The sequence below is a fragment of the Cnephaeus nilssonii genome (genome assembly GCF_951640355.1).
Source record: "Cnephaeus nilssonii genome assembly, chromosome: 6".
NCBI classification, from domain to species: domain Eukaryota; kingdom Metazoa; phylum Chordata; class Mammalia; order Chiroptera; family Vespertilionidae; genus Cnephaeus; species Cnephaeus nilssonii.
In genome coordinates this window covers 1,722,426-1,846,255 of record NC_137077.1, presented here as the reverse complement: position 1 = coordinate 1,846,255, position 123,830 = coordinate 1,722,426, and the positions used below count along the sequence as shown (strand labels likewise).

General features: G+C 52.0%; 3 protein-coding genes across 14 annotated transcripts; 2 read left to right on the top strand and 1 right to left on the bottom strand.

Annotated features, from left to right (window-relative positions):
* Positions 1 to 4,431: 4,431 nt before the first annotated feature.
* On the top strand, positions 4,432 to 27,794 carry FAM118A (family with sequence similarity 118 member A). 11 transcript variants are annotated; one of them, XM_079774937.1, is made up of 9 exons: positions 4,435 to 4,652; positions 14,190 to 14,306; positions 15,011 to 15,266; positions 18,591 to 18,812; positions 20,897 to 21,025; positions 21,958 to 22,196; positions 23,546 to 23,575; positions 24,338 to 24,415; positions 26,303 to 27,794. In XM_079774937.1, exons 2-9 carry the CDS (start codon positions 14,260 to 14,262, stop codon positions 26,352 to 26,354), a joined length of 1,053 nt encoding a protein of 350 aa, XP_079631063.1. In that variant the 5' UTR covers positions 4,435 to 4,652; positions 14,190 to 14,259; the 3' UTR covers positions 26,355 to 27,794. The 11 variants fall into 11 exon arrangements, 10 of the variants coding, with proteins under 10 accessions (XP_079631069.1, XP_079631061.1, XP_079631068.1 ...); XM_079774944.1 differs by having other exon boundaries at positions 21,958 to 22,243; positions 26,303 to 27,793; XM_079774936.1 differs by having other exon boundaries at positions 4,437 to 4,652; positions 15,014 to 15,266; positions 21,958 to 22,243; positions 26,303 to 27,793.
* Positions 27,795 to 29,536: 1,742 nt separating this feature from the next.
* SMC1B (structural maintenance of chromosomes 1B) lies at positions 29,537 to 81,143 on the bottom strand (the record flags this gene model as incomplete). Of its 2 annotated transcripts, XM_079774931.1 has the most annotated exons (25): positions 29,537 to 29,645; positions 30,794 to 30,904; positions 33,275 to 33,344; positions 35,271 to 35,422; positions 36,479 to 36,633; positions 37,449 to 37,605; positions 39,158 to 39,256; positions 42,368 to 42,521; positions 46,029 to 46,174; positions 47,045 to 47,186; positions 50,053 to 50,159; positions 51,738 to 51,854; positions 52,145 to 52,282; positions 53,677 to 53,823; positions 57,547 to 57,726; positions 59,954 to 60,139; positions 62,330 to 62,537; positions 63,430 to 63,512; positions 69,674 to 69,814; positions 70,626 to 70,881; positions 72,141 to 72,379; positions 74,986 to 75,189; positions 75,278 to 75,390; positions 78,912 to 79,100; positions 81,035 to 81,143. In XM_079774931.1, 25 exons carry the CDS (start codon positions 81,141 to 81,143, stop codon positions 29,544 to 29,546), a joined length of 3,705 nt encoding a protein of 1,234 aa, XP_079631057.1. In that variant the 3' UTR covers positions 29,537 to 29,543. The 2 variants fall into 2 exon arrangements, with proteins under 2 accessions (XP_079631057.1, XP_079631058.1); XM_079774932.1 differs by lacking the exons at positions 33,275 to 33,344; positions 35,271 to 35,422.
* A 350-nt stretch (positions 81,144 to 81,493) lies between these two features.
* On the top strand, positions 81,494 to 94,139 carry RIBC2 (RIB43A domain with coiled-coils 2; the record flags this gene model as incomplete). The annotated part of the gene is made up of 7 exons (XM_079774377.1): positions 81,494 to 81,607; positions 82,376 to 82,457; positions 84,707 to 85,051; positions 88,394 to 88,512; positions 90,733 to 90,960; positions 92,771 to 92,937; positions 94,061 to 94,139. The coding sequence occupies 7 exons, from the start codon at positions 81,494 to 81,496 to the stop codon at positions 94,137 to 94,139; spliced, it is 1,134 nt and encodes a 377-aa protein (XP_079630503.1).
* Between the last annotated feature and the right edge of the window lie 29,691 nt (positions 94,140 to 123,830).

The window sequence follows — 123,830 nt, the reverse complement described above, 5'->3', positions numbered from 1 at the left end:
AACCCGGGACCCTTCGGTCCGCAAGCCGACGTGCTTTCCACTGAGCCAAACGGCCAGGGCCTGACTCATTTAAAAAAAAAAAAAAAGCCAAATTGTTCTCCAACATGATTGTGTCATTAAAAACAACAACTTGGTTTTGAAGTAATTATGGATTCGAAGGAGATTGCAGAAAACGTGCAGGGGGGTGGGTGTAGCCTTCACCCAGTCTCCTTACTGTCAGCAGCTCATGTAACCAGCGCTCCAGCACGGCACAACCAGGGACCAGGCGGGTTTGGGTCACCACCACAGCAAGTACAGAACTGCCCTTCACCACGAGGCTCGTTGCCTCACCCACCCTCCCCCGAACCCCTCACCCCCTCTACAATTTTCCTTATTTCAAAAGGTTACAGAAATGAGGTCGTACAGTCTGTAACCCCTGCACAGCTTCCTGAGGGCCATCGAGTGTCGCAAGCATCAGCAGGACCTTCCCTTTAACGGGTGGGTAGTATTCCACGATTGACCACAGACCCCGCCCTTGAACCATCCGGCTACGAGACACATCGGGGTGCTTCCAGTTTTGGGCGACCGTGACTGCAGCGTCTGTGAACAGTCGTGTGAGGTTTCCCCGTGAACACAGGTCCCGCTGTCCTGGCACGATCACCGGCGCTACCCGCGGCTGCGCAGGGAGCTTGTTCGCTTTGAAGGGAAATTGCCAGACGGTTTCCTGCTGGAGACCCTTCTCCGTTCCTGCCAGCGGCACACGGCACACGGCCGGTCCGGCTTTTCCGGCACCCGCACCCGCATTTGGGGTTATCGCTGCTTTGTGCAAGCCGCGTGGTCGGCAAACTCATTAGTCCACAGAGCCAAATATCAACAGGACAACGATTGAAATTCCTTTGGAGAGCCACATTTTTTCAACTTAAACTTCTTCTAACGCCACTTCTTCAAAATAGACTCGCCCAGGCCGTGGTATTTTGTGGAAGAGCCACACTCAAGGGTCAAAGAGCCGCATGTGGCTCGCGAGCCGCAGTTTGCCCACCACGGTTCTAGCCCTTCCGATGGGGGGTAGGGGGGGACCACTCCACGTTCCCACCCGCGGTCCCGGTCCAGGCAGGGCTGGGATGGCCAGACGCTGAAATTCCGGCCATGCGGTGGTGTGTGCTGGTCGCCTCACTGGGGTTTTGAGGTGCGTTGCCCCCCTGTATAACCATGTTGAGCCTCTTTTTCGGGTTCTTAATCTGCCATCCTTGTATCTTCTTTGGTGACTATTGTGTACACATATTGTGGCCAGTTTTTACGGGATTGGGCTGCCTGTCGTGTGATCCCGTTAGGACTTTGCAAACATCTCCCAGTCTGTGTCTTGCCCTGCGTCTTCCAAAGGTGTCCGCCCCTCACCCACCTTTCTCTTCACGGCCTCATCACGCCCAACACACGTGTGTACTGTGGGCACCATCTACACTGTCAGCTGCTAGCACTGTGGGGCTCCTGCCTGTCCCCCGGCCTTAGCAAGCCTGGGGTGGGGGTGGGGTAGGCGGATGCGGATTGGTGAGTGGAGACCTCAGAGCAGCCTGTTGCAAACTTGCAGGCCCAGTGAGGAGGGCTGAGCTGGAGCGTGGGTGGGGCTGGGTGGGCTGGGGTGCGGGCCGACCCCAGGTTGGAGAAGGAGGGCCAGGCAGACTTATCCAAGGGGCACAGGTCAGGCCGCCCTCCTCCCTTCTCCTGCCAGCAAAGCCTTGGGCTACCCCACGCACCCCACCTGCTGCCCAGCGCCCGCATCACAGTCCTTGCAGCCACCTGCCCAGCCCCTGGGGCAACAGAAATGTGATATGGGATGTGTGAGTGTGTGAGTGTATGTGTGTGTCCAACAGGCTTAACTAACTCCCTTTCATTAGCATGTCTGCAGCATGTGTGTGTGTAAGGGGATGTCTGCACCGTGAGAGGCGGTGTGGTGTGCTATGCGTGGCGGGTGTGGTAGGGGCACGGGGTGCAGGGCGTCTGTGTATTAGGAGGTGGATCTCTCCACGCAGCAAAGCAATGCGTCCTTCCGCTCCAGGACGGAAGGCTTGTCACCGGCCCTGGTGTCCTTCTGTTCACCCTCTGGAGCAGCCCTCCCGGGGCCCGCCTGTGACCCTGTCCCTTCTCTCTTTTCTTTCTTCTTCTTTTTTTAAAAAAAATATATTTTATTGATTTTTTACAGAGAGGAAGGGAGAGGGATAGAGTTAGAAACATTGATGAGGGAGAAACATTGATTAGCTGCCTCCTGCACACCCACTACTGGGGATGTGCCCGCAACCAAGGTTGAATCGAACCTGGGACCCTTGAGTCCGCAGGCCGACGCTCTATCCACTGAGCCACACCGGTTTCGGCCCTTCTCTCTTTTCTGACAACGTAAAGCCCCTTCCGCAGCCACACAGTCCCTGCCAGCAATTCCGATGCCGCTTTCCAGCTTGGCCTCGTTATGATCAATCCTCTCTGTTCTTCAGTCTGTTCAAGGGGAATAACACCTGTTGCATACAGTGAGTGTGAGGAGGAAGTAAGATGAAGAAGTTAGCACATAGTAGGTGTTCTATAAACACACACACAGACACACACAAGCATGTCCTTTCACACACACACACGGCCTCTCTGGGCAGCACACACATATTCACTCTTTGTTCATTCAGTACACACGCAATAAGAGGTGCTCGTGCCAGCTGGAGGGGGGCTGGGACACGGACGCCTACACCCTCAGCATTCAGCAACGTGTGACACACCCACACGCCGGTGCCGCGCCGGCCCCTTATCGCCTCCGAGAATGCTCAAGGCGGCCAGGTGCAGTGCCTCTCAGTAATTTTCCACAGCTTGAGAGAAGCTTCGCCTCACGTGGACACGGGGGAGGGGGCATTGTCCCTAAGGCGCCCCTTCTGCTGGCCTTGTCCTCCGAGGCTCTGGGCTGAGTTTTCGGGTGGAGGGGTTGAGCCTTCCAGCCTGTGCTGGGGCTGAACTGATTAGCCTCCAGCTCCACCACCTGGGCTGTTCCGCCCAGGGCCCCGGTGCACCGTGGCCTGGCCTCTGCCAGCACCTACCCCCCCCCGGGCCCTGCTCTCCGAGGTCCAAGCGGGCCATGTCTCCTGCAGGTCTGGGGCCGTCACTCAGCACAGAGTGGGTGACCAGGAACGACACTGGATTGCGTTTCAGTCCTGCATGCAGGGCACGGCGAGCTGTGCGCAGTGGTGGTTAAATGTGGGGCTGGCATGGGACTGCCTGGCAGCCTTGCAGGACCTCAGCTTCCCCCGTCAGTTGGAATAAGGCTGGCACCTTCCTCAGAGGGTTGTCCCAGGACTAAACGAAGGAACACGTGCCACGTGCTAAGGAAGAGCCTGGCCCCACACAGGAAGCCCCGTCTGCCTGTTCACTCCCGAGCCACTGGCCCCCGCAGGGTTCTGGGCTCCAGGCCCCCAAGTTTACAGGCTGCTGAAACTCCCCAGCACAGCTCCCCTCACAAACAGGGTGCTTCCTCCGTGTGAGCTGGGGGGTGTTAACAGCCACTTTATAAACCAGGCAGGGATACATGTGCTAAGGAGAGAGGAAACAGTCGTGAACTCTGCTGGCTCGGGCGGGGCGGGGCGGGGCGGGAGGGCAGCCCAGGAAGGCTGGGCAGAGGAAGTGGCTTTTGATCCGACCAAGAAGGGCTGTTCCAGGGCGGAGTGAGGGAGGAGGCGGCCTCGAGGATGATAGGACACTAGGGCACACTGACCCACTGGCCCGCCCAGTGCCAAGGCCGTCTCATGTAGTCCTCTCAACACCCCGGGAGGCGGGAACTTGGGCACTGATGGGCGACAGGTCATAGGGCCTGACGGATCCGAACCCACGCTGACCCCATTACCAGCCTGGGGGGAGAGGATTTTTGGATGAGGGCTGCACACGAGGAGGACACTCACGCATTCACGAACAGTTGGGCACCCATCCTGTGCTCTGCCCCGTCCTGGCTTCTGGGGACCCAGGGGTGGACTTGACGGACAAGATCTCGGCTCTCGCTCGAAGGGAGAGAGAACACTAGGGTACTGCATCCGGAGATAAGAACTCCGAAAGGAAGGAACGCGGGCTGCGGGAGGGGTTGGCGGTTTGAGGAGGGCAGGGGTCTCTGGGCAGCGGGGCGGCTCGGGTGCATGAGTGCGGCGCGGGACGCTGCAGAGGGGCGCTCCCGATCGCAACTGATGCCCGCCCCCACTCTGCAGATGAGGAACCGATTTGCACGGCCAGGGGGGCACGTGGGGCTCACACGCAGGTTCAGAGGGCGGGGTGTCTTCGCACGCGGGACCCACCTGCGCCTGTGTCCCGAGGGGGCGGGGCCTCCCATGGGGGCGGGGCTGGCAGCTCGGGGCGGGGCGCGCGTCCTGGCCCCGCCCCCGCAGGACCGTTGCTTTGGGGGCGGAACCTTCGCGCGGCGGGGGCGGACGCGCGGGGGAAGGCTTTGCGGCGGCGCCGGGGCCGGCACCGTGGGAGTCGCAGCCGAGGGCGGCGCGGCGTCCGCTCCGCTGTCTCCCGGGTGCGCGCGCAGCCCCCACCGCGCAGCCGCCCCCGCGGCCCCGCCCAGCGCCAGGCGTGCGGCCGGGACCGCGGAGACCGGGACCGCTGAGCCGGAGGCGGCGGCGAGGGCGCGAGCTCCGACCAGCGTCCGGGCGGCGCCGCAGGTGAGCGGCGGGCGGGGAGCCCGTCGGGCCCCCTGACACTCCCGGGGCCCCCGGCCACCTCCACGACCCCGGCGGACCTCGGTTCCCAACAGCCCGCTCCCCCTCCCCTCGGGGAACCCAGCCCCCGAGCCTCCGCGGGGTCCGCCCGGCTTCCTGGCCTGCCGGGGTCCCCGGCCGCTCCGGCCCCGCCACTCTCAGGACTCTCCGCACCCCAAACCCTTAAGGCTTTTCCCGAGACGACCTCCCACCTCAGGGCCCGAGGTCCCCCAGGACCCTCGGTTCCAGGAACCCCCCAAGGATGCGCTCAGGACCCCGAGACAGCCCCAGGTTTCCCCGTCCCGCCCCAGGCCTCCTCAGAACCCCCCTGGGCCGCGGGGGGCCTCGGTGCCGTCCCCCCAGAGCGCCCGGTCCCGGCCCTGCCCACCCTCGGCCTCTCCCCCGCCCCCTCCACCACCCGCCCCAGGTTCCGGCCCGCTGGGCTCCCTCTCCGCCCCGTCGGTCACAGGGCGGGTTTCTCAGGCCCGAGGCCCACGGACCGGGGGCGTCTGTCCAGTGCTCCGGGCTTTGTGAGTTCTTGGTGATAAAATAAAGGAGGAGGCGTTAATAGGTCACCCGATGACCCTTTGTTACCCCGCAGGGGCTGGGCTCTCAGCGCCCGCATTTGCATCCGTGTTTACTGTTGCAAGGAGGCCAGAGCGGCCGGTGTTTAACTTTTAATGCTGCTGGGCTGGAGGAGTGTAGTCGGAGCTGCCGCGGAGGAGGAGGAGGAGGGAGCAGGTGAGGGGCTCAGGCGAGTGAGGATGCCCGGAGGTTGCCTTCACTTTTTCACTCCTGGAGCCAACATTGTTGTGAAGGCCGCCAGTTCCCAGGAATTGGCACTGGACTTAGAGGCAGCTCAGTCCCTGCTCAGGGCCTCTTTGGGGGGGGGGGGGGAGGGGGAGGGAAGCAAGTAGGTAGTTTTATATGGTGATGACAGTGCAGCGCCTTGAACTCAGCGGGGAGGGGTCGGTTCTCAGAAGGCTGTTCAGGAGGGCTGGGGGCAGGGGGAGGAAGTGACAGGTAGGGGTGAGCTGGTGCCTGCAGGATGCGGGTGAGGAGTGGGCCAGGGCCATTCCAGGCAAAGGGGACAGCAGGCACGGCCGGGAGGCGGCCACAGAGCAGCCAGGTTTGGAAACCAAGAGGTGTGTTTGGAGCCTTGAGCCATCCTGGGGTGAGTGGCTGGAGCGGTGTGGTCTCCCGGAAGGAAAAAGGTTCTCTGGGTGGAATTAGAGGGGCTTTTATTTATTTATTTATTTTTTAAAAAAATATATTTTATTGATTTTTTTACAGAGAGGAAGAGAGAGGGATAGAGAGCCAGAAACATCAATGAGAGAGAAACATCGATCAGCTGCCTCTTGCACACCCCCTACTGGGGATGTGCCCGCAACCAAGGTACATGCCCTGGACCGGAATCGAACCTGGGACCCTTCAGTCAGCAGGCCGACGCTCTATCCACTGAGCCAAACCGGTTTCGGCTAGAGGGGCTTTTAAAGGGGGGGGGGGGCAGCTTGGTTCCTGAGGTCCCCATGCCCGTGGCCCTTTCTTGAATTGTGGCTTCTACCACCCCCTGAGCCAGTGACATTCCCCTCAGCGCGCAGGGAGAGGAGCTGGTGGGTGGAGGGGGTGAGGGAGGTGTCCCGCCGAGAGACTACAGAAACTGGGAAGTCTGGCCGAGTGCAGGGTGTGAGGTGGGCCAGGGAGTCAAGACCAGATCATGGAACCTTCTGGAGGCCCGGAGGAGGAGGGTGTAGGAGGGGAGTGAAGATGGTTTTCGTGTTGTTGTTAATCCTCACCCGAGGATATTTTTCCGTTGATTTTTAGAGATCCAGGAAGGGAGGGGGAGAGACAGAGAGACATCGGTGTGAGAGAGACACATCCATTAGTTGCCTCCTGGACGCACCCCAACCTGGGCCGGCGATCGAGCCTGCAACCGAGTTACGTGCCCTTGGCTGGAAATGAACCCGGGACCCTCAGTCCACAGGCCAGCCCTCGATCCACTGAGCCACGTAGGCTGGGGCGGTGTTGTGTTTCTGGACAACCACGGCTGGGTGCAGGAGAGCGGTTGGAGGGAGCCAGGCCACGTGAGAGGCGGCAGTGACCTGGGCAGGGCGGAGGCAGTGGGGGCCTGGGCTTCAAGGCACAGCTAAGCGTCAAGTCCAGACGCCGAGAGGGTGCGCTCTCTCCTGCCTGAGCCCGCGAGTTCTGGGCATTGCCACGGGAGCTTTCCCCCAGTTGTCTTTATGCCAAAGGGCAGGTGGTCCCCCAGGGCCGCCCCAGGGTGACCGTCGGGTGTCTTAGGGGGCCCAGCACCCACACCAGAGGGGCAGGCATCGCGGGGCAGGGTCCTGAGGGCTCTGAGGGCAATTTGGAAAGCCCTGGGAGGGCTGACCTGCAGCTCGTCGCGTCTGAAACGTCACTCCGGAGGCAGTGGGACCAGAGCGCTGAAGGACAGCTGGGGGCCGGGAGCAGTGGCAGGGGGTGTGGGGCAGGGAGACTCAGGAAGACAGACCCACAGGACGATGTTGCAGTCGACTCGGTGAGGGAGGGGGAGAGCAGGATGCTCACGGGAGGTGCTCACGGGAGACTGAGCTGATGCAGGGCCGGGTCTGCGCTCCGCGTGGCTTTCACGCGGGTAAAATGTGACTAGCGTGGTTGGGGAACGGAATTTTCAAATGCAAAGGGCTTGGTGGGAAGCAGGCTGCTCTCGGCTTGTTCCTTTAAATGTCATCTCTTCGTGTCTCCAACCGTCCTGGGAGGGACAGATACTGTTCCTTTTGTTCACTTAAAGGAAACAGGTCCGATGGGAGGACGAGGGGTGTCCGGGTCGTTGAACTTAAGGCTGGGCTCTTTCAAGGAGCTCCCACTTCCTGCCCCCAGGAGCCGAGGGGCTGGCCAGGAGCCAGCAGCCCCGAGTGGCATTGCCCCCGCCCGGCCCCTTAGTTGTTCCCTGAGGCGCGTGGCAAACGCAAAGAGCAAACGGAAAACTGTCCGACGCCTCGACCTCGACATCTCCCACGGGCTGCGCTCAGGTTTGGAGAATGAATGGGATCGGCAGCGGGTGGAACTGCACTCAGCCAGGCTGCGGCGTGCTCCCAGAACTGCGGGGCGGCTTGGTGGTAACGCGGACGGTGGGGCCGTGGGTGAGGGTTGGAGGCGCAGTGGACTAGGGATGAGTGCCCAGCAGAGTGGCAAGTGGCGGAACGGGAGCGAGGGGCCCTAATTCCTGGGGGACCTTGACCAAGTCACTGCCTCTGAGTCTCAGCGTTCCCTCTATTAAATGAGGGCATGTGGCGTCGCATCACCTCGAGGACCCCTCCGGCTCCAGGACTCTGTCCCTTTAAGTTGAGTCGGAGGTTTACTTTCTAGAATCTAGAGCATCGCTGGTTTCCCGGGGGATGGATGAGAGCCGGCCTCTGAATTGGTGTGTTTGACCATCGTTGGCTTATCGCTCAGGAACCGTCTGTTTGAATTGTGCAGCGCGTCAGAGCTGATGGACAGACTGTAAAGCAGTTAATGATTGACCGCTTGGCAGGGTTCCTAGCCAAACGCCACGTCTTTGTGCCGGTCTGAGCGGCACCGGCATTCGGAGAAAACGTGCGTGACGGGTTCCCGCGGTGGTTGGCCTCTGCGAGGGCTGCGTGGCCCCAGCCAGGTGAGCGGCGGAAATGACAGAGGCCACTCCTCGGGTCACGGAGAGGGCGGCTGGATGAGGCGAGGCGTGTAAAATGCTCAGTACTTTCCCTTCACCCCAGTGAGGGCGCCACGGGCCATAATTAATGTTGTTTTTTGAACTAAACTGTGGCCTTTACATTTTTTATTCATAATTTTGTTATTTTCTTGGTGTGAGCATTTATGCCCAAGCAACTCTGGAGGCACTGGTTTCCAGAAGCAAGTGAGCACGTTTTGATTATTACAAAATGAACAGCCTCCCTCCCCATCGTAATTCATTGGCTCAATACAAGTGACCAGTTTAGTAGCATGTGTTCACATTAAGGTTTTGTGTTTCTGTAAATTGAAGGAGAGCTACGTTTTACCAGAACTGTGGTTAATTTTTTTTAAATTATTTTTTTCCATCGCCATTTACTCCCCCTATATCCTCTTGCTCCCCCTCTCCCCCCGCAAGCGGGTGAATTAATAGCAGTTCTGGTGGCGCCCGGAGGAGTGGAGCTGGCGGCCGAGGCGGGCCGGAGCGGCAGGTGGACATTTAGATTCAGCGCTACGTCTGCCCCACACGCGTCAGTGATGTGCGCAGCGGACTTCCCATTTGACAGATTTGGAAACAGGTTCAGAGAGGTCTCCCTGCTGGGAAGCGGCGGGGTGTCCTTGACCCCAGACCTGTGTTCTTTCCTCCGCGGGCCGCGCTGCTTCCGTGGAGATGTTGCCGTCCCTGGCTGTTCTGGAAGCTTCCTCTTGGTCCGTTTGCACCTGTTCCCAGCGCAGGTGCAGCTAGTCATGCTAATCCAACCCCCTGAAGCCATAGCTGCGTCACGGTGGCACTGGGGGTGAAAGCGTGCTTGTCAGTGATTGCTGCTTCTGGGGCCCCTCCCAAGTCTCCGCGGGAACCAGATCGCCTTGGGAAGGGCAGTTTGTGGGAATCCAGCCCGAGGAATGGGGCGTGGTGTGAAGGACCTGCAGCGTCAGCGTCATCGTGTGGGGGTGCTGGGAAGTGCCTGCTCCATGGCTCCAGGCTTCCCGACCTGCCAGGTGGTCCGAGGACAGTTGATGGGTGTGGCCCCTTTAAGGACATTCCCGTCCTTAGGAAGGACACCGGTTACATGGATCACACTTAAAACTGGCACCTCCAGTGTGGGGTCTGCTGTGAGCAGCACAGTGTACTAACAGCAGCACGTCTTTCTCATGTGGTCACTAGCGTGTTCTTGACACTCTTGTCTTCCTTTCTCATCCTTCCAGTCCTCAGGGCTGTGGAGCGGGGTGGTGAGTGCGTCCGACCCCCGCGGGCTCTGGGTCAGGGCATGGCTGGTTGCAGGGCTCTGTCCCCGGAGGGGCGGGCGGGGCAGGCGGGCGGGGCTGTCAGCTCTGGTGCCGGGCTCACCCTGGCTCCCCCTCCCCGGAGGGCAGAGTTCCCTAGTGCGGGCGCTGGCCTCAGAGCTTATCAAACTCCTTGTGGTGGTGGTGGTGTTAATCCTCACCCGAGGATCTGTCTCCATTTTTAGAGAGAGTGAAAGGGAGGGAGGGAGGGAGGAACATTGGTGAGAGAGACACAGTGGTTGGTTGCCTCCTGCATGCGCTCTGACCAGGCCTGGGACAAACCTGCAGTCCAGGCCTGTGCCCGTGATTGGGAATCGAACCCACGGCCCTTCAGAGCCCAAGCTGACACCTGGGCAAAGCACTTAGCAAACTCTTGCTTCCTTGCTGATGTCCCATTGGCCAAAGCAGTCACATGACGGAGCCTAGAGTCTGGGTGAGGGCCTGTACCAGGGTGTGGTTTCCAGGAGGTACGTGTGAGGGGGTGGGGTCTTTCAGTCTAGCCATTGGGTTAGGGAGGGGAGGGCGGGGCTTTGTTTTGCCAGCTGTAAATGACAAGTCTGGTGTTCGTAGTTGACTCCCTTATGCTTCGGGACTCAGTTAGATGAGCATTTATTTAGTGCTGGATGCTGGGAATTCAGAGAATAAGGCGATCTCTGGCTACTCGGAAGCTAATTCATAAAATACTCTCAATCTCACCAGTGACGCAGAAAGCGTCCTTAAGACTTACTTGGGCTTAGGTGACCCGGGCAGGAGCTGCTCGCGCGGATCTGTGCCGGGGCCGCCGGTGCTGCCAGAAGGGGCCGCTGGGGCCTTGGGGAGAGTGGGTTGCTATGATGACTTGGCTCTGGCCCTGCAAGCTGTGGTGACAACGGAATCACCAAGGAAACCAAAAGATGCAGCTTCTGAAAGTCTCTGGAGGCTTTTGTTACCGTTATCTGGAATCCGCCGGCCGAGAAGGGCTGGATGGGGGCACGCGGGCTCGCTGTGCTTCCAGAACTTGTGGGGTCCGGGCCCGGTGCTGTGGGCGTCTCCTGCTTGGCCTTGGTTTGCAAACCAGGAGCGGTTTGGATGCTTTCTAGGGTCTGGCCATTGTGCTGCTGGGAGAACAGGAAATGAGGTAATGCCTTCAGAGGTCCTGGTCGGCGAACTTAATGCCTAAATATGGGCAGCTGAGCCGGCCTCACTGCAGTTTGGGAGCGGAGCTGCGGGATAATTGGTGCTTCCAAGGTGGCCCCCTGGAGCCTTCCGGGTGACGTCAGTGCGGGGCGGGGAGGGTCTGTGAAGCTGAGCCGCTCCAGCCTCGGGCCCCAGAAGAGGCCGGGGAAGCTCGCCCGCTGGGGCTCAGTTGTCAGCGCGAGAACTTGTTCTTTGGGGAAACTCGGAATCACTTCATGCGGAGTGAAGTCCAGCCCGTAAAAGTTTAAATGGTTCGCACCTTTTGGCAGATGTTAAGTCAATGTTCAGTTTTCCAGTGTGTCACTATAACCATGACTTTATGGAGAATCAAAAGTAGTTGAACAATAATTAAAAGAATTAGAGACATTATTTTTTAAATCAATCATCTGAAGATATGTGTGTGTGTGTGTGTGTGTGTATATATATATATATATATATATATATATATACACACACACACACTGATTTTAGAGAGGGGAGGGAGGAGAGAGAGAAACATTGATGTGAGAGAGAAACAGCTAGTGGTTGCCTCCCATACATACCCTGACTCTGGATCGAATCCACAACCTAAGTATGTGCTCTGACCGAGAGTCAAATCCAAAACCATTTAAAAAATTTTTTTATTTTTTAAGAGAGAGAGAGGGGAAGGGTGTGTGTGTGTGGCGGGGAGAAAGAAACATTGATGTGAGAGAGACACATCGACTGGTTGCCTCCTGCATGTGCCCCAGCTGGGGCCGGGGATCAAACCTGCAGCCCAGGTCCGTGCCCTTGACCGGAATCGAACCTGAGCCCCCGTGGTGTGCGGGCCAGCGCTCTAACCATGTGGCCACACCGGCCAGGGCGCCACAGAAACAGTGGTGGGCATTTCCTAAGTCTTTGGTTGCCTAGTGACTGTTTAAAAAATCATCTAACGTGTGTGGAGAAGGCCGAGAGAAAAGACTGCTTCCTGTAGGTGGACGGGCCACCTGTTTCAAAGTGCTGTGGATGTGGGTTACTTGGGGGGCAGAGGTGAGGGGGCAGTTGGGCAGGTCCACTGATAAGCGTCCGATATTAACTTTTCAAACCCAACACGCATAGAGGATACAGGTATCTATCTTCTCTCTATAAAAGGCTGACGTGCTAAGTGTCCAGCCATCTGGGTAATGACGTCAAGTAGCAACACCTGGCTTCCTCTCCCTAGCAACGAGGAGCTTCAGGTGGAAACGCTACACTGTAACCAGAGGTCTGAGGTTTTCTCAGCCTCATCCAGTTTGATCCTCACAGAAGTCCCCGAGTAGGCAGATAGGAGACTCGTTGTGTTATGAAGTTGTAAACCTGAAATTCATGTGTAATGTTATTAACCAATGTTGCCCCAATTAATTTAATTTTACAAAGAGGGTTGAATAGGAATGATTCTTTGAGTTCTGTCCTGCATTGGAGGTAAGTGAAGGAAGTGTGTGTGTGGGGGAGGCCAAGGGGAGGGTGCGGCTCACGGACAGGTCACAGTCTGAGCTCTTTGACTCAGCAGTTTGAACGCCCTGAGCTCCGTTCATAACCTTGAGCTTTCACAACTCGGTCGTTAGTAGAATTTTATTTCATCCTGTTAACGGAGGACTGGCGAGGAGTGAGGTCAGCCATTGAGCGCAGGGCCGGCCCACAGCGCTCCTCGAGTGGAGAGCCGCAGTACCTGTTCTTGTCCTTGCTAGTAGCCCACACCCATCTGACCTTGGGTGGCTCAGATGGGAACTCCGGTGGGAGGGGTGGCTAGGGCACCCGCACAGCGGCCGGCGTCAGTGAGCCCTTTCATCGCGGAGGAACAGGGTTCCTCACACTTGGAGAAAGCCGCAGACGCCTCTGGGGGAGGCTCCGCTCATTGCCCTGGGGCAGCACCTCGGGGCAGAGTGCCGGCACCTTCAGGGGACATTGTAGGCTCCGTGTGCTCTGTGTGCTCTGGAGTGTCATGTCTTAGAAACCGATCTTGGAAGATTATTTTAGGTGACCTGATTCTAATTGAGGGAAAAAGATGACACATCTAAAAACGGTGCGCCCCCCCTCCCCGCCCCCCCGCCCCCCGTGCTGGTTAGGGTACTGCAAAGAGGCGCTTACAGACCCCGCTCTCCGCCGTCTGGAAAGCAGTTTGGCGGCGCGAGCTGACGTGTTTCACAGACGCACGTTCTGTGACTCGGCACCCTGCTCCTCAGAAACTCCCCTGACACATCCCTTCCCAAGATGGGAGACACTCGTGCACAGGGTGGTGTTAGAGTGTCGGGCAGCGGCCTGTATGCGGGGTTAGGGCTGGGGATAGAGATAAGGGAAATGATGGCATGTCGGAGGTAGGATTCCAGGGATGTGGCCTTACACTTAACACTTATGAATCATGCCCATAACATGCAGGAAATGCTGTGATTCTAATGCATGAAACGAGGGGGATGTGAACTGTGGTCTCAAATGAGCATGCAATTTAAAGTGCAACGTGTGGAGGGAACATGGACAGTAGTGACAGCTGTTGCTCGTGGTGGGATCATGGTTTTTTTAGATGTTACTTTTCTATATATTTTCTTGTTTCCAGTAAATAGTTCTGGAATTGGGGGCGGGGGGAAGAATGGGATTCTGGGAAAACGATCGAATGTGGAGATAGTTTGGCAGTGGAGACCTAGCTGGTTAGGTCTTGTTTTGTGTAAGTGGAGAATTGACCGTCGACCTTTTTTTTATCCTCACCCGAGGATACGTTTATTGACTTCAGTGTGCGGAAGGGAGAGAAAGAGTGACAGACAGACAGACATTGATGTGAGAGAGAAACATTGATTGGTTGCCTCCCTTATGCGCCCGGTCCGGAGATCAAATTCGCAGCCTAGGTACGTATGTGCCCTGTCCGGGAATTGAACCCGCAACCCTTTGGTGTACGGGATGGCGCTCCAACCAACCGAGCCATCCGGCCAGGGCTTGCCCTCTGACTGCGCTGACGTCTTTGGACCGGATGTCAGTGCGGCACGGGGAGGCCTGGCACCCGGAACCTGCTGAGAAGGTCACGAGCCCCGGCCAACGCGGTCTCGGTGCCGGCGAGCACCCAGCCCTGCACTGCGCTGCATCCCGCCCCCCCCTCCCCGCCCCCGTCCTTCCTGCTGGAAGCTCTTCGGGAACCAGGCCTGAGGGGCAGCGTGAGGACCCGGCACGAGGCGCGGCAGCGCCCGCCCTGCGTTGCCCGGCCAGTGCAGAGGCCGGAGAACCTGCGTCCGAGCCTTGGCGCGGCCTGAGCCGGCAGCCGGGTTAGGGATGGGGCGCAGGAGACGCTGCCCAGGGGCCCAGTGTAAGCGAACGCCCAGGACCTGACTCCATTCCCGCCTCCCTCTTCAGGGCCCTCATCACCGATCGTCCGTCTGGGAGACGGAAGCCGCTCTGACTGACCTCTCTTCAGGGCTCCCAGATGGATTCGCTGGAGAAGACGACACACAGAAGTGAACAGAAGTCAAGGTAAGTGCAGCGACCGCCTGTGCAGGTGTGGCTCTGGCACCGACAGGCGAGGAGCGGGTCGGACGGAGCCGCAGGGCTGTGTAAGCCTCCGCTCCAGCGGCAGAAATGCCCCAGGACGTGACCAGGACCTGGTCTCCCAGGAGAGCAGGGGTCAGGGGTCCCCTCAGACGGGCTGTGGCCGCAGGGGAGCCGTCTGCCCGTAGACCCAGGTTTGCCTGTTAAAGGGGCGCCAGGTCGGAGCGCTGCTCTTGCAATGCGCGGGTATGATGGTGGCAGGAGCCCAGCATTTGCCAGGAATTCTGTCTGCACGGGAGCAGGCATCATCTCGTCATCATTGTTTGCGCGCTCTGCGGCTTCCGAGAATTAAAAGGGCCGTGCTTTTTGTGGAGAGACACACGTCACTTACATGGGCGCTTAACCCCGGGACTCGATGAACAACATACTGCTGTCCTCAAGTCCCCTGTGGAATAAGGAGAGACCATGTATGACAGACAGACAGGAAACAATGCCTCCTGTTGCAGCAGCGGAGATGGGGAAATGTGCATGTGCGTGTGTGCATGTGTGCACACGTGTGTGCTGTGCGTGTGCCAGAGCGCAGCCCAGGCCGACAGGACCAAGCACCTTGCCGATCTCCCCAAATGCGCGGCTTCTGTTCGGGGCGGTCCTTTCACGCTGACTTTCCTTCTCTCCCTCCGGTTGTTAAGCAGAAAGTTTTTGAAAAGCCTCATCCAGAAACAGCCGCAGGAACTGCTCCTGGTCATCGGCACGGGCGTCAGTGCGGCCGCGGCCCCCGGGATCCCCGCGCTGTGCTCCTGGCGGAGCTGCCTGGAGGCCGTCATCGAGACCGCAGAGCAGCTGGACGTGCTGCACCCCGGGGACGCGGCCCAGTTCCGCAGGAAAGTGCAGAAGGACCGGGACCTGCTGGTCGTTGCCCACGATCTGATCCGGAAGATGTCGCCGGTGAGTGCTGCTCAGGTGGCCCTGGGGACCTTGGTTCGGCCAGGTGGGGAGTCCGGAGCGCTCACGTTCAGCTCCTACCAGCCTACCAGCCTACGTGTGTCTTCCTCAGAAGCGTCCGGCTGGGGACCCAGCAGTCTTTCCTTCCCGCAGTCCCGCCTCTGAGCAGCGATGCCGGGGCAGCGTGGGCCCTGGAGCAGCCGTGTCCGGGGAGCCTGCTGTGAGCTGCCGGGTGTCGCCTGGCTGCGCTTGGCTCGAGCTTGTGGTTTCCTGTCTCGCAGGGAGGGGGTTGCCTGAGGTGCGCTTTGGGCCGGGCTGGCCAGCCCGTCCGTGCGATGACAGTGGTTGCCAGAAGCACGTCCAGGTGGGAGCCGTGCTGGCGGTCTGCAGGTGGCCGTGCTGGCGGAGAGGAGCACTGGGTGCTGCAGGAGGCGGTGGCTGAGTGGTGCCTGGGGTCGGGGTCGGTGCAGCAGTGGGGGTGGCCAGGTCCCCATCACACGGGCTGGCTGCAGCGCAGGCGCCAACGCTGGAAGCGGACACGGCAGGGCAGGGCAGGTTCCGCTCGGCACCCCGGTGCTTATGGAGAAGCACAGCCGACGTCTGGGAACTGGGTCAGGGGGGGGAGGAGGAGGCCCGGCACAGGAGAAGGTGGGCATCGGGAGCTACAGCACGTCCGGCTGCTGTGGCGGGGACCCAGCCACGGGCTTCCGTGGGCTCACACTTGGCTTCTCACATGGAAACCTGCAGGCAGCCCGACCCCGGGTTCGCCCCTCTCCTGCTGCGCCACCCTCCGCGCAGCCGCTGCTCCTGCTCCACGCCAGGTCCACGCTGCTGCCAGTGACTCCAGCGCGTGGGAGGGGCTGCCGTGGAAGCCACATGGACCCCTTCCGTTGTCACCATGCTGGCCAGTGTCACGTGGCCACGCCCATTTTCCCAGGGTCCGAGGAGCGTTCCCATTGGTGTCTGTGCCGAATGTGGGTTCTGTGATGAGGGGCAGCGAGGTCCCAGGGCGGGTGGCCCTCCTGCTGCCTGTCGGAGCGTGCTGTGCGCAGAGCTCGGCAGTGGCAGAGCCTGGCCGGGGAGCCCAGCGTGGTTCCTCTCTGGTCCTTGAGGGCCAGCGGCCGGGCCTGTCGTGGGCAGAAGGGGGAGGGGTCAGTGGACTGAGAGGCGGCAGGGCTGCTGGGCAGACCGGCCCGTCCAGGGGAGCGTGCATTTGAGGCGAGGCCAGGTGGGCTGCTGCTTGTTTAGTCCGGGAGGTGAGCTTTATTCTTCTCTCTTTACTTTTGAAAACTTCGTAAAAAAGAGTTACAGTGCCGCCTGTCAGAGCCTGTGCTTCCAGCCGAGTTCAGCAGGCTGAGAGCAGGCAGGCCTCGGTGGGGCGTTGGGAGTCAGGGGGGGGGTTCGCCAGGGAATTAGTTCCAGCGAAGCCAGGGCAGGGCAGGCAGAGGGGCTGGAAGCGCCTGCAGGTGGTGGTTGTGGTGGTTGTGGGATCTAAGCTGCGCCTGGGAGAAGCTGGCCGGCGAGGGAGGGAGAGACCAGGCCAGTGGGGGCAGGTGCCTGGCTGCAGGTCTGCATGGGCTGGACGGCCTGGGAGCTGCCGGGGCTAGAGAGCGGGGCAGGTGGAGGGAGAGGCTAAGCAGAGGTCTGGAAAGGGTAATGGTGAGGTTGGGGAGGTGGCCATGGGTGGGAGGGACCAGCACATGGCAGGAGAGATGGAGGCGTGTCGAGGCCTTGGTGCAGTAGGATCCCTCGGCACAAGCTGAAGGAAGAACAGCGGGGAGGCGACAGTGACCGAGAGCCACCCACGCCCTCTGGGTCAGGGAGTGAGAGAGCCAGTTTTGAGGTGGGGAAGGTGGTGAGGATGGAGGTGTGGGGCGTACTGAGGGCAGACCCCCAGGAACGGTGGAAGGGTTTTCAGAATCGGGGCGGGGGTCAGAAAGGGGAGTGCCCAGATGTGCCAGGCCAGCACGGCCAAGGGTGAGCCTGAGGAGGGGCGGGGAAGGATTAAAGAAGACAGACGAGAATACAGCTGGGGCTTGGTGGATCTCCCGGGCCTGGATGAGGACACAGACCCAGCCTGCAAGCCGAGGCTGTATTTTCTAGTCAGAGCACACAAAGCAACACACGGGAAGTGGTCAACACGGTTACAATGTTCCTGTGCGTTTCACCTTGTTTTGGCAGCACTTGCTGCACCTCCCACAGCCCATTAGCTTCCCAGGAAGGAAGTAGGGAGGGCTGTAAGGTTAAGCTTAATTATGCTAAGAGGGCTCTGCCCTCCAGGCTGGGACTTGTGGCCCTGCCACAGGTCAGTCCGAGGCTTGACCCTAGAGCCGCTCCCTACACCCGGAGCCACGGGATAGGAGATAATCTGAGTCTTGTGACAGCTGACACCCGCGGGCTCAGAGGGCAAGGACAGAGGTGAATTCTGAGGGACAGTGGAAGCAGAAGGCGATGGAGAGGCAGAGGGTGGGCAGAGGGGTTCCGCACGCAGGCACAGCCCGGCTGCACTGCCCGCGGCTGCCCTGCGCGGGTGGCTGGCGAGGGCGGTCTTCCTGGGAGTGCACCCTCCCAGCTCCCACCCGCTCACCGGGCCCACAGCACAGCCCTTCACGGGCGTCCTTTGCTCTCCTGTCGCCAGCTGCTTGCTTCTCCTCCCACGCCCATCCCGCCGGCTCCACTGCGGCAGCTCTGACCTGGCCACGGCACCCTTGGTGCCACCCCAGGGCCACACGCCACCCTCGTCCTGTGGAGTCCTCCGCTGCGTGTGCCACACCGACTCCCCTGAGCGAGGAGGCCATTGAGACACCATTTCCTAGACCCCAACGAAGAGCACCCCGTTGTGGCAGCTCTCAGAGGGGGCTCTGTACTTGGTCTCCCAGGACCCCCGTGGTCTGGCTCTGGGTCACCTGACCGCACCTGCCGACACAGCCTCACTCCTGCGCGGGGGCTCCCTGCTCACCTTTGGACCCACCTGTGCTGCTACCCCAGGGCCTGCGCTTTTCTCCCCTCGGCTGGGATGCTCTCTCCAGAGGCCCCTCTGCCAAAGGCCCCACATCAGAGAGGCCCCCCGGGCCTGCGGCCCACCTACCCGTGCCCCAGCAGTCGCTGCCCCCGCCTCTTCTGGCTTCACTTGCCCCAGAGCATTTAGCACCATTGATGGATCATGTGTTTGTAAATGATCTGTTTCCCTCCTCTAGCGTTTAATTAACTGCGAGGTCAGGGGTCCCCTCCCTCCTCTCCGCCCTCCCTAGCAGCCGGAGGATTGCCTGGGTGGGCTCGTGCTGCTGAGAGGTGATGCTGTTGTAACTCAGGTCCACCTTTCTGTAGCGGACGGGCGACACCAAGCCCAACTTCTTCCAGGACTGCCTGATGGAGATCTTCGACAGCCTGGAGCAGCACCTCCAGAACCCGCAGGTGCTGCAGCCCATCCTCAGCCTCATGGACCGCGGCACCATGGTGCTCACCACCAACTACGACAACCTGCTGGAGATCTTCGGGCAGCAGCAGAACAGGCCCATGGAGTCCCTGGATTTGAAGGACAAGACCAAGGTGCCGGCTGAGGGGCCGTGGGCGGGAGTGACGGGCGGGAAAGGCTGGAAGTGCTGGCATTGCCGTGGGCGTGGAGGCCCTCGCTCCTCTCCACGGTGACAAGGCCTCGCTTGGTCCGGCCTGTGCGCCGTCCCTTCCGCAGGCAGCTCGCGTGCAGGGCTTCGCCCGCCCTCCCCGGAGCGTCTCGGGCCGCGCTTGTCTTTTGCCTCCCGTCCTGCTGCCCGGGTGTCTCCTCTCACTCATTCATTGGTGTGGGAAGTCGCTAAGGGAAGCAGAGCACGCAAGCCTAGTGCTGTGAATTTCGGTTAATTTGCTTTAAAAACCCCGCAAATTGGGATTGCAATATATAAAATTATTATCCTGATCCCCCCTGCCCCCTGAATATTATACTCTGAGCATTTTTCTGTCATTGGCTTTTTACATTTTGTAAATTAATTAATTAATTTTTTGCCTCTGAGAGCGTATTTCTTTGGGGCATGATCTCGCCATGGCGGCTGCTCTGTATCCTTGGCTCAGCGAGTCTGCAGGTGGCTCTCCAGGCCGCGGCTGTAGAGCTTGGCTGTAATTTACATGTGGCCGTGGGAGGAGGCGAGCAGTGTTTATCTCCTCTGCCATCCTGAGCAGAACTCCAGTAAGCTGTTTTTAAAAGCACGACTTTGAAGGACAATATAATTGTAAAATAAAGTATAATTGTTGCCCTTCCTCTCTTACTATAGCATATTTCACGCTGATAAATAATGCTGCAATGACAGTCCTGTACTTCCGTGCCTCTCTGTTTATTTCTTTAGCATAAGTCCCTAGAAGAGGTTCAGGGTCAAAGGGCATGACCTTTTTTTGTTAATCCTCACCTGAAGATTTTTATATTTTTCAGAGAGAGGCAAGAGGGTCGGGGGAGAGAGAGAAACATTGATATGAGGGAGACCCATCAACTGGCTGCCTCCCCCATGAGCCCTGTCCAGGACGACTCGCTTTATTGCGGCGCTGCGTTATTGCGGCGGTCTGCAACCAAACCACCAAACGTCCGAGGGACGCCTGGTTCCATTTCCCGTATCTGCCGCCGCTAGTGCCACTCAAACACAGGACACACACACCTCACCCACGGGCCGGGGGAGCACGCGGCGTGTTTGTGTTCCTTTCACGCGGGTTGAATGTAGCTCCATTCAGCGACTTCTTGTCTGGACGCCCGTGTCCTTCGGAGCGTGCTCAGACGTTCACCGGTGTCGCTGTGAGCCAGGACGGCTGCTGTGCTGTCTGGTTCACCAGGGAAGGGCGGGCCCCTCCGCGCACAGGAAGCTAGAGATCGCGGCTCAGTCAGGCCTGAGTCGGGGGAGAGCACGGCTCGCACCCGAGAGCTTCCCTTTGGGAGCCTTTCTCCCCAAGATGGGCCGAGACGGCAGCCGGGCGGCGGGGCACACGGGCCTGGGCACCGGCTGTCCGCCCCCGCGTGCTGCCCAGCCTCCCGGTGCCCTCGCCCCTCGGGACAGACCACCTGCTGCGCCCCAGCCTCCTGGTCCCCCCGGGCGGCTGCTCGCGGTGTCAGGGTGTCTCTGGGATAAATGAGAGGGCGGGCGGCGGCGATGTGGCTGCCCCTCTGCTCTGGGTCAGAGCGGTTCCTGTCTGTCTGTCTGTCTGTCTGTCTGGGTCGTCAGCAGTGCCCGCTGCGGAGGAAGCCGCGGCCTAGCTGGAACGGGCACGCCGTGGTCTGTTGAGGACCTTTGTCCTGAGCCCTGGCCGGACGTCACTGGAGGCTGTTGCTAGTCGTTCTCCGTCCACTTCCTTCGGGGGGGGGGCGGGGACGGCAGGGCCCGCAGCACTGAAATGGCCCAGGCCACAGAGCGCGGCCTCCGCTCTCTCGCCCCGGTCAGTCCCGCGGCGGCCGTGACCGCGGCGTGGAGGGCGCTCTCGGAGGCGATGGGCAGGGGGACTAGCGCACGCAGCCGAGTTGCTCCAGGCTTTACAGGCACCGTCAGTGCAGACACCTCACTCTTCCCAAGTCGGTTGGGAAGACCCGGATCCGGTTTGGGCGTCTCCCTCTCGCCGCTTTCAGTGACACCAGCTTCCCCTGTCGCCCCGATGTCTGGCAGGTCCTCCAGTGGGCACGCGGGCACATCAAGTACGGCGTCCTCCACATCCACGGCCTCTACACGGACCCCTGCGGGATGGTCCTGGACCCATCCGGGTACAAGGACGTCACGCAAGACCCGGAAGTGATGGTACGGCCCTGGGACTCGGGTGGCCGCAGCCTGGTTTCCAGACCTCCAGGCATTCCTGCCCCTCGGGACCTCAGGGCTGCGGGGCTGGGCCTGTGCGGTCAGGGCCTGGCCGGCATGCCACGCGCACAGGTGCTCAGTGGGCGCTCGGTGAGGCTCATTACAGCGGTCCATCCTGACTCCGCCCCCCGCTTCCTGCGCGCTGCTCAGGGACGCAGTGGAGTTTCTTCCGATTGACGTGCAGGCCCGCAGGGTCTGTGATGCTGTTCTCTGGCCACTGCTCTGTCCGTCTGTCCTTCCTTCCTTCCTTCCTTCCTTCCTTCCTTCCTTCCTTCCTTCCTTCCTTCCTTCCTTCCGTTTAAATATATTTTTATTGATTTCAGAGAGGAAGGGAGAGGGAGAGAGAAACATCAAGGAGAGAGAAGCATTGATGGGCCGCCTCCTGCACATCCCACACTGGGCCCGGGCCCCACTGCAGGCCCGAGTGACTGGGTGCAGTCTCCTTCCCCTGTGCCCACTCCCCTGCGTCACTGTCCTCAGCACTGCTGCCCTCACTCCCCAAACCCTCTCCCCCCGATGCCAGCCTCCTGACCCCCAAAGGTTCTTTCTCTGATCCATTGAGACACGTTAATTCCAGGGTGTGGCATGTGAACAGCAACATGTCATGTCCTTATTTTGTGTTTTAAAATTGTGCACGATTTTAGAAAATTTGCATTGAGCGGGCGCTCAGCTCAGAATTGGTGGGCAGGGTGGGCCGCCGGCTGTGCCGACTTCGGTTCCTGTGACCTGGCCGTTGCCGGGGCCCGAGACGGTGCTGCCTGTGCCTGTTCTCAGGGGCCCTGGGGAGGCTGCCGAGCGGGTGACTGAGGAGCGCAGCTGTGGGCGGCCGGGCCCCGCTGAGCCCGCCGAGCAGCTCGTGCCCCGCTCTCTCCCAGGAGGTGTTCCAGAGCCTGTACCGCACCAGGTCCTTCCTGTTCGTGGGCTGCGGGGAGACCCTGCGCGACCAGATCTTCCAGGCGCTCTTCCTGTACTCGGTGCCCAACAAGGTGGACCTGGAGCACTACATGGTGGTGCTCAAGGAGAGCGAGGACCACTTCTTCAAGCACCAGGCCGACATGCTGCTGCACGGCATCAAGGTCGTGTCCTACGGCGCCTGCTTCGACCACTTCCCGGGGTACGTGCAGGACCTGGCCGCGCAGATCTGCCGGCAGCGGAGCCCAGGTACGCAGCCTCACGCTCCGCGTAGACCAGGGCCTGCCCGCGTTCCCTTTTTTCTTAGATATAATTCACACACCCCAAATAAAATGGACACTTTTTTTGAGCTCTTATTTTACATACCATTCAATTCACCAGTTTTTAGTTATTTCCCCAAACTGTCCCCCTGAACTTCAGTCATGGAGGACCGGGTGACAGTAGCCGACAGCTGTGCGTGGAGCCGCGCACACCGGCTCAGGTGCAGATGCCCCCCTTCAGGGGCCACGTCCGCAGAGCTGCCCACCGCCCTGTCAGACGGGCAGAGTGCGCCCAGGACGGCGGCTTCGTTTCCCATCGGCCTTTCCGAGCTCGTTAACTGGCCCTCGGCCCCTCTCCTGGGGGCGCTCTCCTGCCGGGAGTGACCGAGGCGTGAGCGACGCCCACATCGGTCAGCTCACACAGGGCAGCTGCCGGCTTCGAGTCTCCTAAGTCAGGGGTGACGGCGACTGTCACCGAAGGGTAACGGGAAACCCAGGCACCCACCCCGCACGGCCTTGGGCGCAGCACGGGGACGGGGGCAGGTGGGACCAGCTGTGATGTGCGGACTGGAGACGCCAAGACCATGGCGGCGGGGCGGCACCGGAGTTTCCCCACCAGCCCTTTGCGTAAACAGCCCGCAGAGGGGGCTGCCTGAGGGCGTTGCCGTTGTGCCCGAGTCGAGCTGACCGCTGGAGAGTCGGTTTCCTCCCGAGGAGCAGGGCGCTGCGCTGCGGCCGCGGCTGTGATGTCTACATTCGTGGCCCTACTTCCTGTTGGCTCAGGTCCCCAGTGCGGCCGGCGGCTGACCAGAGGCGTGGGCCGAGCTCCGAATGAGCCATGTGCCTGGCTGGGCAGGTGTTTTGAAGCTGGAATGGGGTCCTGGACTGAGCAGGGGAGCCGTCCCCCTCCGGTGTCCCTGAGCGGGGCTCTGCTGGCTCTGGAGAGGGACGGTGTGCTCGCCACCTCTGCCCCTGCCCGCCACCTCTCGCCTCCGCACGCACAGGCACCCGGGCACCAGGGCCGATGCCAACCTGCATGCGCTCGGCTCCCGGAGCGCACCGGGGCCTTGCGATCTGTGCCTCAGACACATCTGCTCGCGTGGGGACCGTGAGCTTACACGGTGATGACAGAAGTAGTGACAGCTGTGCCCCCCGCGCTCCCCGGGAGGTGGAGAGGGAAGGACACTACCCAGCCTGGGGCCGGCGGTGGTCAAGCTGGGCAGCATCCTCACCGTGCCCCCAGCTGGGGGGCGCACATGGCTTGGTCTCTGACCGTTTTCCTTTCTTCCAGATGCCGACCGGGTGGACAGCACCACGCTGGGTAAGGCGCGTCTTGGATGTCATCCGCCTGGTTTGCCCGCGCGGTCCTTGTCTTCCTACCGCGAGCTGTAAATCACAGACACGGCCTCACAGGGACACTGGCCTGAGAGGACACAGCAGGGCGGGACAGGCCTGCCACCGGGAAGGGGCGACAGCGCCCCCTCTGCCCGGAGCACAGTGTAGTGGGACGCGGCCTGAGGCTCAGGGCATCAGCTGAGGCGCGGTCATGGACCCGGCCCCTTCAGAAGTTTAACTGCAGAGGTTCTAAGCGTTCGTAGAAAATGTCCGACTTAACGTGTTTGAAATACAAATGCTCTTTCTGCTGCTCCACGCTGCCTGCCTCTGTCTAGACACGAGGTGGCTGAGCTCGGCTGCCAGCGGCCGCCTGGGGTGTGCTGGGCTCTGGCCTGCACGCTGGGCAGTTTGTGGGTCAGAAGGGGCTCAGCTGGGAGCGGGGTGTCCATGTGCAGCCCCCGCCTCCCTACCGCTGGGCTCAGCGGCCCAGACACGGATCTTGCAAGTGGTGGGCTCAGTGCAGGACTGAAAGCGGTTCAGGAATCACAGCAGCTCAGGAATGGCAGCGGCCGTGTGCTCAGCTCCCCCTTGCCCTGCGTGCGTGAGGGACACGTTGGTTATGTAGCTTCCTCCCAGCGCCGCCGCCTCCTGGAAACGCAGGAGCTCCATGGACGCCCCTGGCCGGGCCGGGCTGGTGGGCGCCCGGGGAGGGCTGAGGAGCAGCTTTCTAACGAGCGTCTCCTCGCAGGGAGCGGGTGCCAGGACTGCGCCAAGAGGAAGCTGGAGGAGAACGGCATCGAAGCTTCCAAACAGCTCCGGCCCTCAGGTACTAGGCTTCCTGGGGGCGCCCTCAGGGTTGCTGACTTGTGGGCGGGGCAGTCGCTGTGCGAGATGCGTGTCACTCCACCTGCCCGGAGGGACCCCTCCAGACACTTGTGCTCATGCACATTAGCGTGTTGTTGGAAAAACACGTAGAGAACATGTGAGGTCAGCAGTGAATGCTCACAAAGTGAATGCACCACGTATCCCATCCGGGTCCAGACGCAGAGCAGCGTTGGGAACCCCTCTCCCCACACACTTGTCAGTCACCCCACCACCACCCAAGGGTGACCGCTGTCGTAGGCGCAGGTTTCCTGTCGAGGAGGGTGTGCCACCCCGTTCCCAGGGCTCTGGGCGCCAGGTGCTGAGGAATTGCACGAGGACGTCTGTGTGTGGAGTCTGCGTGCTCCATCCCCCGTACTCCCTCTGGGACCATCTGTGGCTTCCTGGATTGGGCCCGTCTTCCGCCCCCTCCTGGATTCACACTGCTGTCCACTGCGTCTGGAACGTCTTAGTTTGCATTTTCTGTCTCCATGTTTCAAAATCTTTCTGCGAGAGTTCCAAAAGTACCTCTGGCCTGGGGTCCGGGGACTTGGACAGTGTGATCGCCAGTTTCCAGGGGCTCTTGTTCCCCGAGTTGCTCTTTCTCAGCATCTGTTTGTTAGGACGGCGACACCTTCCCGGGTCTCTCAGAAGCAGAGGCTTCCCTCGGTGCCTGGCGCGACTCCATCCCGGAAAACTCCATTGGAGTGGAGGGTTTTCAGATAAGAGTTTCTTATTACTTTATAAGAAAACCTCAGTAAAACACGCTTAGACACTACATAATAACCAACCAGGAGTTTCTGGAGCTCTGAAGCATGTACCGTGTCAGTTGCCGACTTATTTAACATGTGAACTCATTCCTCGGGGTATGTGTGAGCCACCCTGCGATACTGCATTTCCTCCTACGCCCCGAGGACCGAGCACTGCTGAGTGTCTGTTGTAGATAGAAAGATCCACGATGGATGCAGACGGCACTCAGTCCGAGAACGGCAACAGGCGCGGCAGGCCTCACGCTGGCTGCTTGCAGACGGAGGGGCGGCCCGGTTAGGGCGGGTGGTGGGAGAGGGACGGTCTTCTGTCCTTCAGGAGGCGCTGGGAGCTCGTGGCGGGGGAGTGGCTTCCACGGCCTCCCCGATTGTGTCCACGTTCAGGGCACGTAGAGCTCACCGTGCGGTCGCTGGAGGGGAGCCCACTGTGAGGGCATTTCGGATAAGATGCTTGGCCGTCTCGTGGGTTGTGAATGCAGCGAGTGGAGACACGCGCAACTAAATAAAACCAACGACAAGTGTCTTACGCGGCGTTTCCTTGGGGCCAGTGTCTCCTTCCTGCGGTGTCTTCAGGGCCGCAGATGAGAGGCCGGCCCGGGTGGCGGTCTCGCTGGAGCATGGGTTTCTGCTGCTGCTGCGCACCCAGCCTTTCTCCCGGGGCCTCGGAGCGGGGCGGCGGCAGGGCTTCCTGCTGGGGGAGCAGGGCCTGAGCCGCAGCGCCCACCGCCTGCCTCTCCCTGCAGCTTCGGCCCGCCGGGCCTTGGTCTCTCGCAGCCAGCTGGCCCTGCCCTGCGCGTGGGTGAGGCCGGGCTCATCTTGGCGCTGCTGGCCGATCTGCGCAGGCGGGAGCCATCACGTGCTGACACCGCCTCTGCCCTGAGGGAGGAGCACCCACGTTCACGGGCGGTTCCGCAGCTCTTCCAGAGCCCACAGCCATTTCTGCACAACGGCTACTGCTCCCCCGAGATGGAGGCCTTTTCTGAGTCTTCAGCACCTAAGAAAAACTAAGTTTTCTGAAGTAGAAATCGGACGGCAAATACTTTTTCGAGCTGAGCCTCACATCTTGTATTCCTTTGTTTACACAGACGATGCTGGCGCATCTTGAAGTCTTCAAAACCAACAAAACCTGCAACTTGAAAACCAGCCTTCTGTGACCACAGTGCCGTACCGGGATGAGGAGGAATGTTCGGGGACTCCCATGGACCTCTCACTTGTAACCGTCATGTACCCCAAGAGAGCCCTGTGGGGTGTGGCCCGCGGAGGCTGGGTGACAGTCCCACCGTGTGTCTAACTGCTCGGGGTGCAGCGCACACCTCAGGTACCTCCGTGAGGACTGGCGGACAACTACCTCAGGGCCGGTGGCGGGAAGGGAGGTGCCTGGTGCTCCGGGCTCCCCGACTCGCCCTTTGTCAGGTGGCTTTTCTAATAAAGGGGACAGTGGAGACTACAAGCAACAGTAGTTGCCAAAGAGAAAATAAGAAACTAGACTCTTAAATTTTATAATTTTTATGCGGAAACATCTGTTACCATAGAAGACACTTTTAAGGTATGTTTGTTACGTTGTTAAATAGTAAAGAATATTCGAGGTGTTGAATCTGCCAGTGAGATGATGTCTTAAAAGAAAGACTGGGCCAAAGGGCTGCTTTGGAACGCCGTCATTTTGTGACTCAGTTCCAAAGAGCGGCGGGGCTGTCCCGGAGCGCTAGAGCGTCATCGCGAAGAACCAGAGGCCTCCTCTTTATAGAGCGCGAGGGAGGCGGGGAGAACGGCGCTTTTCCTCCCGTGAGTGCGCTGAACAGGGATTGAACCCGCAACCTTCTGGTGCACGGGATGGTGCTCTAACCATCGAGCAGCCCGGCCAGGGCAGGGGGCCTTGTCAGCAGTGCCGTACCCAGTGGTCCAAGTCCGCCTTGAGGCTGATGAGCAGTTACAAGTGGAGCAGAGAGGTTCTAAACTTGCAGTTAGAGTATAAGTCCCAAGCTTCCCAAGTCTCCCCTCCCAACATTCTCCGCCATGGCACGTGACGGGGCACAGCGCGAGGCAGGCAGGCCTGGGGAAGGGGCTGCCGCACCCGCCTCTTCGTTTCCCCGCTGGCAGGGGCACAGCGTGAGGCAGGCAGGCAGAGGGCGCGGTGGGCGGTTGCTCTGTGACTGGCAAAGGCCCTGTTGGTCTGTTTTAGCGGCTCCTATTTCATGTGACTTTCTTGCCAAGCACCATGACACTCCCTCCCCGCTGTGGCGCTGGCGCTCCCTCAGGCACCAGGAACTAGAAACGTGAGGCTGGGATGTGTGGGCAGAGAAGCTGCACCTGCTGAAGACCTGTCTGCTTTCCAAGCATGAAGCACATATCTTCTTTGCTCCTCTGGTCACAGTTTTAACTTCAGCTCTGCATGCTCAACCTTTCTCCTGTTACGACAAGGCTTGTTTCATTTCATGAGAATTCTTACCGTGAGTTGCCACTCAACTGTGAAGTAAGTGATTACTTGAATGTTTAGTGTTTGAAAAGCAAACATTAGACAGTTTTTAAGGACTCTCAGAAGTGCGATCAGGGATGGATGTGTCTGAAGGCTGGGCAGGCACGGGTGTGGCCACGTCACAGCAGGGAGAGGGACGTGGGAGGAGGGGAGGGCCGCTCAGGACAGCTCCGAGGGCCACTCTGAGCGCCACGCCGGGGCGGAGGCCTTGCTGCGAGGAGCGAGCCTGCCCGGAGCCAGTTCCGCCGTCAGGCTTGTTTAAAATGCACTTAAAGCAACGTGACTGATGAGCGAGGAACAGTTTGAGCACACCTGCTTCGCGTCTGTAAGGCTCCGTCCTTGAGAAACTAGGTCGGGGGACAGCCTGGCCGTCTGTTACTGCAGCTACAACGTTCTGACGTTTTTAAGTGGTCGTATTTTAAATAGTTATACGGGCACCTACACAATAGCCTCTTTGCTGCCTCACCGAAGCCTGAACTACTTGCTCTCCGGCCATAAAGAAGGTTGCTGACCTGCTAGTGAAGCAGGTGAACTCGCCCAGTGGAACGGAGCTGCGCCAACCAGCGGACCCCGTGAGCCGCCAGCCCTGCACCGCCAGCGCCCTCAGACCCCTTCCACCACTGGACCCGGCGCCGCCCACGACACAAGCCGACTTTGGGCATTTTCAAGATCAAGTGCCATATGTGCTATGATATCTGTAGTTCTTAACCGTGTGACGTGTGCAAACTAGCTGTTACTTTTATCGGGCTCCTATTGTTTTTGGAGAGTGGCGTTCCAGCCCGTTTCCTGTTGCTTGGTGGTTTGCGTAGAAGGTGGTTTCAGGAACGCGAGGCCGCTGTCCCAGGCCTGCCTCCTGAGTCCAAGTTGAGAGAACAGGCAGCCCAGGAAGAGGAGGGACACAGCTCAGTGGCACTGAGGGGACAGTCCAGTGTTAAGCTGACGTCTTTCAAGGCAGGAAAGTCGGAGATTGAGGTGAGACTGCCGGCACGGAAACAAGGAACCAGGGAGACCGAGGCCTCTGCTCTCCAGTTCGCAGAGGAGCTGTGAGCAGGGAGCAAGGCTGACCTCATGGTGCAGTGCGTCCCGTTTACATGCGACGTGAGTGTAGTTTGGAAGCGAGTCCGCTACTTCCGGGCTCCTCCCCGGTGGCACTCGGGCCCCACGCAGTCGCCACCAGACCAGCAGCACCTCCGCACGCTGTTCCATCCCGCGATGGAAAGTCGAGCTGACAACGCTGCACCTTCTTTCCCGCCCGGAACAAGGCACTGAAGGGGAAAGTCTGTTCGTTTCCTTCTTAACAGAAATGACATTTAGGAAAATGCAGATTGCATTGAAGCCGACATAATTCATTTTCTCAAGTTTTTTTTGTTTATAAAATTGTAAATTGGAAACATTTGAAATTAGAATATTTTTATTGATATTTTCATACTGACATTCCTCTGAAATAATTTCTCAAAACCCAGGTTTAACACCCTACAATTAGCATATTCAGAAACCAAGACTATCCTTTAAACGTTCCTTAAATGGACAAGGCAAGACCAGAGGGAAGAGGATGTAGAATTCAACATTTTTCTGGCTGGGTCTCAAAATGGTACTTGAAACTATGGTAACAAAACTGTACCTTTTTTTTTTTTTTTTTTTAATTGTTCAAAGCTAACTCTCCCAGGAAACCTTCCCTACGGGAACGGGGGAACACTCCTAGCAGCAGTGAGCAGCAGCACCTTTGCTGGTAACGGGCTCCAGAAGTTGGTTACCAACAGTGTGAACAGGAGAGTGAGAACTGAGCAGTGATGACCTGGCCGCAGCTAACGCATCCGCTCTGAGAGCCGGCAGCCGCGCCGGGCACTCTGACCCTAGCGGGACTCGCGCGGTCTCCTGCTGCCTTCTTCGCCTTCCGTGTCGGGATACTGAGAAAGATCTAAAGTCAGGACCCGGCTGAACATGTAGTCGTCGTGCTGAAATGGAGAGCAGACAGTTAAAGGTAGTCCTTCTAAGGAGGAAAAAGGTGCTATTAAGCCAAAAACAAGAGCCAGTAGTGAATCTGGATTTGCATTTAAAAGGAAACTTATGGCCACCTCAGAAGGTATCAATGGTTGCATTTACATCGGCTTTCTTAGCTTCTTTTCTGTATTACCTGGTACAGGGTATCAGGATGTGCCACGCCAAAATATGGCTCTGGCATATGGACTGTCTGAGCTACTGAGATGCAGGAAAAGCTCTGAACACTGGCCACAAGTCGTCTTTTCTAAGTTCACCCCTTCCCTCCTCTTAAACACCGCTGTCAATGAAAGGCCCCCATGTGATCTGCAGAGCAAACCTGGCTTGTTCACCACCTTTCCTGGTCACCTTCCGCCTCTGCTCCCCTCCAACCCCTGCCCCTGCCTCACGTCAGCCTGAAACTGGAGAGGAGCCAAGTGCTGGCCCCCCTGCGGGTTCCTCAGCCACGATGCTCTGCTTGTTTCTCTGTCTTGCCAGGCTGACTCGCAGGCCCAGCCAGAGCCCCTAGGACGGGCAGGCGACTGTTAGATGGTTAATTCCTCCCTTACACCGCGTGAGAATTCATTTCTCCGCTCCAGCCTGTCTCCAGGGGTCCCCCAACAATTTGCAGGCACAGGAAGGGAAACGGCTTTTATCTTAGCAACTCACTGTCCAAAAATGGAATGATCAGAAATACTCCATTACCTCGCGTGTTTTGCATGGCTTAGGAAAGATCTGTTCACATTCTAAAAGTTACTGTACAACTGGGACCTTTCAGTCAATTTCTTTGTTTTTCCCTCTGGTACTTTTGGAAGATGAATGGTTCCTTGTTAGTTCTACCACAGTGCATTTGCTTTTGCCTAAAACCTCCAAACATTACAGAAATAATACAATATTTCAGCTTACTTTGTGTAAATATGTACTATTATTTTATAAAGAAAATTCTATAATTTTCGATTAGCTTTTTCAGATCTTAAATCTCTCTGTACCGTCACAGAAAAACACCCGAATAGTTACTTTTAAGTCTTATTTCATTAAACAATAATGTAAGCCTGAGCTCTCCCCCAGAACTCCAGCAGCAGCTCGTCCCCAGGAAGGAAGAACGGGGAGGTGTGCTCGTCGTTACCTCCGGGTAGATGCCGATCAGGGCGTCAGCCCTGGCGTAGAACTCCTCCTTGAGGGAGATGATGATCATCTGAAACTGCGCTTGAGTTTGCTCTTTGATGTAACTGGCTACCTGGGAGGAAGGAAACAGCACACGTCACCAGCAAGGCAGGCCTCGTTCCTGGGCCTGGGGAGTGATCCTGCAGGTCTGTCTGCCCATTTTAGGTGACAGGAACTTACTGGCCTCCCTGGTAATTTGGTAAACCCACTACAACCACAGAAACTCTACCTTATCTACGATACGGTATAAGTAAACAGTCTTTATAACAGTATAAAAACTACCACTCAGATATTTTATGAGGGTGAAGAAGGGCTGGTATTTAAACTTCCAACTTCCTATTTTGCCAACTCAACGCCTGAAAGGGGGAAACCATGGCAATGACATGTATTCATAACCCAGTCAGCAGGTTGGTGGGTCTTCAGGAAGGTCGCTTCCCAGGACTGAGAACAGAATACAGTCTGCACAGAAGTGGTCTAGTGAGCACCTGCTCAGAGCCTGGAGAATGGTGACCTGAGACTCAAGCCGCAGCTCACTGAGACGCTTGCCAGCTCCCTGGCTCTCCCCGGGCCTGGAATGGGTCTTCTCCGGATGTACTGGTCCTGGCTGACCCGCGATACTAAGGACGCAGCGCTGGAGGCAGGAACGGCGATCCTCAGGGAAGGACTGAGTCACTATGGAGCTGAGTCCTGTGAGGAGGGAAACTGCTCTGACTCAGAGCAGGAACGCTAACTTCGGAGGCAGCAGTAGTCATTACGACGCAGGACTGAAGTCCCGGGTACTGACTGGACTGGGAGAAGAGGCGATGCAAAGACGGAGGGCGTGCATGTCGCCTGGAGAGTTGCCGGGTAAGGGTTGGGCACCCTGATCACAAGTAGTGCTGGAGCTGCTGCTTAGCGGTTCATCCTACAAAACTGCTCCTGATTGTGCAGTGGGTGCAGGAGCGCACACCTCTAAGGGAAACGGAGCAAAGAGGCTTTTAATACACAGGAGAGGTGATGACAGGTCGCAAGTAAGACCGAGTACCTGGAGATGCCATGAAGATATGGACATCCTAAATGCCACTGAGAGAAGATGCGGTCCACCAAAATGAGATGTCCCCTCCCTCCCTCCCCTCTAACAAAGAATAGGGGCTACGAAGAGCCCAAATTCACCAAAGGGGCGATTTCTCTCGTGAGTCAGGCCCGGAGTCCAGGTAGCTGATGCAGACTGGTTGGCATTCAGGGTGTTCTTTTGTTCCTAGCACTCTTCTATCCATAGTCTGGCAGGTCACAGATGTGGCTCTTGCCTGTCCTCTACAAGGTTCAGGGACCTTTTCCTCTTCAGGTTGTGGGGCTGAGGCTGGCTGTTCTATATCCACTGTGACGTGTTCAGAGAGCAGGTTCCCAGAGAGATGTGGGTGAGACGAGTGTCCCTTGGGAAATGCTGAGAGGCAACCTCATGCCATTTGAAGGTGCCTCAGGCTGCAGCACCTGGAAGTCCCAACTCCCAAGCCTTTCACAGAGACTCCGAGGAGAAGTCGGAGGTCAGCTTCAGAGACTCAGAACCTGAATAGCACCCCAAGATCAAATGCATCTCGCAAAGGGGGACTCATTAACCAAGCTCACAAGACTAAGGTGTAAACCAGGACGCCAGATTGCCAATTAATTATGAGAAACACATCGGTCGGCAGGACCAGGGCAGCCTCCTGGTCAATCAGCAGCTGTAAAGCAAAGCCCAGCCGTTTCTGGGGGAAGGGCGTGCCTGGAATCAGAAGCAGGAGTCTAGTTCATCCATGCTCAGAAGTGGGTTATCTCTGCAGGAAGGAGTCTGCAGGCCAGAGGGACCCCTCCCCTGGGGAGTGATGGGTCCTGCCAGCATGTGCCTCTGTCCTGTGGCCATACTTCCACGGCTGAACCATTCTCATGTCAAAAAGCCAAGATGTGTGGCCCGAGAGCCTCTTCCAGGTGGCTTGTCTATGCACTGATCTTCCAGGCGGACCTGAGACTGGCCTCTCAGGAGCTAGCTGTTCCTTCGTTCCCTCATTGTCTTAAACACTGAAAACAAGATCCCGCACAAGGGCAGCCGCTGGACAAATGTTAGGAAGTACAATAGGAGGGGCACAGTTTTAAACTTCAATTCCTCTGAAATTTTAGTCAGAGGTGTTAGTTTGGGACTTTATTAAACAACTAATTTGGTCCTGCTTGCCACGGGGTCTATTAGTGCCCCTCATGTCCCAACCTCTAGATTAGGAGAGAGGCCAGCACCGTAATCTTCCCTCGACTCCATGCAGACTCCCCAACAACTCTGAGGCTCCCCTAAACCTTGAATGAAACTCCCTTGAACCATGTTTGTAGATACTGAATTTAGATTTGATTTTTAACCAATAGTTACCAAACAATTTTTGCTCAGGGTACACTCAATTACAGGCATCCTGTTGGAAATTAAAAGCAGAAAGAAACTTACTTTGCCAATGTTAGTATTGTCCAGGGCTGCATCCACTTCATCCAGAACAAAGAATGGAGCAGGCCGAAAACTGGAAGAAATGACAAGTTACCACTTCCCATCTGTTTTACAAAGACCTGGAGGAGAGGATTAACCATATGCAGACATAGCCTTTTGGATGCTTTTGTCCAGGTCACCAATGAGCTGTACGTTGCTAAATCCAATGATCAATTCTCAGTCCGTGTTCCAAGTGTCCTTTGCAGGTAGTACCTGGGGCGGTGCTCTCGCCTGTTCCTCTGATGTCAAGGGTGACAGGGTCCCCCCCATCCCCCTTACTGCTCCTTCCCAGTCTGGTCTGCTAACTCCTGGTCTCCCTATTGAACACTGCGGGGCCCGTGGGGCTCAGTGCTCAGAGCACTCTTCTACCTGATTAGCTCCCTTGGTGGTTTCACCTGATCCCAGGGTTGTCAATGACATCCACGTGCGATGGCTCCCACTCCTGAGAGTTCTGGTCTCCTCAACTCTCACGTCACACATTTAACAGCTTACTCAGCAATTCCACATGGGTGTCTAATAAACAGCTCAAACTCACCCACAATCAAACTCCTCACCTGCCTGTCCAAACCCAATCCCTTCTGTGGTGTCCCTGTCCTCAGTTAATGGCAGCTGTCATCACTCCAGCTGATTAGGCCAGAACCCCTGGAGCCATCCTGACTCCTCCATGCTTGTCTGACCCTTCTGCTGTCACCTGGTCCCACAATAGCTCCCTAACCCGTGCCTGCCGCTGCTGCAGTCCCTTCTCTACAGATGCCAGGCTCACTCTGGCCGTACAGGGCCCTTGCACTTGCTGACCGTTACGTCTACAACATTCTTGCTTCCCTAATTCCTTTAGATCTTTGCTCAGTTGTTACCTTCTCAAAGAGCCCTTCCCGGCTGACTCTCTTTAATATTGCAAACCCTTCCCTACCACTATCTCCATTCCTTGCTTTAATTTTTCTCCCTACAGCATTTGCTATTTTGTCAGTCTCCACATTAGAGAATTCATGTTAGTCCGCCTTATTTATCATGTGTCTTCCCCGCCTAGGATGAAGTATCTTTGAGATGGATTTTGCTTTGTTCTCTGCTCTCTCTCCAATGCCTAACCCCACTTGGCACAGTAAATATATGATGCTTATCTGTTGAATAAGTGGGTGGGGGTGATACCCAGAAATCATCTTATTCTGGCAAGATTTACTCAACACAAGCTCCCGTTAGGCCCTGCGCGGCTTTCCCTAAGCCCCCTGCATTAATGGCATTTCTTTCCTGTAATGGCCTAGTCCTTTTCCTTCTTGAGATCAATAAAAACCAGCTGTAGAACTGTCATGCCATTCTTCCTGATACTAGAATAGAGGCAGCATATTCTCCTGAGATCTTCACCTAGTGCTCTGGATGCTGCAAGTTAATTGCCTTCATATTAGCTAACTTTTCCTTGATTTATTTTATAAACAGTGCCACCATCATCAGTGGAAATGAGAGGTGAAACATTTTTTTCAGAAGAAATACTTTGCTTAACATTCTTTACTAAACAGCAGATCTCCAAATGTGGACTAGGAAAATAATATACAAGTTGTGTGTTTTTGTTTGATTGGGGTTTGTTATTGTTTTTCTTGCAATTCTGATGTCACATCTGGCCATTCCAAATATTTATTTTTCTTCTTTCTTTCTATAAATCTAAAATATCAGAAGCTACTGTTAATAAAAATTTAATAAAAATCTGAATTCTCTCTTAGATTTTCTGTCTAAATTGTTATAGACGTAAAACATCATCTGAAATGTCTGGCTGGAGAAAACAGTTTTGTATTCACATATTGCTAAACACAACTAAAGACAAGCAATTAACAGGATTCTGTAGGACAAGCATGTCAAACTCAAAGGCTAACACGAGCCAAATAAACAAGGCATGCGTGACATGCCTGCTGTAGGCGGTCCATTGGTTTCTGTGCGGATGCCAAAGCCCCATAGCTCACGGTGACCTTACCTGTGCACAGCGAACAGGAGCGCCAAAGCTGCCACACACTTTTCTCCCCCCGACAGGTTGTCCATTGGCATGAACCGTTTGCCTGGGGCCACGCAGTTATAGCCAATTCCCTCCAGGTAAGGCTCTTCCGGGTTCTCCGGGCTGAGGAATGCCTGAAACACATGTCACTTCTTTAGCGAAACCAGGAAAGCAATTAGTAAATTCTAACTTGGATTTGCAACAGGCTTAGCTGCAAAATATTTTATTGGTTAGGTTTTCCTCCATTTTTTTGGGAAAAATATCAATGCCTGTAAATAATGTATTTAGCTCTACATGAAGTCACAGGCAACAGGGTTGTCTGGGTGGGAGAAGAGGGAAAGCATTCTAACATACATGAAGAGTCAGGCCTTCCACACACTGCCATTCAAGCCACAGCAGCACATGCCACAGTCTTTAAATAGTCTCCATTCAGATCACTCACTGGTCCATTCATTAACCGTTTATGGAACACCTATTTTGGCCCATGTACTGTAGACTCAGAGATGAATCCTGCCCTCAAAGAGTTAATGGGACTTTTATAGTCCTACTTTATTGAAACAAAGTAAATTATTTCTGGTTGAAATTCTAAAGATCTGCTCTAGGATCAGCTCTCAGGCATAAAGGAACATCATAAGAGTAAAAGCAGATACCTAAGACCCCATCTACATCTTTATTCCATATTCAGCGCCATAGTATTTGCTGTGGATTTTGACAACAGAAGGAGTGCTTCTAGTGAAAACCGCCATTACCACGGACATATCTGGATTTGAATTGGCCTTTTGTTCTTTCCTTCCCTTTGTTACTCAGGTCAACTTCCTAAGCCCAGATCAACCATTTCCCAAGACCCTCCACATTACCCTGCCTACACTTCAGAGACCACCGGCAGTTCTCTAAAATTAAATTAGTACTAGACAACAATTCCAGAAGTAAAGGGAACTTGGAAACCAAATGACTGAAGCCACTCATTTTGCAGATGGAGAAACGGGACGAGAGAGATCTGGACGTGTCCAGGTTGGCGATGCTAGAGTCAGGGGACCTCGCACAGGCCATTGTGATAACCAGTCTTCATCAGCTGACTCTGTCCTGTCAGTGGGTCACTCAATGTGGTGGATTTTTGTTTTCGATCAGAAAAAAAGCACTACCAATAACACAAAGTTCTTACTAACATTTTGGGGTAAAAAGATACATACTTGGGCACTGTTGTTTCTGCAGAGCTTCTTGTAGATTTGATCAATTGAGACTGAGATGTGCTCAAAACACTGGCTGAAAAGGTCATATCTCCTTTTTTTCACCTGTTCAAACTCTTGCCTACACATTCTGGCTTCCTTTCTGCTGGCCTCAAAAGCTAAGAGAGAATCAGTATTGTTTACTTTAGAGACCAGGGAGGGACTTCTCTTCAACTTTAAGGTATAAGTTATTCTTTAAATTAGATTTTGATTGCCTTGAATAAAATCTACATGGAAAATAACCAAATTAACTCCATGAATATGGCTCTAACAACTGACAAGCCCTTTTTCTGATAAGGGTGAATTTTAAAATAATGACAAGTTTTAATACAGTATCTAATATTGCCTATTATGCTAATATAAAATATATTACCTGTTCAAAAATAACCAATAAACTTTTTTTTTAATTAAAGTATAACACTTTTCAAAAGGGAAGCAATTAGTGATTCAGTATTAAAAGGACATCCTATATAATAAAAGGCTAATATGCAAATCAACTGAACAACAGAACAACCGGTTGCTATGATGCGCACTGACCACCAGGGGGCAGACGCTGAGTGCCATAGCTGCCCCCTGGTGGTCAGTGCACTCCCAAAGGGGAAGCACTGCTCAGCCAGAAGCCGGGCTCATGGCTGGCGAGCGCAGTGGCGGTGGCGAGAGCCTCTCCCATCTCTGAGGCAGCACTAAGGATGTCCAACTGCCGGACATCCCCCAAGAGCTCCCGAACTGTGAGAAGGTGCAGGCTAGGCTGAGGGACCTCCCCCTCACCCCAAGTGCATGAATTTCATGCACCGGGCCTCTAGTATTAATATAAGACAGCAGAGAAAAATAGACATATAATAAAAACATATGCACAATCCAGGGTGGGATTGCTGAGAAGTGTTATAGAAATCAAAACCCAGACACCCAGGAGTATGATCTTGCTAAAGTTCACCATCTGTGGACTCCTGAAACTTGTCTCGGACAGTCTTCAGGTTCTCCAAGGCTCTGAGGTTCGGGGCTGCTGTCCTCAACAGGACTTCTTCTTGCGATGCTACTTGTTGTAGAAGGAGTCTAAGGTGGGCCTCGACTTCTTTATCCGATTGTAGAGCCTATTATTGGCAGAGAAGAGCAATAGTGAGCGCGCCTTTTAGATCCCAACTGCTAAGGGATCAGGCAGAGCCCTGTGTGTGGCTTCCAGAGTGGGCTGCGCCCTCACTGGCTTTAGCTGGTGTTACAGACACTGCTCTCTTGGGATGTGCTTCACCTCCGTTTTCTTAATCTGTTTAGAAAGCAACAATTCAGCTACCACCTCCACTTACTCTTTCTTTAAAGATACTGACCATCTATTAGACACCGAGGATGCAATGGTAAAAACTTGCCCTTCAGGAGCTCACAGGGAAGGCAGACACACACACAGCATCTACAGCAGTGTGGGGCCCCTAGCAGGCAGCCCAGGGACCACCTGGAGGGCATCACCAAAGCCGACAGCCCAACAACGAACAGCACTAACTTGAGCGAGGAGGAAAGGGAAAGGGGGTGGTGCAGGCATGACCTTCCAGGAAAATCACCTTCCCCTCTCAGAGGGCGTTAATTAATATATGATAAAGGTGACAATTTATTGGGAAAATGATTTGAAAAACATGGAGTAAACTGCTTAACTTAAGTACATGGTTAAAAATAGATTATTTCATACCATATGCTAAAATCAATTTCAGATGAATTAAAATCATAAACAGGAAAATATATATTTATTCAATAATGAAGTAGGAAGGACTTTCTAAATAATAAAGCACTAAATAGACTATAGAAAAACAAAAGCTTTTTTCTGATTGCCTGAAGATACCACAATACGGTCAGAGCCCAACAAATGTAACAAAACAGAACAACACATGAAAGGAAAAGCTGTGGAGGGTATTGCTCCCTGCATCCCTGCATTCACCATGTCCCCCCCACCCTCCTTCACAAGCCCACGGGGACCTTTCTCCCACATAGGTCCATGTACCTGGCGGGGTGGGGGAGGGACTGGTCAGGAATGAACACGTGTCCCCATTCAGGCCACTGTGATGAGGGGACAATTGCTGAAGCGCTGTAGGAAAAGCCTGCCTTAATGTTAAGAACAGCGCCACTGCGAAAGGCCTCTCTCCTCTGAGAATGGCCGACATCGCTTTGCCCTCCTGAGAGCAGCAGCCTCAGGACAGTCAGATGCCAAGAGCAAAGAGCACGTGCCCACAGGTGACGGAGCGCAGAGCTGCTAAGCTAGAGGCCAGGCCCTGAGCCCTGGTCTGTGCTCCACAGCGGGGCAGGCGCCACCCACTGGGCACTGCCCTGGGACCTGCCAGGGAGATTCAGGATGCGGAGCACGTGGGCTCCTTTTGTCCTCGGCAGGACTCTCCAAAGCCTTTCATGCTCATTGGGAACCTCCAAGAAGGGGGTGGCCTTTCAAACAGCTGGTGGACACACACCTTTCTTCTTTGGCAAGACGTTTCGTGGTGCGGTGTCCTACAGAGCACTCGGTGAGAGAGGCTGATACACATTTAAAATGTAACCTACCTACACGATTTCTTCATAAACCATTAGGAAATCTACCCTCCATGGACTAAACTATTCTGCTTTAAATTTTCAATATACTGTTGGCCATAGACAACGGAACCTTCCGATTACCTTCAAGTCCTCTCTCAGAGAGCTGTAGTCTATCTCAATGGCTGCTTCTCTTTCATAGATGTCCGTTGTGGCCTGGGTACTTTCCGCTTCAGTTCCCAACTGAAAAACACAGGAGCCCTGTCCTTGTTACCTGAAATGGTGGTCTCCGCGCATTGTCTGCTCCCACCTCCAGCTGACGGTCCTCTCACTCAGATTGGAAGTTGAAATCTCGACGATGCCTCGAGACCATGCAGGCCTGGCGCCGGCCTCTGTGCCAGTCTCCCTGCGCTCACTGCTCCGGCCGCACAGGGCAGGCGCACAGTGTCCCAGGGCCGGCCCACTGACCTCCCCCGGACAACTGTCCCTGAGATGTCTGTGTCACTTCGCCACTCACCTACTTACCAACTACCTTTGCTTAGGCCACCAACAGCCTCTCCATCGAAGATGCAAACCTCCCCGACCAATGCTCTTGGTTCTCTTTCTCTTTATTTTTCAGCCCGCACCCAACACACAGTGTTGTACGTTTACCATTTTGTGTGTGTGCGCCAGTCTGTCCCCCACTCGAACGTGAAGGAAGGGATTTGGGGCATATGTGTTCACTGTGACTGCCTAGTGCAACCCCTGGCAACACTTACTTCAGTGTCAATATGTATTCCCCTCGGAAGGAAGGAAGGAAGGAAGGAAGGAAGGAAGGAAGGAAGGAAGGAAGGAAGGAAGGAAGGAAGGGAAAAGAAGGAACACATAAATGAGCACTTATTCAGCTGCAGGCTTCCTGTTCATGTAATGCTGACACCAAACACGAAGATTCACAAACTAAGAGAGAAAACCTTTGTCACCATTTCTTTCTAAATATTCTCTGAAAAACAAATGAGACTATTTTGGGAATTATGCCTACATTTTATGTAATATGTTAAAATAGTCCACATAGAAGTTGACCCTGAATACAAAACGTGATGCTGAATCCCTGAATCTCTCCATTCCATGATCTAATTTGACATCGAATTTTGTATTCAACTTCCATGAGTCATCTGGCGACTGGCTACGCAAACCCTGGTCGCAGGGCCAGCACAATGAGCCTCACCCGGAGCCGTGACAACTGCAGGCTCCTGCGCAACAAGATCCCGGCTGCTTCATGCTCCCAGAACGATCCGGAGCCAGTGATCTGGTGTGGGCTCCGCACAGCACAAGAACCTTCTGTGAGGACCCTGGCAGGTGCAGGTGACTCCCTCTGTCTGAGCACCTCCAGGGGAAGGGCAAGCTCAGGTTCTACCTCACTATTGTACAAGGCAATTACTCCCGCCCAGGGCTCCCTGCTCACCCTCTGGAGAGACGGTTACGCTGCGTGCCTTTGCTATCCTGGGCTCTATAGAACACCTTGTGCAGCAACCCAATTACATGCCACTACTAGATGTGCTGACATTTTAATCAGGGACTCGCCATGACAGGCCGCCCATCTTTCTAGTAGAAAGTGTTTCCCAGCTGCAGAAACCGGACTCTGGCCTCCACCACAGCCCGTGTGATCCTGCTTCTGTGGTAAGACATTCCACTGGAGGGCCTGGGCCTCTTCACTCTCCTGGTCACGTTACTCTTAAAAAGCATCATGCTTTAAGTGAATGCAATACAAAGTGGAACAAAACTATCTCTTTTCCTTTTTAGATAATAATTCAGTATTAGTCCAGCTTAAGGTCTTCACACCTGCTCTGAAATACCCCTCACGGAACATGACAGTGTTTCAAGCTAATTCAGCATAAATAACTCCACCCTCCGGGCGGGCAAGGCGCAGAGTGACTGGAGGCTTGCCAATTGAAAAAGCAGCAGGACCCACAGCGCTCACTCAGGCAGTCACTAAGGCTGCTTCCTCCTCTCCTGCTCCGTGACGCGCCTCTTCTGAAACGAATGACACTGCCTTTATGCAGACTTCCTATTGCTTTCCATCTGCTTGTTAGCAGACCCATCCCTTCCCTCTCTGCACCCATAAGAGTGGACACAGGACCCACAAGGAGCCGGAGTTCCTCCTCAGGACTTTCTCTGAGGTCAGGAAGCTTCCTTCCCTCTGGTCAAAGCTCGTGGACACAGCTGCAGCTTATGAGGAAAGCTGACCTGAGAGAATCAAGCCAATAGATGCCGAGCCAGAGGGAGTTCTTGACGGTGTTCAAATTCCTGGACTGAGTCATGCATGAGACCACCTCCCCTCTAGCCCTAGCCATTTACTCCCCTCCCCCCCAAAGCCATTTGAAGTGGGTTTATGTCACTTGTGGCCAGAAACTGTTTTCTCCTTCCCTTACCTCCTGCCTAACACGTGACCTCTGCTAAAACAGAGAACAAAGACTCTGAGCACGTTAGCACTCAGACTGAGGTTGTAAGGAGTGGTCCACACTAGCGGGAGAGGCACGGTTTTACAGGTGCTCCATTCGGAGATCCCCAAGGAGGGAGGCCTGTTTGGAGCGGAAGGCTGGGTGGAACCGAACGGACTTTGTCTGAGGGCAGAGCAGAGGGGAGGGATGTAGAAAGCGGAGCAGAGACGTGGTTCACTAACATAGGAAGAACTCAGAGATAGACTTAAGAGGCAAAACAAATAACTCTTTTCAGCATCTTCTGGAATAGCTAATATTAAGATAGTCTTTCTGAACTACACAGTCATATCTTTCCTAACATGGGAGACAGACCTAAGGGTGCATACTCCCAATGAACCTAGAGTCGAGTGATTCAAATGCAGTGAGAAAAAAAGCAAACAAATGTCCAGTAGACCTTGCTTTATCTCCTGATTCCTTGGGGGTCCATTCTTGCTTCCCCTGCCCTCTCACTACGTGCATGGACTCAGTGAGGCATGTTGTTGTGAGAACCACCTTGAGGTGTTGGTGAAGGTGCACATGCAATGCTACCGAGTGCAGGGAACTGCCCCTGCCGGTGGCCTCTCCCAAATGTGCCAAACTCCATCAGCGTTAACGCCCCGATTTCTCTTGGGCATCTCTATACCGGTCAGAAACTCTGGTCCATCCTGTGGGCTAAAAGGGCTGGATGAGCAAGGGACAGGGGAGAACGGCACCAAATTCCTGGTCCTGGGAGTGATGACCGATGGTTCTCTCGGTCCCAGCAGGAGGAGGTCTTCCCTGCCTGCAAAGGGGCTTTAGAGCACACGGACAGCCCGCAGAGCTGGGGTCCACTAAGCAGCACAGGCACGACAGTAAGTTCGACACAATGTACTCATGTAAAAACCACCGGCTAGGATACCTCTACTTCAATGATGTCATCCAGTGACCCCAACAGAAGAAGGATTTCAATGTCTTGAACTTTACAATCAAGCAGCATATTATGCTTCTCTAGCCGTTTCTGTTCCAGAGAAGATTGAACGATCACAACTTCTTTTTGCCATTTTCCCACTTCCCTGCAAACACACAGATATGAAAAAGTGATATTTCACTCATCATGTAAAGTTGCACCAAAGAAGGAAAATGTGTTATAAGCTTACATGAAATTATTTTTTTCTATGAGTGCTGTAAGTTCTCAAGCGATCCACTGATCCTAATGTGATTAGTTAATCCAAGGGAGAATATTCAATAATGAGTATTCTTCCTTTTTAAAAAAATATATTTTATTGATTTTTTTACAGAGAGGAAGGGAGAGGGATAGAGAGTTAGAAACATCAATGAGAGAGAAACATCGATCAGCTGCCTCCTGCACACCCCCACTGGGAATGTGCCCGCAACCAAGGTACGTGCCCTTGACCAGAATCGAATCTGGGACCCTTGAGTCCGCAGGCTGTCGCTCTATCCACTGAGCCAAACCAGTTTCGGCTGAGTATTCTTCCTTTAATCAGGCTAGCAACAATAATGTTTTTTCCTGCTTGCTTTAATTCTAAATCTGTACAAATTTTCAAGCTGCATTTCTATTTATGTATTTAATTGAATTTAATGGGGTGACAGTGGTTAATACAATTACATAGGTTTCAGTGGTACAATTCTATAAATACTTCACCTGTATAACTGTACTGTGTGCTCATCACCCCCATCAAGCTGCATTTTCCCCTGAATATAAGCTCTGCTAGAGGCCCAGTGCACGAAAGTCCCTCAGCCAGGCCTACGCCCTCTTGCAGTCAGGGACCCCTCGGGGGATGTCTGCCCTCGGACAACATTAGTGCTGCCCCGGAGGTGGGAGAGGCTCCTGCCACAGTGGCTGTGCTCGCCAGCCGTGAGCCGGGCTTCTGGCTGAGTGGTGCTCCTCTTGTGGGAGTGCACTGACCACCAGGGGGGCAGCTCCTGTGTTGAGCATCTGCCCTCCTGGTGGTCAGTGTGTGTCATAGCCATTTGGTCAATTTGCATATTAGCCTTTTATTATATAGGACTAGAGGCCTGGTGCACTTGGTGGTCCCTCAGCTCGGCCTGCACCCTCTTGCAGTCCGGGAGCCCTCAGGGGATATCCAACTGATGGCTTAGGGCCGCTCCTCGGCAGTCAGACATCCTTAGCACTGCTGCAGTGGTGAGAGAGGCTCCCGCCACTGCCGCTGCGCTCACCAGCTGTGAGCCCAGCTTCTGGCTGAGTGCACTGACCAGCAGGGGGCAGCTCCTGCATTGAGCATCTGCCCCCTGGTGGCCAGTGTGCATCATGGCAACCAGCAGTTCTGCCGTTCGGTCCATTTGCATATTAGCCTTTTATTATATAGGATATTTCTTTTTTTTTTGTTAATCCTTGCCTGAGGGTATTTTTTTTCCATTGATTTTTAGGAAGAGTGGAAGAGAGAGGGAAAGACAGAGAGAAACATCCATGTGACAGAAACACATCAATTGGTTGCCTCCTGCATGAGCCCCAACCAGGGCCTGGGCTGGGGAGGAGCCTGCAACTGAGGTACATGCCCTTGACCAGAATTGAACCCGGGACCCTTGGAGCCTCAGGCTGATGCTCTATCCACTGAGCCAAACAGGCTAGGGCTAAGCTCTACATTTTAGAACCTCAAACCAAGAAAGTCTCTTAGCGAGAAAAATCTCTTGCTAATTAAGTCCCTGCACAGCTAACAGTCTAAACTTTTTTACTACCACCACTAATGTAATGTCTTCTGTCTTTAAAAAAATTTTTTTTATTGATTTCAGAGAGGAAGGAAGAGGGAAAGAGAGATAGAAACATCAGTGATGAGAGAGAATCATCAATCTGCTGCCTCCTGCACATCCCCTACTGGGGATTGAGTCCACAACCCGAGTATGTGCCCTTGACTGGAATCAAACTCAGAACCCTTCAGTCCACAGGCTGACGCTCTATCCACTGAGCCATGCTGGCCAGGTGTGCCTTCTGTCTTAAATAAGGGCTTGGGAATTTTACCAGCTGAAACAATGTCTGATTTTAAAGAGAAGCTAGAAACAGAACCAAAAAATGAAATAAGAATTATATGATTTTCAAGAATATGACAACAAATATGTGATTCTGATCACACAAGAGTAAACAAACTTTCACTGCAATCAAGAATCTTGGACAAAAACTCTGTCTCTATCTTGTGTGGATGAGAAAGGGGCCACACCCTAACCCTGACAAGCTCAGAGGCGGCCTACGTGGCTGGCTTACAAACTCAAACCGGAAGAACCTACGGTTCTTACGCAGGCTGTGAAATAATTCACAACTTAAAGAAGAGATGCAGAGAGCAAGTGTGGGAAGCCACCCATTGTCTTCACTATCAGAGAATGTGAACAAAGAGCCCGGAACCAAATAGTCTCAGAGTAAGTCTTTCTAATAGTTACTGGCCTCTAGGATAGTCTGTCTGTTACCACAATTGCCTGCCTGCCTAAGGGCGAGATGTGCATCCAAAATGGAATAAAAGGTTGGCAAGGCCTGAGTACCAGTGGAAGTCCTTCTCCTTGCGTTGGGCTTCCCGCCTGGCCCCCAATATTTCTAAATTATTATTTCTTGTCTCGTCTCTGTCATTTGCACATGGCCCTTCTCCAGATCCCGAACCCTGAACCACGCAGGACGTGGATCACACAAGGAAGTTTATTTTGCTTTCTCCGAAGGGAAAGGGCACGTGTATTGTCAATCAACACAAGGGCAAAGAACAAAAAGCTGCTCCCCTTTTTAAAGCCTTGGTTGCTGTTGCTAGGTGACAAGGAAGGGGAGGAGGATTGGGGACTGAAATAGAGCAGATATCAGGGGGTGGGTCTTTGTTAGTTTTTCAGGAGACAGACCAGGCAGATGTCCTGCTTATCAATAAAATCAAACCCTCTTATGTCTCCTCCTCTGATTCTAATGTATAAATAAGTTATAAAACCGCTATTTTCTGAGCATTTTCTCAATCGGTTCAGATTTCACTTTCCGGCAATTGTCATCAGTTTGGTTCAAATATTGTGTCAATCATACAGGATGGTCGATGTCATGGTAGTGCAACGAAGCCAACTGATTCAAAGTGTTATCGTCATCATCATGGCAAATACACATGCTGATCAGGTGGCAGGTACTGCTCTGAGAGCCATGTAAACAATCACTCATTTAGTCCTACTACCGAGATAGGCTCTATGCCTCCCATTTTACTGACGAGGAAATGAGGGCACAGTCTTTAAGTAGCGGAGATGGGACATGTAGTCATAGCCTCACCTGTTATGCTGTGTCACACAAACAGACTAGAGGGAGACGCTGCAACAGGAAAACTCCAATGTCAGGAGGAATGCAGGCTAAGGGACTCTTTATGCAGCTCCATGTTTTCATCCGCCTAAAAGAACCGCTCGCTCTCAACAACTAAGATCTCTCTTGGTTTCCCCCTAAATTAGAATGTCTGAAAGGTGTGATGTGGGACCAAACGTAACCAAGGACACATATTCAAATAATAAAACGTCCTATAATAAATGTCAAATTCAAATTCATAGTAAACATCCTTAAAACTCTGGTTATGGCCTTTCAAACTGATGAACTCAATTACCTGTCAACAGCCAAAAACTTCTTCCGCTCCTCTTCAGTTTGGGCGTGGACTTTCTCCACTTTGGCATTCTGGGCGGCAAACACGTCCTGCAGCTGCTGCCGCTTCACCATGAGCTCATCCACAACTTGCAGACAAGTTTCTTCAACCTGAACGGAGATGATGTGCATTGCAGATTTACCATCTTTTACATCAGTCATGTCAATAACTCTTCTTCTTTTCTAAATAGCTCATCTTATCAGTAAAATCAAACCAGTCATTCTGAGACCCACCCTTATCCTGTGTGATTCCTGAAGCTCTCACGGAAGGTGACCTTCACTGTACACTTCTTGGAAATTGGCGATCACGGCTCTGCCTTTGTCCTTCACTTCGGACTCAGTCCTAACTGCCACCTGCTTTCTCTTCCCATTGTCTGGTGAAAATGTTCGTGCTACTACGAATCTTAATTAGCAAACTACACAGACATAGACTTTACTTTTATAACTAAATAAATAAATTTTACTTCATCACTTCCTCCTTCCAGACTCTCTGGGGCTTCAAGGCTATCACCCCTCTGGCTCTCCTCATAGCAGTACTGTGTGACCTTACCCCAGAATCCCATCCCTGCTCCACTGCCTTCCTCTGTGCCTGGGAGTCCCAACCTCTCACAGATAGTTTCAGTTTACCGGTAACCCAGCCCAGCCTTCCCATTATCCGTGTGCTCTTTAACTACCCGACAGAAATTGCTACCTAGATGTCACATGACAACTCAAGCCCCGCAGGTCCAGAATTCTCTCTCCTTTACTTGCTTTCCTACCCACCAGTTGCCCCAGTTAGGACCAGTCATTTGTGGCATCTCCCCTCTACCTCCTCTCCCACTTCAACATCTAATAATGCGTGAAGCTGTGCCCATTTTACTTCAAGTTATTTCTCAAATCTGCCCCCGCACTCCATCCCTCTATAACACTTAGGAGCACAACAAGATGCATTCAATGAAGGAAGTAATTATTTTAATGATGAGACACTTCATTATTAATTACCTTCTTCAGGTTATCAATGTCTTCTCTACCTTTCTGGATAGTTTCTTTTAATGTGTTGATCTTATTTAGTTTCTTCTTCAGCTGATTTTGACTATATTCTAGTTGAATATTAAGCCGAGTTTTTTGTTTTTCAAATTCTAATCTAGAGTAATAAAGTCAAGCATTATAAATAGCAAACATAGTCCTTCAATTCACTGTTTATTATGGAAAATTTCAAACAAATACAAACGCAGGCAGAGTACTATAATGAATTCCCATATAGCTATCATCCAACTTTAATAATTACCAATTCATAGTCAATATTACCCCACTCATCACTCCCTTCCCTCACTGGATTATTGAAGCAGATTTCATACATGTGTAATTTCATCTGTAAATGTTTTAATATGTACTAGTATTTCTGAAAGTGAAGTGATTTTTAATGCATAACCATACACTATTACAGATAAAAATTATGACAATTCCTTAAATATCAAATTGCTATCATTGGCAAATTTCCTAAGTCTCACTATTTTAAAACTGGTTTGTTTGAATCAGTAGCCATACATTGCATACAATATGTTTCTTAACTCTTTTATACAGGTTTCCTCCCCTTTTTTTCTTTTAAGTTACAATTTTGTACTTATCCTTATTTAGTCATTTGTAATAGCTATTTATTCAGAAACTCCCAAACTTGGAATTTAAGAACATGTTCCTTCCTTATGCACGACCTTTTTTTCTTCTTTTAATCTTTCTTGTTGAAAGTATTACACCGGCCCTCCTCCCCCCACCCCGCCCCCACCTCTTCCAGCCGGCTCCCTGCACTCCCTACTTTGCCAGAGTCGTCAAGTCCTCTAAGGAATCCCATATCACAGTAGTTCACCCTTTCCATCCTCTCTCCCTCTTAATATCTTGCTAACGGAGTCATTCGTTCAAGAAACATTTTAAGCACTACGTGTATCAGATACCGTGCTAGATACAACTGATACAAAGACAACAACAAAAACAACTGTAATGACAAAAAGAAAATACTATTTAATGACAGGTTGTACATGCCTTTACATGAAGTAACTCACTTAAGTGGTATGACCCTCTGAGACAGGTAATACCACCGTCCCTATTTGTCTGACAAACCAAGGCACAGAGAGGTAAGAATCTTGCTCCAGGCCACCCACTTAGGAAGTGATGGAGCCAGCAGGACACATTATGAGGTACCAGAGTCCCTGCTCTTAGCCATGCCTGTAGGAGTGGTCAAGAACAAACTCCTGAGGGGTTCATTTCTGCTGCAGCAGGAAGACACACAGGCTGCAGACTAGGGAAACACTTCTTGACTTGGCTTTGGGACTCCACACTACTCTGGCTTTCCTTCCCCTCACTCACTGCTCCTTTAACGGTTCCTTCCTTCTCATCAGTTTGTGAACAGCGCCTGGGATCTCTTTTCTACCTATATCCATTCACTTGTTGATCTGATCCAGTCACATGACTTAAATGCTAATAATTTCCAACTTTATACTTCCAGGCTGGACCTCTCCCAGGAGCTCTTAACTGTACATTCCACTGCCTCCTCTCTGTCTCCGATTGGATGGCAGAGGCATCCTGGGATACATAATGGATAATCTACTAAAAGCAATAAGTTTTAGTAAGTTATTAGATGTTAGATCAATCTAAAATTAGATACCATTTTATATATCAGTACAAGACAACCAGAAAAATATCATACAGATATTATTCACAAGAGAGAAAAACAAAAAAATCTAGAAATTAACTGAATAAAAACATTCATATTTCTATGGAAAACAACTTTAAAATTATAATGAATAATATGATGATCAGAATAAGTGAAGAGACATTCTATGTTCTTAGTAAGAGGGCTTAATAGACTGAAGATGTTCTCCTCAAATAAATCTATAAATCCAATGTAATCTCAATCAGAATCCCAGGTTCATTTTATGAGAAGCTCAATAAAAAGCAATAGGCCGAATTCTTTACAGAGAAAATCTACTGAAATTCAAGTAGACTTCAGAACAAGGAATATGACAGGGTTAAAGAGGGGCATTTTATAATGATAAGGAAATTAACTCAGCAAAAAGACATAACAATCCCAAATATACACTGAGTGGCCAGATTTTTTTTTCTTTTTAATATATTTTATTGATTTTTTACAGAGAGGAAGAGAGAGGGGTAGAGAGTTAGAAACATCGATGAGAGAGAGACATCGATCAGCTGCCTCCTGCACACCACCTACTGGGGATGTGCCCGCAATCAAGGTACATGCCCTTGACTGTGTCTTTAAAGTTCGCTGGAATGTCCTCTGTGGAACCATATGTCCTGGTGAATTTGGGGATGGGAGTAGAAGTTTTTTACTTTCTTTTCTATGGTAACTGGCCTCCTTAGAATTTTCTATCTTAGTAATATATTACTTCTTGAAAATTACCAATTTTATCTACATATATAAATATTCACAGAGAACTAAGTAAATTAGTGTCTTATTATTCTTTTGATAAGCACTGTGTTATTATGTTCCCATTCTCTTATTTTGCATGTTTGTGTTCTCACTTTAAAAAATTATGAAATGAAAGAATTAGATCTCTTTATAAGAATCCTAGTAGCCCGTTGCAGGAAGATTCCTGCAATAGGGCTTCCTGCTGCGCTCTCCCCCACCCCACCTGCTTCCCTTCCTTCTCCCCGCCCCACCTGCTTCTTTTCCTTCTCCCCTGCCCCGCTTGCTTGCTTCTCCGCAGCTTCGCTCCCTTCTGCAGCGCTTGGCTTCTTTCTACACTGTCTTGATATGCAAATTAACCGCCAGCTTGGTTGGGTTGATTTGCATATTCGCCCTGATTGGCTGGTGGGTGTGGCTTGGGCGTAGCGAAGGTGCGGTCCATTTGCATATTACTCTTTTATTAGGTAGGATGAGTATTTACTAGCTATTTCTTGATACACTGAAATAAAGACCTCAGGCATCCTTTGAATTATGAAGTAATAGTTATTTATATGTGTACTTTGCTCCCCAACATTTTAAATAAAAATACCTTTTTTGATCAATTTCTTGTTGCTGTTTAACATGTTTTTTCTCAAATTCACGAATATTTTCCACACCAATTTCTTCACAGAAGTGTTGAAAAATATCATCTTCAACCTTTTACATGATTTCAAAACAATTGGTTTAATAATTAATTTTAAGAAAGTATATAGACAATGCTTAAATCTAAATTTTCCTCTCCAAGGTTTTCCTGGATTAGGCAAAAAAACTAATCCCAACAAGCATTATTGTACTCTGAGGAGCCTGTGCTTTCTTGTTCTTCAACTCCATAAATTACACCCATCTATTTTCAAGTTTCTTATTCTAAAAACTAAATAAGAATGCACAAAATTAGTTTTAAGAGTTTGACTTCATGAAGTGTTTAAAATGAAAAACATTTCAATTACATTAGCCATACCAAAATGTAATATTACACATAAATAAAATATTCTTTTTATGAGTAATACCACAGTGTCTTAGGCAGAATAAAGCCTGACTAGAGAAGAGAATTAACCTTTTGCACTCGGATGTTGAGTGTGACTCGACACGGTTAGCATTAGAATAAAGGAATCGAGAAAAATGCAAGTGAGTGCAAAGGGTTAAGACTCAAAAAGATTTGGAAAAACTAGAATAAGCCAAATCCAACAAAATAACATTTAACTTCAATATTTTTAAAGCCCTGCATTTATGTAAAATTACACAACAAGCAGACCTACTTTTACAGCAAGGCATGTTTAAAACTTTCAGATTTTAGTTGACTGTAAGTGAAATATGAATGTGATTGATGGATGCAATGGTGAGCTATGAGTTACACAGTAGATAAGCTAAACCATGAAAGTGACAGTTCTATGTGTGGTGTTCCAGGTACTCTGTACTGGGCAGACAGGACTTGGACATTATGCTTTGTCCTGGGCATTGACAAACAACAGAGCACCCAAGAAGATGGTTACCAGAACTGGAAAAGAGACATTAAGGAGCTGTACGAGTATGGTTTCAAATCATGTGATGAAAGGTAGAACTAAAAGCAATGGGTGAAAATTACTGAGTGATGGTGTGACAAACAACTTTCTAAGGGTTAAAGATAAGCAACAGGAAAATGAATTAAATCAGAAAGTTCCTATTAATAAGCAGAGGCAAGGTGACCAATGCTTTGTTTCCCCAGAGCCAACCACTGTGCCTGGCAAATACAATAAATGTTCCAGAAATAATTACTGAGTGAGTCTTTTGGTTTAAAATCCTCACTCAAGGATATGTTTTATTGATTTTTAGAGAGAGTGGAAGGGAGAGGAGAAGGAGAGAGAAATATCGATGTGAAAGAAACAGACAGGTTGCCTCCCAAACTGGGGATTGAACCTGAAACCTTTTGGTGCACAGAATGATGCTCCAACCAACTGAGCCACTGGACTAAATAAGTTATCTTAAAAGATAACCCAGATGATGAAGTTTTCTTTCCTGATGTTAATGGCAGTGGCAGAGAGAAAGAGGCAGTAACTTTTACAATGAGCAAGGAAAGGTTGGAGAGCAGAAGAAAGTAAGTATGCACTGGTCACGGTCCCCTCAGATGGGCAATAGTGGTTCTCAAAAGACCAAGAAAATCAATTTTGCAAACCAGTAAAACTTAGTACATGTTCAAGAAGCTCTAAATCTGGCATAGAACTACATTCTACATGCCACTTAGTAATAAATATTCATGACCTTATTTATCTTTTCTTGAAATTCTTCAATCCTTTGTTGCCACTTTTTGATTCCTTCATTCAACATAGAACATTGAGAGTCAATATTTAGTAGTTCACTTTGTAGCTGAGATTGTTCCTAATTACAAGAGAAAAAAATTTTTTAACACGGCTATTTTAGCTTTATATAGTGAAGCAAAAAATGTGATAGGTATCTTTTAGAATAAAAGGGGAATCCATGAAGTTGGGTAAATTCAGGTACAACTGTATAAGATCAACAACCATAAAAATAAAGTAACTAAAGGACTATAATATAATCTCAAATCACGAGGAAGAGTGTAAAAATCACATGGAGCTATATAAATGTAACTCCTGAAACTCTATGTCCTGGTTCTAATTTCCATAACATTTGATGTAAGCCTATATTACCCGGTAAAAGGCAGCAAGGTGCTTTTTTTTCATCGTCTCTAGTTCACTTTGTGAATATTTGAGTCGTGTATGAGTTCCTTGTACTAGAGTCTGTATTTGTTTCAAATCCGCTTCCTTTCGAAGCAGCTTCATTAAATCCTAAAGAGGAAGAGAAATGTAATGAGAACATTTTACAGCAGAAAAAGCACTTTCACTTTTCAAAGTGCTTTAAAAGCCATAATTTCACTGACGTTTTACATATAGCCACATCCACATTCCATCTTCCCTTCTTCTGGCTGTTAAGAATATAAGCCATGTGGAGTAACCAAGATGCCATATAGCATCCTCAAAAAACTTACACACTTTCTAGCAGGAAACAGGAATGAAAATGGAGGAATGGGGAGTGTGGATTCCACCCAAGGCACATGAATGGGACCATGTGATACATCGTGCCTGGTGTTTAGTGCACCTGTCTTTCTGCTTGCCTCATCCACTCCCTTCTGCCTTCACTTACCCTCTTACTCAAATTAACTGCCTAGTGTATGTTCTTCTGGATTTTACTCCAAGGCCTTACATGAACATGTGTATACATATATCTACCTATATGTTTTTTTTCATTCTTATTTTGCAAATTAGGAATCATATTGAACATGCATTCCTGGCTCTTGCTTTTTTCATTCAGCTACTCACAAGAGTCAACTTAGATAAAGCTCTAAATTCATTCTTTTAATAGCACGTATTTTTCCAGAGTGAGTCTGTACCAAAATTCTTTAACTATTCCCTAAATAAAGGGCATTCACTTTTCGACCACAAACAATGCTGCAACAACATCCTTGTGTGTATGCCTTTAAGTACTGGTGCTTCTATTTCCATGCAATAGATTCCCCAGGGTGAGATTGACGGGTCAAAGGTATTCATGTTTTTAAAAGCTGGTACCGATCACTTTCCCCAAGACCATAAAAATTTACATTTCTATAAATAATGTATGAGGTCACGTTTCTTTACATCTCCACCAGCATAATGTTTTTCCAAGTCTCTTTGATAGGTATGAAGTAATCTTAATTTAATGAGTATTCCCCTGAGTACTATCTATAATAATCTATAATAATAAAAGCATAATATGCTAATTAGACTGGACAGCTGAATGACCTTCCGGACGAAGCCGGGGCTGCAAGGGCTGAGCCCCTTGCACGAATTTCGTGCATCGGGCCTCTAGTATTCTATATTGAGCATTGTTTCATGTGCATTAGCCATACGGCGTTCTTCTTTCTCTGAATTGTTTAAACCTATCCTTTGCCCAGATGTTTCTATCATAATGTTGTTATTCAAGTCAATTTGTAAGAAGTTCTTTGATAGTACAGAACCAATAGTATTCATTTTAAACTTTAAGAAAACATATACAATGGCTCTTTATCCTCATTAAATTTTTTTTTAACATTCAAGTGGTTTAATCTATCTGGAATTTACTTTTGTATGTTATAATATAGGGAAAATTAGTTTAAAAACATCATTATTCTACTTAGTATTCTATAACTTTTATAATATGAATTTACCTTTAATTCTTGCATTAGATGGGTTCTTCTGTCTCTTAAATTCTTTATCTCTTTCTCATCCCAGCATCGAGCCTTGTATTTTAAGTCACTTGAACCTCCAGAGATCACCCCAGATTTTAAAAACAATGTTCCATCAAGAGCTACTGTCTGTAAAATTAAAAATATTTTACATTGGAGAAATGTACATGAAGATAAAAGTAGGACATAATAGGGGAATTTTTATAGCTGAGAATTTTTAGATAAGAAAAACCACATAATAAATCTCTAGCATATGAAAAGACTAACCAATAAACCACAAACACAAACCCTGTTTTACTAAGGCTCAGAGCAATTCCAGGCAACAAATTAGAAATTAAAAAGGTTCAAAAGTAAATTGTATATTAGTTCCAAACATATTAAATATTGAGAAGAAAAAACCAAGGATATTTGTATTTAATATCAAATAGTTTGCATTATGTAATGCTGTATTTTGAAGATTTTGAAATCACACATCAATGGCATATTATGAAAATCTTAGCAACTTTAAGACACCAAAAATATCATTTGCCAAAATGGATATGACCTGGGTCCAAGAACAAAAACTTAAATGGAGTCAAGGGTATAAAAACAGCTTGAAGTTACAGTCCTGAGTAAGCACAGGCTTTATGGAATAAATAAAATAAATTCTCAATGTTTTTAGTCAAAGCAGGAAGAGTCCACCTGTAAAGGACAAAAACCATGTAACATGAGCTGATTAAAAAAAAAAAGCCAACAAATAGGAGTCTCACTGATTCCTTCATTCAGACATTCCCTGCATGACTGCTGTGTTTGAGATTCCATACTGTGGACTGGAGTGACAGAGGGCGTGAAATACAGTATTGACCCTCAACTCAGACTTGTATACATAAGAAGTTCATTCTTATTTAAGGTTACAGAATATTCCATTCTGTGAATACATTATAATTTTATTGAGTGAGTCTTGTTTCCAATTTTTCCTGTTACACAAATGGCTCAATGAGTAAATCTTATGTATACATCATTTCACATACATGTGAGTTTATCTATGTGAAGTTCCTAAGAAGTACAATTGGTAGGATTGCCCATCACAGAGCTGATATTAACTTACAAGATCACAGTAGTGAATGGCAGGGCCTCTCTCCCCATCAAGTGTTGTCAAACTTTGTGACGTGGATCAATCTGACACGTGAAAATACGATTTTGGTGCTCCTTCATTAGGCATTTCCCATATTTTAAGTAAGGATGAGTTTTCATATTTAAGAGCACTTGTATTTCCTTTTATAAAATTTGTTCATATCCTTTGCCCATGTTTATTTTTGTTCATTTTCTAATTAATTTGTAGAAAAATTTGATCTTTACTATAAGTTGCAAGTGTTTTCCCTGGTTGCCATGTCTTTTTAATTTTATTCATGGTGGGTTTTGCCATGCAGCAAAGTTTTATGTTTATGTGAATTTATCCACCTTTTGCATAGATTTTGGGATTTTTATCATATTGCAAAGGACTTTCTCTGCAATTTAGAAAAAAATTCCCCTGTTTTTCTTAACATCTTTGTAGTTTAATGTTTACACTTTTCTAATCCACCTGGAAAGTAGTCTAACATAACGTGTGAAGTCTACATTCAACTATATTTTATTCCAGATGGTATCGTTTTCCAACTTTCTGTACTTTGCATTTTTATTCTCTTGTTTAATGTGTACGATTTTTGAAAAAATGATCTTTTCACAAATTATCCAGCAAGTTAATGACATTTTTCTGGATATTTTTCTTTCTTTTTGCCACACCATATTAAAAAGATAAAGTATAAGTAGATCTTCCTATATATATTTTATTTAAAGTAACAACCATCCAGTCTATGGGGAGAGAAAGCAAATAAGTTGTTTTTCTGGTGACGGCAAATGGACGGAATCACACATATTTAAAGAAATTCCAGCCCTACCTGGTTTGGTTCAGTGGCTAGAGCACTGGCCTGAGGACTGAAGGGTCCCAGGTTCAATTTCAGTCAAGGGCACATGTCTGGGTTTCGGGCTTGATCCCCAGTAGGGGGCATGCATTCTCTCTCATCATTGATGTTTCTATCTCTCACTCCCTCTCCCTTCCTCTCTGAAATCAATAAAAATATATTAAAAAAAAAGAAATTCCAGATTTAAATATTTTGTTACATAAATTTAAAAAATTGAATTATCATAAAAATCTTGATGACCAAATGATAGCTAGCAGAAATACTATAATTTATATTATGTAGTTTATATATATTATATGTTGTTTAGAAACTAACCAAAACGTTATTTGGTGATGTCACTTGCAGTATTTAAATAAAGAAAATTCTAAAACATGATATCAAGTCTATGAAAAGATGAAGTCTATGAAAAAAACAAAAGCACAAACTGAAGACGTATATCTGTGGAAATATGACATCTATTCAAAGGTTTTACATATCCTTAAGCACAGAGAAAATTCCTGAAGTGGCATAACAATAACAAGGGAGAAGATAAGGTCTCTGTAATATACTTAAGACACAAATGACAAAGCTGATTAAAATTTTGAAATAACGATAAGAAGAGGATGTAGCCTAAAGGGGAAAGGCATCTTATGTGAACAGATATAAGCCATTAATATTTGTTAAATGAAAGAAGGAATAAACACAGTCTTATCTTCATGGGAGTTCTTTAAAATGACCTAACACATCTTCAAAAATCAATTTTATAAAATATATTTTACAAACATACAAAAATAAAATGTAACATATTTAATTAGATAGCAAAATAAAGAAGATATCTTAGCTCATTTATTCCAGTTGCTTAAATTTAATATGTAGAAATCAATGACAGTGTTTCCTAAGACCGTGATCACATTATCATTAAAATTATTACTGATAGGAGTACTAAAATATGTGAGAAGTTATTTATGTTAGCCAGTCAATAAAAAACTAAAAATTACTATCTTTCATAGTAATAGCCTGTTTTGTGTTCATTTGCAATACTGGGCATTCCAGATCAAATATTTTAATTCACTAGTAAATAAAAAAAAGACTACAATTTCTTGAGAGTTATTTGCTAGGCACTATAATAGTATTTTGCATGTTATTACTTAATTTAACCCGTATAACTCTTATGAAATATGATAGGTATTGTTATTTCCCCAATTTTAGATGAGAAAACTAAAATTAGAGGTTTAGAAATTTGTCTAAAGTCACATAATTAATTACTAAGCAGCATCACTGGTTTTGCTTCATGGCTTATGCCCTATGGCACTATGTAAGCTTCATCAGAGATATAGCTTTAAAAAAAAGTATGTCAGATAAACTGAGAAATGAAACATTGTTAACTAAATACAAACTCTATTCAACTAAGACTAAAACAATATTTATTTTTAAAACCAAAATTTCCTTGAAAGATAAATATTTAGTACCCTAATTTTAATTGTGCCATTTCTATAAATTCAAATGTGTTAAACCCTTGAATGTGTCAGAATTCTTCCATTAAACTATGGAAGAATTAACCCAGAATATAAAATAAGCACCTACATTTTTTCCTGATACTCAGAAATACATGTACTACACAGTTAAATGCAGGGCATATCGAGATTCAGATAGAACATATATTGCATATGAGAAAAAAATAAACTGCCTTGAAGGTATTATTAAAATAAATCTAATTTCCAAAATCTAATTTATGATATAGGAAAATGCTACAGAAGTGAATTTTTTGAAAACTCAACATTATAAAAACTACTGAAGCCATAACCATCTTAGGTTCTATGTTAGTTTTCCTTATTAAAAGAGTCATATGAGAGCACATGTTAATATTTGTGTAATATATTAGTCCTATAAATATTGCTTCAGATTACTCAAAAGTACAGTCTGAGCATCTCACCTTCCGCCTTTCAGGCCCATCGAAGGCTATATGCCTTGCTTCCTCCACAGTCTCACAGACAAGGCCGTTCCCACACACAAACTGAATTACTTTCTTCAGCTGAGGAAACTGAGTCTTTATGACATCGATCACCATTTTACAGCCTTTAATCTCCCGTAACCTTTCATTGATTGGCTTGATCTAAAAGGTTTAAAAAATACTTATTAGATAAACTAAAATAAAAAACCAAGTACAGTACTCAGTACATTCTTTCTCAAAAAGCATACATAAGCATGACAGTAAGAGATTAACAGTACACTTATACACAATAAAAGTTTGACAAGAACCTGTCAAACTGTATCCCACCATTGGCCTGTGTACTATTTTTAAAAAATACACTTCATCAGCCCTACCCAGTTTGCTCAGTGGATAGAGCACTGGCCTGCAGACTGAAAGGGTCCAGGTTCGATTTCGACCAAGGACACATACCTTGGTTGCAGGCTCAAGGCAACCAATGTGTTTCTCTCTCTGTCTCTCCCTCTCCCACACTCTCTAAAAAAAAAAAAAAATCAATAAAAAAATATCCTTGGGTGAGAATTAAATTTAAAAAAAATACACTTCATCAAAATCCAGAAGATAAAATTTCCAGATTCAACTGCATCACTAGCCAGCTGGGACAAAGTAATGCATGATAAGTGCATGATAAGATTTTGTTCTCAAAATCATAAAATCTAGTGAGAGATAATACCCATTTATGTGTGTGTGTCAAAAGAGTGGCACAGCATTGTGGAGCTCAAAAAAAATCACTCTAGGTTTAAAGGATCAGGAAAGCCATCAGACCTTCTTTGACTTTTAAGTTGAGTCTACCAATAGCTTAAAAAAAAGTACCTGCAATGTACTACTGGGAACCAGAAAGTATGGTCTCATTTTTGTAAAACAAAACAAAGCAAAACCCTATATACAACCAAAATGTGTGCAGACACATACACCTGGGAATATATGTTTATATAAATTTAATGTATGGAAGCAATATAAAATAGTTACAACTAAGGATCTGGACATTGAGAAGGGGTAGAAATATTTCCTTTACATTTCTAACCTTCTGTATTAGGTTTTTTAAAAATGAGGGTGCCTTGAAAAAACCGTAAGCATGAAATAAGTAAAGCAGGATTTAACAGGCAGATGAATTAGGTAAGTAATTTTCGTGGGCAGAAGATATAAGCAACAAGTGGAAGTGCAAAAGGCAAGTCTGGACCATTAGTACCCACTAGCATTTGCTGAGCCCTCTGGGCCGGCACTGCCAGTGCTATCCATGTGATGGCTCCTTGCGATAATCTAATAGGTAAGGACTACTTCCTCCACTTCACAGGTGAAGAAACTGAAGCTCAGTTAAGAGCAATTAACAAGTGAGTGGGAGCTAATTAAAAGCAGGGCTGAGATTCATACTCAGGTCAATCCTAGTCTAGGGCAGTGGTCGGCAAACTCATTAGTCAACGGAGCCAAATATCAACAGTACAACGATTGAAATTTCTTTTGAGAGCCAAATTTTTTAAACTTAAACTTTTTCTAACGCCACTTCTTCAAAATAGACTCGCCCAGGCCGTGGTATTTTGTGGAAGAGCCACACTCAAGGGGCCAAAGAGCCGCATGTGGCTTGCGAGCCGCAGTTTGCCGACCACGGGTCTAGGGCATGTGCTCCTGACCGCTGCCTTCGGTTCAGGTTCTGGAAGGCAAGACCAACAGGACATTTTCTTTAGTAGCCAAGAAAAAAAATCAATGAAGGATATAAATCTTTAAAAAATTTATTGACTTTAGAGAGAGATTTGTTGTTCCACTTACTTATGCATTCATTGGTTGCTTCTTGTATTGCCCTGACTGGAGCTGGAACCTGCAACCTTGGCATATTGATCGGGGCAATGCTCTAACCAACTGTGCTACCCGGCCAGGGAAAGGATATCAATCTTGACAATGACAGAGCTCCTGCCTCAGGATTTAGACTCTGGATACTCAACACATGCCCCAAGGCTCCACATTCGCCTGCTCTACCAAGACTGATGCATATTTACTGGATCACATTTACAACTGAGACTCTGGTTGGCATTTCTCCAACAGACCTTATGTCTTATCCATCTCTTACACTTTGCTATTGAATAAAAATATTGCTGTCTAGTAGGCTAAAACAATGTCCTCAAAATCATCAAGGTAGAATTATGGCACACTAGCTATGGAAGAAATGATATGAAGTCAGAAAAGACAGCACCCACTTGATACTATTCCTGGCCTGACAATACATTAACACCAGCCATCTGAACGACTGACTGGCATACAGGCTGATTTTTTTCAATGACTACGATAGTTTTAGGCAATAAAGACATACTTTAAAGAAGATTTTATCACTACTAAATACTAAACATTATACATTTCTTACATCAAGGTAATCTAGAGCAAGGAATGTCTCAGGTTCGGCTCTTTCCTCCTTCAGAAATCGAATACAATCTCTTGCTACCTTTTCAGAGGTGACAATAATGGCGACTATGTACCGGCCAAAAAGCTTAGTAACAGCCAGCTGGTACTTCTTATGAATAGGATGACACAGGTCAAGCAGTCTTCCAAACTTAGCAGGTTTCAAAAAAGGAGAGCAAGAAATACATTCATGAGGAACATATAATTCATTGTTTTCTAATGTAACAAAGCAGCATAAACCAAAAACTAATTTTATAAAATGATAAACATCAGATTTTCATGGAGTCTCATTCAAATGGACATTAAGTTTTGTTATGAAATATTCATTGAGGTATGTCATATTTCACTTAAGAAAAGAATAATGATGAGGGGCTAGCCCTACCAAGGTATTAAAGTATTTTTTACAAAGCCACAGTAATTAAATGGTATTCATCCATTCCCTCATTTACTAAGTAAGAATTATGAGGACCCCTCATTTCATCACCACATGCAGGTTCTGAGCTGGCACTGGGTAAACATTACCGAACAAAGCAGATACATTCTGATCTCACAGAGCTGTCTGTCTAGCAGGGAAGAAAGACATGAATAATCAATTACTAGGCACGTGTACAAAATAGACTTATAACAGACACTGTGACAAAGCACAGAACGCTGAGAATGTATTACATGGGCTAGGTGGGCTTGAGACGCCAGGGACGGCTCCCCACAAAGTGCTATTTGAGATCTGAAGGAAGGTCAAGAATTGATTAGATTCTATTCAATAAGTTTTCTTAAAAATGTCAGAACATCAACCATACTATATCAATGCTTCCTAGCCTATTTGAAGATTCAATTTTGGGTCTTAGACTCTTTTTTTCATTTGCTTGGTTCTACTTCAGGAATACTAATTTCTTTATGATAGATCATGACTGTTGTTAATACTTAGTATCCTGCTCTTTGTTTTTTTCTTCTCCTTTCACCTTTTGACTATTAAAAATTCTTGCAGCACACTAGTTGAAAACTGCTGACATATAGGGTTCTATGCTAAGTGAAATAAGTCAGTCAGAGAAAGACAAATACCATATGCTTTCACTTATATGTGGAATCTAATGAACAAAATAGAGAGAGACACATAGAGAACAGACTGACAGCTGTCGAAGAGGAGGGGGTCTGAGGGGCTGGGTGAAATAGGTAAAGGGATTAATTAAACAAAAAAACCAAACCTCATAGACACAGACAACAGTATGGTTATTATCAGAGGGGAAGGGTGTGGGGGCAGGTGGAAGTGGATAAAAGGGGGATAAATGGTGATGAAAGGAGACTAGACTTTGGGTGGGGAGCAAAGAATGCAATGTGCAGATGACGTATTGTAGAATTGTACACTTCAAACCTATATAATTTTATCGACCAATGTAACCCCAATAAGTTCAATAACAAAAATAAATGCTTTAAAAGGATATACTTCAATTAAAAAATATCCTGGACTATACCATTTTCTGAAGTTTATGGCATTAGATGCATATGAGCCTTTGTTGGCCTAGTTTTTGTGTGCTTTTTTTTTTAAACTAGTTTTTGTCATTTTGTTTGATACTGGGGGAAGGATTCTGTGACCAAGACTTACTCCTTCATCATTATCCAGAAGTCAAGACCAACAATTAAAAGTAAAAAAGTAAAAAAGGATGGTATAAAGGAGAAGAAGCTGGGGTGGCCAGAGATAGGAGGAAAATCATGAGACTGGTATCACAGAACCAATGGGCAGGGGTTTCAAAACAGTGCAAGTGATGAACAATGTCAAGTGCTGAAAACAAAATAAGGACTGGGCAGTGAACACTGGTGTTAGTGACCAAAGAGTGAAATGCCAGACCCCAATACCAAAGAAATAATTTTGGGAAGTTGACACTCTAAGCAACAGATTAGATATTGCTATATTTGGACTAATGAAATATAATAGCAAAACTGGATGCAAGTCAGATTTAGTACATAAAAGTTCACTGTTACAAAAATATACCAATGATGTCTACTGAAAATATAATTTAAAAAAATAAAACCAGGAAGAAGTGTGAGGCTGTGCTTTGGGGAGAGAAACTACTTCATAGCAACCAAGTCCTTGGGGATACTGGCCATAACTTGGACTTTCTGGTAATGTGTTCATGGAAATGTTCCTCCCCAAAATTACTTATCTGTAGATACTACTGGAAGTTATTTACATTTTTTACTATATTTACATTATTTACTATATTTTAAAAATAAATAATAAAATGAAGATTTCTGAAATAATTTTTCTTTCAAATAATGGTAACATTTTAAATCCCAAATAAGAAAGCTTAGCCTTTTTGTTTAAATTAACTGTGCATTCTATTACCACAGCATCTGGGTAAAGTCTTTTAAGGTGTTCCAGGATCTCTGCTCTCTTTTGCTGACGTCTTCCCTCGTGGTTATCAATCCCAGCATTCTGCAGTTCACTTCTAATAAGACCCATCTCTTCATTAACTTCCGAAATTCTTGATTTTGTTTTTTCAATTTCATCCACTAGTATTTCCTCTTGCTGTTTTTTCTCTTTCAAGCAATCCCTATATAATAATAGCAAAAATAAATTACATAGCAAAAAGTAAAACAAAAATTTAGAAATTACAAGATACAATATACTCAGGTCTGGCATTGCAGGGGAATGGAATAGTGCTTTATCAATTTTAAGAGATGAAAAATGCAATGAAATAAACCTAGCACCAAACTTGGGCAAAAGAGATTTTGATCATTCTTTATTGATTCAAAAGATACATATTTCTGGATGTTGAAAAAGTAAAGATCCTACCTAATAAAATAGTAATATGCAAATTGACCGCACCTTTGCTACGCCCAAGCCACGCTCACCAAACAAAGCCACACCCACCAGCCAATCAGGGCGAGTATGCAAATTACTCAACAAAGATGGCGGTTAATTTGCATACGCTGAGGGAGGGAGGAGTGAAGACTGAAGACAACTTGGAAGAGGGAGGAAATGCGGAAAGCAAGGTGGCTGCCAGAGGGAAAGCCCGGGTGGGGCGGGGTGGGTGGCAGCGGCGTGCGTGTGCAGGCGCGGCGGCCGCAGCGGCCGCTTGCAGGATTCTTCCTGCAAATGGGCTACTAGTAGATTAATATAACCAGAGCAATCATCATGAGCTTAATAATAAGTAAATGCCAATTTAAAAAATTCTCAGTGGGAGAATACTTAGATTGTACTAGCTTTCATGACATAACTTTTGTTTTAAAATATTAATACCAAAAGAGAGTTTTAAGTTTCACTACTGGTAAACATTTAAATTTTCAAAACTTATTTTATTTATGTGCTGAAGTATAATTTTTAATTATATACAATGAAAGAGTGAAAACATGATACAATGAAAGCATTTACTTGATGAATATACCACAAATAAACCAGATGCTTGAACTATGACAGCTGCAAAAACCTTTAACAATACCCACATGCATGTTTTTGTATACTCCTCCAACTTCTCTATTCGCTTTTTATGATCTTCTATTTGTTCTTTTACTTGTTTTAGATTTCCCTAAATTAGGAAATGAAACCTAAAATCAATTACAGCAACTCCAAACAAATAAAATTGATTTTTCGCGATCTGCTTAGAACTTACTGTAATATCCTTAGTTGTTCTGAATTTGAAATATATCAAATATAACCACATGAAAATACTCATACGAGCAAATTTTAATTATGAAAAGGCAGAATGGTATAGAGCTTTGAGGTTATAAGAATCAGGATTCAAATCCTGGCTCCCCCCTTTACTAAATATATGATCTCTACAAAGTTTATTCTGGTAAACTCAAACTCCCTCCAAGGTGTTATTTTCAAACTAGAGGCCGGATGCATGAAATTCATGCAAGGGGCTTGGTCCTTGCTGCCGCGGCAGCTGCCTCTGCCTCAGCCCCTGCTGAGGCTTTGTCCAGAAGGTGGTCTGGAAGGATGTCCGGTCTAATTAGCATATTACACTTATTATTATAGATGATACGCAGTTCTTTCCTTTTTCACATATCTGGAATTTTTTTAGTTAAAATATTTTAAATTAGTACCAAACTGAGATGGAGTAAATAGGTCATCCACAGAGAAATAAAAAACAATGAAATAACAATAGAATCTAATCTTGAATGTGCAACTTAACAACTAAAAGAAACTAAATCTCAGAAAAATAAAAACAAGGTGTCCCTCTCTGAGCAATTAAGAGATATGTCATCCTGCATTATAAAATTAGTTCATAAATGAAAAGATGCCATTTGATAATGTTATATAATATAGTATAAATTGAGTATTTCATGAGAATATCAGTAATTTCTCCTGGGACTTCTGCTTTAATATAAACTATCTGTGCTTTGTTATATATAATGAATTTTTTAAAATTTATTTTTCAATTACAGTTTACATTCAATATTATTCTGTACTGGTTTCAGGTGCACAGCAAAGTTGTTAGGAAATCATGTACTTTACAGAGTAGTCCCCCCGCCCCCCACTGCTTCAAGTACCTACTTGGCCTCATACATACTCTTCCCAACATTACTGACTATATTCCCTGTGCTGCACTATTCATGCAATAAATATTTATTCACTGGCTAACCTGGCTAGGAACTAGAGATACAAAGAACAGGACACCCGAAGGGATGCGAGAGAGAGGGGGCCAATGGGGGGGAAAAGGGGACATCTGTAATACTTTCAACAATGAAGATAAATAAAAGAACAGAACAGGACACAGTCTCTGCTCTCAAGGACCAATGTCTCGTGGGAGAGACAGGTAATTAAGTAAGTAACCCCAGCAGAGTGGCTTGGTGCTGCAATAGTACAGGACATATAAGCCAACTATCGGCTTGTGGGAGGAGGGCTCACCAAAGTCTTGCTCCATTCACATGATCACTAAATCTCAGCACAGTGGCAGTCTCCAATTAGCTCATGTCTTTAACCTCTCCCATCTAATTCATCTTGTGCACCACACAGCAAGACTAATCTTACTCCATTACTAAGTAATTTAAAGCCAGGAGTGTACAAAAGTCAAAAACACAAATCTTTTTCATTATACCACACCAGAAAAAAGAAGAAATATGAAAGTTTTAAGTGGAAAGGAACAAACATATTCTATGAGATGCTGATCTCACTGTATTCATGTATCACACAAATTCACTGAACAAACAAATATGCTAGGTGCCAAGAGTTGTAAAAATAAGCAAGACACAGTTCATTTTTCTCTAGGACGCAATCATTTTAAAATTAGAGCTCCCCTATTGAGATTTTAATATCTCACTTAAAAATTCCATGCAAAGAGAAAAAAACAAGATTACTTAACAAAGAATACAAAATTCAGTCAACTAGGATACCTGCCTCTGCCTTTACTCTGGCCACTCCCAAGGCTTGTGTCATGCCGGAGGGGTTTCTTTGTGGCAATTACTTCCCTGGGCAGGTGGGTCTCTGAGGGATCACTCCCTGTTACCCAAAGAGCCTGGCAGAAACGTCAGACATGCTTTGGTTGAGGAATAGGCTTTCCTGGAGGAAATGTGAAAGACCAGGGTCATCACCCCACAGGGAGGGGGTCAGGGACTGGGTGCTCTGCTGGACACATAATGGGGAAATCAGTCCGCCTTGGTAGCAGGCATTCTGCATTTGAGATGCCAGCTGATTGTGCCAGTGTCTGGAAAACCAACCACTGCCCAGCAGCTGGCCATCTGGAATCTGTGGAAAGTTATAGCCCCTCCTGTCCAGGGAGGGAGCCACCAGTCCTATGGGACACTGAGTGTGAGTACCTATTTCTCTATCTTTCTCCACCTCAATCTTTTTCTTCTCCTGTCAGTGTTTTCATATTCAAAAGACAACAGCAATTCAACCAAAACTTACTGACATGTACTAAGTACAAAATTTATAATGGACACTATTACAAATCCTGCCTTTAAGAAGCTTCCAGAGAGAGGAACCAAGATGGCGGCAAAGTTAAAACAACTAAACTGCCGCCTCGCACAACAATTTCAAAAACACAACTAAAAGACAAAACGTCTACCACCCAGAACCGCGGGAAAGCTGGCTGAGTGGTAGATTTACAACTAAGGAGAGAAAGGAGCACAAACGCTGAAAAGCTGAGGTACGGAGGCGCGCGAATCGGGCTGGTGGCGGGAGACTGGACGTGCGGCTTTTTCTTCAACCCAAAGGGAGACAAGCTCCCGATCACTCTGAAATCCAGTTTCTGGGGACACGCGGGGGACCCAGATGCCTACGGGGCGAAGCTGGACTCTTGGCCATCGGGTCGGAAAGTGAGAGTGACTTTTTTGCAGAGGTGCGCCCAGCAATCAAGTGTTTACTGCGCTGGAGCGCGGGACGCAGGGACTTGGAAACGCGGGAAGGCAGAGACGGCTGACGGCAGCCATCGCTGTTTGCCACGCCCTAGCCTAGTGATGCCCTGAGACCCTGCCCCGCACATTCTACAAACCCACCCAGGCTCCACACAGTGGCTTTTGCATATAAATGGCCTGTTCTGTGGCAGCTTAACCAAATTAACTGCAGCTCCAGTCATAGACTGCTCCAAAACCGCCCAAGCAAAGAGGAGAAAACTGTAGTTCTTGCTGTAGCTCCTGCTGGGGGGCCTCAGACAGTAGCTGACCTGCACCCCATTGGAGATCCAGAACTAGTGTATCTAGTGGTCGGTGTGAGACGACACCAGATTTCAACCACTCTCATAAGGGACACATTCAAGAGGCAGACTCAGTGAGCACCAAAGCCCCACTGAAACAAGTCCTGCCCCATAAACGTGTCTCCAGCACAGCAATTCTCCTGTTATACACACAGCGGGTCCTCACAGCCAATTGGCCTAGAGGTCAATTCCTCCCAGTGATACCAACAACAATCAAGACTTAACTACAACAAGGCTATACACACAGTCCACAAAGGGGTACACCAAGAGTGTCCACCTCAGGTAACTGGGAGGCTGACGCGTTGAACCAATAAGACACCTAGTACACAAAGCTACCCTACCAACTCAGGGAAGCAGCGAAAATGAGGAGGCAAGGAAACAGATCCCAAACGAAAGAAATGGAGGAGAACAAACGAATGGACATAGAGTTCAAAACCACGTTATAAGGTTTTTCAAGAATTTCATGGAAAAGGCCAATAAATTTAATGAGACCCTCGAGGATATGAAAAAGGACCAACTAGAAATTAAGCATACACTGACTGAAATAAAAAATATTATACAGAGACCCAACAGCAGACTAGAGGAACGCAAGGATCAACTCAAAGATTTGGAATACAAAGAGGCAAAGGACACTCCTCCAGAGAAGCAAGAAGAGAAGAGAATTCAGAAAGTTGAAGATAGTGTAAGAAGCCTCTGGGACAACTTCAAGCATACCAACATCCGAATTATTGGGGTACCAGAAGAAGAGAGAGAGCAAGATGCTGAAAACCTATTTGAAGAAATAATAACCGAAAACTTCCCCCACCTGATGAAAGAAATAGACTTACAAGTCCAGGAAGCACACAGAACCCCAAACAAAAGGGATCCAAAGAGGACCACACCAAGACACATAATTAAAATGCCAAGGGCAAAAGACAAAGAGAGAATCTTACAAGCAGCAAGAGAAAAACAGTTAGTTACCTACAAGGGAGCACCCATACGATTGTCAGCTGATTTCTCAACAGAAACTATGCAGGCCAGAAGGGAGTGGCAAGAAATATTCAAAATGATGAATAGCAAGAACCTACAACCAAGACTACTCTACCCAGCAAAGTTATCATTCAGAATTGAAGGGCAGATAAAGAGCTTCACAGATAAGAAAAAGCTAAAGGAGTTCATCACCACCAAACCAGTATTATATGAAATGCTGAAAGGTATTCTTTAAAAAGAGGAAAAAGAAGAAAAAAGTAAAGATAAAAATTATGAACAACAAATACATATCTATCAACAAGTGAATCTAAAAGTCAAGTGAATTAAAAATCTGAGGAACAGAATAAACTGGTGAACATAATAGAATCAGAGGCATAGAATGGGAGTGGACTGACAATTCTCAGGGGGGAAAGGGGTGTCTGTGTGGGGGGTACGGGAAGAGACTGGACAAAAATCATACACCTATGGATAAGGACGGGGGGGGGGAGGTAAGAGCAGAGGGGGGGTGGGAACTGGGTGGTGGGGAGATATGGGGGAGAAAAAGGAGAAACAATTGTAATCTGAACAATAAAGATTTATTAAATAAAAAATATAAATAAATAAAGAAGCTTCCAGTCTAGTAAAGCTGTACTAACTGTACTTTTCCTTCAATCAGATAAAATTCTTTAGATATAGATTAAGAATAATGAGTGATTAGATGCAGAATAAATTATTCTCAGTTCTTTTTGGTGGAGTAGGGAGAAAAGGCAGGCTAGGTAAGGCTTTGTGCTGTCATAACCATAGAATTTAACATGTAGTGATAAGTTTTTTCAAAATTAGCATGCAGAAAGGCAAAAGTGTGCAATGAGAATTTATAGCAGTGTACAATTTTATAATGCAATACAAATTATTCAAGTATCTTAAAATTAATTACTGCTGTTACTACATTTGCTGTTTTTAAAATTTATTTTAATCCTCACTTGAGGATATATTCATTATTATTAGAGAGGAAGGGGGAGACAGGGTGAGAACATCAATGTGAGATACATCAATTGGTTGCCTCCTGTACACACCCTGAGGATCAAACCTGTAACCTAGGTGTGCCTGACTGGGGATCGAGCCCACACCTTTGGCGTACGGGACAATGCTCCAACCAATCCACCAGGCCAAGGCCTTTTTTCTTAATTTTTAAAAAATTGATTTTAAAGAGGGGAAGGGAGAGAGAGAGGGAGAGAGAAACATCGATGTGAAAGAAAAACATCAGTTGCCTCCCATACACACCCCGACTGGGGACTGAACCCACAACCTGGCTATGTACCTGACCGGGAATCAACCCTCAATCACTTCATGTGATTATCATATACTACACCACGAGGCATTAAGGGAAAGATCAGATGCTTTGGGGTAGTATCACACCCCTTTTCATTTTATTCAACCTGCCCATCTCTATGAGGTAGACATACCTATCCTCACTGTACAAATGAAGAAACCAAAGTCCAGACAAGTTAAATAATTTAATTACCAAGATTACCAGGTCAGTAATAACAAGACTAACTGGAAGCCAGGTCTTACTCTAAGGCAGACCATTAAAATGCTATTTTGAGCTTTGCGCAGTGGCAGTCTCGTAGCCAATGAGGTTTATCGGAGGCGCGATTATTGCTAATTGAAAATAAATAAATAAAATGCTATTTGGATGGCCACTTCCCATGTAGACTATTACACTCCTCTTGGGCAATGGCCTTAATGTTTCCAAATAATTTTGCATTCACCTCTATTTGATACTTAACTTTTTCCCTTTATCTATCCTACTCCTAACCTCACTGGACTTTATAATACATGTAAGAACAGAGGCTGTCTCATCTGTCCATCCTATCACTATACAGACGCACACAAAATGCGGACTGACTATACGGTGAAGGCACTATCTGTACCTTAGACCCTAAAGTGGCACCTCTATGAGACAAGCAGCATAACAGGTAACCAAGAATTTGTTGATTAACTGCTTATGTCTGATGTAAATCCACTTCTATATTGAAAAGCTTATAAAAAGCTAATAAAATTTCACTGAAAATATTTCTAAGTCTTGAGTACAAACCAAGTACCTGAACTTCTCCATGCCTCCTCTTTTCAAACGCCAACCTTTCTTTATCAGCCTTCTGTTCCCACTGCAGTTTTTCCAGCTGTTGGGTCATTATAGCCACCTTCTTCCTTACTTGTTCCTTAAGCTCTTTATAATGATCCAGCTGTGTAAAGAGCATTTAAACATTGCTAACTCAAAGAAGCATGAGAGGAAAGTCTTTCTGTGATAGCCTTTACTAACAGACATTTAATCTCATTAAAAGTATGTTTTACATAAATTAGATCAGAATTGGCCATCTTCTCCAGATAAGATGGGAACATTAAATGAATGTTTTACTTAAAACAGTTTAGATACATCAATAAGATATTCAAAATCAACTCTATCAGGTCTCTGTAAGAAATGCTTAAAAGAGTAGGGAGATTAAACCTCATAAAATCCAAAAGAAGAACTCAGAGAAAATAATATACTTTTCCTATTTATATAGTCACAAAATTTTAGTACATATATTGTAATGTTAGACTATTATAAAGTTAATGAAAAAGATAAATGATAAAAATTTAGTGCAATGTTTAAAAACTCTTTAATTACAAGTGTTTGGATATCTACCATCAATTTATTGTACATAAATTTTATATACTAAATGGGATATTAATTCATCACTTAATATTTTAAATCACATTAAGTAATCACTTTCCCTGTCAATTAAGTGATCATATCTCTTCAAAGCCATATGTATCTGACTTTTAAGTTTTTATAATATTCATGAAAAAAAGTTATTTTAGAAACACAAGAATTACCTAACACTTATTACAAAAAATGGCCTAAAGATTAAATTTAGATTCCATATACAGGCTGAAAATTTTAAATCCTCATAATTTAGATTCTGAGGACAATCTCTTAAAGGATCAGAGAGGTCATTCTTCAAACTTTTTTTCTAATTAAACGAAAGATTTCCCATGTGCTGAAGTTTTCACCTGACTGGCTTCTAATTCAATGTCTCGCACTTTCTGCAGGACTTCTTCCGAATGCTTTTCAAAACTTTTCCACGCAACATCTAAATCAGCCAGCTCTGTCTCCAGGGCTTTTATGTCATCTTCCTGTTTAGAACATTGTTTTTCACTGTCCTTTACGGATTTCTTAGCCATATCTAATTTCTTGAGATGGTGAGAAGTGTTTTCTTTGGCTTTAATATATTGGGGCCTCTTCTGATTTAAAAGTGCTTCAAGAGATCTAAAAAGAAAAGTCAAGTCTGCTTTAAAGGAAATTAATGTTGTGATATATAAAGGGAAGAAGTTCTTTTGACCAAATCACACATTTAAAACCAAATTCTAAAAACTCACTTTCAGAGACTGTAAGCAGAGCAGTCGCTGTCAGAGTTAGGAGGAGGGTGGAATAGGTGAAGCATAGGGGAACTTTTGAGTGGTAAAATACTCTATATGACACTGTAATGGTGGACACAAGCCATCTCACGTGTGTAAAGACCTACAGAACTTACAGCACCAAGAGTGCACTTTAATGTAGGCAAATTTAAAAAGTCACTTAGAGGAGGTCAAGACATCCTAGGTGGAATATAGAAAGCAACCAAGGAATCTAACCGTATTTCGTATGCATTAAACCACCTTACTGAAGAGGTGGGGATAAAAAGTGCTAACCTAAGTAACTTTAGAAAAAAGTGGAGTCTGTAAAACTAAAAGCAAATGAAATTGTACATAAGCATCCGACCCTAGTTGATAAGGGTGCTTCCTGGGAGGGTATAAACAATTCTGATGCTGCCATACATGATTACTAGAATTGAACAATTAAGCAAATGACTGGCATTTTGTGAAAGGCATGTTTCTCACTGTTGGAGTGGGAGGTTATAGATAAGCAAGAAAAGGTCAATATCAAAAGTGATGTCAAGTTGATATTATGATACATTAGATATGTCATATAACATATATGAACTGTTGACATCCCTGATACATATGATGGGAATGGCATTTTACTGCTGTGGTTTTCTTTCCCAAATTCATAAACCCTGTCTAATTATGAAAAACCTATCAGACAAATCCCAATTAAGGAACACTGTACCAGAAAAACCCTGAACAATACTCCTCAAAACTGCCAAGGTCATCACAAACAAGGAGGGTCTGAAAACCTGTCACAGGCAGGAGGAGCCTGTGGAGATGTGATAACTAAATGTAACGCGGTATTCTGGATTTTAAAAAAGGACAATAGGTAAAAACTAAGAAAACATGAATAAAGCATGGACTTCAATTAAGAGTAATGTATCCGCATTGGTTCATTAATTCTGACAAACGTGTCATAATGTAAGATGTAAGTAGGAGAAACCAAGTGTGGGGAACATGGGAACTCTGTACTCTATAATTTTTCTGTACATCTAAAGTAAAAAACTTAAAATAATCAACTTTCAAAACACCACTTTTATTTTTATTTTCTCTATTGATCTACATAAAATCCAACTATTAATAATTATTTTTTAAACTCACTTCAGTTCTTTTTCTGTTTGTTGTAGCTGTCTAGTCAGCATTCCATGCTCCTTTTTCTGGGCTTTCACAATGTTTTCATGATGAGAAAGAGATTCTTTTGTGTCACTCAAATTCCTATTCACATTCTCTAACTCAGTGTTCAGAAAATGAATTTTTTTCTCATTATGATATAGCTTGAAAAGCTGCAGTTGAATCTTGTTTATTTTAAGTTCTTCAAGGAGAGTCTGGTAACGTTCTGCCTATGAAACAGTATAATTCAACAGGAGTTAAAAGGAAGCATATTTAAGCTGACTTTTCATAGACTCAGCTATAATGCCAACAAATGATTTCATGTGACATACACACATGTAAAAATACTAAACAAAAAAAATCACTAATAAGGAACACATCTACCTCTCATTTATTTCTTCAAATATTTTTTAATTGCCTACTATGTACCAGGCCCTGTTCTTTGTGCTGGGTATACAGTGAAGAACAAAATAAAAATAGTCCCTGGTCTTGTAAGTTTAAAATATAGTTATTCTAATGGGGGGTGGGGCGAAGAGGAGTCATTGAGTAAACAAGCAAATAATAAACAAGATATCATATAGCAATATATGCTATAAAAGAAACAAAATAGAGGAATGCAACAGCACCAGGGAGTGGGTGCTAATTTAGATTGGGGGCATGGACAGCAAATGCCTGCCTAGGAAAATGGCTTCTTATGAAAACTTGAATGAGAGTATTTGCCATGCAAAAATCAGGCATACAATTATCTAGGCAGAGGAAATAGCCAAAGCTCTGGCTAGAATGGAGTGTGGATGTTCAATAAGTAATGTGGTAGGAGAGGAGAGGAAGTTAAGGCCTGAGAGGTGAATAGGGGCCAAGTCAGAAGGCTGGATAGGAGACTAGATTCTCAGGGTCGTGGGAAGCACTGCACGGGAAGAGGCTCTCTGCCAGAGGAAGACAGAATGTGATTTGCATTTTAAAAAGATCGCTCTAAACACAAATAATTACCAACCATACATACAGCACTCTACTAGGCATTGTGAAGGGTACCAAGAAAATACCACAGAACAGCATTTGCAAAGTGTGGCCATGGTTTCTTAGGGGTCCCCCACACTATTTTAGGGAGTCCCTGAGGTCAAAAGTATTTTCAAAATAATACTAAAACTTGCCTTTTTCTTTGTGTTTATATCTGCACTGATTGATGGTGCAAAAGCCAATGTTGAATAAAGCTACTAGGCCTTGATACAATAAGATTTAATACAGAAACAGATGTGAGAATGCATGTCTTTTATTAAGCTAGATATTAAGATTACAAAAATGTAAAACAATGTTACAGTTCTAATCATTTAGTTTTAGAAAAAGACAGTTTTCTGGTGGGAATGTAAACTGGTACAGCCACTATGGAAACAGTATGGCGGTTCCTGAAAAAACTAAGAACAGTTACCACATGACCCAGCATCCCTCTTCTGCGCATCTACCTGAAAAATTCAAAAACATTTATTCGCAGATATATGTATCCCTGTGTTCACTGCAGCATTATTCATGGTGGCCACGACATGGAAACAACCAGTGTCCTTCAATAGATGACTGAATACACACACACACACCCACTATGGACTACTACTCAGCTAGCTGTAAGAAAAGATGAAAACTGCCACTTGCAACAACATGGATATACCTTGAGAATATTATGCCAAGTGAAATAAGTCAGTTAGAACAAGCTAAGAACCATATAATTTCACTCATATGTGGGATATAAAATGAAACTCACAGACATAGACAACAGAGTGTTGGTTACCAGGGGGAAACGAGTCGGGCGGTAGCAGTGGGTAAAGGGGGCCAATTATATGGTGATGGAAGATGATTTGACTTTGAGTGGTGGGCACATAATGCAATATACAGAATCCTATATGATCCCATTAACCAATGTCACCCAAATAAAAAAGGAAAAAATGCAGTTTTTTCACTAAAATGTTATTTGTGAACATCTAATACATTTATTACTTATACATTGATCATTAAAACATATATTTAAAATTTCCCAGTTTTAATTTCAAATACAATAAATACTGGTAGATAGGTATAACCCACATGAACAGACTCTTTGCAGTCTCCAATATTTTTTTTTAATTCTTATCTGAGGATATGTTGCTTTTTAATTGATTTTAGAGAGAGACAGAGAAAGGGGGAAAGGGAGAGGCAGAGAGAGAGAAACATCTATGTGAGAGAGAAATATCCGCCGGTCGCTTCCCATATGCACCCTAACTGGAAATAGAACCTGCAACCTTTTGGTGTATGGGATGATACTCCAACCATCTGAGCAACCCGGCCAGGGCCCCGGTAATTTTTAGGAATATAAGGAAAAAGAAGCACAAGTTTGAGAACCGCTGCCATGTAAGGTATAAACTCTTGCTTATTTTTAGTTGGGAAATAATTTTTCTAGTTCACGTTGACCTATTTAAGAAAACACACACACCCAAATGGTGAAAAACATATCGAAAGCCTTATCTTTTAAAAGAAAATGTTTTTATTGATTTTTAGAGGAAGGGAGAGGAAGAGATAGAAACGTGGATGAATCTATCGGCTGTCTCCTGCACACCCCCTACTTGGGACCCAGCCACACCCTGGCATGTGCCGACGAGGAATTGAACTGGTGACCTCATAGTGCATGGGACGCCACTCAACCAGTGAGCCCCTCCAGCCGGGCTCAAAAAAAAGGCTTATCTTTAATGAATATTGGGCTTTATTTGTCTGATAGTATTAAAAGAGTCTCATTAGTAACCCGAAGCTGCTATCTAGCAATGCTGACAGTTTCTGTATCCAACACTTGATTGGTTACACCTTCATGACACCTTACCTCATCCTTCTCTAATTTTGCGTGTTTGCGCTCTGCAGCTATGTTTTTTTTCTTATTAAAATTAAACTGTGCATCCTCTTCAGCTTTCTGTAACTTCCTTTTCTTCTCCTCATATTCTCCTATAAGCTCTCCTGAAGTGCTGATTTCCTCAAAAAACTGGGTTCTTTCTTTGGGTTTTTTCATTGAAATCGATTCTACAGTTCCCTTTTAAAAACAGTAAAGCACACCAACATGTAAAATATAGTGATGTATTTTCAAAATCATGAATCAAATAAACTTTACAACTACTTACTTGAAAAACTAGACAGTTCCGTGCTTTGACTATTATACCTATCTTTTCCAACTCTGCTATATAAGTGGAACGACTCACAGGATTATCATCAAAACGAAATTCTGAGCATCCCCCTAAAGTAAATAAAGGCTGTTATAGGAAGTATAAATGTCAGACATATATCAACTGCTGAAAGTTTTATAAAATTTTTATTAAAATGCCAGTTACACAATAATATACATGTTAACACAGCATTTAGTCAGTCAACAAATACTGTATACTACATACCAATGAGTTCCCTACAGCAGTAAACAAAACAGACAAAAGTCTGACCTCAAAGAGCTTATATCCCAGTAATGGAGACAGACAAAAACAAGATATGCAAGTAAAATAAATATGAAAGAAATTGGTAAGTGCTATGACTTAAGTAAGATAGAGTTGGGAAGAAGGTATGAAAGTTTCTGTATGCTGGAATCACGCATTTGCAAATTTAAATAGGGTGGTGCTATGATCTGAATATTTGTGTCCTTCCTAAATTCATGTTGAAATCCTAACCCCAAAGGTGATGATATTAGTAGGGCCTTTGGGAGGTGATTGGGTCATGATGGTGGAGTCCTCATGAACAGTATAGGTGCTCTTTTTTGTTTGTTAATCCTAACCCGAGATTGTATTTTTAGAAAGCATGGAAGGGAGGGAGGTGGCAGGGGAGAGTAAAGGGGGAGAGAAACACTGATGTGAGAGAGACACATCAATTGGCTGCCTCCCGCACTCACCCTGACCAGGGCCAGGGATCGAACCTGCAACTCAGGTACGTGCCCTTGTCTGGGAATCGAACCCATGACCCTTCAGTGTGTGGGCCAACACTCTAACCACTGAGTACACCGGCCAGGGCTAGGTAAGCGCTCTTATAAAAGAGCTCCCATAGAGCTCCCGTGTCCCTTCCTCTATGTAAGAATTCAGTAAGAAGTCTGCAACCTGGAAGAGAGCACTCATCACGACCATGCTGGCACCCTGATCGCAGACATCCTGCCTCCAGAACTATGAAAATAAATTACTATTGTTTATAAGCTACCCCTTGTGTGATATTTTGTTACAGCAGCCCAAATGGACTAAGATGGGCACGGAACAGGAACAAAGCTGGAGACATCACACTTCTTGATTTGAAAATATATTACGAAGCTACAGTAATCAAAACAGTGTGGTACTGCATCAAAACGGACATATTGAACAATAGAACAGAATAGAGTGTCCAGGAAGAAATCTGTACATCTACGGTCAACTGATCGTCGACAAGGGTACCAAGACATATAATAATGGGGGAAAGATGGTCTCCTCAATAAACAGTATTGGGAAAACTGGGTATCTACATGCAAATAAAATGCAACTGAACCCTTATCTCACACTACATATGAAAATTAACTCAAAATGGATTAAAGACTTAACTGTAAAACTACTAGAAGAAAACACAGGGGAAAGGCTTTTTGACTTTGCTCTGGTCAGTAATTTTTTTCATCTATCAAAAGCACAAGCAACAAAAGCAGAAATAGATAAATGGGATTGTATAAAAATAAAAACATCTGCACAGAAAAGGAAACAACCAACGGAGTGTAAAACAAAATCAATGGCATGGGAGAAAAATCTTTTCAAACCACATATCTGACAAGGGGTTAATATCCAAAATATATAAGGAACTCATACAATTCAGTAGCAAAAAACCAAAATATTATAACCCAATTTAAAATGAGAAAAGAACCTGAATAGACATTTCTCAAAAGATTACAGGCAAATAGCCAACAGGTATATGAAAAGGTGCTCAATATCAGGAAATATTAGGAAAATGCAAATCAAAACTACAATGAGATATCACCTCAAACCTGTTATAATAAAAAAGACAAAAAGGCAAGTATTGGTGAGGATATGAAGAAAAGGAGAACTTTGTATATTGTTGGTGGGGATATAAATTAGTACAGCCATTATAGAAAACCATATGAAGTTTCTTCAAAATTAAAAACGGAACTACCTAGCTGGTTTGGCTCAGTAGATAGAGTGTCGGCCTGCAGACTGAAGGGTCCCAGGTTCGATTCTGGTCAAGGGCACATGCCTGGAGGCAGCCGATCAATGATTCTCTCTCATCATTGATATCTCTCTCTCTCTCTCTCCCCCTCTCTGAAATCAATAAAAATATATATTAAAAACAAAACAAAACAAAACAGAACTACCTTGTGATCAAGCAATCCCTTCTGAGTATATACTCAAAGAAAATAAAATCAGTACCTTGAAGAGATACCTGTACTCCCATGTTCATTGAAGTATTAGTCACAATAGCTAATAATCTAAATGTCTATCAATGGGTAAGTAAAGGAAGAAAACATGAGAATATTACTCAACCTAAAAAAAGAAGGAACTTTTGCCATTTGCAATTTCACAGAGGAATCCAGAGGACACTATGCTAAGTGAAATAAACCACGCACAGAAAGAAAAATACTGCATGACCTTACTTATATGTGGAATTTAAAATAGTTAAAACTCACAGAAGCAGAGAATAGAATGGTGATTGCCAGGGCTGGGGGGGGAGAGGAAAATGGGGAAATGGTTAAGGAATACACAGTTGGTAAGATGCAGGATGGTAAGCTCTGGAGATCTAATGCATAGCAATGTGACTACAGTTAATAATACCGTACATATTGCACACTTTAAATTTGCTAAGAGGGTAGACCTTAAGTGTTCTCACCATACACACACAAAAGAAAACAGTAACCAGGTGAGGTGATACATATGTTAATTAGGTTGATTATGTCACCTATTTCACAATGTTTATTAAAACATCAAGTTGTATAGCTTAAATATATACATATTTTATCAATTATACCTAAATAAAGATGGGAAAAATAAATTTATAATGGCTTACTAAATAAATAGAGTTGACTAAGGAATCCTTAGTGAGGTGGGAAACTTTTGAGTAAAATCCAAAAGAAAGTGAGAAAACTAATGAAGATATTTAGGTAATAAAGTGGTGAAATGCTTAAATTAGACATTAAGTTACAAGTATATAAGTATTTCTAAAATTATCTGTGATTAAATTTGGGGAAAGTTAATAAAACAGCATTTATATATTAGAATATTAAAACCAAGTTCTAGTAGGCCAGAATGAAAATAGGAACAACAAAACCCACCAAGAAACACTTATAGAGGCTCTGTAAACTCCTAGCATATATATATTGTTCAGGGATTTCATGAATAAATCACAAAATACAAATTCAAATATTTCACTGAAGTTGCTTTTCGATGGTAGAAAAAACTTTCTATACAAACCAAAAATATGCATATAATTAGTTCATCATTAAGAAAAAAAAGATAACTATGCATAAATAACCCCAGGAAAGACTTTTATAACTTCTCTATCTTTAAGGTGGGCTCTCTTTTATTTTAACCTAATAACCAGGTAGAAAAATGCTATTTAACAATGGAGAAGTTTGAACAAATATATCTGCTTAAAGAAGAGTCCCAGTGGAGAAACAAACAGGTTCTCTTACTTACTTCTGAGAATTGTTATCCAAGAGGAAAAAGTCTAGTTCACTATGCTAGTTGAACAGGTAATCTGACTTAACTCTGGAAAAATCAAGTAACTCATAAGCAAACATCTACAAAAATATACCTCGAATAATTCTCGCAAATGTTTTCTCTTCTCCATTGTCCTCCACATATACAATTTTTACGCTTGCAAAAGAAGAAACAGGCTTTCCAATATGTGCTCCATGAATAAGTTCTTGAATATGTTTCACTCTTAAATTAGCTGTTTTCTCTCCCATTACAAAACTAAGTGCATCCATTACATTAGATTTTCCTGGGGACAAAAAGAGGGGAAAGGAGAGGAGAGAGAGGAGTTATTCACTCTTAATGATAAAAACAAAAACAAAACAAAAAAACACCCCACCATGCCCAGAGGCAAAGAAGCCAGGCGGCCAATGGAAGTGAAACATAGCCAATACACATCTAAAGATGTACTGTCTTGTCTACATTCAAATTGCATGTGACCGAACAACTTTCCGCAGATCACTGGTTTCTTCCATGCAGCTTTGGTCGAGTATTAAGCAGTCTAATTTTAAGATTAATATGTAGCTCTAAACCCCAACTCTCTCCCATTTTTAAGCATTATGCCGCGGCAAATCATTTAACTTCCCTCATTTCAGTTATACCCATTTTATAAATATTAACTGTCACATTTTTTAAAGGGCTAACTATATCCGGGTTTCTCCCCAGCGCTAGACTCAGGCTGCTAGAATATTTGTGATTGGTACGCGTTGGTGGTCAAGGAAAATCATATCGCAAGTCCAAGCTCGGAAAGGCCTGCGGCACCTGGGTTTGGATCTGGGGAGGGTTTCCACCCCTCTGGTAAGAATGTCTCTCTGTGCCGAAACGGTGTGCATCAACATAAAAGCTGTCGGAACGTTTCAGTGATTCCATAAGGTTTAAAAAAGGATGACAAGCGTTCAGATGGACGTCAGGGGAACGTCGCTCATTGAGTGAGTCAGGGACGCGGGACACACTGAGTGTGGGCCTTGACATGGCACAAGGCGCCCAGCGCCCCGGGGAAACCCGGCTGCCTGCCAGGAGAAGGTACTGCGGGCAGCACCCACAGTCCGCGACCAGCTTTGTGGGGTGCGGAAAGGGGGGTCCAGCTTCCCGGGGATGGGGTCCGGGCGGGGGGGGGGGCTGGTAAAGGTATTTTCGCAGTGACCTTAGGATAGGTTGTCAGGTCACAATATGCAGTTTCTAATTGCGAAAAGCATTGGTTTTTGGAAACCCGTTACAACACGCGCAGACCCCGCACTTTCCCGGCTCAGGCGGCGGAGGGGCCGAGGGCCGGCAGGTGCGCGTTCCGCGGCACCCCGGCGGAGGACCGGCACCCCGCACGCAGTCACCCGTCGGGGGCGACAGGCGCCTGTCGGCGGGCCGGCCACCTCCCGGCGGACCGGGCAGGCGGTTCAGGGGGTGGAGAGCGCACCAGAGTGCGACCAGCGAACACAGGGGAACGCGGGCCTTTACGGCGCCGGAGCGGCAGGAACGGGCGGCGCACACCGTCCGACCGCGGCGCCGGGGCCGGCGCACCACTGACCGCCCGTTCGCATCTGCGCTGGCCGCCGAGGTGCCCGCCGCGTGCCGCCCGCACAGGCCCGGGGACGCGGAGGCCGGTCCGGGCTGAGAGGCCCGAGGCATGTCTGCCGTCCCGGAGGCCCAGGAGCCGCCGAACCCGGCTGCCTCGACTGTAAAAAGGCGGCAACACAACAGCCCTTCGTGAGGGCGAAAGCACGGGGGTGCCAGGGGTTTGGCCAAAGCGCAGCGAACTGCGTCACGGCCGCCATAGTCCCGGGTGGGACCAGGACTTCCGGTCCGGTCCGGTCCGGTCCGCCGTGTCTCCGTGAGGAAGGGCGGGGCGCGCAGGTGATGAGGGCGGAGGGCAGCCTGCGAGCCGCGGGCAGGAGGAGCCGGGCCACAGCGAGGCCGGCGGACCCTGGGGTGGGGCGAGGTCAAGGGTTGGGCCCCGAGTGCTGTTCAAGGCCCAGCAGAACCATGGGGTGGGGCTGGGGTGGGGGTAAGGGTGGGGGGGCGCGGTCGAGGGGGTGCCGGGCGGTCGGCGCGGGCCCCGAGCCCGCGAGAAGACCGAGGCTCGCGGGCCGCAGGTGCCCGAGTCCAGGCCGAGCGGCCCCCTCAGGTCCCCTCAGGCCACATGAGGCCCGGACGCCTCGGGTGGGCGGAGGGGGCCTGGGTCCCAGTTACCGGAGCCGTTGGGGCCGATGATGCAGGTGAACCTCTTAAAAGGGCCGATGGCCTGGCGGCCTCGCCAGGACTTGAAGTTCTCCACGAGCAGCAGCTCCAAACGGCCCATGGCTGCGTCCTCCACGCCTCAGCGGCGTCCTCACACGCCGGGCGGGAAAAGCGCGGGAAGGCATTCATAGCATCTCGCGAGAGGAGAGCGAGAACGCGGGGAGCAGCGCCGTTCCTTAGCAACCGGGCTGTTTACGTTGCCGAGGAAACGCGGCGTCAGGACGCGGTCGCAGAAGGCTGAGTGGGAAGCCTGGGGAGCAGGCTCATACCTCACCGGCTCACCTCCTAGGGAGCCAGCCTCCATCGATCGATCGATCGATCGATCGGGCTGCAGTTGTTTGATTTTTGTGGTCTTCTTTTTTTAACTCGTGCGTTTTAAAGGCTCTTAGAGCTTCCTGAGGATTCCCAGTCATGGATATAGTGCAGCCCGACGACCTGGAACAGTCCTTTTGCTTGGCCAGGAGGAGACATGCGGAGCTGTGCAGGCAGAACCAGATCTTCAACGCCAGGAACAGGATCCTGGGGGTAAGACGCTCGCTTGTGCCCACAGGGAAAGGGGCCAGGAGGGGACGTGGAGGGGCAGGTGGGAGCGAGAGGTGGGCGTGGGAGAGAAGAAGAGATGAACCCCTCGAATGAAACTTGATCCAGGCACAGCTGCAAATGGCAGCAGGCTGAGGATATATTGACTTTGCTGAAGATGAGAGAAACCTTAACAGAACAATTATACTCCCTCCCACTTGCCAGACAGGCAAATGGAGTCCTGCAGTGGGAGGGAGTCGCCCGGGGTTGGTGGCCAAGGAGAGACTAGAATGGGGCTCTCCTCTCTCTGAGCCAGATTTTCTACATTATCAGGGGTTCCTTCCAGTCCATTCATTTGACAAAATTCCTATTTTGTGGCAAGGCTGAACTGGGCCCAGGAGATGAGGAGTAAGGCAATTCTTGACCTTCAGGGATTATGGCCCAGTGGAGACATTAAAATGGTCACATTAAAATGTAGTGAAGGAGGGGAACACAGACTGGGGCTGGAAGAGGGAATCAGAGAGGGCTTCCCAGAGGAGGTGATTCCTAAGCGGTGTTATGAGGATGAGTACCCATTAACTAAGGTAAGCTGGAAGGAAGCTCTGAGGACAGTTAAGAGGACACTCTGAAGAACCAACTCTAAGCAGAGGCATTCAGGTAGGAAAAGACCTGGTGTGAAACTAAGACAGTGGGGCAAGGATAAAGAGATACGTAGAAAAATAACGGGATAAATTTATCTGGTTTTAACTCCTCCCCCCTCATTTTCCATTCCAGGGAGATACAAAAACCTGGGATATTCAGGTGTGTGACCAGAAGATAAGAGAAGCCACCGAAAAAGCCAGACATGAAACGTTTGGTGAGCGTTGCCTAAATGTCTGTCGAGCAGTGTAGGGCTGCAAGCCTTAGACTCCAGCCCTCGTTCTTCACCTGTGTGAAAGCTGGTCATTTTTACTCTCTTCCTCCTTTTAAAATTTCACAATTGGTTGTGCTCAGTTAACTTAATGCACTAATTCTTCCCCTGTTAAAAGAAAAACGGCTATTGAATTCTATGTGAGTTCTAAACAATATATTTTGAGGATGAAGTGTGTTTCCTCTGTTTTCTTAAAAAAAACCACACCAACTGGGTATGAAAAACCTTAAACACACACATTCTCTCCCAAGAGTTCAAGACCTTCTGCCAGGGACAGCCCTTTACACTAGATGACACACTCAGACTCCCAGCCCGCGCCCCCGAGGTGAATCAGAAGTAGACACAGTTCAAATAATAGTGTTCGAGCTTTTAGATAACATTTTCAAACAGCATTCTCACCATGTGCAACACTTTCCGTTTATCTTAGTAAAGCACTGTAAGAATTTTTAAAATAGGAAGAAGAGGGGGCCCCATATTCTTACAGAACTCCCATATATACACATGTAATAAATGTGGTTATTTTTTCCTATTTAAAAAAAAGAAAAAAAAAAGAAGGGTACAAAATTTTATATACAGTGGGTACCCAATTAAGTTTTTAAATATATGAAAGATATGCTTAGAAAAAGAAAGTAAATATGCCGAAATGTTGTAATGTGGTAATGTTGGAGTGATTAAATTAGGAGTGAAGTTTATTTTCTTTATACAGTTCTATGTTTTCTTAATGTTTTACCTTTTATGTTTTTAGTTTAAAAATAAGTCAAACTTACAAAATGATGTGACACATACATATGCACCCACCACTAGATTAGACGTTATATTTTTGCCAAATGGGCTTTAGATATATTTTAAGAATGTTTTTAAAAATATATGTATATTCCCCACCCTATCGTTCTTTTCTTCTTCCCTCTTCAGGGGTGCACACCGTTCTCGTGCCTGTTTTTTGTACTGGTACCATTTATGTATGTACCCATGACCATCTAAATTTTTTTTTTAATTTTACATAACTCGTGTAATAGTGAATGGATCCTTTGTGACCTTTAAAAATATTCAATTTTGTATTTTTTAAAATCCTCACTCAAGGATATGTTTTTATTCATTTTGGGGTTTTTTTTTAGAGAGGAAGCGGGAGGGAGAGAGAGAGAAACATCAATCAGTTGCATCCCATATGAGCCCCGACCAGGGTTCGAACCTGAAATCTAGGTATGTACCCAGACCAGGCATCGGACTCAAAACCTTTTGGTGGTCTAATCGGTGCTTCAAACCTCAGAGGGAAGGTAGGGGAGGGTGGGGGTAAGGGGGAGAGATCAACCAAAGGACTTGTATGCATGCATATCAGCCTAACCAATGGACACAGACAACAGGGGGATGAGGGCATGAGCGAGGGGGTGGGGGTAGGGGAAATGGGGGGATAAGGACACATATGTAATACCTTAATCAATAAAGAAATTAAAAAAAAAACACCTTTTGGTGTACGGGATGGCGTTCTAACCAGCCGAGCCAGGGCTGTGTTGTATTTTAAAATTTAATCCATGACCTGCATATAGAATATTCATTTTAATTTTCTCTGATATTGTGTTATATGAATTAAACACAGTTTCTTTATCCTTTCCCCCTACAGATGGCTGATTTAGATTTTTCCTATTGTTTTTTTATGTGTGGGTTTTTTTAATAATTGCAAAAACCGCTGCAATGACAACCCATGCGTTATGTCCCTGGGTGCCTGACTGAAGGGACCTGGAAGTCAGCTTGTTAGGTCACAGGATACACGTGTTTTCATTTTTACGGGATATTGGCAAATGGTTTTCCAAAGTGATAAGTGTACCGGGTTACACTCCCACAAGCAGTGAATGAGGAATCTCATTTCCCCACCTCTGAATATGTGCTATTAGCATTTTTAATATTTTGCCAATTTTGGGGTGTTTCTAACCACCTTGTAAAGCTGGTCATCTTTTCACAAGTTTATTGATTGTTCAGGTTTCTTTTTTGGCCTGTTCCTATCCTTCGCCCATTTTTGGTTGGGTTGTGTGTTTCTTCCCGTTGCTTTATAGGTGTGTTTTGTACATTCAGGATTCTAATCCTTGAATGGATGTTAGGTTTTTGGAGGGTTGTATTCCTTTTAGAATCACTAAAAATTATTTTTTAAAGTGAAATCCAATTGATTTTTCCCACCGAATCTTAATCTCTGTCTCTTCTAGCTGCTGAACTGAGGCACAATGACAAAACCATGTGCGTCTTAGAGAACCGGGAAAGCAGGGGCAGGCGGAATCTCCGCAAAGCGCTCATCGACTTCCAGCAGAGCTTCCAAAAGCCGGAGACGCGCCGGGAATTTGACCTGTCGGACCCCCTCGTCCGCAGGGGAGAGTTCCCAGCGCGGCAGTTAGACAACGATGTTCGGAATACGGTATCGGGAATGCAGAGGTTCATGGGAGAGGATCTAAACTTCCACGAGAGGCAGAAATTCCAGCAGGAACAAAACCGAGAGTGGTCCTTGCAGCAGCAGAGGGAATGGGAGAAGGCTCGGGCCGACCAGAAACGCGCAGGTGGGGGAACAAAGCACACGCGTTGATTTCAACGCGTCCTCTAGCAAACCAGCTCCCATTTTTGTTCTCTTTGAGTTTTACTATGTGTTGCTCGGGCCGTGGAGGGAGAGAGGCGTCAGAACCCGTGGTCCAGGGCTGACACGTCCCCGGCCACACGGCAGTCATGCAGGAAACACTTCCTGAACCCGGGCTCTGTCTGAGCTCCTGTGGGTGCTGGGCCCCCCGTAACTCAGAACCAGCCCCTGCCCTCGGGCTGTTCACCGTCTGCGGGGAGACCAGGGGACCCACAAGGGTCCAGCCTCTGTCAGGGCGAGTCCGCACCTGGCCTCCCACCGCTGTCCACGGGGCGTTCTCGCACTCGCCCAGGCCCCAGCCCCACGTCACCTGGACTCTTCCGTTTCCCTCAAAGGCTACATCCAGTCCAGCAGGCAGTCAGCCAGATCTCCCCGCCTTTCCCCACCTCTGCCGTCAGCACTCTGGCCTAAGCGGCCAGCTGTCCCAGCTGGAGTAATGCCGTGGCCTCTGCCGGGCTCCCTGCTGCTGCCGTGTCCCCTGGGCACCTCGTCTCTCCAGCCCGGCAGCCACAATGGCCTGCTAAAAGTTAAGCTAGCTCCCGTGCTCACAGTCTGCCAGTAGCTTCACGTTTCACCCAGTAAAAACCAGATTTATTTCAAGGACCAACAAGGCCTTCAGTCGGGCTGTATCTCCTACTCGGCTGCCCTTCATTCATCTCATCCTTGCCACACTGGCGTCCTCGCTGTCCTAGAATGTAAGTGCGTCAGGGGGTCCGAAAGGTCAAGTTTCTGCCTCAGGACCTTTGCACCTACGGTTCCCTCTGCCTGGAAACGTATTTCCCCAGATATTTGCATGGTTGCCTCCCTCCTCCTTCAGGTCTTTGCTAAAACGTTGTCTTACCAGTGAGGCCTCCACTGACCGCCATTATAAAGGGCAACCCTGTCCTCTCCCCACCCCACGTTCCCTCCCCCTTTCCTTGCCTTATTTCCCCACCGCATTGCTCAGTGGCATGCTGTCCGGTTGTGTGTTTGCCACCCTCTCTCCAGTGTCATCTCCTCAGCGCCATGAAGGCGGGGACTGTGTCTGTTTTATTCACTGCTCCTTCCGGAGTGCCTGGCACATAGATAAATATCTGTTGAAATGACCGCTCGCAGGGCTTTGCGAAGCTCATCCGTCTCCCGGGTGCTCCATTTGGCCATCTCTGGCTGGGCCTATGCCTCAGCCTTGGGCTTGGTCCTCAGCTGGACCCCAGGACATCGCAGAGCACATCTCCCACCATCCTGGGGACAAACCTGCATGTCCCCCCGGACTTCTCCCTCCCCCTTCCTCCCTCGCAATGACACCTCCTTCCCTTAGTCAAGCAGAAGCCTGGGGTCCTCCTGGACCCCATCCTGTCTCCTCAGCTTCTGTCCCTTCTTACCTCCCGCAGACATTTGGACTGTCCACGTCTCCCATCCCTGCTGTCGCCACTGCGATGCAAGCCCCGCCTCTCTTACCTGCATGGACCACACCAAGGCTTTCTCGTTTCCCTTTCTGTCTTGCTCCTCTGGTGCATTCTCAACATAGCAGTCAGAGGGCCACTTTCTAAACAATGTCAAGTGAACAGCGTCACCCCTAGTCCCTCCAGCCCCGCTTAAACCCTCCAGTGGCTTCCATTACATTTGGAATAAAATGCAAAGTCTGCCCGTAGCCTGCAGAGCCCTGCACGCGGGGCCACTGCCCAGCCCTCCGATGTCACCCACTCCCTGTGTCCCAGCCACTCTGGCGGACGTGCACTTCCGGGTCCCGACAAATGCTTCCCCACTTCCGACCCTCTGCACCCCGCTCCCTGTGTCCATCAGGGCTGAGCTCCAGTGCCGCCTCCTCCTAGAAGCTCTCCGACTCCCACCGTCCACCCGCCGGTCAGGTGCTCCCCACCCCGCCCTCCCAGTGGCCTTTCCCTCCAACCGGTAGCGCTGAACAGCCTGCAGCGATGCGTCTGTTTCGGCGCCTGCTTGCTTGTTATCTGGCTCGTCTCCTGGGCTGTAAGCTCCCGGAAGGCACCCCTCCATCCCGTTTCCAGCGGGGTGTGGGCCGGCCCACGGAAGGCGCTCCATACTTCTGTGTTAACTGAACGGACAGGGTAACGCCCGGTGAGAGGTGAAGCTGGAGGTGAGCAGAGGCCAGCATCCACCACGAGAGAGTTTGGTCTTTTTTCTTTTAAACGGAATTCGTCGGGGTGGCACTGGTTAATACCGCTGTGTGGGTCTCGGGCGTTCACTGTACGATCCAGCCCTGTAGACGGGTCTTTGTTTTCGGAGGCGTCGAGGAGACCCACAGCACCAACGCGTGTGGAGAACCTTTATTACCGACTCTAAAATGTCACCGCCCTCCTCACGGGACAGCGCCCGGGGCTCGACTTTTGACCCTTCTCCCCCTGGTCCTCCTCGCTGTCAAAGTGCTGCTGCCCCTGACGTCCCCCTCCGGAGCCCCCGCTGGTCCCCGTGGCAGAGCCCCCTGTTGGCTGGGCTCCCACCCCCCCGGCGGTTGTAAGGATGTGGTGGCCTGAGAAGTTGTGGAGGCCAAGCAGCCCACTGCTCCCTGTCCCAGGACCACAGCCAACACTACCAACCCACGGCAGGCATTGCCCATCCACGGCGGGTATTGCCCACCCACGGCAGGCATTGCCCACCCACGGCAGACACTGCCCACCCACGGCAGGCATTGCCCACCCACGGCAGGCACTGCCCACCCACGGCAGACACTGCCCACCCACGGCAGACACTGCCCACCCACGGCACGCACTGCCCACCCACGGCAGACACTGCCCACCCACGGCAGACACTGCCCACCCACGGCACGCACTGCCCACCCACGGCAGGCACTGCCCACCCACGGCAGACACTGCCCACCCACGGCACGCATTGCCCACCCACGGCACGCATTGCCCACCCACGGCAGACATTACCCACCCACGGCAGGCATTACCCACCCACGGCACGCATTGCCCACCCACGGCAGACATTACCCACCCACGGCAGGCATTGCCCACCCACGGCAGGCATTGCCCACCCACGGCACGCATTGCCCACCCACGGCACGCATTGCCCACCCACGGCAGGCATTGCCCACCCACGGCACGCATTACCCATCCACAGTAGTGACTGCTAGCACTCGGGGCCGGGCACTGACTGGGAGCTTTACTTGAATTACCTCCTGGGGTCTCCCCGCAGCCTCAGGCCCCTCGGGTCTGTGGGTGAGGGCGGATGAGGGGCGGACACGGTCACCCCGCACCCGGGGAGGGAGCGGGGGGTGGGGGGAGCCGCAGCTCTGCCCCTGCTTCTGCAGAGGAGCGCTACACGGAGACCAGGCTGCAGTTCGATGAAACGGCCAAGGACCTGCAGAACCGGGAACACGCCGCCAGGAAGGCGGTCTGTGCGGCCGTGAAAGAATTCAACAAGATGCAGGTACCCGGGCTCGGGGGGGTGGGGAGGCCCGCACCCACCGCTTCACGGGCGCCCAGCTCCCCTGGTCCCGGGCTCGGCCTGTTCACACGAACCAGAACCCCGACAGGAAGGGGGTGCCCAGCCACAGAAACGGCTGAGCTCCAGCCCGGCCCCTGCGCTCTGGATCCGGTGTGAACCGCAAAGCGGCCTGCGCCTGGGGTGGGGCAGCTCACCTTCCCAGCCTCGGGGCAGCTCACCTTTCCCAGCCTCGGGCTGCTCTAACGTAGGACGGTGACATCTGCCCAGAGGGGTGCCCGCGGGCACACCCCTGCAACCGGGTCTGGGTTCGGTTCTTTCCCAGCCTCGGCGTCACCCCTCACCAGGAGCAGGCGCACAGCACTCAGGAATGGGGGCAGCTGTGCCGACGAGGGGTGCACACTCGGGGGTCTCCTGACAGCCCCTCCTCCCTCAGCCCTCCCCGCCCGGCCCATGCTGAGGGGCTGAGGGTTCTCTGTTCCTTTTGGAAATTAGACTTCCCTCAGGTTTTCTTTTGTTAAAAAAAAAAATTGATTTCAGAGAAGAAGGGAGAGGGAGAGAGATAGAAACATCACTGATGAGAGAGAATCATGGATTGGCTGCCTCCTGCACGCCCCCTACTGGGGATCAAGCCCGTAACCCGGGCGTGTGCCCTGACCAGGAATCGAACCCGGACCCTTCAGTCCGCAGGCCGATGCTCTATCCACTGAGCCACACCGGCTGGGGCCAGGTTTTCTTTTCAGACGCAGCTCTATTCCTGGGTGGGCGGGAGGTCAGCCTGTCTTCCTTTACCGGATGAGCTGCTTGGCCAGACAGCGGTCTGCATGGAGCATGGGAGATGGTCCCTGCAGAGCAGGAGGGGGACCCGGAGCGCTGCTCACGTGGATTCTCAACCTCGACTTTTTATGTGTTGTTTGGGTAAGCCTCACCCAATGAGACTTTTTCAATGATTTTCAGAGAGAGTGGAAGGGGGGAAGGGGAGAGAAGAGGAGGAGAGAGAGAGACATCAATATGAGAGAGAGACACACCAATGGGTTGCCTCCAGTACATGCCCCAGCCGGGGTGGGGCTCGAACCTGCAACCCAGGGATGTGCCCTTGGCAGGAATTGAAGCCGAGACTCTTCGGTGTGTGGGCTGCTGCTCTAACTACTGAGCCATGCTGGCCAGGACAACCTGGTCATTGTCTTATATGTGTGCGCACGCCTGAGTGTGACTATGAAGCACATGCTATTTTTATGGTCTCGTAGTACCATTTTGTAAATGTGAGGTCGTGGGATTAAGCCAGGTGTGCGGGTCACGTGTTGGGATGTCTGGCCTGTTATCGGGACTCATCAGCATGGCCTTTATTTTAAATCCGGGCCACAGGCAGCTGCCCTCATCCGTCACTGTGCTCAACAGCCCTACAGAGGGCGGGGCCAGCCCCCGTAGCGGATAGAGTCTGTCTTGGGGGGGACTGACTCATAGGGACACCCAGCGCTGATCTGACCTGCTCCGGCCATTCTGGAAACGGGCCTTCAAGCCCAGCGAGCCCAGGGTCTGATCAGCCTTCCCTGCGAAGCAGGTGCTCATGTGGTGCCTCCAGCTGCCACCTCATGGGCGCCCACGGTGTGCCCCGCACCCTGCCGAGTGCCCCGCCTGCCCATCACCGAGAGACCTGGTAACGCTGAGGGACATCCAGTCCACCTCCTGACTTGGCAGAGGAAGGACTGCAGCCCGGAGAGGGGGTGGCTGGTCCAGGTGGCAGAGCCAGGCCGTCCCCTCCATCGCACCCTCGGGAGCAGGGCTCTGGCCAGGTGTTTACCGGTACCCGGGCCTGTGGCTGGCTGCCCCGGGAGCTCTGAGGTGGAATGTGTGTTCACCGTTAAGGCACCGCTGTAGCCAGTCACTCTGGGGTGCTCTTTGCGGCCTGCGGCCACATCAGGGTGACGGCCACAGGGCGGGGCACAGAGCCCGCGGTGAGTGAGGCCCAGCCCAGGGTGAGGATGGCCTTCCCAGGGCGGCTGCAAACGGTGCCAAGACCTGAAGCAACTCTGCACACAACCAGCAGGTGGCGCGCCTCAGCCCAGCCGCAGGCCCAGCACAGGCAGCACGTCCCGCGTCCCTGGCGCCCTGGAGCCATTCTCTCTGCTCGCGCCCCCGGGACGTTGGCGGTGCCTCTCCCTGGGGTCACTCGGAGCATCTTCCCTAATGTCTTCCCCCGCCCAGGCCTCGGAGTTGGCGGAGAGGAAGAGTCTAGAGAAAAAACAAGAACAAGAGGACGACCTGGCCCAGATCTCCAACCTGCTGCGCGGGGACCTGCTCTCCGAGGACCCGCAGCAGGCGGCCAGCTCCTTCGGGCCCCACCGCGTGGTCCCCGACCGCTGGAAGGGCATGACCCAGGAGCAGCTGGGGCACATCCGCCTGGTTCAGCAGCAGCAGATGCAGGAGAAGATGGTGCTGCCCCAGATGCCCCCTCCCGCCCCTCCCTCTCTCCCACAGCCCCCTCCCCTCTCCCCTGCCCCCTTCCTCTCTCCCAAATCCCCCTCCCCTCTCCCCTGTCTCCTTTCTCTCTCCCAAATCCCCCTCCCACTCCCCTGTCTCCTTTCTCTCTCCCAAATCCCCCTCCCCCCTCCCCTGCCCCCTCCCTCTCTCCCACAGCCCCTCCCCCCTCCCCTGCCCCCTCCCTCTCTCCCACAGCCCCTCCCCCCTCCCCTGCCCCCTTCCTCTCTCCCACAGCCCCTCCCCCTCCCCTGCCCCCTCCCTCCCTCCCACAGCCCCCTCCCTCCCGGGTGCCAGTCACAGCTGCCCTCAGGGGGTTTACCTTGCAGCAGGGGCGGTGACAAGAGCCAGATGCTAGGGTGGTGGGTGCTGGGGAGGAAAGTGAGGCTGGGAGCGGGGCTGCTGGGCCCAGTGGGTCACCAGGGGCCTGAGGAGTGACATTGGACAGACCTGAGTGGGGGGAGCGCGAGTGAGCCGGGAAGGACACCAGGAGGTGAGCGGCCAGGACCAGGGCCACTCCCGCAGCCCAGCCGCCTGGCGGGAAGGCGGCCGCTGTCCTGAAAGCAGCAATTTGCACTGATTTTCATGAAAAACCAGCAAACAGGAAAGCACAAAAGGGAAAAAACACACATTAAGTCTCACCACGCAGAACACCCTGCCCCAGCCCGCAGCCCCTCCGCAGGGAGCTGGGGATGAAGCATCTGAGCCAGGCCCAGGGCCCGGGAGAGGCCTCCCGTGCGGGTGAGGAAACAGGTTCACGTGGTGGCCAACGTCCTCGCCCTGCAGCTGGCCAAGCCAGGCCCCAGCCTGCCTTCGTCCCTGGGTGAGGCCTGGGCCCTGGTGGCCGCGGACCTCCCCTGCTCCTCTGTGGGAGGAGGCCCTGCCCTGAGCCCAGGAGGGAAGGAGGGCTCGGCTGCAGGCCCAGGCCCCCCCAGCCCTTTGCCAGCGGAGCTGACGAAGTAATTCTCAGGTTGGCGATGACACTGACCATGTGTAGGGGTTGACACCCGCCCCCTGCGCCCAGCGGCATTAACCCAGTTTCCTCTTAGGTCTGCAGGCCGACTCCCTATCCACTGAGCCACACCAGCCAGGGCTCTCAGCTCATTCCTTATTGCCTGCCCACTGACTCCCTATCCACTGAGCCACACCAGCCAGGGCTCTCAGCTCATTCCTCATTGCCTGCCAGACCTTCTCTAAAGTGGGCAGGCAATGAGGAATGAGCTGAGAGCCCTGGCTGGTGTGGCTCAGTGGATAGGGAGTCGGCCTGCAGACCGAAGGGTCCCAGGTTCGATTCCTGTCAAGGGCACATGCCTCAGTTGCAGGCTCCTCCCCAGGCCTGGGCCCTGATCATGGCTCATTCAGGAGGCAACCAATCGATGGGTTTGTCTCACATTGATGTTTCTCTCTCTCTCCCGCTCTCTAAAAAGCCATGGAAAAATGACCTCGGGTGAGGATTAAAAAAAAAATAAGAATGAGCTAAGATGCAGAAATTTACCCCTGAGATCATGAACTCATTGTAGCATCAGAAGGTTCTAGAAGCGACCAGGTGGTCCCAGTGTTCAGCCAGGAGCAGCAGCCTGCCCACTCGCGTGCCCGGTGCCTCCCAAGTGTGGGAAGGGGCCGGGCCACCTGGATTGTATGGGGGGGGTCTCCTCCGCCCACCAGAGCCTCAGTTTCCCCATCTGTACAATGAGAGGCGGGTTCTCCCGGCCCGTTCCCGGGGCCCCTCTGTGGGGACAGGTGGTGACGAGTCGCCTCTCTCCAGAGGCTCCAGGAGGAAGAGCGCCAGCGAGACGAGGACTGGGACCGGCAGAGGGTGGAGAGAGCCCGCGCCGCTGTGCTGTGTGAGCGGCAGCAGCGGCGGCAGCAGCGCGACCTGCGCCGAGCCCTGGACAGCAGCAACCGCAGCCTGGCCGCCCAGCAGCTCCTGCAGTGGGTGCCCGGGCTGGCAGGGCGGGGGTGCCAGGCGGGGCGGGGGGAGGGCAGGGATGCTGACCGGCAGGGCCACGGAGCAGGCTCTGTGCTTCCCCGGGCTCCTGTCCCCCATCTCACCCCCCGGCCCCAGATCTTTCCCACCCAGAGGGTCCCGGGTCCGCGGGGCGTCGTCCACAGGAGGCCCCGTGGTGGTGGCGGCGGCTTGGCTCTGGCACGGCCTCCTGGCAGAGAGTGCCAGCAGCAAGGGGGGACAGGCCCAGCGCGAGGAAGCCAGAAATTCAGGGCTTGGGAAGCACAGACCAGGGACCGCGATGCCATCGGCGGGTATCCTGCGGACACCCCTCACTGGGGCTCCTCGCCTGGGCCCGGGCCCCCCAGTGGCTGGCACACAGCGCTGGTGATGGGTCCTGGGAGGGCCTGAGACGTGGAGGAGGCGGTGCCCGCCGCCCACTGCGGGAGGGCTCCCCCGGGCACGCACAGGCCGCGAGGGTGGCTCGGGTTCCGGCTGCGGGCTTCAGAGCCGGGCAGCAGGGACTGTGTCAGCAAACGCCCAGTGCTGACCACTGGGTCTCCGTCCACCCACCACGCTCCTGGCTTGAACTCAGAAGGGACCCGCCGGTGTTTCTCCGGTCAGACATGTGGGTCCCTCCGTCGCTTCTGTGACTAAGGGGGCGCTAGGACGGTCTGACAGGGCTCTGGGACAGCAGATGCCCCCCGTCACGCCGGTGGAGACGGGACCCTGGAATCAGCGAGGGTCCGTCGTCTGGAGGCTCCGCGGCGACCAAACGCAGCGGCAGCCGGTCCGGAGGCACCCTGGGGGTAAAACGTGGGAGGGCTCTGCCTTAGCTGGTTTAGCTCAGTGGTTAGAGCGCCGGCCCTCAGACCGGAAGGTCCCAGGTTGGATCCCCGTCCCAGTCCGGTTGGGGCGTGTGCAGGAGGCAACCCATCGGGGTGTGTCTCTCACATCGATGGTTCTCTCTGTCTCTCCCCTCCCTTCCACTCTCTCTAAGAATCAAGGGAAACAGTCTGGGGTGAGGATTAACAACTAGTGGGCGGCTCTGTCACAAAAAGGCGGGGGCGCCAGGCCTTCGCTGAGGGCTTCTCCCCGTTTTGTCACCAGGAAAAAGTACATGAAGGAAGTCTGTACCAACCACGCCTCGGACGAGTACTTCACGCAGTTCAACACCCGGAGTCGATGATGAGAAAGACCGCCCCCCGCCCCCCATCATTCATATAAACGCCGTCGCCTTGGAGAGTCACATTCATCCCAAAAACACACTCGCCCTGCCGGTGGCTCGCTTGGTTGGAGGGTGGTCCCGTACCCCAAAAGGCTGCAGGGTTGACTAACGGTCAGGGCATATACCTAGGTTGAGGGTTCGATCCCCGATCAATGTTTCTCCCATTGGTGTTTTTTTCTCTCTCTCCCTTTCTCTCTCAAAAATAAAAACACATAACCTCAGGCGAGGGTTAAATAACAAACAAACTACTTGGCCCAGAGTCCCCTTAGCGTCACCTCCCCTGCCTTTCCCCAGGAGCCGGGTCAGTGCGGCTCCGAGCTCTAGAGCGGCGTGGGCGCGGTGGAGCCGGGGTGGGGGGGCAGCCCCCCCACCAGGGCCATCCCAGAGAGAGAGGCCGCGGAGGCGGGAGGTGGCATCGGGGCTCAGCTCCGCTCCCTGGGGACCCCTCCCTGGGGACCGGTCCGCAGCCCGGGGTGGGGACTGGACTCCTCGCGCGCTCCAGGGGCGGAGCGGGAGGTGCGTGTTGAGTGGTGGGCCCAGCTCACGCCTTGGGCAGTGGGGGCCTGGGGTGGAGCCCCCCCCACACCCCCCACTCCTGGTAACAGACCCAAGACAGGCGTGGCTTCAGCAGAACAAGTTGGTTTCGTGTTTCTGTGAACCCCAAGGTGAGCGGCGCACCCCGGGGCTGGGCGCTGTCTCTCCGCCCGCGCCCCCAGGAGGCCCCGCTGCCCCCCACGCCCCTCGGGCAGCAGGGAGGGGGAGGGGTCTGTGCTCCCCGCTGTGAGACTGGGGAAAGCGTTCCCTCCGTCACATCCACGGGCAGGCTTCCGTCACGAGACCGCCCCGCTGCAGGGCGGGCTGGGAGACCCGCTGGTGGCTGCCCCGGCAGTGATTCTGTGACGGACGGAAGATGGACGAATGCACATCAGGGGACAGCTGGCCGTGGGCTGGTCCTGAAGTGCGACTGGAGTTTGCCAGAGGGCGGTGAAGGGGGTGCTTTGCACTTGGGGGTGTCTGCAGTAATGGGGTCTCCAGCTCGAGGGCCCAGGATGACTGGGTTCTGCCAGGCACCCCTCCACCCCGGGGGTTCCCTGAGGGCCCTATGCACAGTTTATCGTTAGCCACGACAGCCGGATAGGCCAGTGCTGCCACTCAGCGCCCTCCCCCCGACCCCCACCCCCGTCTAAGCGCAGCTCCGTCCTGCCCCTGCTCACACCGGGCGCTGGCCGAGGTCACCGGCCTGAGGACTGGCAGGGCCCAGGTTCCCACCGGGCTGGGCTCCGGGCGCATACAGGCACCGGGGGCTGAGGGAGAGGTGACGGGCGTTACCGCTGTGGTCGGCACGTGGAGGGCGGGCCTGGGGAGCTGGGGGGGGGGGGCGGGGGTGGGGAGTGGAGGGGGGCCTGTGGCCGTGGCCCGAGAACCAGGCAGGGCCAGATCCAGGAGGCGGAGGACTTAACCGAGTGCTCATGGCCAGGCAGCAACAGGGGTGGATGTGCGTTTCAGAAACGTGAAGGCGAGAGAGAGAGAGAGAGAGAGGGGGGGGGGGGGCGAGGGAGAGAGAGGGAGAGGGAGAGAGGGAGAGGGAGAGAGACAAAGAGGGAGAGAGGGAGAGAGAGAGGGAGAAGGAGAGAGAGAGGGAGAGGGGGAGAGGGAGAGGGGGAGAGGGAAAGAGAGAGAGAGAGAGAGAGAGGGAGAGAGAGGGAGAGAGAGAGGGGGGGGGAGAGAGGGAGAGAGAGAGGCCAACTCCGAAGACAGACGTCGCCGCCTCCCTCCCAAGCCGGGCCCACACGGGCTCCCAGAGGCAAAGCATGTGGTCAGGGGCCAGCTGGGCAGGGCTCGCACCCAGAGTTACCCTAGTGGGGCCCGCCCCCAGCTTGAGGTGGGGCTGGGAGGGCAGCCTCGGTGCTCCAGCTAAAACCGGCTTCTCCATGTTACGTGGGGAGCGAGGGAGCGGGCACGTGGGCTCCTTAGCCTCTCCTGCGTGTGGGGCTCCCGGGCGCCCGGGCGGACGGTCTCGGTTAGTCTTGCGCCAGGAGGACGCTGCGGAGAGGGCTCTGCCCGGTCAGACAGGCAGCGGGGCGGCGCTCGCTCCCCGGTTCCTCCCAGGATGCCCCCCGAGCTGTGTCTGCCGCCTGCCACCCTGCCACACCCCCTGCAGGTGCCGGGCCGGGGGGTCCCCGCCCCGTGAGCAGCCGCGGCCTGTCCTGGACCGTCAGCAGCGACGAGGACACTCCCTCTGGGGAAGCCGGTGCAGGTGTGCCGTTCCTGGGGCTGCCATGACCGAGGGCCACAAACTGGGGGTTACGCGACAGAAATGTGCGGGTGCTCACAGTCGAGGCCAGAATATAGGGGGGCATGGCTGCCAGCCCCCCAACCCCGCGCCTGGTCACTGCTGGGGATCTTTGGGGTTCGCTGGCTTCATCTCCCATCTCTGCCCGCCCCCCCCCCCCCGCCGTCTCCACACGGCTTCTCCCTGTGTGCCAGTCTGTGCCCAAATCTCCCCTTTTCATGAGGACACGAGGCCTATTCGATTAGCCCGAGTGACGCCTGCATTGACCGTTCCTCACGCGGTCCCAGTCTGAGGGCCTGGAGGTCCGGACGCGGTCATACCTTTTTTTTTTAAAAAATATATTTTATTGATTTTGTACAGAGAGGAAGGGAGAGGGAGAGAGTGTTAGAAACATCGGTGAGAGAGAAACATCGATCAGCTGCCTCCTGCACACTCCCTACCGGTCATGTGCCCGCAACCAAGGTACATGCCCTTGACCGCGCAGGCCGACGCTCTATCCACTGAGCCACACGGGCCAGGGCGCGGTCATATCTTTTGGAGGGACACGATGCAGCCCACAAAGGGGGAACCCAGCGGGGCAACTGGCTCCCTCGCCTCCCGGATGACCCCATTAGGAGCATAGGTGCCGGGGCTGGATACGCCAGCTTTGGGGAGCACAGTGGTGCAGTGAACCCCCCGCATTGGGCAGGGTCAGGGGGAGATGGGAGGCGAGGTCGGCTCCTTCAGGGCATGCTGATGCTCTTCATGTGCTGGAAGCTCTGCCAGGACCCACACCTCTCGCAGGAGACACGGGCGGACGTAAAAGCAAGCACAGAAGCCAAGGGGCGTGCGGTGGGATCACACAGAGACGCTCGAGGCCACTGCGGGCGCCAGTGACACGGTCACCGCCCGGGATCGCCGGGCCGGCGTGGCGAGGCTTGCTTACCCCGGGAATGTTGCATCGTTATAAAAAAAGGTTCCATGCCGAAACCGGTTTGGCTCAGTGGATAGAGCGTCGGCCTGCGGACTCGAGGGTCCCAGGTTCGATTCCGGTCAAGGGCATGTACCTTGGTTGCGGGCACATCCCCAGTGGTGGGTGTGCAGGAGGCAGCTGATCGATGTTTCTCATCGATGTTTCTAGCTCTCTATCCCTCTCTCTTCCTCTCTGTAAGAAATCAATAAAATATATTTTTAAAAAAAAGGTCCCAGAAGGAAAGCCAGGCTTGAAAACTGTGGACACAGGCCTGCTGTGAGCGCCCCCCCTGCTGGTCACCAGTGGCACAGCACAGTCCCTGTGGTTCTTAGGAAAATGAACTCGGATTAAAACTAACCCCCCCATCCCCCACGCCCCGTGCTGGGCAGGTTCTGGCGACACCGGGAGTGACTGAGCGTGGCTGGACGGCAGAGCCGGCGTCCAGGTGTGTCGCCCTCCCGGTTCCTCCTCGGAACGCCCCGTTACGGTTTGACACAGACACACGCAGCCCAGAGGCTCCGTTTCGTTCCACTTTTTTATTTTTTACATCTTATTATAAAAAATTTCACTCCTACAGGAAAACGGAAAGAATCGTACAGTCTAGGCCCAAACACCACTCCCTAGGTTGTGCAGTTAATGTTCGCTTCGTTGCGTATCTCTGCAGACCGCTCCCTAAGATTCCAGGGATGCCCTGCTCACTAAAGACACCACACAAAGCGGCACAAAACGGTGTATTTCTCCTCCTCTCGCAGGAGGAGGCTGGAGCGAGAGCAGTTCCCGGCTCGCGAGGTCACACATGGGAGTGGGGCGTGGTTTACAAGGAGATAGCCTGAGCCCACAGCCCTGCTCGTCCCCACCCGTGCCCCCCTCCAGTGAGCGCCCCACCACCCCACGGGCCAGCCCCATGGCAGGAATCAGAAACACTGTCCTGCCCCCAGGGTGTACACAGGACACTTCTGTGTGTGCCACACTGAAGGGTTTGCTGGGACGGGGCGGTGGGGCTGGCTGCATGGAGCGTGAGGTAACTCGTATGGGCGGATGGGAATGTGCAGGAGAAAACAGATGCTCACCCCCCACCCCCCACCCCCGCCCAACCCCGCTCGCCGTGTCCTGACAGCAAAGGCCGGGCCCTAACACACCTGCAACCAGCACGTGTCGCTGCCTGCTGTGCCCTTGTCTACCAGCAGGTGGCGTCTCTGCCTCGCGTGCACCTGCCTCTGCAGGCTCCAGAGTCCCCGCCACCCTGCTTGCACGTGCGCCTCGGGTCTCTGCAGGCCCCTAGAGGAGGCCTGCGTGGCGGGGGGGAGGGGGGGGAGAGGGGCTGGCGGCCGGGCCCACGCTCCTCTCGTGGTCACGGGTGGGGACGTCGGGTGGGGTGGGGTGGGGAGGGGTGGGGTGGGGGGTGTGGAGCGAGCCTCCAGAGTGCATTTTCCAGAAGTGGCATCTCCCCCGCCATCTGCACCGCGTCGGGTCCTGAAAGACAGGGGTGAAGGGAGCTGCAAAGCCGAGCGAGAGCGGGAGGGTGAGGGAGAGGCGGCAGGGGGGCCCTCCTCTGGGCTCACCCCACCCAGCAGGGGCCCAGGCCTGCCCCACACCCTGGTCCACCCCGTCCCCAGGTTCGTGCTGCCCCCTCGTTGAGACCTGGCCACCCCTCTGCCAGAGCTGGCACGGTCCGTGGCACCGTCCTGGGTCTGGGCCGCCTTCCTTATGGTTTCCCAAATGAAGGAGGGCTACCTGAGCGGCCACGGCCCCGGCGGTGGGCGCGATGGGCGCGGGCAGCGGGAGTGCCGCCACTCGGTGGGCCTTTCTGTCTGGTCCCCGAGGAAGCTTTGCACCCGCGTCTGCTCTGACAGGGCCGGAGACCCACCGCTGCCCACCACCGGGGCTGGGGCGGCCCGAAGCCCCTGGAGAACGCCTGCCGGGCCTCCCCTCCAATGGACGAATCACGCCCAGGTTCCCAGGGGCTCAGCAAGCACACCTTGGAGGACAGGGCTGGCCGCCATGGGCCTTCCTGGGACCGGCCGGACCCAGCCCGCCACCCGTTAGTCTCTCGCTCAGGGTCATGCTGGCCTGGGCTTGCTCAGCTTGTAAGTGGCTTGTGTTTCTCTCACATCGATGTTTCTCTCTGTCTCTCCCTCCCTCTCCCACTCTCACTGAAAATCCATGGGGAAAACGCCCTCGGGTGCGGGTTGGTGACGGGGGTGGGTCTGCAGCGACAACCAGCGCGCCCAGCGGAATCCCAGCCCCTGGGGCAGCGGCTCCCTGAGCCCAGCACACCGGACTCCGTGTGCTATGTGACTGACCCCCGCGCTCTGTGATGTGTCATCGCCCCCTTCCTCCCAGACGAGGACCTGAGACACAGAGAACAGAACCGCCTTTCCCACGGAGCCGGAGCCCAGCCGGAGCGGGTCTACCCGGTTCAGACAAGCCCAGGGCATCCAGACTGCAAGGGGGCCGGTCCCCCGGGACCCACAGGGGGGCCCAGACCCCCGGGACCTGGTCGTGTGATGACGGAGGAGCTGCCAGGGCAAAGTGCCCCTGGGGCACTGTTGGTTGAGGCCTCCCGGGCCTGTACTCGGACCCGCCAGGCAAGCCAGCCCGGAAGAGGGGCAGGGTGGGCCCCTGTCGATCCCTGGGGGCCACGGGCACAGGAGCAGTGGGAGAGGCGGAGGGAGCACCGGTGTCGGATCCGGGCTTCCGGCAGGGGACTCAGCCGCACGTGCTCCCGTCTCTTCTGCCCCCTCCCCAGGCCCCCGAGCCACGCCTGGCGCAGCCATGGCCTCACCGAGGTCTGGGAGGCTCCAGGGCTGGGACTGCGGGGACCAGATGGAGACCTGCTGTCTGTCCGCGCCTGTGTGTCCTCATGCCCGGCGGGGACCGGAGCTGCAGAGGGAAGAGAGGGCCGGGGCCTGGGGGGGGGGGGCAGAGGGCAGTGCGGGCACCTCTCAAGCCCCGGCTCGGCGGGCGGCCCCTCCCAGGACGTCAGACGGGCTTTCCGTCGATGAGGCTCGTTTCCCCGGCTGGAACGTGACACTGACCTGCCCCTCAGGGTTCCCGAAGGGAGTGGGTGGGTGGGTACAGGTAGGGGCCCAGCCCTGGCGCACCTCGGCTCGCAGAAGGACTCAGGGACGGTGGGTAGGTGGGCGTGGTCACACTCCGGGCCCAGCTCCCCGCTCTGCCTGTCATTTCCACGTCTATAAACCGGGGATAATAAGTACATTCTCGTCCCAGAATGATGAGAATTAAATGAGATAATTGGTTCAAGTGCTTGGCATATAAGATGATCTTCCTAAATGTCCGCTATTAATGTGCAAAAAATGCACATTCGGGGCCACCCAGGACTCCGGAGTGGAGAACCCCACACCAGTAATGCTATCTGAGAGGGCTCCAAACCACGAGCGTGAACCCTGGCCCGGGGGGGGGGGGGGGGTGGAGAAGCCGCTCCATCGCAGCTCAGAGCAGCAGTTCTGCGTCGGCGCGTCTCCGTTCCTGCCTCAGAGAAGCCCCTTTCCCTGCGACAAGCCGGGGACCCTTCGGGAGGAACTGTCAGTGAGAAAACCCGGTGTGTCCTCACTCGTGACACCCAGCTCACCCTGGGTGAGCTCCACCTGTGTGCCTGGCTGGGTGTGGGGTCTGGGGAGGGTGGGAGGGGTGCCCGGGCCTTTGTCCCTGAGGCTTTCGCCATCAGGAGGCCCTGGACCGTTCCGATGAAATGTACCAAGTGGCTGGCTCCCCCCCCCCCCCAGAAACGCACTGGGAGCGCTCTCCGGGGGAGCGGCCACAGCCATTTCTTGGAACCGGAACCGTCTGCGGCGGCTGCAATCCCTCCGCTGGGCCTGTTTTCTCTCGGGGAAGCCAGGGTTTGAGTGCTGCATCTGGGTGAGGATCGCGGGATAATAAGAACCACATGTTGTCGGGGGAAATGACTGGAAATTACACCGAGGACGAGAATGTGGGGTTTTGAATTGCCTCTTGGAAGGCAGGGCTGAGAAGCAAACACACGAGACGTCCTGCCTATAAATCTCCCCGATGTTGCAACACTCGGTCTCCTGCTGCGGCCCCTCTCCCGGCCCCTCTCCAGGCACGGGGGCGGGGGCGGGGGGGGGGGGGGGGGGAAAGGGGCCTGGGGCAGCGGCCGGGCGGCAGTGACTACCCACAGCCCCATGAGACCGCCAGCCCACCTCTCCTCCGTGCACCCCTCCTGCCGCTGGAATCCCCACCTGCATGTCCCACAGGCATCGCGGACTCAACGTGTCCAAACTGCTCTCCTCACCTCCCCGAACCCGCGCTCTATCCGCACATTCCACCGTGATGAAAGGCACCACCTGGCCCCCGGCGGGCGGGCGGACACCTGGGAGCCCATCCCGTCTCCCCACCCCCACGCCGCCCACGTCAATCAAGAACCGATTGGGTTCTTGCTTCCGTGTGCCCTGGCCCCGTCCCGGTTCCGGGTCCTCAGAGTCTGGTCACTTGCAGCGGCCTCCTGCCGCCCGCCCTGGACGGCCCGCTCCCCCTCCCTCCAGCCGCTGGGACCTCGGGAGAACCCAGCCCCCCTGGCTGCGGCCCGTTTGGGACCTGAATTGGCACCCAAACCCACCAGTTCCTCCACTGAACTCCACCTGCCAAGAAAACGCAAATAACAACAACATAAACTCAATCTAGGGCCGTGGTCGGCAAACTGTGGCTCGCGAGCCACATGCGGCTCTTTGGCCCCTTGAGCGTGGCTCTTCCACAAAATACCACGGCCTGGGCGAGTCTATTTTGAAGAAGTGGTGTTAGAAGAAGTTTAAGTTTAAAAAATGTGGCTCTCCAAAGAAATTTCAATCGTTGTGCTGTTGATATTTGGCTCTGCTGACTAAGGAGTTTGCCGACCACCGATCTAGGATGTAGTAAGAGGAGGGACCGCCCAGGGCCTGCCCGACACCAGGGCGTCCGGGTGGGACTGTGCCCCTCCCTCCTGTCCACCACCTCCCGGTAATGAAACTGGGGGGGGCAAGGCCCGAGGCATGGAGGTGACTCAGACACAGTCCCTGCCCAAGGGGCTCTGAGGGTGGGTAGTTAGTAACGACTGACCGAAGGGAAAGTTACCAGCAGGAGGGGCCGGAGGGGGCAGGACCAGCCAGAGAAGCACCCTGAGCCCCGAGGAGGCCCACGGTGGGCGGGTGCCAGGGGCTGGGGACGCGGGCAGAGCCTTCGCAGGACCGCGGGGGGCAGAGCTGGGCGTTAGGCCCCTAAGCAGGCCCCACGCTCTCCCACACCCCCGCCCAAAGGCAGGCCTTTTGCTTGGGCTTTGTGCTTGGGGATCCCGACGGGGGGACAGGGACGCCCTGGGCGCACCCCCCTCTCTGAGCGGGCGGCGCTGGGAGGCGGCCTGGCCCCCAGGGCCGGTGAAGAACAGGTCTGGGTGCGTCTGCTCTCGGGAGGCCGCCCGGAAGTAAATATTTGCTGGGCGAACGCAGACGCCCTTTCCCTAGCACAGCGCCCAGCAGCCTGCCCCGGGCGCCGAAGGGAGCGCTAACAGCGCTCAGCGGGCGTCACCCTCCTCGAGTGGCAGCAGCGGGCGCTGGCTGCGTCCCGCTCGGTCCTGTAATCCCCACACGGGGAGCTGCACACCAGGCTGCCAGCTCAGCGCCCGCCCAGGGGCCCGCGGCCGGTCAGCGGGGACCAGGCAGGGCAGGCCGAGCGCGTGCGAGTCCAGGGCAGCCTCCAGCGCGGGGAGTGGCGGCACGTTCTCCTCCCCCAGCCCTGCGCCCCGACCTGAGCCCCTCCGCCGCCTGCGGGCCCCTGGGGCGGAGACTGCACAAGGTCACAGGGCCCAGCATGAGGTCACAGGGCCCGGCAGGAGGTCACAGGGCCCGGCACGAGGTCACAGGGCCCGGCACAAGGTTACAGGGCCCGGCAGGAGGTCACAGGGCCCGGCACGAGGTCACAGGGCCCGGCATGAGGTCACAGGGCCCAGCATGAGGTCACAGGGCCCGGCAGGAGGTCACAGGGCCCGGCAGGAGGTCACAGGGCCCCGCACGAGGTTGGGACCGGCGGGCACTCTGCAGACTTCTGCTGAAAGCTAGGAGCGCCATTTATACAGACCCCAACCGCCTCCCCACCGACGGCTCCCGCCCACCCACAGCTGCCCTCCCCGGGAGCCGGCACCAAAGGCCCGGGGCGGCTGTAAAGCCAGGCCTGGGAGGAGAAGCCCTCGCTCTCCTCTCATTTTACTGTAAGCGGACCCCTCCCCCTTTCCAAAGCTCACACTGTGGCTGCTCCCACTCCTTGGGCAATAATTCGTGGAACACCCACAACACGCTTGGACCTTCCCGTGAACTCATGATCAATGATGGGGGGTTTGTGTGGGGAAGGCAGGCGTGGGCGCTGGGCTCGGGCGGGTCACCGGGGCGCCCCCACCCCGGCACAGAGGAGCGGGTCCTGCCGCCGCCCCGGCGGAGGGGCCCCGGAGGGGGTGTAATTGGTTCTGCATGGAGCTGTGCTGGTTTCTGTCCACGTCGCAGGAAAGAATTCGGGGGGAGGCCCACAGTCGGAGGTCACGTGGCCACTCCCCGCGGACGCCCCCCCCCCCCCACCTGTTCCCAATTAGCCGCTTCCTGTGACCAAATCCCGCCTCTTCCCTGGCGGAGCCCTGCTCGCGCTTCCTTTGTAAGATGCGCACCAAGCCAGGCCCTCGGAGGCGGGAGGACGGGGCCCTGCGGGGCCGGGGCCTGGGTGCACGGGGAGGGCTGGGCACGCTGAGCCCCGTCCCTCCGCACCTCCGGCCGTGGCGCCAGGGCCTGGGTTTATGGGGCGACACTCCCTCCGCGGACGCCCCGGCGGCTGGCCACCTGGGTTCAGAGAGCCGGGCGGGCGGCGCTTTGGGCCGAAGCGATGTTTCCGTCCCGCCGGGCTGAGCCCCAACAGAAAGGCCCGCGGCTATTTTTAGGCGGCGCCGCTCCGTTCACAGGACCCTCCTCTCCCCCGGGGGCCGCTGGGCTGGGTTTGCAGTTTCCTAGTTTCCCTGCTGCCTGGGGAGCCGTCGGGCACTCACACCCCCGAACCCACTTTTCCTGCTGCCGCCCAGTCACATGACACTGGTGACATGACTGCTCCCCCTGATCTCCGGGGCGTAGAAAGCGCTGTGCTGCCCGCACCCCCCCACCCCCGCCGGCAGGGTGGCATTTCGGGGTGTCCGCTCTGTGCCATGCTAGCAACCCCCGGCTGTTCCCTCCCAGCTCTGGTGTCCCAGGTGCTGTGGGTGCTGTGGCATCAGCACCGTCCAGAGGAGCCGGGGCCGAGGCCGCAGCCGCAGCCGCAGGGGCGCCCGCACACGGAGCCGCGGCCGGGTTCGTGGGCCCGGCTCTGGGCCCGGCTCTGGGCTCGCTGTGGCGACACCGCGGGGCGGGGAGTGAATCTCGAGCTCCTCTCTGGCCCGGCGGCGGCCGGGTGGGGTCTGTCACAGGCGGGAGCACAGGCGGGAGCCAGGGTGCGGGGAAAGCCGGCCACGCGTGTGCTCACTGACAGCGCCCGGCGTGACGGGAGCACAGCCCGGCGCCCTGAACAGCGCACACTCGCTGTCGCAGCCCGCAGGCCGGGCGTCCCGGATGGAGGTGTGGGCAGGGCTGGCTCCTCCCCAGGCCTCTCCCGGCGGCGTGCAGACGGCTGTCCCTCCCTGGGCCCTCACGGGGGCGCCCCTCTGTGCCCTCATCTTCGCTTCTTATAAGGAACCGGGCAGGGCTGATTAAGGTGCACCCTGAAGACCTCATCTCAATGAATGGACCCCTCAGAGTCCCCCCACAGTGCCTGCTGAGGTCCTGGGCTGGGGAATGGTGGGGTGTCCAACTCAGCCCCTACCAGAATGCATTGCAGTTTGAGGAGGACGAGTCCTGAGAACCCCAGAAACACCCGAGAGGCGATGTTGGGTATGTGTTGGGGTGCAGGGAGGGGCTTGGCTGGGCTGGGAGTTGGGGAGGGGGAGGCAGAGAAAAGAGCAGAGATCTAGGACCAAGCACCCGGAACCCAACGTGGGGCGGGACAGGGGGGAGCCCGGGGAGGGTGGCGTCCCCTCAGGGGCCCCAGGAAGGGGTGGCTTCGAGGCCCAGGGCGTGGTCCCAGGGGCATGGCCTCCGCGTGGGGGTGGGTGCCTTTTTCCCATCGGTGTGAACCCCGTTTCCTGACGCCACAAGACAGCGGGCGTTGGACTAGAGGCTTAGCATTGCTCTGAGTCCCAGCACCACCCCAGGGCGGGTTCAGGGTTCAGGCACGGAAGAGACTGGAATACGGACATACACTCGTTGAGGGCTTTCCCCAGGCAGGTGAGAATTTCTGTCTTCAGGAATCAGCCCACCTTCTGGGAGTTAAAGACGGTGACTGTGTCCTGTGATTGGAAAGCCTGGCGCCCCCCCCCCCCCACCACCAAGGCCGTCCGTGGAGGCCCGTGGCGGGGAGCTAACCCGGACGCCCCGCCCGCCCGCTTGGCAGGGGAGAAGCCGCCTGGCGGCCTCACTGCGGCTTTGTTTGGCCTCTGCACACCGATTGGTGGAAGGAGTGATGCTTTCCAGATGCGGCCGCTCCGCAGCCAGAGTCCCCGCCAGGGCCCCGCGGCGGCCTCTCCAGCGGCCTCCCCCGCTCGCTGGCCCCCGCTGTGCGCTTCGGCTCGCTTCCTGCTGGGCCCGGGGCCAGGCAGAGGGTCCCCAGGCCTCCGGCTCCAGCATTCCACATGTGCCTCGGGCTTGCGACGGCCCAGAATCAAAGCCAGGCCCGGACCCCCCCCTCCCCGCCCCGGGCTAGCAGCACTGATGCCTTTAATTTGAAAAGTGCTTCATAATCTTCAGAAACACCCCCACCAGTCTGTCCCGAGCTGCCTGCCCAGCCCCATCTCTCTGGGCGCTGCTGGGGGGGGGGGGGGGGGGCGGGTTCCTGCTATTGGTTCCAGCTGCCTTGATACCCCCTCCGGGGGAGGCCAGCACGAACCCCTCAACACACACCACCTAACCCCCACCCCCAGATCTGCCCCCACTCCCCTGCCTGCCCCTGCCTTTGGGTAAATATCTTCCTTGTATTCTGACACTTGAACAAATAGGTGAGACACCGACGTTGCAACTTCGTTTGAACTTTGAACTGCAACGCAGTTACAGATTCACAGGAAGTGCAAACCGCCCCGGGAGGCCTATCTACTTCCGGGACGGTGGGCGGAAGTCCCTTCCCTCTCCCTCCCTCCAGTGCAACAGGAAATCTGCACATTTTGTACAAAACAAATGGAAGAAGGTTCTGGAAGGCGGAGAGAAGCAGGTGGGCTGACTCCAGACCCACAGAGCAGGCTCAGGGAGTCTGGGGTGCCCCCTGCCTCTCGGGGGCCGGGCTGGGGCTGAGAAGCGGCTGCTGGGTGCCCACAGGCAGGTGAGCAGCAGCCCGAAGCCCGGCCGCAGCGGGGGACCCGGAGGGGCGGCCCAGCGGGACCCCAGCTCACGCAGTAGCTGCCCCGCTTCAGGGGCGCAGGTCAGGTCCAGCCTGACGGGTTGACCCGGGCTGAGGTAGGGAGGTGGGACGGAGAAAAGAAAGGAAGACAGGACCGCGGGAACCGGGAGGGCGGCGAATCTTCGAGAGATTGCGACCACGATACCTTTTATACACAAATACTGAATAGGAGGTCTGTCAAGAGGAATGTATTCTTTGTTCCTCTTAATCACTAAGGGAGGGACCAAGCAGAAGGACAAATTCTTGGTACAGCAAATCTCAGTAAAATAGTTGCAGACGTCTTGATAAGCCATGAAAGGCTGTTCTCATTCTGCAAAGGTTGCGCTCATCCTACAGATAACCGCCATCCAAACGAGTCTGGGAACGCTGTGTGGGTCAGGGTCCCAGCCTTGCTAGCCCCTTCAGGTGCAAGGACGGCGTCAGTTTATACCTGGTCTCCAACAGGCGCACACAGGAGGACCCGCCACCCCTCCAGGCAGGGCCCCCACCCCAGGGGGCTGGGTGGGGAGCCGGGCGCGAGGAGGCCCCTCTCCCACGGCTCAGCAGAGACGCGCGGGGAGTGGAGACTTGTACCCAGCGTGGCCGTGACAGGCCCCCCTCCTCTCCCCACGGGGTCAGAGGAGGCCCAGGTCCCCGTGGCCCAGCTGTCACCTCCCCCTGCCTGTGGCTCAGGTGGGAGCAGTCACAAAGCACTTCTGTCTCTCCCACCGGAGGGTTCAGAGGGGCCCTGCGGGGAGCCAGACCCCACCCCACCCGGTGGGAACAAGGGGCCCCGACCTGGGTGCAGGCCGGCCGGCAGGACACCCGCCCTTCCACCTCCCGGCAGGAAGGCAGGGCCGCGTCCCCGCCGGAGCGCAGGGAGGAAGCGGGACAGAGGTTCAGAGCGGACCGCGTCTCACGTGAAATCGGAGAACATCATCGCAATGAGAACCAGCAAGGTCTCCCCTGAAGGGAAGACGACAGTAAGCAGACCTCAGCGGGAGGACGGGGCGGGCGATGGGCTGCCGGACAAAGTCCCCGAAGCAGCCGCGGGAACAGCGCCCCGGCCCGCGCCCGGCGATGCTTCAAGCTCAGGGAGAAAGCGACGGTCTCAGCGGAATCTGTGAGCCAGAGATAGAACAGCAGGAAGTACTTCACACGAACAACCCGGATACAACGCCGGGGAGAAGGGACAGGGCCTCGGACCCGGCGCCACAGCGTGAGAGCCGATGTGTGTGATGTCAGGCTCTGGAAGGAGCGAGAACGCGGGTGGAGCTGCAATCAGAATGGAAAACGTCCCACATTTGGCAAAAGACATAAACCTATAGCATCAAGAAGCTGAGTAAATCCCAAGTATGATGAACACACCCCCCGCCCCCCCGCCCCCCGGCACCTCAGAGCCCAAATTCCGACCATGAGAGACAGAATAAAACCCTGAAAGCGGCGAGAGAGAAATAGCACCTTCTCTAGGGGGGACAGTTATAGTGACAGCAGATTGCTCCTCAGCAATCCTGGAGGCCGGAGGGAAGTGGTGACATTTCACAAGGGCTGGGGGCGGGGAATTCAGACTTCTAGATTCAGGGAAACTGTTCTTTAGAGAATAAAAGGAAAGCCAGCATATTAGCACGTTAAGGGAAACGGAGAGATATTGTTGTCAGTAGCTCTATCCTTAAAAATTACTAAAGCAAGTTTTCTAAACAGAAAGGAAACAATAAAAGAAGAAACCTTGTAAATCAGGGAAATAAGCAAAAATACGGGGACAATTGCTCTAGCTGGTTTGGCTCAGTGGATAGAGCGTCGACCCGCAGACAAAAGTGTTTCAGGTTCCATTCCGGTCAAGGGCACATGCCCGGGGTTGCGGGCTCGATCCCCAGTGGGGGGCGTGCAGGAGGCAACCGATCAATGATTCTCTCATCATTGATGTTTCTACCTCTCTCTCCTTCTCCCTTCCTCTCTGAAATAAAAAAATACATTTTTTTTTTTTTAAATGGGGAAAATATGTTTCCCTTCTTCTCTTGAGTTTACTAAATTATGTTTGACATTGAAGCAAAAAGTGTAACGCTATCAGATGTGGTTTTAAATGTATATAGAGGAAGTATTTCAGACAATTACAAATAGGAGAGTGGAGAAACCGCAAGGGAGGCAAGATTTCTGAACTTCACTCTGGCTGGTGAAACGACACCAGCAGAACGTGGTCCGTTTTGTGCATATAATGTGCCTAGAGCAACAACTAGAGTAGTTACACCGAGCAATGGGTTCGAAGCACTGCAGAACTGAAAACGGAATTCTAGGAAATGTTCAAGTAACACCCAGGATGACGGGAAAAAGAAAATAGGGAAACAAACATAGAACAAATTAAAACAACAACAACAACCACCACAAAATGGCAGGCCTGAGCCCTAATCTGTGAATAATTACATTAAACGTACTAGATGGTCCTGGACCATTTGCCCACAATGAAAAGGCAGAAATGGGCAGGATGAATTTTAAATCTGATCCGACTACACGCTGCCTGCAAGAAACTCGCAATGAGATAGGCAGTTAAAATAAGAAAGATGTATTGTGCACTTATTTTCAAAGGAGAGCTGGTGGCTCTGGGAGTACCGGAGGAAGAGACGTCTCAGCCAAGGACCAGAGACAGAGAGAGACTGTCTAATGACAAAAGGGCAAACCCGCCAACCAGACATTCCGATCCTCAGCGTGTACGCACCACGGCACAGAGCGGTGGCAAATGCGAGAGGGCGTGGAGGGAGGAATAGGCAAATCTGCGATCCTACGTGGAGATTAGCCAAAGGCACAGGCAGGGGGTCGGTCTGGCGTCCTTGTCACCAGCCTGCCCGTCCAGTTAGGATTCTGGCTGGCGGGGCACAGCGTGGGGCAGCATTCCTGGGCTTGCCAGCCGGCCGCGTGCGTGCGCTGGGGTCCTCTCTCTGGGGGTCTCGCGCCGTCACGGACTCTGGACCCTGGAGCCACGCCCCCTGTGTCTTCATCTCCCGAGTCTCCCTCGTGAGAAGGGCCAATTAGCAAACCTCCTCTGCATGTGGGTCTCGGGCTGGGCCTTGGCCCCCGGGCCGAGGAATGAGGCAGATACAGTCCTGCCCTTGAAGCCTCCGGCCTGCGCAGTGGGCATAAGGGCCAGAAACCGTGCGGGGGCCCGGCCGGCGTGGCTCAGTGCTTGAGCATCCACCTGTGAACCAGGGGGTCACTGTTGGATTCCCCGTCAGGCTCCATCCCCAGTGCGGGGCGTGCAGGAGGCAGCCGATTCATGGTTCTCTCTCATCATCGATGTTTCTCTCTCTCTCCCTCTCCCTTCCTCTCTGAAATAAAATAAAAATATATTTAGCCCGGCCGGTGTGGCTCAGTGGTCGAGCGTTTACCTAGGAACCAGGAGATCGCTGTTCGATTCGCAGTCAGGGCACAGGCCTGGGGTTTCGGGCTTGGTCCCCAGTGTGTGTGGGGCGTGCAGGAGGCAGCCGATCCATGATTCTGTCTCGTCATTGATGTTTCTCTCTCTCTCCCTCTCCCTTCCTCTCTGAAGTCAATAAAAATATATTAAAAAAGAAAGAAACGACGCAAGGAAAACGGGAGGCAGCGAGCGCACACCCTGTTCCTAACGGCCTGGGAATGCCGTCCACATTCTGGAACTTCCCGCTCAAAATTGTCAAAATAAGAAAAAGAAGGCCCGTTGCTGGGAGGGAGGAGCCTCAGCGTCGGGGAGAAATTGCTCGCCTGGGACTGGGTCGTTTCCAAAGGGAACGGAGCCGGGAGGCCCTCCGGAGACAGTGTTTTCCAAGGGGCGCGGCCCACTCTGTCCCAGCTCAGGGGCCCGGCCCTCGCGCTGGAGACGCCGTGTTCAGAACCATTGGCTTTGGGTCGGATCCGAAGTCTCATGAACTCTGTGTACCTAGTAACAAATTCGTGCTTGTCTCTCCAAAGTAGACCTCCTCTCGTCATGGGCTGTTTCCTTTTCCCGGGGAAGTGTAGAAAGTGTATTTTGCGTTTCCCCTGGCTCCACAGGGAAGTCATAAGACCCGGCGATTGCCAGCAGACGGGCGCCTGCTGGAACGAGAGCGCGTGGGAGGTTTTACTGAAGGGGTGGTCATGCCCGGAGGAAGGTCAGGCACGCGTGGGGCCGGCCGTGAGCAGCACACGCCGTTCCGGGGAGGGCCTCGGATTGGGCCTGGGGCTGAAGCATCCATCTTATATAAAAACTGCTGTTTGAAATTTTAACCCTGCTATTTGGCTTCTGTAAATGCTTGCTTGCTTAAATAATAAGGAAAATAAGATACGTCCAGTTTTGTGTCGTGTATTTTGGATCACCTTGGTTCCAATGTTGTTGTTTAAATTGCTATTTATTTATTTATTTATTTTAATATGTGTGTTTTTTTTTAAAAATTGATTTCAGAGAGGAAGGAAGAGGTAGAGAGAGATAGAAACATCAATGATGAGAGAGAATCATTGATCGATCGGCTGCCTCCTGCATGCCCCCCACTTCAGAGAGGCCATTAAACCTTCCCCAGACAAGGTTATCAGTGCTGGCACCAGGCCAGGCCTCTGGTTGAGGTCTCAAGGCCCCAGCACATAGGGGCTCTTTAAGAACTTGCAAAGGGGGCCGGAAACAACCCATATTTGGGAGACAAAGAAGGTAAAACATATAAATAGAAAAAGTTACTCCATGTGGAGACCCAGAATTTGAGAGACATCTTCCTCTGGACCCGCGCGTAATAAATGTAACTCCATCTCTCTAAGTGTTGCTTGGTTCTTCGGTTTTCTGTAACAGGGCTCAGTTTTGCTTTGGTCACGACAGTCCTTCATACGCACACACATTCCCCCCTTTTGAGTGGGGGCCTGTTTTCCGCTTGTTTGGCCTCTGTCCCCACCATGACACTAAATTGCCAAAACCGAAACCTGGGAAGCGGCTTCGTTTGAGATGAGGCATCGGATGAGGAGCTTGGGTACATCCAGTTTTGTGTCGTGCATTTTGGACCACCTTGGTTCCAATGTTGTTGTTTAAATTGCTATTTATTTATTTATTTATTTATTTATTTTAATATGTGTGGTTTTTTTTTAATTGATTTCAGAGAGGAAGGAAGAGGTAGAGAGAGATAGAAACATCAATGATGAGAGAGAATCATTGATCGATCGGCTGCCTCCTGCACGCCCCACACTGGGGATTGAGCCTGCAACCCAGGCATGTGCCCTTGACCAGAATCGAACCTGGGACCCTTCAGTCGGCAGGCCGACGCTCTATCCACTGAGCCAAACTGGCTAGGGCTAAATTGCTTTGTATTGATTAGAGAAGGAGAGAAACATCGATTTGTGGCCCCACTTATTTATGCATTGAATGGTCGCTTCCTGTGTGTGTCCTGACCCAGGATCCGATCGGAAACCTTGGTGTCAAGGGGGATGATGCTCTAACCATCAGAGCTACCCGGAGCGCCCAGTGTTCCTTCATCAGGACAACAAACTCCTCCGGGAGCAGGGCAGGCTGGGGTGAGGGGATGGGGGTGGGGAGCCTGCTTGCAAAGTCAGCCCTGTGGGGAGGAAACAAAGAAAGGGCGTTGCAAAAGCCCCCACCCCGCCGGTGGCCCCAAATCTATCTCAGGAAATACCTTCGCCAAGGGCAGGCCGGGGACCAGCCATTCCCTCATGTTCAGCCCCCAGCTCACTGTCTGGACAGCCTTGGGTGCCTGGAGGCTGTCAGCTGCATGGCTTCCTTGGAACTGCCTGGCAGTCAGAGGTGTTGGCTCCTGGAGTACGGCCCACGCCTCCAGGCCAAGGATGCCGGCCCTCCTTCATTCCAAAGTCAACCTTGGGAGCTCTGAGCAGGGCTGGCCTCCCAAGCCAAGGAGCTTCCTTGCCTGCAGCGAGGGCCCCGAGTGCGGGAGGAGAGGGCTCTGGGGCTGTGCCGCCGGCAGGGCCTGTGCCTCCGCCCTTTCCCGCAGAGCTTGCTGGGGGCCATGGGTTCCCAGGAGACGTTCTGGGGAGTCCTGAGCAAAGGGGCCTTCCGCTCTTGGGGCCCCAGGCTGCGGGGTGGAGGTGGAATCCTGGGGGCAGTGGTGGCATCGGTCGGGGCACCCTCTCTCTTCCCAGGTGGCCCTCGCCTGCTCCTCAGGACTCCAGGCGGCGGCTCGCTGTGGGAAGACTCTGCTGCACCCCAGTATGCTGCACCCCACTCTTCTCTCCTCCTGTGGGTCTCCTTGTCCCCCGTGTGTCCACCTGGCGTGCACTCACCACAAGAATGGCAACCCTGTTTCGTGCCTCGCCTGTGAGCTCCTGTGGGAGGGACCGTGTCTGAAGCATCTTCGTGTCCCTGTGGTCAGCACAGGGTGTTCTTGTCCCCCCCCTCTCCGCCCTGCCTGTGCCCACCCCAAGGTTCTTTTGAAGATAAAGCATTTTCCTCACCCCCCCTCCCAACCGCAGCTGCTTTCAAGATTTTTCTTTGTGTGTGTTTGTTTTTCTGCTAGTCTGTGCTTAAAACGTGGTTTTCTTTGTGTTTACCCTGTTTGGGATCAATTGAGCTTCTTGAATCTGTGGGTTGGTGTCTTTCATTGTTTGGGGAAAATCCTTGGCCATAATCTGAGTATTGCTTTTGTCCCCTCTGCACCTCTTTTTCGATGATATGTATGCTAGTTAGGCCTTTTGATTATGTCCTATAGGCCTTTTAGCCTCTAGTTGTTGTTTTTTTATCCTTTTTTTTTTTTTCTGTTTCAAGATACATATATTTTTATTGACTTCGCTTTGAGTTCATTTTTCTTGTGTTCTGCTGTGTCTGAATCTGTTGCTAAACCTCTCCACTGGGTTCTAAATTTTTCATTTCTGGAATGTCCGTTTGGTTATTTGGTTCTTTTTCTCTGAAGATTCCAATTTCCAATTGGAAAAAACTACCTTTCATTATTTTGCTTACACTTTCCTTTATTCCCTTTGACATATGAGTCATTATTATTTCAGAGTCTTAGTCTGCTCACTGCAACATCTGGGTCGCCTGTGATTGTGCATCCTTCCTGTCTTTCTCTTCATTACTTGTCATAGTTCCTGGACTCTTCATGTCTAGTAATTTTGATTGAATGCTGGACATTGTGCACGGAAAACAGGAGGCTCTGGGTGACCCTCTTCCCCTCTGGAGCTGGTTCTTCCTTACCTCCTGAAAATATTCCCGCTTAAGTGACAAAAATCTAAACACAAAACTGTCCCTGTGAATAAATAACTTGAGGGGCTTTTCATCTCAATGCAACCAGAAATGGAGTGGGGGAGGGGCTTGGTGGCAATTGCAGGCATAACTTGTCTGTCTCTGAGGCATCCCTGTCCCCAGGTGTAGAGAGCACCTGGGAAAGGCCCCTGAGCTGATTGTCATCTGAATCCAGCGGTGCCCGGCAGAGCCATCTCCTGGAAACATACCTTGCCAGAGGCAGGTGTGTTGTCAGCCTGACCTTCAGCTCAGGCGCCAGGGGGTGGGTTTCATTATCTAAATCCAGCCAAGCAGGAGGAACAAACACCATTATCCAGGCCCACCCAGAAGTGACGATTACAAAGAAGCCACAAGACTGCACATAATCTCCTTTGTCTTGGGCTTTAGTAAAACTTCCTGGTATCTTACTGTATAAAATAAACGTGCTGTATCGGCTCTGGGTCACTGTCTCTCCAACGGAGGACAGCTGTCCCACACGGCCCCAGCTTTTCCTTCTATCTCTGTCTGTCTTTTTCTTTCATTTTCTCAATCCCCAGCCGCCCCTACTCAGGAACCGGACCGCTCTCTAGCCACGCTGGATGCGGAAAAGAGAGAAATATTTATACCCAGGTAGTGCCCTCCTGAGCTTTTTATTGAGAACTTGGAGGGACTTGGTCTCCTCATCCCTGACAGACAACAGGAGAGCCAGCTCTGTCTTCCCGAGATCCCACCCTGGCTCTCCCGCCTCCTGTCCACGTAGCTTCAACATCTGGCAAATATATGGAGAGGCGACTGCGGTGGGTTTGAGGCAGGTCTCCTCCCAGGCTGGTCTGTGCCCGAAGCCCCACTCTGCCTTTCTGACGTCCCCCTGGCTCCCAGTTCCCCGCACAGCGCCAGAACCAGCAAATGCGCCACCAGGAACAGGGGGCCGTGCGTCCGGACCCCCTCGTGTTCCCTGCCATGCTGCCATGTGACCACGCAAATTGCCGCCGCCTTCTCTTTCCCCGGGCAGAGGCTCATGGCCCAGAGCAGCCCAGGCCTCAGTGCTCAGAACAAGCAATGGCTGGAGGCTGTCAGCTCACCTCAAGGTCGTCCCACACTAGAATGTCATCTAGCCTAATCCTGGGCGCTTCCCCGGCTCTGCGAGGCCTTAAAATAGGGTGTTTGCAATGGACCCTGGTTTGTCTAATGGATGCGATGGGAATATTGACCTGGGATGGATGATCTGCTGCTTACTCCAATTTAAAAAGTAGGAAGATGCCCTGACCGGTTTGGCTCAGTGGATAGAGCGTCGGCCTGCGGACTCAAGGGTCCCAGGTTCGATTCCAGTCAAGGGCATGTACCTTGGTTGCGGGCACATCCCCAGTAGGGGGTGTGCAGGAGGCAGCTGATCGATGTTTCTCTCCCATCGATGTTTCTAACTCTATCCCTCTCCCTTCCTCTCTGTAAAAAAAAAAAAAAATCAATAAAATATATTAAAAATAAATAAATACAAAGTAGGAAAAGTATGTCCTACCGAGTTTGCCCATGGATTCGCTTTGTATAAAACCGCGCTGACGTGGAAACGCTAAGCACACAGGTGCATGTCTGCCGTGACTGCCGTGACCGTGACCCTTGGGGTAAGCGAGCGGGAGGGAGGGCGGCATGGACACAGGAGCCTGGGGGTGGGAGGTGGGACGGCACCGTCCTCCGTGGTTTTGCTTCCTTTCATGTGATTACAATGCGGTTTACCGCATTTCCACAAATGTCACTCTGGAAACCCAGGCTTGCAGAGTGGTGTCCAGATTCTAGTTGAGGGGCTACTGTCCCCCACTCCCCACTGTGCACCCTGAGTCACCCCAGGCGATGCCCTGCTCTCGCGAGAGTCCCATACCCAGGCTGGCCCCGCCCGGCCCCGCCTTTCTCCTCGCTGAGGCCTTACAGAGTTGGGAGGTTAACCACGGACCCAGTGAGCCTCCTGGCCACTCTCCGTGCTTCAGCGGGTTGACTCCAGACGTGGAGCCCGGAGGCCGGGAGGGGAGCAGGCCTGGCCTCCCCCGGCCGCACGGGCCTGCTGAGCCCTCTCCTCGGCGCCGTGGCTGATTTCCCGTCTCAGGGCTGTGAGAGGCCCGGGCCGTCGGCTGGGCTCCGCTGGTCTGCATGGAGCCGGGAGACCCCGGCGTGAGCCCACGGCGGCTGCGGAGGCCCAGGCCACGCTGGAGGGACAAGCGCATGGCCCGGGCAGGCGGCTGATCTGATCAGACACGCGCACGGTCAGGCCTGCGGCGCATCCTCCACGTGCCCGAGACACCCTGTGTGGGTGCACGCAGGACAAAGGCGCTCCTGCCCAGGCGAGCCCCAGCCGGGGCCGCTGAGGTGAAAGGGCGGCCCGGCCAGTGGAGAGAGAGAGAGAGAGCGGGGGGTGAGGGGGGTGGGGGGTGGCAACAGTCAGTGCCAGGCAGGCTGGCCGTGCGAGAGCCGGGGAGAGGGGCCCACAGAGACCAGACAGGCTGATGGGAGGGGAAGCCAGCAGCCGACGGGCCCCACAGACCACCCAGCCCGGGCCCCGCGTCACCCCGAAATCCCAGAGGGAGGGAGAGGTGTTTGGTGATCTGAAACACGAGAGCCCTCGGAATGTGGTCATGGTGAAGTCAGCCTCATAAACCGAAACCCAAGACGCAGGCCGCCTTCCTGGCTCAGTGACTCTGGCGCTGTTACCTTCAGGCTGAAACCAGCGCCACAGACCCAGGGGCTGGAGCTCGCGTGGGGCAGTTGGGACAGGCAATGCTGAGTGGGCCACCCTGTCACCACAGTGCTCCGGAGAGTCAGGGCCACCTGAGGATGGACCCGCCAGGAGGGGAGGGACCGCAGGGGGGGAGGGCCTGCCAGGCCAGGGAGCGGCAGCCACAGGTGGAAGGAGGGTGTTTCATGGCGAATGGAAACTCCACCCCCATAGCATCAGCCTCACGGAGGCAGGATTTTGTCTGTCCGGGTCACTTCTGCGCTAGGACAGTGCCTGGCGCACAGTAGGCGTGCTGGAAAGCACTTGTTGTGTGACTGGGTGAGTGAGCAATGCACCGGATGCGCAGAGAGAAGAACCGAAGATGAAACAGAAGAAGACCGACAGTCAGCGTGTCCCAGGGCCTCATGTGGCAGCCGGAGGCCCCGGGCGTGGACCCGCCCACAGCAGGGAGCCAGCAGGGGTGCAGCGAGTCCCTCTGCTGGTGCCCAGCTGCCCCGGGCGGTGTGGGGCGTGCTGGAGCCCGGGCATGGCCACGGCCACGGCCACGCCGCAGACACTGTAGTCCTCCGGGGCCTTGCAGTAAAGCTCGCGGTGCCTGCGAGGCCTCTCCTGGCCACACCCACCCCGTGGCCACACCGATGGGAGCGAAGCCCAGGCACGGAGGAAGGCCAGGGGCCAGCCGGCCAGAGGAAGCCACCGGGGCCCGGACAGCGTGCGCCTGGCGCAGGGGACACTGACCCCAGCGCCTGCCTCTGGGAATGGCAGCTTCCAGCCCACGGGACCCACAGAGCCCAGCGAGCGGTGTCCCAGTGATGTCGGGGCCCCACAAAGACGTACAGGGACACGGCTAAACACAGCGATGGAGACGGCAGGCCACCCGCAGGGCCCCGGCCTCTCCCCAAACCCTGCTGTTCTTCCTGCCTCGGGAGCCTCCTCCCTCTCTTCTCGGCCTGGGAACTCTTCATCCGCTTCCCAGCTCAAGGCCAGGGTCTCCACGAAGTCTCCGGAGACTCCCCTCCCCGTCCCCGTGCCCCCCTTCTCCTCCTTCGTCATAGCTACCACTTTCCACGTGCTGAGAAACTCCCGCTCCTCCCGATCCACCCCCCAACCCCAGAATGAGGCCCCGAGCAGGCGAGCGACTGGCCTACGGCCCTCCAGCCAGTGCGGAGGCCTCTGAGGGCCGCGCTCAGCCATCAGGAGAGAGCCAGGTGCGACCCAGGTGGCCGAGTCCCGGGCTCTGTGCGCACAGGGAGCCCTGATCAAGCCCCGTCGGGGTGTGCTTACACGCTTGTCTTTACCCAGGAGGTGGGAGCCGACTCTCCGGAGAGCCAGGCTCGGCTCACCTGCCTGAACGCACCGCAGGCCCTCCGGTCCTGCTCGCTCCTCTCCTTGCCCGCCTGGCGCCCTCCTGCGGCCACACGGAGAGACCTGCCCCGGCGGCCCTCGGCCTCCCTGGCACCGGCCGGCCGGCGTCGTCTCCCTGACTCTGAGCTCCTGGAGTGTTTGCTACTTGAAGTCTCTTCCCCGCTTTGAGACGCGGTTTCCTCTGTCTGTAGAATGGGGCCCACTGAGGCCCAGAGCGATGGGGCACTTCATAAACTCCCGTTGCCGCCGGCTGTAGGCGGGAGGGGCGGCCCCCGAGCCCCAGTCCGGGAGGCCCGGGCCCGCTCCCGGCGAAGCAAAGCAGACGCTTCGTAAGGCTCCCAGCTACGCAGATTTTTCCTAAAACATGACTCAACGCAAAAGACTGCGAGTTCCTTTTAGAAAAACACTGCCCACGGAGACTCCCTGCCGACCCTGCCGCTTAGCACGTCGGCGGGGCGGGGAGAGGCCCGGGGCTCCCCCAGCCACACGGCCGGGACCCGAGGCCTTCGGGCCTCTGGTTAGAGCCCGGGTCCTTCCAGAAGGCAGGCGGCTGAGCCGACTGAGGGAGGGGCTCCCGGGAGCCGCGCGTGCCCTTTGACCCGCTCGCCGACTCTGGGACTCGGTCCTAAAGAGATGACCCCCGAGGTGGAGGGGCTCAGAGCAAACACGCGGTCTGGGCCGTGTTTCCTCTGAAGAAACTGAGCGCACGCACCCTCCACCGGGGCTGCGCCGATGGCCTCCCGCCGCCGCCGGTGTGTTATCGGCCGCCGGGGCCGGAGGCGGTGAGGTCACGGAGCACCGTTCATGACCGGATGTTCGGGAACGAAATCAGGTGACGGGCTGTGAACACGCTGCATGTGAAATACCGCGACTCGGCCACCACGACTCCAGTTACGGCCGGAGGATGGGGTGACGGCGCCTCCATCCTCCCTCTTCCCAGCTGGCTTTCTGCGATGTGGTTACGGTTAAAGCGGATCAGACGCCTCCACGGGTGGGAACAAAGAGACAATGGCTGGTTTGTACAAACAAGGTCTGCCCGGCCTGGGTTAGATTCTTTTTCCGTTAACGAGCCAGTAAGGCTTGTAGAGAGTAAAACACATCCAGGCAGAAAGAGCTACACCTTCCACTCGCCAATGACAGTACCTTCTCCCAGCCCCCTCCACCTGACACGCAGTCACATGTTTAACAAACGCTGGTCTGCCGGCGACTTTGCGTCTCGCTTTCATTTTTAGTTTGTTGAGAAAACAAGCACCTCCGTGGCAACAGTCTTCATGTTTACAGACGTGAAGAGCTGCATGACATTTCGCCGTGGGGACGCGTCTTATATTTACTCAGCGTTCCTCCGTGTCGCACGCTAGCTGCTGTGTTCCCATGGATGTGCATGTTTCCATTATAAATCTCAGGGCGATACGTGTAATTGTACATACAGTACCCATAGCTGTGCACAATGAGTCTGGAAAATCTTACAGCTTTCCTATCTCTCAGCATTCACAACTTAGAAAACACGATGGGAGGACACTCCATTCAGAATTACAATAAGAAATAAAAGTGCTTAGGACTAAAGAAGTAAGATGTAAGGTCTGTACTTTTAAAAAATGTATTTGCCCTAGCTGGTGTGGCTCAGTGGATAGAGCATCGGCCTGTGGACTAAAGGGTCCCGGGTTCGATTCTGGTCAAGGGCATGTACCTTGGTTGCGGGCACATCCCCCGTAGGAGGTGAGCAGGAGGCAGCTGATCGATGTTTCTCTCTCATCGATGTTTCTAACTCTCTATCCCTTTCCCTTCCTCTCTGTAAAAAAATCAATAAAATATATTTTTTTAAAAAAAGAAAGAAATATAAAGTGCTTAGAACTAAAGAAGTAAGATGCAAGGTCTGTACTTAAAAAAAAAAAAAGTATTTGCCCTAACCAGTTTGGTTCAGTGGATAGAGCATCAGCCTGTGGACTGAAGGGTCCAGGGTTCGATTCTGGTCAAGGGCACATGCCCGGATTGCGGGCTCAATCCCCAGTAGGGGGCGTGCAGGAGGCAGCCGATCCATGATTCTCTTTCATCAGTGATGTTTCTATCTCTCTCTCTCCCTCTCAGAAATCAATAAAAATATATTTTTAAAAATGCAGCATTTTACTAAAAGGTACAGTTCTCAAAGGAGAAGGAGTCATGGGCAGGGCTTAATTCCCCAAAGTGCCCACTATACTCTATCCCTGGGATGCTCAGGACACCCATATACCCTGTCTCTCTCCATATAAACCTGGTTTTGCTGAACTCAACTCAAACATCTCACCCACAACTACAACTATTTTACCTCCCACCGAAGGCAACTGAAGTCATGTTCAGGCCTTCCACCAGATGCCGTGAAATGCGGGCCACCGTTCTCGGTGTCCTCCATCATTAGGGGAACGTGCATGCCTCCTCTAAGCCGCTAACAGTCTCCACATCCACCAGGGCTGTAAGCGCCAGGAACAGCTCTGGAGGATGCAATTGGCAGAAAATGTCCTGAAATGGCATTGGGCAGCCGGTAGCGTCATCAGGAACACTGCAGACCAAGCCTAGAGGCTGGGCTAGAACAGGGGTGTCTGGAGTAGCCAGGGCCACAGCCAAACTCAGGCCACAAAACCATCTGGTGGAACCACTACCACGTGCCACGTGCCACTCAACACCGGATGCCACGGCTTGCTCGGCTGCCAGCACAGACCCCGGGAATTCCACGTGTTTGCTGCCGTTGCTTCTAACCACCAGCAAACTGGATTCGCCACCAACCCTCCCTCTACGCAGCCCTCGGTCGGCGCACCTGGTCTCCGGCCAGCACCCTGGGGCGGGAGAAGGGAGACTCGTTTCTGGGAGGCTCCTACGCGGGAATTCTTCAGACAAAGGTGGGGAAACGGATAGCTGCTCATTCTCAGCCTGTTGGCTGTTCCGCAGCCGCCTTCCTGCACGCACGGCTGACACCAGAAGGAACGGAGCGAACGAAAGCCCAGACACACGGCGGGCCGTCTCCGCCGCGGCACCGCCCCGGGGCTCGGGGGCGGCTTTTCCAGAACCAGAGCAGAGTTCTCTCATTTTGTCAAAACAACATTACTCTCCCTTCAGCGATGGGGCGGTTTCTTCTTCCTAACCCAGGAGCTCCAATGCTTTTCTTAAAAAAAAAAAAAGTGTGTGTGTGTGTTTTAAATTGGTTTCAGAGAGGAACAGACAGGGAGAGAGGGATAGAAACATCAATGATGAGAGAGAATCATGGATCGGCTGCCTCCTGCACGCCCCCTACTGGCGATCGAGCCGGCAACCTGGGCATGTGCCCTTGGCCGGGAATCGAACTGTGACCTCCTGGTTCATGGGTTGGACGCTCAACCACTGAGCCACGCTGGACTGGTGCTTTCCATCCTTTTGTCAATCACGTTTGCCACGCCCACGGGACTCAGGACAGCCGCGCCGCGTGCCCCTCCCCAGGGTCAGGCTCCCCCCTGTGGCCTCTCCGGTGGCCCGGAGTGGAGGGGGTTGGCTCTCAGCACCGGGCCGGCTCTGGGGCCGGCAGAGGGCAGGGCCCGGGGGCCACCTGGGTGCCAGGGACGGCTGGGCTCTGCCACCTCCCTAAGCCACAGTCTCCTCCGAGGTGGTGTGCTGCTCCGTGGGCCTCTGACCCCAAGCCCTGCGCTTGTCACTGCGTCGCCACCGCCAGGAGCCAACGTGGCCCACCCCGTACTCCGCGAGGACGCCTGCCGCCACAGGGGGCGGAGGCCGCCCTTCCCCCTGCAGCCCAGAGCCCCGAGGCAGAGGGGACGCCAACTCTTTAACAAAGAGAGGGACCCCCTGGCACAGGCAGCGGCTGAGCAAGGAGGCAGGAACCGCCAGGGCCTGCCTGGGTGTCCCGGAGCCGTGCACAGGCCCGGGGCTGCCGCCAGAGAGCCGGGGGTGCCGGGGGTGGGCAGGGGCCAGGGCAGCCGCTGCCCCCGAAAACCACCCACGGTGCTCTGCAGCCGCACACGACGACCCGCAGGACGCTCGTCCCCCACAGGCCGGGCGGCACCAAAGCCATTTGTTTTCTGGGGAAAAACAGGCCCGGGAGCCAACAACCAGCTTTCAGACAGACAGAGGGCTGCTTGTCCTGGAGAGCGAGGCTGTGCGGCCTCCGGGATGAGGGACAGCTGGGCTGTCACGCGGGACGTGACGAACGGCTTCCTGCTTGGAAATGAAGCCCAGGGGGTGTCCTCCTGGCCCGACCGGGGTTCAGAGGGTGGGGGCCTCTCTGAACATCAGTCCCATCTTCTGCCAGCGACACGCAGATGTGCCATCGCGGTTCTGACTCTGAGGGACTCTGAGGGCTGCAGAGGGGCGCGGGGCCGGGAGAACCCTCGCGCCCGGTGGGTGAAGTGTCCGACGGGGTCAGAACGCGGGCTGCCAAGAAAGTCAGGGTCAAGTTTGGGCGCCGGAGCCCTGTCCCTCAGCCTTCTGGTCCACGTATTCCTCCCCGTCTCAACCGTTCCCTAAAAAAGAAGGATTTCACCAAACACTACACCCACTGCCACTTAGTTCCTTTGGATCTTTAGTGACAGGAACACGGCTCTTACCGTAACCGCTGTGTGGACCTGTACACTCCCGTGCCATTTTGTTTCCCTTGTTATTCTTATTTCTTTACACGATATCAGGTCACGAAGATCATACTCCTACTTAGGCCTCCTAGTCGGTCTTTCCCACAAGGGCGCCCGTCGCACGGACCGCAAACAGGCCATTGCTGGACGTGGCTTTTTTTGATTTTTATTTTTTAGATTTCCTCTGTGATAAACAGTGCTGCTATTACGAAAACAAACGAGTGCAGGTCATGAGAGAAGTCACAGAGAGAGCAATGCCAACGCTAACACGCGCACGGGGAGCGCGGTCAGCCTGTGCGGTGATGAGAGACGCGCTGGAGCAGCGAGACACCGTTTCTTTTGCCCGTGAAAGAGCCCGGGTTAAACCAAGACGCGGCTCAAGGCTGGGGAGGAGGCGAGAGCCACGCGCAGCCGGTGCCGCCGCCAGCGCCGCGAACCAGTTTCTGGGCGGCGGTTGGTCTCGGGGTGCAGCCACGCTGGGAGCGGAGCCGGAGCTCGCGGTTCCCGCCGCTGCGGGATGGATGACCCAGGACCGTGGCCGCGTGAACGCGCGTGTGCACAGCGCTCACACGGTTCACTGCTAGACGTGCGAGGTCGCTTCCTCATGGACTGGGGGGGGGGGGAACGTTCATGCCGTGGGGTTCAGTGACGAACAGAGCCCTCCCTAGGCGCCCGGGACGGGGAGACCCATGTCTGGATTCAAATCCCGGATCCGCTTGTCGTGAGAATCTGCCCATGACCTCGCCTCTCTGAGCCCCGGTTTCCTCCCCTGCAGAAGGGGTCACTAAGGCCGCCCCGAGCCGAGTGAGGATTAAGGAAATAAGGTCTGAGCACCTCCCACACCTTCTCAGGCACTCTGGCCTCCTTACAGGGCTTAAAAAAACAGCTGACGGCCAAACACAGTCTAATTCGTCTCCATCCCATAGCCAGCTGCCTGCAGGGCCTCAGCCCTGCCTGGGCCCCAGGCCACCACCCCACCCCGCCAAAACGGCCCAGACAATCTTCCCGAGCTGCCCGGGGTCTCTGCGACCCTCCCCTTCGCAGATGCTGTTCCCTCTGCCCAGGAAGCCCTTCCCGCCCTTCTGCTCGCCTTCAGGGGCCGGTCCGGGCCGGGCCGCCTCTTCCCGG

Coding starts and splice junctions, on each gene's coding strand:
- FAM118A (XM_079774935.1), top strand. CDS start 14,260: ATGGATTCGCTGGAGAAGACGACACACAGAAGTGAACAGAAGTCAAG. Junction 14,307..15,010: donor AGAAGTGAACAGAAGTCAAG/GTAAGTGCAGCG, acceptor CCGGTTGTTAAG/CAGAAAGTTTTTGAAAAGCC. Junction 15,267..18,590: donor TGATCCGGAAGATGTCGCCG/GTGAGTGCTGCT, acceptor ACCTTTCTGTAG/CGGACGGGCGACACCAAGCC.